General features: G+C 42.1%; 10 protein-coding genes, 2 long non-coding RNA genes and 1 other non-coding gene across 24 annotated transcripts; 6 read left to right on the top strand and 7 right to left on the bottom strand.

Moving 5' to 3' along the window:
* The first annotated feature begins 2,045 nt into the window (after positions 1–2,045).
* On the top strand, positions 2,046–12,383 carry LOC118384596 (cdc42 effector protein 1-like). The gene is made up of 3 exons (XM_035771261.1): positions 2,046–2,292; positions 6,624–9,359; positions 10,434–12,383. The coding sequence occupies exons 2-3, from the start codon at positions 8,906–8,908 to the stop codon at positions 11,075–11,077; spliced, it is 1,098 nt and encodes a 365-aa protein (XP_035627154.1). The 5' UTR covers positions 2,046–2,292; positions 6,624–8,905; the 3' UTR covers positions 11,078–12,383.
* A 9,790-nt stretch (positions 12,384–22,173) lies between these two features.
* On the bottom strand, positions 22,174–30,785 carry LOC118384594 (galectin-2-like). Of its 4 annotated transcripts, XM_035771257.2 has the most exons (6): positions 30,734–30,785; positions 30,425–30,522; positions 24,797–24,896; positions 24,347–24,426; positions 23,715–23,886; positions 22,174–23,451 (listed from the first exon to the last, which is right to left on the bottom strand). In XM_035771257.2, the coding sequence occupies exons 3-6, from the start codon at positions 24,809–24,811 to the stop codon at positions 23,305–23,307; spliced, it is 414 nt and encodes a 137-aa protein (XP_035627150.1). In that variant the 5' UTR covers positions 24,812–24,896; positions 30,425–30,522; positions 30,734–30,785; the 3' UTR covers positions 22,174–23,304. The 4 variants fall into 4 exon arrangements, with proteins under 4 accessions (XP_035627150.1, XP_035627152.1, XP_035627151.1 ...); XM_035771259.2 differs by lacking the exons at positions 30,425–30,522; positions 30,734–30,785 and adding an exon at positions 25,447–25,466; XM_035771258.2 differs by lacking the exons at positions 30,425–30,522; positions 30,734–30,785 and adding an exon at positions 25,133–25,392.
* On the top strand, positions 26,224–36,370 carry LOC118384593 (PRKCA-binding protein-like). Of its 3 annotated transcripts, none has more exons than XM_035771254.2 (13): positions 26,224–26,409; positions 27,092–27,157; positions 30,107–30,218; positions 30,447–30,575; positions 31,572–31,638; positions 32,277–32,366; positions 32,891–32,944; positions 33,037–33,099; positions 33,303–33,436; positions 33,633–33,725; positions 33,834–33,884; positions 34,007–34,151; positions 34,700–36,370. In XM_035771254.2, the coding sequence occupies exons 2-13, from the start codon at positions 27,117–27,119 to the stop codon at positions 34,957–34,959; spliced, it is 1,239 nt and encodes a 412-aa protein (XP_035627147.1). In that variant the 5' UTR covers positions 26,224–26,409; positions 27,092–27,116; the 3' UTR covers positions 34,960–36,370. The 3 variants fall into 3 exon arrangements, with proteins under 3 accessions (XP_035627147.1, XP_035627146.1, XP_035627148.1); XM_035771253.2 differs by having other exon boundaries at positions 26,225–26,409; positions 27,088–27,157; XM_035771255.2 differs by lacking the exon at positions 26,224–26,409 and adding an exon at positions 26,685–26,832 and having other exon boundaries at positions 27,088–27,157.
* A 3,553-nt stretch (positions 36,371–39,923) lies between these two features.
* trnar-ccu (transfer RNA arginine (anticodon CCU)) lies at positions 39,924–39,996 on the top strand. The gene has a single exon. It is a non-coding gene; the product is annotated as a tRNA-Arg (tRNA).
* A 6,807-nt stretch (positions 39,997–46,803) lies between these two features.
* Positions 46,804–55,655, top strand: LOC127930026 (uncharacterized). The gene is made up of 3 exons (XR_008136552.1): positions 46,804–47,045; positions 47,542–47,706; positions 55,392–55,655. It is a non-coding gene; the product is annotated as an uncharacterized LOC127930026 (long non-coding RNA).
* Positions 47,748–72,739, bottom strand: LOC118384592 (guanylyl cyclase C-like). 2 transcript variants are annotated; one of them, XM_035771250.2, is made up of 27 exons: positions 71,562–72,739; positions 71,287–71,399; positions 65,289–65,356; positions 64,840–65,058; positions 64,513–64,631; positions 64,225–64,321; positions 64,019–64,124; positions 63,742–63,898; positions 63,030–63,115; positions 62,796–62,913; positions 61,121–61,202; positions 60,601–60,703; positions 60,272–60,334; positions 57,744–57,815; positions 57,239–57,343; positions 56,919–57,005; positions 56,482–56,614; positions 56,211–56,348; positions 55,847–55,935; positions 55,666–55,757; positions 54,690–54,848; positions 53,367–53,559; positions 51,778–51,952; positions 51,505–51,603; positions 51,273–51,367; positions 51,106–51,182; positions 47,748–50,994 (listed from the first exon to the last, which is right to left on the bottom strand). In XM_035771250.2, exons 1-27 carry the CDS (start codon positions 71,770–71,772, stop codon positions 50,790–50,792), a joined length of 3,261 nt encoding a protein of 1,086 aa, XP_035627143.1. In that variant the 5' UTR covers positions 71,773–72,739; the 3' UTR covers positions 47,748–50,789. The 2 variants fall into 2 exon arrangements, with proteins under 2 accessions (XP_035627143.1, XP_035627145.1); XM_035771252.2 differs by lacking the exons at positions 71,287–71,399; positions 71,562–72,739 and adding an exon at positions 67,235–67,438 and having other exon boundaries at positions 47,749–50,994.
* A 5,817-nt stretch (positions 72,740–78,556) lies between these two features.
* Positions 78,557–92,473, top strand: LOC118384591 (phosphomannomutase 1-like). Of its 3 annotated transcripts, none has more exons than XR_008136549.1 (9): positions 78,557–78,983; positions 81,075–81,192; positions 81,899–81,975; positions 82,204–82,295; positions 85,966–86,065; positions 86,456–86,531; positions 89,268–89,383; positions 89,722–92,149; positions 92,224–92,473. XR_008136549.1 is itself a non-coding variant. In XM_035771249.2 (8 exons), the coding sequence occupies exons 1-8, from the start codon at positions 78,903–78,905 to the stop codon at positions 89,842–89,844; spliced, it is 783 nt and encodes a 260-aa protein (XP_035627142.1). In that variant the 5' UTR covers positions 78,557–78,902; the 3' UTR covers positions 89,845–92,473. The 3 variants fall into 3 exon arrangements, 1 of the variants encoding a protein (XP_035627142.1); XR_008136548.1 differs by having other exon boundaries at positions 89,722–92,186; XM_035771249.2 differs by having other exon boundaries at positions 89,722–92,473.
* On the bottom strand, positions 88,019–88,927 carry LOC127930025 (uncharacterized). Of its 2 annotated transcripts, none has more exons than XR_008136551.1 (3): positions 88,704–88,927; positions 88,501–88,623; positions 88,019–88,463 (listed from the first exon to the last, which is right to left on the bottom strand). It is a non-coding gene; the product is annotated as an uncharacterized LOC127930025 (long non-coding RNA). The 2 variants fall into 2 exon arrangements; XR_008136550.1 differs by having other exon boundaries at positions 88,501–88,703; positions 88,743–88,927.
* On the bottom strand, positions 92,234–96,759 carry LOC118384589 (cold shock domain-containing protein C2-like). The gene is made up of 4 exons (XM_035771248.2): positions 96,228–96,759; positions 94,501–94,854; positions 94,159–94,281; positions 92,234–93,929 (listed from the first exon to the last, which is right to left on the bottom strand). The coding sequence occupies exons 2-4, from the start codon at positions 94,680–94,682 to the stop codon at positions 93,755–93,757; spliced, it is 480 nt and encodes a 159-aa protein (XP_035627141.1). The 5' UTR covers positions 94,683–94,854; positions 96,228–96,759; the 3' UTR covers positions 92,234–93,754.
* Positions 96,760–97,072: 313 nt separating this feature from the next.
* LOC118384587 (DNA-directed RNA polymerase III subunit RPC8-like) lies at positions 97,073–103,787 on the bottom strand. 3 transcript variants are annotated; one of them, XM_035771246.2, is made up of 7 exons: positions 103,585–103,786; positions 103,201–103,315; positions 102,957–103,053; positions 100,787–100,873; positions 98,742–98,805; positions 98,312–98,528; positions 97,073–97,710 (listed from the first exon to the last, which is right to left on the bottom strand). In XM_035771246.2, the coding sequence occupies exons 2-7, from the start codon at positions 103,309–103,311 to the stop codon at positions 97,660–97,662; spliced, it is 627 nt and encodes a 208-aa protein (XP_035627139.1). In that variant the 5' UTR covers positions 103,312–103,315; positions 103,585–103,786; the 3' UTR covers positions 97,073–97,659. The 3 variants fall into 3 exon arrangements, with proteins under 3 accessions (XP_035627139.1, XP_035627138.1, XP_035627140.1); XM_035771245.2 differs by having other exon boundaries at positions 103,589–103,785; XM_035771247.2 differs by lacking the exon at positions 100,787–100,873 and having other exon boundaries at positions 103,589–103,787.
* A 1,461-nt stretch (positions 103,788–105,248) lies between these two features.
* Positions 105,249–115,430, bottom strand: LOC118384586 (aconitate hydratase, mitochondrial-like). Its single transcript, XM_035771244.2, has 16 exons — positions 115,272–115,430; positions 113,590–113,732; positions 113,061–113,319; positions 112,470–112,562; positions 112,065–112,223; positions 111,783–111,933; positions 111,514–111,618; positions 111,271–111,362; positions 111,050–111,155; positions 110,529–110,686; positions 110,245–110,430; positions 109,869–110,147; positions 109,421–109,612; positions 109,171–109,303; positions 108,642–108,763; positions 105,249–108,522 (listed from the first exon to the last, which is right to left on the bottom strand). Exons 1-16 carry the CDS (start codon positions 115,305–115,307, stop codon positions 108,391–108,393), a joined length of 2,346 nt encoding a protein of 781 aa, XP_035627137.1. The 5' UTR covers positions 115,308–115,430; the 3' UTR covers positions 105,249–108,390.
* Positions 115,431–116,835: 1,405 nt separating this feature from the next.
* Positions 116,836–122,133, top strand: LOC118384585 (protein Tob2-like). Its single transcript, XM_035771242.2, has 2 exons — positions 116,836–117,045; positions 118,671–122,133. Exon 2 carries the CDS (start codon positions 118,948–118,950, stop codon positions 120,160–120,162), a length of 1,215 nt encoding a protein of 404 aa, XP_035627135.1. The 5' UTR covers positions 116,836–117,045; positions 118,671–118,947; the 3' UTR covers positions 120,163–122,133.
* A 9,579-nt stretch (positions 122,134–131,712) lies between these two features.
* Positions 131,713–136,139, bottom strand: LOC118384584 (thyrotroph embryonic factor-like). Its single transcript, XM_035771241.2, has 4 exons — positions 135,872–136,139; positions 134,777–135,187; positions 134,144–134,361; positions 131,713–133,880 (listed from the first exon to the last, which is right to left on the bottom strand). The coding sequence occupies exons 1-4, from the start codon at positions 135,909–135,911 to the stop codon at positions 133,665–133,667; spliced, it is 885 nt and encodes a 294-aa protein (XP_035627134.1). The 5' UTR covers positions 135,912–136,139; the 3' UTR covers positions 131,713–133,664.
* Positions 136,140–141,732: the final 5,593 nt, after the last annotated feature.

Below are 141,732 nucleotides of genomic sequence, written 5' to 3'. Positions count from 1 at the left end.
ATGAGTGAAGTGGGTCAAGTGGGAGCACTGATATCATCATGAGGGATCAGGACCTGAAGAACATGGGAATAGAAACTTCACAGCCACCAAAAACTATGCAGAATCAGTCAGAATTCACTCTGTGACAGTCAAGTCTACACTCAAAACTTTAGAACAACAGTGCTGTATGTGCCAATGCCTCAACCAGCATAAAGGGTATCCCATAAAAACGGTCCTATAAGATTGCCAGACTTTGCCACTGTACAAAGATATCCTGGGTGATTCTGAACATCCCAACGATGTGGATATTGTTTGTTCTCACCCTCAGATCATCAGTTCATATTTTACTTCAACTTTGCACCAAGGCTTCTGGGGTTCGTGGATGTGCCTGTGGTTTCACTGACACCCACTTCAGGAAGGCCTGGCAGCTGGAGAACTGAACAAATAGAGACTAATGGCAGGAGAGGCTTTCATAGTTGCCTGGGAAATAAGTGATCAGTGAAGAAATCCATTTCCCATGAAGGGGAATGTGCCGGAACCTCAGAAGCCAATAGGGAGGGATGGAGAGAGGGAGGTAGGGAAGGAGGAGTGGGTGTAAAGGATGGATTTGGGGGCTGATGAGGTCAGACAGACTTCTGTAAATGTATGAGGACTACCAGGTCCTGTTGACAACAGCTGCAGAACATCAGTATCTCTAATTCTGAATGAGAGCATGGAGGGGAGAGCATGAGAAAAGGTGATTAAAAAGGTGAGGAGTAGAAAGTTGAGAGGGTACAAAAAGAGAGGAGAGCGATGGAAAATGGCAAATAGTGTGTGAGGAATTAATTATATGTATGAGAAAGTGTGAGAGGGAGAAAGAGTAAAAGAGGGGGTTGTAATATTGCCATCCTTTAGGGACCAATGTCTGTCTAGGGTCCAAAACTGTCATGCTCTTCTTTGTTGAAGAACCGGCATACTCAGCCCAAGACTGTTTTCCTTGGGATAGAGTGGAGTGGGAAATTGTGAGGGAGAAAAATAAGGAAAAGAGGGAGGGAGGGAGCTGACTGAGAGAGGGTTGTATGAGTAAGGGAAATCAAGTTCCAAACTATGCCTCATCGTTCTGGTCTCAGAGTGTCTTCGGTGTCTGACATCCTTACACCCCCTCTTCTTTCTGCCTTCTAACTTCAGCCCAGTGGTATGTGGTTTTGTGTTTTGGGGACAGACATGAAATGTTGCACATTGACCCCCAGACACTCCAGAGCTGCCTGCCTTCCTGCTGTTCGCCTGATGTTTTGAGAAACAGCCAACAGCCCAGGTCACCAGGGCTCAAGGAGTTTTACAAGATTAGCCCAATCACTAACCACTTTGGAATTTGGAAACTATTTGTTGGCACATCAAAGCTTTATCGATTCTTGGCGAGGCTGTATCCATTTGGAGTGTCCAGCAGTGCAATCCCCCGCCCACCCCCCCTAACCCCCTCCATCTAATTCCCTGTTCCAAGCTCTTGCTGGCTGGGATGGATGGCAATGCTTTGTAGACATCAAGACCTACAATCTAGGGAAAAAAGGGTTCCAAAATCGTTCTTTGGGTCTCCTCATAGGAGAACCCTTTTTGGTTCCAGGAAGAACCCTTTATGATTCCATGTAGAACCCTTTTGGATTCCATGTAGATACCTCTATGGAAAGAGTTCTACATGGAACCCAAAAGTGTTCTACCTGGAACCGAAAAAGGTTCTTCAAAGGTTTCTCTTATGGGGAGAGTCAAATAACCATTTTAGGTTCTAGATATCAACTTTTTCAATAGTGTACAAATAATTAGTGGCACGTTTTTGTATTGGACTAAAAAACATCCTTCAGGAACTAAAATAAAGAGAACGTATCAATTGAATTTAAAAGCCGGAGTTGATTAACAACCACATTGTATTTGAGAAAAGAAAATACAATTAATTTATGCATCATAAAGGCGCTTGCTGCTGCAACAGTACAGCGATTACTGTGCATAAATGTTACATGACGTCCAAGTCCCCTCCCAATTGATTTTTTTACGGTGAACGTTTGTTGAAGGCGTCATTCAAATCCTGATTTTACAACTGTTTTTGTCGCTCACGTTCCTGCGGCGCAAACATGTATCGCCTTCCCATCTTCCAGCGAAACAATTTCTAAGCAGCATCGCAACAGCTCTGCACAGCACATTATGGACTTTACTGGAAACCTTTTAATTACATCGAAGCATATCAAAGAAGACAAGGGTGGCACACATTGAAAATGCTATTTTCTATATACATTTTCCCTTTATAGTTTATGGAGCGATAGCGAACTTTCAGCGGATTTTATGGTAAGATTATATCGGAATAAATTATTACATTGTCTGTACTTCGTATGGAAATGACTTTATTCACATATATTTATCCTAACTGCTGATACATTATTATAGGCTAATGCATAAATAAACTCTAAAGTAAAGACAAATTGAAACAATTTGTTTTCAATTTAGTTGCTGATGGTGGGGGTAATGTACTGGTATAAACCACGTTGATCAGTCCCTTAAATTTTGATCAAATCTGTAACGTATAGTAGTAATTTTCTACATCGAGACAAGGTAGACTGTCGGATATTCTAGACGGGAGTTGGGATCCGTTGTGTGCATGGAGCGCATAATTATGTGTAGAGAGAGAGAGAGCTGACAGTGGCGCATAGTTGGGGACAGAGGGACCGGTACACAAGGTGACCGCAACCGCCACTTAGTGAATGTTCTCAGTCCAGTTACCAAAATATCATTAGAAATTCACATTGTTATTGTGTTTCAGTGATTATAATTTCAAGTAGGCTACAGGAAGGTAGGCTAATTATTTTGGAGTCTGGGACCATCATCTCTTATGCATTAATGTTTTATTGTGAGTGTCTGTGTGCGTGTGTGTGTCAACAACAAGGGAAGCTCTGGAAATTTGAAATCCAATCTCTGTGGGAGATAAAGTTGTGTTTGTGTTTTGATATTTTCTTTCTCTAATCCAATTTCTGGCCCATTACATACTTACATTCTCACCATCCCCAGGTGCATACTGTAGAATGAACCTAAAACCAGACCACTCATCTTGGCTGCATGTACATGTTTAAGAAACTGTAAATCAGGGTTAACTTACAAAATGAGGTCCAAGTTGATTAACATTGATTGATTTCCTCTGAATGTGTGCACCCCTACATCAGGAAATTACTACCCACTGCCAGTATTCAGCATGATGTGTAAATAGAACAAGAGTAACCAAAAGCCTAATTCATTGTCCTGTAACACTTTGAATATGTAATTCTAACTCTATGCTCTCTCATATAAATTCTATAGGGGTTAATTATTTCACAAACAGGTGTCTTAACATCTCTGTGGCTTTCAATTGGACTCCAAGAAACCCAATTCTTCGAAAAAGTGAAATCAATTGGCTACTGCTGGTGTGTCATGGCACAACTGTACTGAGATCCTGCCAGCATCACAGGCCAGTGAATAGTGAGGCTTACCTCACACAATCACTCTGATAATAACTAATCTGAGAGCAGCAAGAAGGGAGCAACATTTCTGATGGTATTTCTGTAAATGGCCTCTAGTGATGTTTGCTATGTGGAAGTTTAGAGAGCAAACACTCTCTGGTCTGGTGTCTAACTTGCTATTGAAATGGAATAGGGATGTATTTACACTCCACTGTTGGTCTGACTTATTGCCCCTCTGTTGTGTTAACATACAGTAAGTATGGTCAAGAAGACACTGGTTAATGACGAGAGAAAGTGTTGGCAAATGAACATCTTTGGAGATTTATTTGAGCATTAGGCAATGCAGTGTTGAAATGTTGCAATCTACTGCATCAAGGGAATTATGGGGAGGGAGGACTATGTACACACACACACACACACACACACACACACACACACACACACCACTAGGGGACCTGGCAGACCTTCTATAGCCACGTCGCAAAAGTAGATCCTCGTAAACTAAGTGACAGTATTTGGAGTCATGCGTCTTAACCCACAGCCTGGTGGTGCAATGCTCTAAAACCGGGATAATCAACTAGATTCTGCTGTGGGACGATTTTTTCTTGAGCAGATGTATATTTTTAGAACAAAACAAAATCATTTCAAACGTTGCTTACGTTTTGTATATGGTCACGTGTCTCTCTATAATGTGTGGGAATACCTGCAAACAGATTTACAAGATTAAAATCACTAGGAGCTGATTTCCTCCTTTTTTATGTCCATCAATGATTTTTCTTTCGTCATAAATCTTTTTTTTTTGTAAGGGGGGACCCGCGGGTGCGGTTGAAAGGGACCAGGACTATCCAGTGGAAGCAGCCTCAGAGCTGACCCACTGTGGCAGGACCGTCCCAGTGCAGAGCTCAGTTCTGCAATTTGCAGGCTTTGTGGTACCAGCTGTTCCTCTGAAAACTAAACCCATTTACTGGGCAAGCAGGAGGACAAGGACACCGAGAGGGAAAAGAAGAAAAGAAAGAAAGAAAGAGAGAGAGAGAGAGAGGCAAGGAAAGACTGACAGAGAATGAAACAATTTACAAGAAAGGGAGATTAAAACTGTTTCCATTCAGAGCTTTAGGTCCTTTATTTGACGGCCATAATGAAGCTCGCCCGGCTGTCTTCCCCTCACACACTGCTCCCATTACAGTTTCAGATCGCCATGTCTCCCATAGTTTAGATACAATCAGACAGGCTGCCCTCGCCAGCCTTGCGGCATAAATCATCTTGCTTACGGATGTGTGCCGGTACAATTAAATAATAAATATAATGTTTAGCAGAGCCCTGTGAGTCTTTAACCAGTCCGTGTACTGTATAAAGAGCCTGCAGTGGATTCCTGATCTGCAGTATAGGGTTTATGAGCACAGAGGCATCTAAAAGCTCACAGAAAGTTGTGGAAGTACTGATAAAGAGAGGGAGAGATGGGACCGTGTAAAATGTCAGGGTAGGAGAAGGAGGGAGCCATTTAGTGTGAGATTAGAAGAGCTTGCAGAGGTGCTATAAGAGACAGAGACACCCACTGTGAACGATAGGAGTGGCAACTAGCCAAGGACAGGCATCCCTTACAACAGATTGGTTTTGACGCACCAGGCAACCAGCCAGCATCGACCGTCCCTCCTCCCTGTCACTCGCACGCTACCGTCGCAGACGACTAATCAGCATCTTAATTGAATTGCAGCTAATTGTTAATGAGAAGACGAAACAGTACAGGCGCCAACGACAAACATCCTCAGTCCTCCTTCCCCCTTTCCTTCCCTCACTATCCTAAGCCCGAGTAGTAGCAGCCACAGGTGCCTCTACTCTAACCCCTGTACTCCAAATGAGACACCACGTCACACTGACAGACCGTGACACTAATCCTCAGAGACGCTGTGGAGCAGTCAGCCAAAACCACACGGGGCTAAATTAGGTGTTCACTTCCTCAGCATGCAGGAAGAACATGGCAGACTAGAGTAGACCTACATAAACATGGCTACCTTGTACCTACACAGTCCTGAAGTGCCTTAAATAAAGTTAGTGGTGTAAAATTAGAGGTATATTGTAACTCCAGAATACAGAATTATGTCATTCCGCATTCTTCCTAGGGTGTCAATTTAGTTAAGAGGGTTTGAGACAAACCTGACAATTAAACAATTAAGATTCTATAAAGCAGGGATCACCAACTAGATTCAGCCTCGGACTGATTTCTTTTCTCGAGCGGATGGTCAGGGTTCCTGTCACACCCTGACCATAGTTTGCTTTGTATGTTTCTATGTTTTGGTTGATCAGGGTGTGATCTGAGTGGGCATTCTATGTTGGATGTCTTGTTTGTCTATTTCTATGTCTGGCCTGATATGGTTCTCAATCAGAGGCAGGTGTTAGTCATTGTCTCTGATTGGGAACCATATTTAGGTAGCCTGGGTTTCACTGTGTGTTTGTGGGTGATTGTTCCTGTCTCTGTGTTTTGCACCAGATAGGACTGTTTTAGGTTTTCATATGTGTGTTGTTTTGTTAGTTTATTCGTGTACAGTTACTTTATTAAAGTACAATGATTAACAACCACGCTGCATTTTGGTCCGCCTCTACTTCACCTAAAGAAAACCGTTAATGTCCCGGAACATAATTACAAATAATTTGTAGACTGCAAATTGACTGCAAGAAGCCTGAAAAAACTTTCATGTTTGACCAAAACATAATCACATTACATTTGAATTAAATCACACATCTCTCTATTGTACTTGGGAATAGTTTGGAACAGATTTCCAAAATCACTTAGCTGATTTTCTGGTGTTTTTACAGTCTTTTATGCTTTCTTTTGCTCAGAAAACGGGAGGACGAATAAAATCACCTGACCTGCGGACCGCAAGTTGAACCCTACTGTAAAGACCTCTGTGTGAAGTGGTCTTGTTGAAATGGATATATTGCATTTGGAGACTGGAAATGACATGCAAGGCTCTCTAAAATGTGTCGTGGTGCTCTCTTATTTTGGAAAACAACTCACATACCAAAAAACAAACATTTTATGACCCGTTGACCGTAAGAAGTGACTCATGAGCCAAAACTGGGGGAAAAGAAGCATTCCCAAAATAAGTCAATCTAGATGTTCAGCAACCGGACACATTTATGTGAGTCGTATTAATGGTTGCCTTTTGTCTAACTCTGTAACTCTCTGTGAAGTCTTCTCCAGGCAGCCCTGACGTGGTCTCAATGAAGGAAGAGAGAGGAGCCACTTACCTGTATCTCAAAAAACTATCTGGATTGTGGGAGACAGAGAACGAGAGAGGAGAGGGAGGAATGGAGAGAGGGATTAGAAGCTAATCCAGGACACGGCCAATCCCAGAGGAGCTCCTTTTCTTCCAAGACGCAGACAAAACAGTTGAACGGATTACTGCACTTTAGTCTATTGCCTTTTTTAAAAAAGCATTATCCCTTTTTGTATGTTGTTTCATTGTCCCTAAATGCCTGGTGTCCCGGGCCTGTGGTAAATGTGCTGAACTGTACAACAAAGAATAAAAGAGAACAACAGTCCCGGTGAGAGGGGAGCGAAGTGACAGGATGTCCCATGGACTGTGTGGTGCCACACGCAGATAAAGCGCTTTAGTGGAGACGACATGTGTGAACGGACCCCCTGCTCTTTCTACTGGGTCTCAGAGGGACTGAAAGCTGACACCCCTGTGGACAGTACATTCAAGATTAAACTTCTATGAGGGAATACTAAAACGACTGAGCGGCTAGTGAGTGACAGGTTGGAGATATTTTAGTTGTTGATTACAGGGGAGTATAAGGTGAGGTCGGTTTCAAAGCAGGATTACAAATTCATTTCTGGAAACACTTACTGTATCTAAAGGGAAGAAGGACTTGATTGAGGGGACCTGCGGCAGCCTAGAAACCTCCATCACTAACGGGCAGGACCTGAGTTGTCAGTTAAGTGACTAAGTATCAAGTGTGTGTTTTGGTATTTGAGTGCAGTGTGTTCATGTGTGTAGGTGCATTAGAGAAGATTATTAGCTGACAATCAAAGGTGTCAGCCTATTGAGTCACTCCTCAATAAGCCACATCTAAAGTGACCTGGTTGGTGAGAGTTGTAGTCTTGGTGTTGAAACCTGTAGTGGTAAGAAGAGAAAGCACTGGGTGATTGTGAAGTGGTAATAGAGGTTGTTTTAAAGCTGACACAATCCCATTACAGTTCCTTAACAAGTTATTTATAATCTCCAACAACTTTATTGGGCAGAGCACACAGGGCCAAGCAGCTTAAACATAACCACTTTCAGATGTATAACACAGCCTGACTCCTATCTACTGTACTGTGCCAAGTCGAGAAGGAATTTTAACTAGGTTTACAGAAAACATAAATATTTCTTCTCATTTTACGAGGATCTCGTAAACCTCTGGCAAGGTGATTAGTGTCTAGACGGGTGGGATGTTCGTTAACTGTTTGTAAACAAGACCTTGGATGGTTTTCACAGAAAGGGGTCTCTAGGTAACACTGCTGGCTGTCCAGCCTTGACAGAAGACATTGGTGCTCATGTTAAAGGAGGTAGGTATAGACTTCAGTTTGGACTGATCCTAAAAAGAGAAGAACAAGAATATTTTTTTTGTAAAGCCTCATTGCTTAACTTTGAGAGAGGGAAGTTTAAGGACCTGTATATTTTTGTTGCTGAAGGGAAAGGTGCATTTAAGTGACCTAATTATAGAAATTGTTGTGCACGTCTAATATTGATTTAGCTCTAGAAACGTTCACAGGTATGAGCTTGCCAACAGAGAGAGCATCATAGTTATACTGTTAGTGTTCACAAGCAGAAACACAAGTTCAAAATAGTGAAATGTATTGTGTCTGATGGACAGAATATGAGCATCTCTTGGTATTCTCTCACTCTTTCACTGAACAAATACTGGATGAGTTATGTTTCACTGTCAGTATATATTTGATAGCCGCAACTGGATATATTTTCTGAACTGATACTCAAAAACCCACCGTCTGGAAAAAGCCTAGTGGATTACAAGCTCTCAGACCACATAGGCTGTGGTTATTCCAGAATCCCTGGGATGTGTCATTCCTCCTCTTTTTATTCCTCATGACTGAAAGCTGCTGGGAAGGAGGACAGGCCTCTTTGAGGCTGGAGTCATTCTAAAGCACAGAATTGGCCCTGAGAGAGAAAGCTTTGAATGTTGACTGACTCCAATAGATAACCATCATTCAGCTGAAAACTTCAGTGGGACTTCCTAAAGCCAAACTGCAGGCTTACGCTCGATGAATAGCTGGCACTTGCTGCCGTGTGGAGAATGTATTCTACACACATTCTCAGCACACAATTTGTGTTTTTCTTTTTTTTAAGGATCCAGAAAGTTGTTTAAGTGTCTTTTAACACTCCTTTTACGTTGGAAAAGTTGACTGATTTCTTACTGGATTTATTATCCCCGTGATTAATTATATTTAAAGGGTATTCATCTCTGCTACCATGAGTCTGGGAAAACTGCCAGGAATTAAAGGCCTAGTGTCGGGCTCTCAGGGGAAAAGGCGCTTTAAGAGCGAACTCTCCGTGGACATGATCAGCCCACCGCTCCCAGACTTTCGCCACACCATGCACGTGGGCCGCGGTGGCGATGTGTTTGGAGACACCTCCTTCCTTAGCAACCATGGGGGCAAAGGGGAATCAGTGAGCCCCGATTCACCCACCAGCAGCACAAAGACCACCAGCTTCTTCTCCCGCACCTTGAGGCATGTACGCCGGTCCCCTGTGCCCCGTGCCAGGATCGGTTCCCGTGATCTTTCACCCCCACCGCCTCCTGTCTCACCCATCATCAAGAACGCCATCTCACTGCCCCAGCTGAACATTGACATGCCCAACGGCTACAAGAGGGTGCTGTTCCCCAGCTCAGAGAGCTCCCCAGATACCTCCCTCTACAGCTACGGTAAGAACATCTGTAAAGGGAAAAAGCACATATTGCACGCACACACACACACACACACACACACACACACACACACACACACACACACACACACACACACACACACACACACACACACACACACACACAGGTTGCCATTTCCTCTTCTCAAATCACCAAAGTCAACAAACAGATTATTTTTTTCTGAGTCATCTGCAATTACCTTGGTTACACCTGTGCACAATTACACCTATAAACACAAACAAACACAGCTGGGGAGAGAAATATACAGAGAGGGCATTTCCTGTCATCTTTAGTGTTTGTGTGCTGCTTGACTGCACCGCATAAACCCAACACTCATTTCCCTTTTAAATCACTGCTGGTACAGCAACACTGTGTGTGTGTGTTCAGGGGTAGGGTTTTTAGAATAGTATGTGGGATGTCTGGAATTCCCCCCAGCCACTGGAATAGTTACCCAACTCAGATGGAATGTACCCAAATAAAGAGCACCAACAGAGGGCACAGAGAGCTTGATGATCTGGGGGATCTGTGATGTACATTTGTATATTCTGGTCATTTCTTTAGCTCTTCTTTCTTTCCTCTCCTGTCCTATTTTCCTCTCATTATTTTTCTAGTCTCCACATCATCAACTTTTTTTAAACTTTAAGTTCCTTTCTCTTTCCCTCTCTGGTGTCCCCTTTATATATCTTTCTGGGTCCTCCCCTCACTTCTCTTTCAGTAGTGGCTGAGAACTGTCCACTATGCATAAAACCAAGCCCCCCCAGGGAGCATTCAGAACCAGGAACCAGTGAAGTCATGGCACTGTGGAATGTGTGTGGGTTGGGCTGGTGCTCTGAAAACTCTAAACACCTTGCTTGTTTTATACTGTCACCCTCTGGCGATTGTGGCAAACTGCAAGGCTCCCTGACATGATTTTCTATGCACTTATTTGATAGTTGGTTTATCTGTCTAATGAAAGTAATTGGATATTATACTGTAGATGCATTAATAGAATAGGCAATGGACTTTTTCAAGGCATGAACTGTTCTAAAAATGTTTTACATTTTAATATGTTTGTCTCCTTCCTGTCTGAAGGTCTGCAGTCTGGTTTCGTCACACTACCCCGCCACTCCCGCCTTGATAAACAGCTGCAGGATGGCACCGGACTGTTCGCTCAGAACTTTAGCTGTGGCTCGCTCCCAGACAACAACAGCTTTGCGCTAACGCGCTCCGACTCCTTCACTTCATTCACAGTGGACCTTGGTCCCTCCCTCATGAGTGAGGTTCTGGGAATGATTGACAGCCCCGGTTGCCTCACTATGCCCGATCACAACTGGGAGTTGGGGGAAGAGGAGGAAGAGGAGGAGCAGAGCTCTGTGTTTGAGCTGGCTGTGCAGAGCCCCATGCTAAGCTCATCAAACCCTTCCATGTCAAGCACTCCGCTCAAAGTGAATGTGAACAACAGTGGGCGCTCTTGCAGCTCAGAGTGGGCAGAGGGAGAGGAAGAGGATGAGAGGGCTATTAAGACGCCAGATGCATCTATGGGGTCTCCTACACAGGTAGAACCAGTTATGGAAGCTGAGAGGTTCCAGAGAGCAGCTGACATGCTGGCGCGTCACTACGGGGGAGGCTCCTTCTCCAGGAGTCATCGCAGCGATTCTGCCTCCTCCTCCTCCTCACCCCTCAGCCAGCCTAAAGCCCCTTACGCCTTCCCTGAGGAAGAGGAGATCAAAGTCTGAAACATTTACCAAATGTCTACCATTGTGAGGAGAAGAACCCATTTGATCATTAGACTACTTACTAGGTGACCTTGGTTCTGAATCTTTGCACTCAAGACCTTCAGAGGGATCCATGTTTTTCTATAAACCTTTTACATGAATGATTTGAATTGGAAAGCTCCTCCTCATAATGATAAGAGCTCTCTTGTCTACCATCTAACAACTGGATCAATACTGTCTCTTGTTCAGTTTTAGAGAAGCTTGTGTAGAGTTTCTCAGACATGATCTGACAGCAACATTGGACAAGGTACATATAAAAAACAACCTTTAAAACATGACAGGTTTCATTATATCTTCATAAGAAATATACCTTATACTAAGCAGATTCCATTAAACTGTCATTCAATTCTGGGATGGAACAATCTCTTGATATTGCGCAACTCTGTGCTATAGCAGCTGCAGTACAACAGTCACACAAGATCCCGTACAACAACCAGAAGGAAGGACACAGTGATGAGCTGAGGCTGTGTCTGTCAAAAGCACTCATAGTGGTCATTCACAGAAGTAAGGAACATAATACGTTTTATTTTTAGAAGACAAAGGTAGGATTTCCAGCCTAATGACACCCTCCTTCTGTGAAAAGGATTGAAAAGGGAAATAAAACATTACTATCTGCAAATCTATTTGTCACAGTATGTGGATGCTAAAGGGGCAACACATTTGTTTTGTTTGATTGTGTTTCTATCCACCTGACCTAAATTGACATATCTTCAGTGAGTTCAGTGGTCAAAGTTTTTTACTTTCATTTAGACCTAACACAAAGCCAGTTTCATCATTTATCATTTCCTGAGAAGAGTTTGAAAGGAATAAAGCTTTTCTCACTAATATCTGGAATAATATCTGAGATTGTACTGCATGCTAAGGTGGAAATGAAGGGTGTGCCCTGTAAAATGTATCAAACTAATTTGGGTTACACAGCCCTTTAATCGTTTAAACCTATAGCTGCCTTACAGTGATAGTTATTGTCAAGTACTTTTTCCAAGTATGTTTGTTCTCAGTGTTATGTTCATACATGTGAGTATACATTTTTTTAATAACAAGGAAATGAATGCATTGTCATACATGAAGGTAATCAAATTAAGTTGAATATTAGCTATGTTCATAAGACTACAGGCACTCTACTTAAAATTACCAGTACAGACTTGTATGTGATGTCACATATGAATACAGTATGTATACGGAATAAAAATATGACTGTAGAATTTGATCCATTTTACCAGTAGCTGTCATAGCAGTCATATTCTTAATAAATACCGTTTTTTAATAAGCATTGGTTCTGTCCTTTTTGACACATTGAGTGGATAAAGAAAATATACAGAAACAAGCAGTGATTTTCAACCAGGAATGGATATTCACTATAGACCAGAGGTAACTTGATTCAGCCGTGGGACAATTTATTTCTGAGTGAATAGGGGGCCGGAACATAATGATAATCATTTGTACACTGCAAATTGACCACAAGTAAGACCAGATATTGTATTTGGAAATAACATTATCATTTCATACCATACATTTAGACACTATCACATGTCTCTCTCCTTATTCAAGGGAATACCTGGGAACAGATTTACTAGATTAACATCATAATTTGTTCTAAAAACTACATTAGACATACAAATAAGGCAATACTATATTGTCCCTTCATTCAGATGTAGAAGCTAAACACTCAAATTCCACTTTCTGAGATCCCAATGACTAAGAATGAGGACTCCATGGCACCTGTTGCATAGGACTGGGCAGAGCTGATTTTAGTTCAGAGCAGAGACACTGCATCTCTTCCTCTCTCTCTGTCAACTACTTCCTGCACACACACACTTGAGGTTATCTTGGTGCAAGTAAGATGACATTTCACAAAAGCATTCACAGACAAGCACATGTATGAACACAAATGCACTTTTACATCTACCCACCACAGCCACACACACAATGCTATGCAATTTCTCGGAGCAAACGAAACTCATTATCCTTGTAAACCTGCTTTATAAAGGTGAGTCATTCCGAACAAACTCTATCTTCATCATGTGACAGGGTGGGGGTATGCATTCTCTAAGGTCTACAGTTGAAGTCGGAAGTTTACATACACCTTAGTCAAATACATTTAAACTCTGTTTTTCACAATTCCTGACATTTAATCCTAGTAAAAAAATTCCCTGTCTTAGGTCAGTTAGGATACCCACTTTATTTTAAGAATGTGAAATGTCAGAATAATAGTAGAGAGAATTATTTATTTAAGCTTTTATTTCTTTCATCACATTCCCAGTGGGTCAGAAGTTTACATACACTCAATTAGTATTTGTTAGCATTGCCTTTGAAATTGTTTAACTTCGGTCAAACGTTTCAGGTAGCCTTCCACAAGCTTCCTACAATAAGTTGGGTGAATTTTGCCCATTCCTCCTGACAGAGCTGGTGTAACCGAGTCAGGTTTGTAGGCCTCCTAGCTCCTACACACTTTTTCAGTTCTGCCCACAAATTTTCTATAGGATTGAGGACAGGGCTTTGTGATGGCCAATCCATGAGCCATTTTGCCACAACTTTGGAAGTATGCTTGGGGTCATTGTCCATTTGAAAGACCCATTTGCGACCAAGCTTTGACCTCCTGACTGATGTCTTGAGATGTTGCTTCAATATATCCACATAATTTTCCGTCCTCATGATGCCATCTATTTTGTGAAGTGCACCAGTCCCTCCTGTAGCAAAGCACCCTCACAACATGATGCTGCCACCTCCGTGCTTCACGGTTGGGATGGTGTTCTTCGTCTTGCAAGCCTCCCCCTTTTTCCTCCAAACATAATGATGGTCATTATGGCCAAACAGTTCTATTTTTGTTTCATCAGAGTAGAGGAAATTTCTCCAAAAAGTACGATCTTTGTCCCCATGTGCAGTTTCAAACCGCAGTCTGGCTTTTCTATGGCGGTTTTGTAGCAGTGGCTTCTTCCTTGCTGAGTGGCCTTTCAGGTTATGTCGATATAGGACTTGTTTTACTGTGGAAATAGATACTTTTGTACCTGTTTCCTCCAGCATTTTCTCAAGGTCATTTGCTGTTGTTCTGGGATTGATTTGCACTTTTCGCACCAAAGTACGTTCATCTCTAGGAGACAGAACACGTCTCCTTCCTGAGCGGTATGACAGCTGCGTGGTCCCATGGTGTTTATACTTGAGGACTATTGTTTGTACAGATGAACATGGTACCTTCAGGCGTTTGGAAATTGCTCCCAGAGATGAACCAGACTTGTGGAGGTCTACAATTTATTTTCTGAGGTCTTGGCTGATTTATTTTTATTTTCCCAGAATGTCAAGCAAAGAGGCACTGAGTTTGAAGGTAGGCCTTGAAATACATCCACAGGTACACCTCCAATTGACTCAAATGATGTCAATTAGCCTATCAGAAGCTTCTGAAGCCAAGACATCATTTTCTGGAATTTTCCAAGCTGTTTCAAGGCACAGTCAATTTAGTGTATGTAAACTCCTCACCCACTGGAATTGTGATACAGTGAGTTACAAGTGAAAAAATCTGTCTGTAAACAAATGTTGGAAAAATTACTTGTGTCATGCACAAAGTAGATGTCCAAACCGACTTGCCAAAACTATAGTTTGTTAACAAGAAATTTGTGGAGTGGTTGAAAAACCAGTTTCAATGACTCCAACCTAAGTGTATGTAAACTTCCGACTTCAACTGTATATAACTTTTAAATTAGGTCAAATTTATACTGCATTACACAATTAATGAGTTTTGTTTCCCTACCACTCCATTAAAGGATTGGGATTTGTTTCACTGATTTGGGGGTGTTAGAAGGATCTACGTTTGTAAGTGTCATTGCATTGAGCGCATCTATTGCACTTGTGGTTTCCATCCGGTGGAGGTGTTGTGCGGTGGTAAATTTTGTCAATTTAAATTTTGGGTGGTAAATCAGAGTTTAACAATTGTGCTCTGAGATTTCTGTCCCGTGAGAATATGTCAGAAAACACATTACTGATCTCAGAATGTGCCAATATTTGCAAACGATGTCCCTTAATTTGTTCAGAGCTCTTGATTTTAACCTTTATTTACCTAGGCAAGTCAGTTATGAACACATTTTTATTTTCATTGGCGGCCTTGTTCAGGGGCAGAATGACAGATTTTTTACCTTGTCAGTTCGTGACTCGATCGTATCACGTTTCGCTTACAAGGCCAACGCGCTCACCACTAGGCTCCCCACCCCCCCACTCTAAATAGCAGGTAGTAAGAATACTTATTTTCTTCTTTCCTTTTTGATCTGACCATTTGTGTACCCGCTCTCCTTGAATTTACTTTGCATCTCAGCCATATTTCTGTCTAAATCTGATTGTTTTTTTGCAAATTCTTTTGATTCAACAGAATTGGCTGTAGGTGTAACAGTACTCTTCTGGCGTTGTGTACATCAGTCATCGACACGGAACTCCAATTTAGCACCAATCATGTAGCTTTATTCTGATAAGAACGACACAAGATTGCACGTCATGCAATGCCCGTCTCACCATCCAACTCTGCACTCACGCACGCTGGTTTGGTGCTTGTTCACTGGGCAGTTACCAAAATAATACAATTACAATATAATATCTTTAACAATGTACCTGATAAGAACGACACAAGATTGCACGTCATGCAATGCCCGTCTCACCATCCAACTCTGCACTCACGCACTGTACAAAATATATGAACCCCCCCCACCAGACACAGTAAGTTGCTAGCTAATACTGGCGTGAATTCTCTACAACAAAATGCACAACAAGTATTCTCCAAAACCCCTGCATCTTATGTGTGATGTTTGAATAACATTTACAAACTATTTGATATAAATTGTACATTTAAATAATCACTTGAGAGCATAAAATCACTCTTGACGTACGGTGCCAACCAACAACTTACCGCTGGTTTGGTGCTTGTTCACTGGGACGATTCTAACTGGAACATCCCCCCTCGTAAGCAAGCTACGCAAACCAGCCAATAAGATGCCATGTTGAGTAGGTGAAGGCAAGACAAACTCAAACCAAAAACCCATTGGCTTAACAATAAAGTGGCAAGGGGAATCACCAATATAACCCTGTTACATAGGGGAAAACTGTTTTTCAAGGGAACAGCTATCATCAGCCCTCTACAAACTGTTACGATCAGTAGGTTTCCTGTATAGATCAGAGTACAGAACATTATCCTCACACAAAATCAGAAGATCAAGGAAACGGATTTGACGTGTGCCAGACTGCATAGTAAATCTCAGGTGCTCAGAACAAGAGTTAAGAAAAGCATGGAATGCCTGGAGCTGTTTTTCACCCCCCTTAGAACAAAAATATCAATGAACCGTTTCCATATAATAATGTTAGGCAATACATCTTTTTTTTTGAGTATTGAGTACTGTTTCACATACAAATTAGCATAGTTATGAGCCAATGGATGATCCCACAGCAGTACTCTTGGTCTGAATGAAGAAATAATTTATAAACATTGAATAGTTTATAAACATTTGTGAGTACTATTTCAGTAAATGTTATAATACATGCACTGGAAGGTAGTTCGTTAGGGTCACGTTGCAGAAGAATATGTTACATGATTTCAATACCGCACTCGTGTGGATTATTCGTGTAAAACGATTCAACATCAAAAGTAACTAAGTATTCACAGGGAGAGAATCAAGAGATTCAATAATAGAGATCATACTGCTGGTGTCCTAAGGAGGGGAGCTGTTCTGCGAGTGGTCTAATAAAAAAAAGTCAACAAAAGTTGATAAAGGGGCTGTTACTACGTCAACGCCCGCTACAATAGGGGCTGTGACTGCGTCAATGCCCGCTACAATAGCATGCTCTGGAGGTTTTGTAACATTCTTGTGTAATTTCGACAAAATATAGAAAGTGACAATTTTAGGGTGATGAATAGCCCAAAAGTCGTGTTATTTTTTTGGTGAAACCTTGGGTTTGAAGTAAATGTAATCTGATCACTACCTTTTAATTTACACAGTAACTATAACAAAATACTTGTAGACATGTTCGTACTCAAATGATGTAATCCAAATATGTATTTTGATACTCCCATGATAATGATTCATCCACTACAACTATTTCTATAGTTGGAACCTGAGGCCCTTGACATCACAGACAAAGATGAAGAAAATACAGACATCACAACAATTTATTCTAATTTCCCACAAAGCAATAAGACAGGTGGGAGCGTTTTAGTCAACCATCATTTAATACTCACAGTATATCTTTGATTTAGAGATACTTCTCTAAATTGCTCTTATTATTATGCACTATATTTTTGTGACACCCCTGATAATTGCATTGATTGGTGACATTGATTCTGTTGGCTCTATTCTCAGCTGGTGCCAAGGCGGTTATTGTCAAACAGTTAGTTAGTTTGTTAGTTAGTCATTTTGGCTTGTAAAAACTGGCGCTCTGGCATTTTCCACCTTTTGCACCAGGGTTGGCAATTTACCTGTCTAACATCAGCTCGTTTGCGCAGGGGTGGGAGGGGTGGCAGGTGGGGACATTTGAGAACCACTCAAATCACCTCTTTTCCCAAACGCAGATGATTACAGCATGGATTTTGTCAGCGGTGGCCATGGTGCAATGCCCATGTAAATATATATATTTTTGTACATCTTAATCACCAAAGATTTATCAAAACCATGTTTGTGAGCAGCAAAACAGTGAGCGGACATTCCCTTTTTATCTATGTATTGGACATTATTTTATCCAGTTTCTGTTATTATTTTGGATGTGCGTAAAACCCCCTCCATGGACATGTGTCCATATGCCCATCATGGATCGAGAGATGCGATGATGCCGGTGACCCTAGTATTTAGAAACGTTTAAGTTATTTTCCTGTACAATTTCTTGTTTTTACGTTTCATTTCATTCAAAATCAGGCCATCAATAGGCTATCCTACTACAACAAAGTCTGGTTCATCTGCGTCTGTGCATATTTTAATGGCCATGCATTAGTCAAGCAACCTATCAATAAAAGGTTTTAAAATTGGTTTTAAAATTCTCTACTCATCAGAGTGGCAGAGGTTTTTGCCCGCATGCTTTTGTATAATTCACACGCTGTACCTGCGCCGTTACACTCAAAAGCCACTGAATTGGTGGAACTTTTGATTTCACCTAATTTTAACATTGTCATAAGAAGCACATGTTCAACTTAATAAAAAAACGAGTTTTTCCATCTCAAGAGGTGACAGGGTGAATGAAAGCTTGTTGTGTGTAACAGTGAGTGGCAATTGAATGCTAGCTTAATATATATATTTTTTTAGTTAACAATTCTAACCTGTCTATCAATGGGTAAAGGGTTGACGTGTTATGCTCGACCTGCTCAGTTTGACCACAAAACACCAGAAAATTACCAAAAATAATAGAGCCAGTTCAACTGCTTTTACACTATGATTTTCAATGTCTCTTTTGAAAGAAAGTATATTGAAAAAGGAATAATTTCATCATTTTAATATGAGAGTTCAGTTCCTGTAACAGGGACGTAAAATGAATCACTAATCACATGAAATAAATAATTATATTCCCGAAATGACTTTGTCAAAGCTACAAAATAACTAGAGCTTCACAATGATGGTGAACACTTTGAGACATGTTGGGGTTAAGTGGATTCAAATCTTCCTAGAAGTCACAGAGCGTGCATGGAGGGACATGTCAAAATGCAGAATTTTGGCACTTTAACAAATCTTTATTAATATTCAAAATAAATCTGATTTATTGCATTCCCAATGTGGTCTATATGAAAGTGCACTTGAATTTAATATAAACGGCTTATAAAATGCAATATTAGTGTACAATTTCTACCTAAAATATCAAAGGGTTATGGCACTTTTTGTAGAATGACCCACCTGTATACTTAATTTCGCGTGTTCAAATATCCATCCCCATTTTCAAAGAACGCGTCTGTTCCGATTACCAAAGCCACGCCCCTTCAAATGTATTTAAATGTGTCAGTCCTATAACGCCATATCAACGGCAAAATTATCTTGCCTATTGAGAACCTGTCTCGCACATGAAATATTTCTGGAGAAGTGCGACTGTGATGTGTAAAGACATGTATACCTACATGTTGAAGCCAACTAGAACCATGTGGATTGCAAATAACATTTTTAGCTAAACTGGATGCATTTTATTGTTGCTATTATTCGTTACTGTATGCTATTTAATAATTGTATCAATCCAGAATATTGCGTGCCTTCCAGACGAATAAGAGTTGATTATAATGCAAAGACGGTTAATAATCTACACAATTTGCGTTTCCTGTACAAGTAAGGTTAAACCGCTTTCAAGAAGACTTGGCAATTTGGACCAACATCTCTCAGTAGTTAGAGCTTTTGTTTTAAAGCACTGCAACTATTTCTACAGTTGGAGCCTGAGGCCCTTGACATCACAGACATTGAGAGTCAACACAGCAGAGACAATCAAGACTGATAAAGAAAAGAAAGAAATCATAACATCTTCTAATTTCCCAGAAAGTAGTAAGAAATAAATGTAGTAATTTAGTAGATGCTCTTATCCAGAGCAACTTAAAATTAGAAGTAAGACAGGTGAGATTGTTTTGGTCAACCATCATGTCATAGCATTGTAAGTGATTTACAGCTACTAACTTACAGTGTGTATATTTAATTGTTCTTAATCCTTTTTCAGTGACACCTGTTCTGACAATTGCATTGATTGGTGGCACTGATTCGATGGAGATTGAATGTAGAAATCTCCTTCTTGGTCAAGATGATCTACCAGCAGCAGAACTCTCACAGATAGCACCCAGGATGCACCCAGGATGTATGATTTGTCCCGTCGTAGTGTTTCTGTCATCAACATGCTGGGCTTGCAGAGTTCTGAACTAACCCAGGAGAATCACAAATGTCCACTTGTGCATAAGCAGGGTATCAATGCTGTCTTACTTCTACAATTGGGCCAGCATATTGATGAATTCAAAATGGGAGTGGGGTGGCTGGAAAGAATGCTTGGAGAGGGAGCCCTTGCCTTTAAAATAATCGTCTTTACCCATAAGAATGAGCAAGACTTTGGGTTGAGTGATCTAAGGGACAACAATGATCTGATGGACCTCATAGAGATGTGTGGAAATAGGTATCTCACCTGCAAAAAGAGTATGAATGATCCAATCGAGATTTCAACATTACTTGAACAGACCGACCTCATGGTGTCTGAAAAAGATCCATGCTGCTACACAGGATAAATGTATGATGAAGAGATCAGGAAACGGCAACCAAACAGATTGGGGTGACTGATCACAAAGCGAGGAGAAAACTGCATCAGGTATGTCCTCAATGCATTTGTTGCAGCAGCCGCATATTAAGAAAGGCAGTGTGAATTTTACCGTGACATTCGAGGGGGGGTCTATTGTTTTCAGAGAGCACAGTGTGCTGTGCACTGTGCGCACTGTGCACTCACACCATTTGATTAATGGAAAGAGACATTTGTTACAAAACACCAAAAAGTGTAATGACATTTGGCGATTGTCATTGACCACGTTTACATGCAAATCAAATCAAACTTTATACAGCACATTTCAGAAATGGAATGAAACACAATGTGCTTGACAGGAAAAAACTATGAAAATAAAAGCTGCAATATTTACTACACAACAAACATAAGGTAAAAAAACAAAAGAATGACACAAACTGAACAACTAAAAAGCACCCTAAGGAAAAGCAAAGCTAAAACCATATGTTTTAAGATCTATTTGAAATATGTCCACAGTTTCAGCCCCCCTCAGGTTCTATGGGAGGCTCTCCATGCCTCTTGGTCCTATATTTGGGGATAGTTATAAGGACAGTGCCAGAGGACCTGAGGGACCTACTGGGTACATAACTTAAAAACATGTCTGACATGTATTGGGGTGAACAATCATGGATTGATTTAAAAACCAAGAGAATAATCTTAAAATGAATTCTAAAACTCACAGGCAGCCAGTACAGAGACCTTTAAACCAGTGTAATGTGTGCTCTCTGTCTGGTCTTGGTCAGTATCCGTGCTGCAGCATTCTGTATGTTTTACAGTACAGAGACCTTTAAACCAGTGTAATGTGTGCTCTCTGTCTGGTCTTGGTCAGTATCCGTGCTGCAGCATTCTGTATGTTTTACAGTACAGAGACCTTTAAACCAGTGTAATGTGTAATGAGCCAACCAAGTAATTAAATCACTAATACAGTCTAATAATTTATCCATGGAGCTAAAATTCTCTGTTGACACAGAAATGCAAAGTTGTGTATCGTCTGCGTAGCAGTGAAAATCAATGCTGTGCTTTCTGATAACACTGCCAAGGGGTAACATATATAAACTGAACAGTACCGGACCCAAACTCGAAACTTGTGGAACACCACATGTGATATGTATTTTCTCTGAGTTATGTTCACCAAGAGTCACAAAAAAACTCTCGACCGGTTAAATAGGTATAAAACCAATTTAGAACCGGAGAGGCCAACCCACCTCTCCAGTCTGTCCAGAAGGACATCGTGGTCAACAGCGTCAAATGCAGCACTTAAAAATCAAGGACAGAGAGCTGTTTGGCATCTGTGTTGGCTCTATAATAATGTACTACTTTAACTAAGGCTGTCTCTGTGCTGGGCACAATAAACACATTGGATTTTTTATATTTTTTTAAATAGAATTGGAACTTTAAAAAATAATTTCACTGTTTGAACACCAATTTCTCCAGAATTCTGCTTAAGAATGGAAGGTTGGAGATTGGCCAAAAATTGCTAAAAGCTGAAGTATCTAGATTATCTTTCTTCAGAAGGGCTTTCACCATAGCAGTTTTTAGTGCACACCAATATCCCATTATTATTCTGGATACTTAAGTATTCTGTTTTTGTGTTGAGGCATATGAACATCATATCCCGTTTCCAATAACCCCAAAAACTTGTATCCCGTTTATGAGAAACCTGGATAAAATGCCTGGGATATGATCATCTTATCCCGTTTACTGTTATTTTTCACAGTCTGTGCAGGCTCAGTTTCACATTACATGGGTGTTGTGTGATGTTTTCATCTGATTGTCAAACAAATCACTTCAAAAAGTAGGTTTGATCCACCATACTCAATTCATAATAATTTATTTTGCTGATATGCATACTGCACTGTATTGCCTACTGGCTCTTTTCACCCTTAATTTAGACAAGTTTCAATGACAATTACAGTTACGTGCAAGAAATAGCAACTCATGTCAAAGAAAGCATAAAGGAATTTGAATCTAAGATAAGAAAATATGCATTCAAAAAGGAATTTACGGTTGATCTTTCACTTCATGTGTGTGAGCTAACAGCTAAAGATCAGCGTGTGAGCCATGCAGTGCATACAGCAACAAGACAGTCAAAAACAGAAATGGAGACAACATGTGGCTTAGAGAGCTTTCCAGGGCTCTAAAAGATGATCTGAAATTAGCAGAGAATCATTTCAGGGATTTCTGTGACATAACCGACTTTGACTTCCTCGAAGAAGAGGTAAGGGAAGGTCTTGCCAACAGAATCATGGAGATCAACAGAAGCCACAGCAATGTGTCACTCCTGAGCATGAAGCAGTTCAGGGAGAGGCCAGATGAGATTCTGATCAAACCCTTTTGTGATTGCTGCTGGGTACGATATCCCTTCTGTAAAGCCATCTGCACAAACACCAAGTGGCATCCAAACCGAAGGATCACAATGTCCCTTTTCATCGCCCTAAACTAATCAATGGATGTCACTTCAAGGACACAGTAGAATTTTGGATAGATTTTTGTACAGTAACAAGTAATGGCCGGTTTTACCCACCCCATGAATCAGAAGATAAATATATTTTGAAAGAATACTGAAAAAAGAATGGCCCAAGATTTGCTGATTGGAGCATCACACCAGACCTCTCTGAACTTCCATACTGGAAGTGGTTTGTTTGTCGATTTCAAGAAGATCTGGAAAGGTATTATGAACTAAAATTCCAGGGCAAATAGTTCCATAACCTCATCTTCATATTATCCTTGAGTTTAGTGTACATGAGATGTGTGAATATTATTGCAACAAATATACCATACTATGGGGAAAAAAGATAAACAGTGATAGACTTTGGTCAACCCAGATACATATTTAATATGCCCAACAGTTCACTAATACATATATTAGAACAATGATTTGATGAGTGTCATTGCTCCTGTCCTAACCCATTGATCTAACTAAATCACCCCTCATATATTGGGGTCTAGTAGATTTTGAAAGAAGTAAGTTTGAGGTCTCCTTTGATACGAATGTAGGTAATGACGTGTAGGCCTTCACGATTGGGGAACTGGATCTCCTGTCCATCAGGCATCTCCACTTCAAACATGTCGCCCGTCAGCTTCAGCACAATCTTGAGGGAGAAACCCCATTTGTTTACATCATTAGTATTGTAGCACATTCACCCTTACACCCACATGGCCAATTGCAATGAACAAGCTGGACTAAGCAATAGCGCTAACTTCCTTAAAACGATACTAGCGGGAGATTACATGGACATAGGCCCTCATTTTTTCTGTTATATTGAACACCTGAAACATTATGCCCAAGATACTCCATTTTTATAGTCAGGACCAAACCCACCTCCCTCCATATTTTCAACCTCCATTTTCACACCTTGAATGTAGAACCCCTTTGGAGTGGATTGTGGATCTCTCTCTTCTCATCACCCCAGCAGCCAGCAATCTTTGAGTTGCACACGAGCACAGTACCATCAGTGTCATCATTGAAGCGTGGGTTAAAGTGCAGTGCCAGGTCATCTTCATCACAGCCCAGGTCGATCTGGAACCTGGATATGGGAAATAGGAAATCCAGAAACCCTAATACATGTCTGTCTAACATGAATTGATTTCACACATACAGTATACCAAAACAAACCCTTCTCTGGTCCGTCCTCTCCTCTTTCGAGCAATAATTTGTGAAACTGGTCGTTTTATTTTTATGCAAAAGATTAATTTATGGGTCCCTCTGTGTGATATAAACACACACAAAAAAAAACAGTTAAATGCAGCTCCCAAGTGGTGCAGACACTGCATCTCAGTGCAAGAGGCGTCACTGCAGTACCTGGTTCGAATCCAGGCTGTATCACATCCAGCTGTGATTGAGAGTTCCATAGGGCGGCTCACAATTGGCCCAGCATCGTCCAGGTTTGGCCGGGGTAGGCCGTCATTGTAAACAAGAATTTGTTCTTAACTGACTTGCCTAGTTAAATAAAATGAAAAATGAAAAATGAAAATGTTTAAATGTACCTCTCAGCCTCATCCATAATCCTCCCCTGTACTTTGAACTGGTCTCCAGCTCTCAGCTCCACATGCTTCAGCTCAAGTTCCTATGAAGAACAATATAATTAAATGGAGTGCTTTTGAACATAAGGTAAAAGTGATTTTGTATTTTAATATGACATTTTGGGTTATAAAATATTTAATGACTGACTTTTAATAAATCATTGGAATCACAATGTACAGTGCATGCATATATTTATTTTTCAACAATTACCATGTTGTCAAAACATAATCAAGACTCAAGGGCCTGACCTTTTAAATTAATTCACTCAGCTGGATGCGTTTACACAGGCAGCCCAATTCTGATCTTTTCCCACAAAAGATAAGATTTGGGCTGCCTGTATAAACACAGCCTCTTCAGTAAGTAACTATGTGGAATAAAAGTATCAGCCATGCATGAAAGTTAATGAGACTTACCATTGGCATTGCCATGTTGTCACTGGTGGCGAAAGGGGCCCTGAATGTGGTTTGACTTGCAAGACGGACGGACTGGGATCAGACAAGATAGCCTTATTTACTGAGATACAGAGAGTCAAATGTTAGTTGGAAGTTTGAACTATCCTTTTATGTGCCCAACCCTCCTCACACAGGTCACTCACTGATTAGCATGATAATGAGGCATGATTAATGATGATTCAATAAATAAATAAAAGTGATTATCTCACTCACACCCCAATACTAGGTTATTAGAAGAAGCTTCGTGGCAGACTGACAGTGAAGATAGTTGCCTACTAAACTGATGCTTTTACTCACATGGAAAAGCTTGATCTTTGATCAAAGTCAATCTGATCAGTAATCAACTGTGTAGTGCTGCACTGTATATTATTATCTGGGTGGTTTGAGCCCTGAATGCTAATTGGTTGGCAGCCTCTAGTGGTGCTGTAATGACAGTGTTTAAAGTAAATGACTGTCCAGTGAAAAATCTCACTTTTAAAAGCTCATGCTGTGTTAACTCATACCCAAATAATGTTATCAACTCATATTTTACTCATATTTTGTGGCCAAAGCATACATTTCAGAAGAAAGCACACTTAAAACCCCAACTTAAAGTTGTATCTCAAACAGACCGTTAAAAAAATGATTGCTATTTCCTCATATAACGCGATGTCACGTTTTTGTCCCAGACGGCTAATTGGCTCATTGGCTGAGCTGGCTATTAAGTCGTTTACTTGTCATTAATATTTTTAATGACTGGTATACGCCCACAGCATTCTGTTGTTTCAAACACAGAAAAGCGGCTTTTAAACATAATTTAAAAAATTAAGGAAATAACTATTACAACTAATATTGTAATTAATTATAGGTCATATTTAATAGAAATCTGGAACCACTGGACAGTTAAAGTGCATGATCTGCCCTTAACAAATACAACAGTGAATAGATTTTATGAATCAACAGTATATTCAGATATATGTGCTGTGAAAGTGTGACTACGTCCCTATCCTATCAACCTTTTAGTCTTTGAATGGTCTTCCAAGTGCAAAAAAACACAAAAACGCTATTGAAAAGGCATCAGGTAGAATAAGTAGATGAATCCACAAATACAATTTTATACATATCTTAAATTACAGCGTGTTCATGAATTTTATGATATAATATTGAAATCCAGTCCAAAACAGTATGGTCCTTGCTATCTGGAATTCTTGGGACCTCCCTACCCCATTGAAGTAGAAACGTTAAATGGTTAAGGTAAGGGTTAAGGTTAGGTAAGGATTATGGTTAGGGTAGGGGTTAAGATAAGGGTGGGACGTCCCAAGTGTTCAGGATAGCGCTGCTTTGCATGTTACTATTTAATAAATAAAAATATCTTTGGGGAAATAGGAAAAGGGAATCAGTGACTGTTTCCGCTAAATTCCCGGAAGTGACGAGGACAAGTAAACAGAATCTTCTTTTTGACAGATGAATAACCCGTGAAGTGGTCCGAAGAAATACAAAATAATCTAAAATAAAATGTACATTTAAAGAAACATTCCCCAGGGGCATGAGATAAACGTTTGTGTTAAGATAACGCGCGTCATCAACTGTCGGAGGTAAATAGCTGGCAAGTGGCCACCTTTCTTTTTTATCATGCTCATTTGCAATATACATACTGCTGACAGCTGCCAACATTGGGTAGCCTAGCTAGCATGTAGGCTAACCAGTATTTAGGGAAGTGGCTAGCTACGGTGCAGCGGTCCAAGGCACTGCATCGCTGTGCTAGAAGCGTCACTACAGACCCTGGTTCGATTCCAGGCTGTATCACAACCGGCCGTGATTGGGAGTCCAATAGGGTGGCGCGCAATGGGCCCAGCGTCGTTAGGGTTTGGCCGGGGTAGGCCGTCAGTGTAAATAAGAACTTGTTCTTAACCAACTTGCCTGGTTAAATAAAAGCCGAGCTAGGTTTGAACCAGGACCGACAAACTGTGCTTGTGGAGACGACGATCTCGTCATATTCGTCGTCTACTAAAGCCCAGGTACTGGTTCAAGCTAGGCTCAGCTATTTACCGTTGGCTTCATCATTAACTGACAAGCTAATTCCAATTTCTTGCCAGCAAATAAAGGAAAGCTTTCTAGTTATATTTGTTTCCCACATATTCTGTTACACTTACTGTGTCAGCATTGGCAACCTTAACCCATGATAGAATTTTGTGTGACATAACTAGTTAACTTATTTTTTTTATGTCTTTATAGACTAAGATTAATCAATGCCATTCTTGTTTTCCTCTTAGCCAGATTATACAGGATAAACAGTCCTGGAATGTTCACAGACATGGACTATGAGTTGGAGGAGGACAAACTGTAAGTAAATATGATTTGCATCCTTTTCAAAAAGTGAAAACAGGTTTTTAAAAATGTTTTGTATGTATGTATGTATGTATGTATGTATGTATGTATGTATACTGCACTGCTCAAAAAAATTAAGGGAACACTTAAACAACACAATGTAACTCCAAGTCAATCACACTTGTGTGAAATCAAACTGTCCACTCAGGAAGCAACACTGATTGACAATAAATTTCACATGCTGTTGTGCAAATCGAATAGACAACAGGTGGGAATTATAGGCATTTAGCAAGACACCCCTAATAAAGGAGTGGTTCTGCAGGTGGTAACCAGGCCACTTCTTAGTTCCTATGCTTCCTGGCTGATGTTTTAGTCACTTTTGAATGCTGGCGGTGCTTTCCCACTAGTGGTAGCATGAGACGGAGTCTACAACCCACACAAGTGGCTCAGGTAGTGCAGCTCATCCAGGATGCAGGACCGCTACCTCCGCCTTTGTGCAAGGAGGAGCAGGAGGAGCACTGCCAGAGCCCTGCAAAATGACCTCCAACAGGCCACAAATGTGCATGTGTCTGCTCAAAAGGTCAGAAACAGACTCCATGAGGGTAGTATGAGGGCCCGATGTCCACAGGTGGGGTTGTGCTTACAGCCCAACACCATGCAGGATGTTTGGCATTTGCCAGAGAACACCAAGATTGGCAAATTTGCCACTGGCGCCCTGTGCTCTTCACAGATGAAAGCAGGGTCACACTGAGGACGTGACAGTCTGGAGACGCCGTGGAGAACGTTCTGCTGCCTGCAACATCCTCCAGCATCACCGGTTTGGCGGTGGGTCAGTCATGGTGTGGGGTGGAATTTCTTTGGGGGGGGCGCACAGCCCTCCATGTGCTCGCCAGAGGTAGCCTGACTGCCATTAGGTACCGAGATGAGATCCTCAGACCCCTTGTGAGACCATATGCTGGTGCGGTTGGCCCTGGGTTCCTCCTAATGCAAGATGATGCTAGACCTCATGTGGCTGGAGTGTGTCAGCAGTTCCTGCAAGAGGAAGGCATTGATGCTATGGACTGGCCCGCCTGTTCTCCAGACCTGAATCCAATTGAGCACATCTGGGACATCATGTCTCGCTCCATCCACCAATGCCACGTTGCACCACAGACTGTCCAGGAGTTGGCGGATGCTTTAGTCCATGTCTGGGAGGAGATCCCTCAGGAGACCATCCGCCACCTCATCAGGAGCATGCCCAGGCGTTGTAGGGAGGTCATACAGGCACGTGGAGTCCACACACACTACTGAGCCTCATTTTGACTTGTTTTAAGGACATTACATCAAAGTTGGATTAGCCTGTAGTGTGGTTTTTGTGTGACTCCGAATCCAGACCTCCATGGGTTGATAAATTTGATTTCCATTGATAATTTTTGCGTGAGTTTGTTGTCAGCACATTCAAGAAAAAAAGTATTTAATAAGAATATTTCTATCATTCAGATCTAGGATGTGTTATTTTAGTGTTCCCTTTATTTTTTTGAGCAGTGTGTGTGTGTGTGTGTGTGTGTGTGTGTGTGTGTGTGTGTGTGTGTGTGTGTGTGAACAGAAATACCTTATTTACATAATTATTCAGACCCTTTGCCATGAGACTCGAAATTGAGCTCAGGTGCATCCTATTTCCCATGATCATCCTTGAGATGTTTCTACAACTTGGAGTCTACCTGTGTTAAATTCAATTGATTGGACATCATTTGGAAAGGCATACACTTGTCTATATAAGGTCCCACAGTTGACAGTGCATGGCTGAGCAAAAACCAAGCCATGAGGTTGAAGGAATTGTCTGTAGTGCTTTGAGACAGGATCGTGTCAAGACGGAGATCTGGGGAAGGGTACCAAAAAATGTCTGCAGCATTGAAGGTCCACAACAACAGTTGTCCCCATAATTCTTATATGGAAGAAGTTTGGAACCACCAAGACTCTTCCTAGAGCTGGCCGCCAGGCCAAACTGACCAAGAACCCGACGGTCACGCTGACAGAGCTCCAGAGTTCCTCTGTGGAGATGGTTGTCCTTAGGGAAAGGTTTTCCCATCTCTGCAGCACTCCACCAATCAGGCATTTATGCTAGAGTGGCTTGACTGAAGCCATTCCTCCAGTAAAAGGCACAAAACAGTCCACTTGGAGTTTGCCAAAAGGCACCTAAAGGAATCTCTTCATGAGAAACAAGATTCTCTAGTCTGATGAAACCAAAATTGAACTCTTTGGCCTGAATGCCTCGCATCACATCTGGGGGGAACCAGGCACCGCTCATCACCTGGCCAATACCATCCCTACGTTGAAGCATGGTGGTGGCAGCATCATGGTTTGGGGATGTTTTTCAGTAGCAGGGACTCGGAGACTAGTCAGGATCAAGGGAAAGATGAACGGCGCAAAGTACAGAGGGATCATTGATGAAAACCTGCTCCAGAGGGCTCAGGACCTCAGACTCAGGCGAAGGTTCACCTTGACAACAATGACCCAAACCACACAGCCAAGACAATGCAGGAGTGGCTTCGGGACAAGTCTCTGAATGTCCTTGAGTGGCCCAGCCAGAGCCCGGACTTGAACCTGATCAAACATCTCTTGAGACCTGAAAATATTGTGAGGAACTCTCCAAATACAAAGTATTGAGTAAAGGGTCTGAATACTTATGTAAATGTTATATTTCCGGGGAGGTATTATACATTTGCCAAAATTTCTAATAACCTGTTTTTGTTTTGCCATTATGGGGCTATTGTGTGTAGATTGACGAAGGAAATAAAACATTTAATACATTTTAGAATGAGGCTGTAACGTACCAAAATGTGGAAAAAGTGAAGGGGTCTGAATACTTTACAAATGCACTGTACATCTAATCTAATTGGCTTTGACAGCGCTTGCTTTCCCAAATCATATTGTAGACACTAGACAGACAATGTATTAACAAGATCTCCAATTATTCTTCAACAGGGGGATCCCTACAGTCCCTGGGACGATATCCCTGAAGAAGGATGCTCAGAACCTGATAGGGATCAGCATCGGGGGTGGGGCGCAGTACTGTCCCTGTCTCTACATTGTACAGGTATTATGTACCTCTATACTGTACCTCAGTCCATTAGAGCGGTTGTTTGGTTCAGTAGCTATGTAACCAGAGTGTTAACTAAATCAGGAACATTAGATTATAGATGCATTGCATAAACCATTATCTTGGACTTTCTTAAAGCAGTTTGTTTTAAGGCTCTGTGCTCTTATGGCTTGGTTTTTGTCATTATTGGATATATTCTTTACCTGTAACTGGGATCTCTGTCAGGTCTTTGACAACACCCCTGCTGCTCTGGAGGGGACTCTGGCGGCTGGCGATGAGATCACAGGAGTGAACGGCAAACCTGTGAAGGGCAAGACAAAGGTGGAGGTGGCAAAGATGATTCAGGCTGTCCAGGTACATTAAGAGGGCTTGGAAGCAGCTTTTCAATCAATTTTGGTTTGATACTGCAAAAGACTACAAACCAGTTAGTGTATTTCCTATAGTTATTTTTTTGTTAGCCACAACCCAAACCTTGTACCAACACTGACAAAACTAACAAGACTAACACTTACCAGTAGATAAAAATAGAAAGTCCAAAGCCACAGTATTTAATTCTGGATTCTGTGTTTTTTATCAGTAAATGACCAGTCAGTCTGAAAAGAACTGCGGTCACTATTCGATGTTAAATAATAGGGACACCTCAGATCGCTCAGCGGAGCTAGTGAGAACAGGATAATAGCCAGGAGTTTGGACCCTCATGTCACCAGTGTGGAGTGGCAATGTTGTTTTTAAATCTATTGTGACGACACAGGAAGCTATGCGAGTTCAATGACTACCCCACCATGGTCTGTGCTCAGGATTAGAGAGATGGGGAGAGACTCTCCACTGTCTGTATAAAGGATTAGTATGTGCCATTGTAGCCCTTAGGCTTCGCTGACTCTTTCATTTTTTTTGCATGCTATGCTCACTGAGTTGAAATTGTCACAGTGGTATTTATTGATATTACTTGCAAACGTTGTGCAGTTTTATCAGAGCATCTGTCATTCTAATGTTTCTTGCAGAAGCACCTTTGTTTGGCTTAGACTGCTATATTGTGCAGTCTTGTCCTTCATGGTTTTCAGTTGAAATTAGTTGCAGACACACTTTGTACACATGGATTGTTTGGCAATACCTTGTTGACTATAACCTGCCTGTAACACGAATCCCCAGACTAACCAGGGGAGAAAGCCAATGTTGGGTAGATCTAGCAATACTGTATTGCCTGGGGAACTCCATAGGCTATATATTTTAGTTTGAGTAATAGGATCCCTGGGCGAAGTGTCTGTGGATTTGCATCATGGTTTTTATTATACTGAGGTGGTGTTTGAGTGACTGTCTTATCTCTTCCATTCATTCCTCTCGTCTTTGCAGGGAGAAGCAACAATCCACTACAACAAGCTGCAGGCTGACCCCAAACAGGGGAAGTCGCTGGACATAGGTAACAGTCGCAGAATACATCTCTAAAATATACAGGTAATTGACAAAATAAAGGAAACACCAACATAGTCTCTTAATAGGACGTTGGGCTGTCACAAGCCGCTAGAGCAGATTGAATTCTCCTTGGCATAGATTCTACATGTGTCTGGAACTCTACTGGAGGGATGCGACACCATTCTTCCATGAGAAATTCAATCATTTGATGTTTTTTTGTTGTTGTTGATGGTGGTAGAAAAGGCTGTCTCAGGCGCCGCTCCAGAATCTGCTCTGGGGTTGAGATCGGGTGACTGGCAGGGCCGTGGCATATCAACAAATTGAGCAGTCCTTTTCACTGAAGCTCTTGTCAAACTTGCCCCAACAATCATCCCTCTTGCAAAGTCACTAAGATCTTTTCTAGCCATGGTAGCCAAAATATTGGGCTTTTTTTTATTTTTATACATTACCCTGCATATGACGGGATATTAATTCCACAACTGTGTGGAAGCATCTGCTTTCAATATACAGTACATTTTATCCCTCATTTACTCAAGTGTTTCCTTTATTTTGGCAGTTTCCTATATATGGGTAGAGTACCATTCTTACTCACCAGAAAGACAGATGCTACCATCATAGTATGTTTCTACATCTGGTGTGTTTTAGTGCTGAAGAAGGTGAAGCACCGCCTGGTGGAGAACATGAGCTCTGGTACAGCAGACGCTCTGGGGCTCAGCAGAGCCATACTCTGCAATGGTGAGACTGGGACAAAACACGCTGTCCATCCGTCTGGCCATGTTAAACATTTCTATTATTTCTGACTTTACTTTCCTCATTGCATACACTTGAAGCCAATTACAGTCAATTGAAGCCAATTTAGTTGACATCACCCCTAAGATACTGGCCCTGTCCAAATAACTGTACTAGCGTACCACATACTTAAACTATAAACTAATTTTGTCATTTGATCTCGTAGAATTCACTTGCCTTTTCTGACTCACGTGCTTGACAAAAGCTGATAATCAGATAAATTGATGCGCAGTACAAAGATGAACGAATGGCGGGAGTCAACGCAATCACGTATTAGATGACTCATTCGGAGTACTATTTAAAATATATCAACTTTTTTCAGATACTATCTAGTATGCTAGTATGGGCATTCGGACACGGCCACTGCATAAGCTCTGTGCAATCTCATGATGACTGATATCATCTGGACCGGAGAGGGGCACTATGCTACTACTGTAAGTGTCCTCATACTAGGCCCTTTTTGTTTTCAGATGGTCTGGTGAAGAGGCTGGAGGAGTTGGAGAAAACAGCAGAGCTGTACAAAGGTATTTTTTAAATGATTAATGTTATTATGTGTGACATTCTCCATACGTTCTCCCCTCTTCATGCACCACTGTCCTTGTTTGTCTCTTTACAGGCCTGATGGAGCACACGAAAAGACTGCTCAGAGCCTTCTTTGAACTCTCTCAGACACACAGAGGTGAGTTGCCACACCTTGAAACTACACAAACATTATGTTAAACTACAGATCTAGACACAATATAACCATGTACTATGATCATACTCAAGCTCCCTCACACACTGAAAGTGAACAGGTTTGTATTTACAGTAATGTGTTGCATGCCATGAGACTGGATGATGTTTGATTGTTCCACTCTCTCCCTCTGCCTGGACGACCCTCAGCGTTTGGGGATGTGTTCTCTGTGATCGGGGTACGGGAGCCTCAGGCTGCAGCCAGTGAGGCCTTTGTGAAGTTTGCTGAGGCTCATCGCAACATGGAGAAGTACGGTATCCAGCTGCTAAAGACCATCAAGCCTGTGAGTAGTAGAAGAAATGAACAAACAGTCAAATCAATACACAAACCATTAACAGGATTCATATGCCAACACCCCAACAAGCTTGCATTCACTCCTGCATATACCTAGATTAGATAACTTCCATCCCCACACATCCATATATATATATATTGGGAATCAATGAATCATGTTCCTCTCTCTGTCTCCTGTTTTGTAGATGCTCCATGACCTGAACACCTACCTTCATAAGGCTATACCAGACACCAAGCTCACCATCCGCAAATACCTAGATGTCAAATTTGAGTACTTGGTGAGAGCAGACCCCTTATTCAAAAGGTCAACATTGATCAACTAAAAACTGGGCCTAAACTGTACCGAAGTGTTTATTTCTAATGTGTTAGTCCATTTTGTGTTCCAGTCTTACTGTCTGAAAGTGAAGGAGATGGATGATGAAGAGTACAGCTGCATTGTGAGTACCTTACCTTACTTCCTATGCCTGTAGTCCACACAGAAACATTGATATATCAATGAGTGGATCTCTGTAGCGTGTTTGTAATTGAGTTTTTCTTATATACCTGTGTGCTTCCTTAGGCGATGGGAGAGCCTATGTATCGCGTCGGCACCGGGAACTACGAGTACCGGCTTGTGCTGCGGTGTCGACAGGAGGCCCGTGCTCGGTTTGCCAAGATGAGAAAGGATGTGCTGGAGAAGATTGAGCTACTGGACCAGAAACATGGTTTGTTCTCTCTCTGTTTGTGTACCTAGGAGAATCATCCTCTCCATTAACGCTCTGTCCAGCTACCTGTAATAAGTGGACAGAGTATCTCTCCAAACAGTCTCTCTCCGTTTGCCCATTACTAATGGATATAAGCCTTTCCACAGGGCAAAACTGGGTATAGCAATGTTGTTTCCACGTGGAAAACTGATTGGATTTGCAAAATCATCAACGCAAGGGAATTAAAATAAAATAAAAATTCACCCAACTTTATAATAATTATTTTAGGTTGTTGGATTCAAGTTAGTTGAAACCTCAATCAAATGTAAATCAAAACTAGATGTTAAACTGACTAGTGTGGTTAAATTTGATTTAATGTATGATCAGTCCCTCTCTCCCTGCTTCACGATATACTAATGTATCAGGCTGAGCGTTTCTCGGCACAGATGGCCTACTAATTGTAAACAACTCTTTCTTTGACCTCTGCACTGCTAGGAAATACCAGATCTGTCTAAAGTATGGTATAAAGGTAGGGTGCATGTTAACATCTTTCTCCCTTCCTGCTTCAGTCCAGGACATCGTGTTCCAGCTGCAGCGTTTTGTGTCAGGCATGTCGCGCTACTACGACGAGTGCTATGCCGTGCTGAAGGATGCTGACGTTTTCCCCATCGAGGTGGACCTCTCCCGCACAATGATCAACTACGGCAGCCAGTCACGCTCCTTCACAGAAGAAGAGGAAGAGGAGGGGGGGGGAGGAAGTGAAGAACAGGATGGGGGTGCTGGCAAGCAGGCTGAGAACGGTGCTGAAAAACTGATTGATGATTATTGAGAGTTAATATGATTGTTTTCTGGAGCAAAATTCCACCTACGTCTATCAACTGCCACTCTGCATTTATTTAGCAACGATTAGTTAAATATGTGGAAATGGTCAGCAAAGTCATCACAATGGAAAATACTACTGTAAATTGCTGCTATTCAACTGTACTGGAACTAACTATTGCAACCTACTGTAACCAATACCATTTCCACAACTAACAGCCATCACTAACTTTTTGGGGCTTGAATTGATTCAACAGGTTTTTTCTGGCTCAGTTTATTTCTAGTTCCTACCAAACACGCATATCAGATTGGTGGATGATATTTCCTTTAAAAAAAAAATTATATCGTTGCTCAATGAGTGCAGCATAGTATGTTACAGAATGATTGGGCAAAGTGTATTTTTATCTACTGGTTTTAGGAGGTGCTGATGCTTCAGTTTAGGAGTGTATATATGTTTGGGGTGCCTTGAGTCTCATTTGAATCATATGTGAACAGACGCGTCTATTCTCAACAAGTGGCCAGTCCTGTCTTGATGAGATGACAGTGGTTAAATGCTGTTCCCAATAAAATTATGTAGTCATTTGGGGTGAGCACATGACTAAAAGTCATCATTAACCAAAATAGGACTCATTTTCCATTGACACAAGCCCTGATGTTACAAGTTTAACAGTCCCACTCAATATTTTGCATTGTATCTGCACTAAACCACATGACATTTTAATGGGGTAGCTGAACATAGTGAGGTACAAATCACTTGTAAAGGATGAGTGTGCAAGGTTCAGCCCAAACCACATTTTAAACTAGATGAAAGAACCTCGGTCAAATTAAATGTTATAATTCCAGTGTGTTTTTTGTTATTGTTAAAGATGTCTCTGCCTCGCTGCTGCACCCGATGCTAGATTCTCAGCCCCACTACAGTTTAATAATCATAAAACTAGTGCAGTAGAGGGCTGTGTTCTTTCAAATTGGAATGTATTTAATCAAAGGGACCTTTGTTGTCTATATGTTTTGATTTGTCAACTACTGAACTGTATTGATTTTGTGCTGAAGCTTTAATCTGGTTACATTGCTACTCTCGCTCAGTTCCACAAACAAAGTGAACCTTGAACATTATACTAATTTGATATTTTTGTGTAAATTGTTTTTATTTTGCTCTATGCTTCATATATTATTCAAATACAGTATGTATTCATTGTGAAAACCATGGGCTCATAAAGGATTTACAATATTAAGAATATATCAGAATTTACATTGCTGGAGCTTCCAGAATGTCTTATTTTATGAAGATATTGAATATTTTTTATTTCTTATGGGTGTTTTAATCTTGTGTTGAGCTCTTCTGTCTTTGTTTATGTTACATGTTGTGTGGCAGAAGGATACATTCATTATTCTGATTGAATTAAAGTTTCTGCAAAAAAAGATTTGGTAACCATTCTGTGTGTAAAGATAAAAAATATAACTGGATTGTTTAGATCACATGTTTACATGTGACCTTCTTCGCACGCTTTGAGGATAACACAGAGCCCCCGACGCAGCCCGCTACCAAGGTCTGTGTGCTCTCCTTTTCCGTGGCCGACGTGAGTAAAACATTTACAGTGGCTTGCGAAAGTATTCACCCCCTTGGCATTTATCCTATTTTGTTGCCTTACAACCTGGAATTAAAATTGATTTTTTTGGGAGTTTATCATTTGATTTACAACATGCCTACCACTTTGAAGATTTATAAACGGAAAACTTTTCACCCTCCCCAAAGTCAGTACTTTGTAGAGCCACCTTTTGCAGCAATTACAGCTGTAAGTCTCTTGAGGTATGTCTCTATAAGCTTGGCACATCTAGCCACTAGGACTTTTTCCCATTCTTCAAGGCAAAACTGTTCCAGTTCCTTCAAGGTGGATGGGTTCCGCTGGTGTATAGCAATCTAAGTCAAACCACAGATTATCAATTGGATTGAGGTCTGGGCTTTGATTAGGCCATTCCAAGACATTTAAATGTTTCCCCTTAAACCACTCGAGTGTTGCTTTAACAGTATGCTTGGGGTCATTGTCCTGCTGGAAGGTGAACCTCTGTCCCAGTCTCAAATCTCTGAAAGACTGAAACATGTTTCCCTCAAGAATTTCCCTGTATTTAGCGCCATTATTCTTTCAATTCTGACCAGTTTGCCAGTCCCTGCTGATGAAAAACATCCCCACAGCATTATGCTGCCACCACCATGCTTCACTGTGGGGATGGTATTCTCAGGGTGATGAGAGGTGTTGGGTTTGCGTCTGACATAGCGTTTTGCTTGATGGCCAAAAAACTCAATTTCAGTCTCATCTGACCAGAGTACCTTCTTCCATATGTTTGGAAAGTCTCCCACATGCCTTTTGGCGAACACCAAACGTGGTTGCTTATTTTTTACTTTAAGCAATGGCTTTTTTCTGGCCACACTTCTATAAAGCCCAGCATTGTGGAGTGTGCTGCTTAAAGTGGTCCTATGGACAGATACTCCAATCTCCGCTGTGGAGCTTTGCAGCTCCTTCAGGGTTATCTTTGTTCTCATTGTTGCCTCTCTGATTAATGCCCTCCTTGCCTGGTCCATGAGTTTTGGTGGGCGGCCCTCTCTTGGCAGGTTTGTTGTGATGCCATATTCTTTCCATTTTTTTATAATGGATTTAATGATGCTCCGTGGGATGTTCAAAGTTTCAGATATTTTTTTTATAATCCAACCCTGATCTGTACTTCTCCAACTTTTTCCCTGACCTGTTTGGAGAGCTCTTTGGTCTTCGTTGTGCCCCTTGCTTAGTGGTGTTGCAGACTCTGGGGTCTTTCAGAACAGGTGTATAGATACTGAGATCATGTGACCGATCATGTGACACTTAGATTGCAAACAGGTGGACTTTATTTAACTAATTATGTAACTTCTGAAGATAATTGGTTGCACCAGATCTTATTTAGGGGCTTCATAGCAAAGGGGGTGAAAACACCTGCACGCACCACTTTTTTTTTTTTTTAAAAACAAGTTATTTTTTAAATTTCACTTCACCAATTTGGACTGTTTTGTGTATGTCCATTACATGAAATCCAAATAAAAATCTATTTAAATTCCAGATTGTAATGCAACAAAATAGGGAAAACGCAAAGGGGGATGAATACTTTTACAAGGCACTGTAAAAGTGTTAAACCTCGCAAGGCTGCCGGCTCAGACGTCATCCCTAACCGTGCCCTCAGAGCATGCGCAGACCAGCTGGCTGGTGTGCTCATGGGCATATTCAATCTTCCTATCCCAGTCTGCTGTCCCCACAGGCTTCAAGATGGCCACCATTGTTCCTGTACCCAAGAAAGCAAAGGTAACTGAACTTAATGACTATCGCCCCGTAGCACTCAACTCTGTCATCATGAAGTGCTTTGAAAGACTAGTCATAGCACTAGTCATATATCACCTCTACCTTACCTGCCACCATAGACCCACTTCAATTTGCTTACCGCCCCAATAGATCCACAGTCGCCATCACTGCACACTGCCCTATCCCATCTGGACAAGAGGAATACCTATGTAAGAATGTTGTTTATTGATTATAGCTCAACATTCAACACCATAGTACCCTCCAAGCTCATCATTAAGCTTGAGGCCCTGGGTCTGGACTTCCTGAGGGGCCGCCCCAGGTGGTGAAGGTAGGAAACATCACCTCCACTCTGCTGATACTCAACACAGGGGCCCAACAATGGTGCGTGCTCAGCCCCCTCCTGTACTCCCTGTTCACCCATGACTGTGTTGCCAAGCACCCCTCGAACTCAATCATCAAGTCTGCAGACGACACAACATTAGTAGGCTTTGTTACCAATGATGACGAGACAGCCTACAGGGAGGAGGTGAGGGCTCTGGGAGTGTGATGCCTGGAAAACAACCTCTCACTCAATGTCAACAAAACAAAGGAGATGATCGTGGACTTCAGGAAACAGCAGAGGGTGCACCCCCTATCTACATCGACGGGACCGCAGTGGTGAAGGCGACACAACAGAGCCTCTTCAACCTCAGGAGGCTAAAGAAATTAGGCGTGTCACCTAAAACCCTCACAAACGTTTACACCGCCTGGTATGGAAACTGCACCGCCTGCAACCGCAAGGCTCTCCAGAGGGTGGGGCTGTGCTTTGGCAAAGTGGGTGGGGTTATATCCCGCCTGTTTGGCCCTGCCCCCAGACCCCTCCTGTCTCAGCCTCCAGTATTTATGCTGCATTAGTTTGTGTCTGGGGGCTAGGGTCAGTCTGTTATATCTGGAGTACTTCTCCTGTCTTATCCGGTGTCCTGTGTGAATTTAAGTATGCGCTCTCTCTAATTCTCTCTCTCTTTCTTTCTCTCTCTTTGTGGACCTGAGCCCTAGGACCATGCCTCAGGACTACATGGCCTGATGGCTCCTTGCTGTCCCCAGTCCCCAACAGCTCCTTTCTCAAGGCCATCAGACTGTTAAACAGCCATCACTAACACATTAGATGCTGCTGCCTATAGGCATAGACTGGAAAACACTGGCCACTTTAAGGAATGGAACACTAGTCACTTTAATAATGTTTACATGTCTTGCATTACTTATCTCATATGTACTGTTTTCTATTCTTCTACGGTATCTTAGTCACTTAATAATGCTTACATATCTTGCATTACTCATCTGATATGTATATACTGTGTTCTATACTATTCTAATGTATTTTAGTCCGTTCTGCACTGACATTGCTCGACGATATATGTATATAGTCTTAATTAATTCCTACTTAGATTTGTGTGTATTGGGTATATGTTGGGTAACTTGTTAGATATTACTGCACTGTTGGAGCTAGAAGCGCAAGTACTTCGCTACACCCGCAATAACATCTGCTAAACACGTGTATGTGACCAATACCTTTTGATTTGATATGATGCTATGCGGTGCGTATTAGGAAAATGAACGTTAACGAATTACTCTGAGTTTAAAATGACACGCCCCCGCGTTTTTGCTCGCACTCGCCCCAGTGGCCTAATGGATAAGGCACTGGCCTCCTAAGCCAGGGATTGTGGGTTCGAGTCCCATCTGGGGTGGACTATTCTTTTGCGTCAAATTTCCTTTTCCTTCATTGGAATTAAGGGTTCGATCATTAATCGTATTCTGGATGATGTATTTGGTACCGTATGTTATATAATGTAATGACTTTAGTGGAGTATACTTGTTTCACTTTGTAGGCTGATACAATGGGATCTTGCTTCTGTTGAGAAATCCAAGATGGAGGGTAACCAATCGAGATAAATTGTGTCATGAACAACATTCCCGAGAGCAACAATAGTAGAATCGGCAGGTTCGTCTTTGAAATAAAAATCCGTCATTGTAAACTGATAAAATTGTGAAAATATGCCATAATTTGACTAGATAATGCTACACAAGGTTAGAATGTTGTTATATAAATTCAACAAAAAAATGATTTGTTCATTTGAAGAATATATTTTTAATGTGGATATATTTGAATTTAGAATTGCATTGGGCGCATAATTACAGTTTATGCACTGTACAGCCTAACCTATGGATTGTGCACCCAGACATGGGGTATCAGCCTACTCAGTGACACTCACAGAACACAACTGTGAAGAGTTTACACACCAAAAATATACACAGTAGGATGAATAGCGTGGTGAATTCCCACAGTCAAAGTCCTGCAATAAGAGTTAAGATGCTAATATTTGTGTAAACTAATTTTACATTTTTTAAATTGTTGTTTTTATTTAACCTTTATTTAACTATAGTTGTGTTCTGTGCGTGACACTGAGTAGGCTGATACCCCATTTCATGGGTGCACAATCCATAGATTAGGCTGTACAGCAGTGGTGGAAAAGTACCCAATTGTCATACTTGAGTAAAAGTATAGATACCTTAATAGAAAGTTACTCAAGTAAAAGTGAAAGTCACTCAGTAAAATACTACTTGAGTAAAAGACTAAAAGTATTTGGTTCTAAATATACTTAAGTATCAAAAGTAGATGTAATTGCTAAAATATACTTAAGTATCAAAAGTAAAAGTAGAAATAATGAGAAATTCCTTATATTAAGCAAAGCAGACAGCACCATTTTCTTGTTTAAAAAATGTACGGATAGCCAGGGGCACACTCCAACACTCAGACATCATTTATAAATTATGCATTTGTGTTTAGTGGGTCTGCCAAAACAGAAAAAGTCGAGATGACCATGTGTTGTCTTGATAAGTGTGTGAATTGGACTATTTCCTGTCCTGCTAAGCATTCAAAATGTAACTAGTACTTTTGGGTGTCAGGAAAAATGTATGGAGTAAAAAGTACATTATTTTCTTTAGGAATGTAGTGAAGTAAAAGTAAACGTAAAAAAGTGAAGTAAAGTACAGATACCCACAAAACGATTTAAGACGTACTTTAAAGTATTTTTACTTAAATACTTTACACCACTGCTGTACAGTGCATATAAGTATGCCCCCGATGCAATTCTGAATTGAAAGACATCTGCAGTGCAATTTCAACTAACTTTTTAGTCAAATTAACGAATAATTGTTTTTTGTTGAATTTATATAACAACATTCCAAACTTGTTTAGCACTATCTAATCCAATTGTGGTATAATTCCACTATTTTTTATCAGTTTGCGTCAGTTTCAATGAGGAACTTTTATTTTGAAGGCAAATAAGTATCGTTGCTTATGCTAATATTGTTCAAAACACGTTTGTGATAAATTCCCCACCGGCTCCAACAATAAGGACACTATAAACTAGAACCAGACTTTCAGTTCCCCACTGTTTTTATTTTGTGAATAGTGTGATTTATTCAGGTAACATTCACCTGTAAATCACGCATTTAAAATCTGTATTTTCTTCGAACAGAAATGAAGAGGCGGTGTCTTTTGTTTTCTTTCTATGTTGCTGCGACTTTCGCCAGTGCTGACAGTAAAAGTGAAACATTGTAGCCGAAGTTATTTTGTGAGCTGTATTTGATTACACACAGCGAAAACGTGTGTGTATACGATAGTGAAACTTACAGTGAAACGTAAAGGCTTGTACTGTGGTCGAGACAATTTGTTCCATTAAGTGCAGAAATGAATCCATTTAAATGAACGATAAACCCAGGAATTTCCAAAGCTCGTGTTTCTGGTAATGATTCATTTCATTTTTTTTCATTAAAAAAACGAACTTTTTGGCTATCCTGCACAAATGGAGCTAGAAACATAAGCATTTCGCTGCACCTGTGATAACATCTGTAAATCTGTGTACACGAGCAATACATTTTTACTTGATCATGTCAATAGAAATAAATACTCTAATGTTTCTGTTGAAAGCAGCCACAGTGTACTGGGATGCTACACATAAGACTGTCCAACTGAAAGAAGGAGTGATAGAAAAAGAGGGGGATGCATATGGATACCTCAATGACAGCCTCTCAGCCTCTGTTAACATGCTTCAGAATTCATCAGTACAGAAACAGATACTGTGAGAACACCCTCTACACAGGCTTCCTGGTGTCTCTGGATGACTTCTACCTCCTGGGCAGTGGCCTGATGATGACCCAGACCACCAACAACGTCTTCAACACGTCCCTCTTCTCCCAGGTCACGCCCCACAGCCTGCTGGCCTGGCAGAGGGTGCGTCTGGCCCACTCCCTGTCACACACTGGGGAGCAGTGGGCCAATACCTTCTCCAGATACAACTCTGGTGAGGGAGGTGGATGACACAATGCGTCCAACAACAACATTGACGAATACGCTGATTCGGTGAGCGAGTTCATTAGGAAGTGCATTGAAGATGTCGTTCCCATAGCAACGATTAAAACATTCCCAAACCAGAAACCGTGGATTGATGGCAGGAACGAACCACTGCTTTTAACCAGGGCAAGGTGACCGGAAACATGACCGAATACAAACAGTGGAGCTATTCCCTCCACAAGGCAATCAAACAAGCTAAGCGTCAGTATAGAGACAAAGTAGAGTCGTAATTCAACGGCTCAGACACAAGAGGTATGTGGCAGGGTCTACAGTCAATCACGGATTACAAAAAGAAAACCAGCCCCGTCACGGACCAGGATGTCTTGCTCCCAGGAAGACTAAAAACATTTACACATGTTAACCCTCGCAAGGCTGCAGGCCCAGATGGCATCCCCAGCCGCGCCCTCAGAGCATGCGCAGACCAGCTGGCTGGTGTGTTTACGGACATATTCAATCAATCCTTATCCCAGCCTGCTGTTCCCACATGCTTCAAGAGGGCCACCATTGTTCCTGTTCCCGTAGCACTCACTTCCGTCATCATGAAGTGCTTTGAGAGACTAGTCAAGGACCATATCACCTCCACCCTACCTGACACCCTAGACCCACTCCAATTTGCTTACCGCCCAAATAGGTCCACAGGCGATGCAATCTCAACCACACTGCACACTGCCCTAACCCATCTGGACAAGAGGAATACCTGTGAGAATGCTGTTCATCGACTACAGCTCAGCATTTAACACCATAGTACCCTCCAAACTCGTCATCAAGCTCGAGACCCTGGGTCTCGACCCCGCCCTGTGCAACTGGGTACTGGACTTCCTGACAGGCCGCCCCCAGGTGGTGAGGGTAGGTAACAACATCTCCACCCCGCTGATCCTCAACACTGGGGCCCCACAAGGGTGCCTTCTGAGCCCTCTCCTGTACTCCCTGTTCACCCACGACTGCGTGGCCATGCACGCCTCCAACTCAATCATCAAGTTTGCGGACGACACTACAGTGGTAGGCTTGATTACCAACAACGACGAGACGGCCTACAGGGAGGAGGTGAGGGCCCTCGGAGTGTGGTGTCAGGAAAATAACCTCACACTCAACGTCAACAAAACTAAGGAGATGATTGTGGACTTCAGGAAACAGCAGAGGGAACACCCCCCTATCCACATCGATGGAACAGTAGTGGAGAGGGTAGTAAGTTTTAAGTTCCTCGGCGTACATATCACAGACAAACTGAATTGGTCCACCCACACAGACAGCATCGTGAAGAAGGCGCAGCAGAGCCTCTTCAACCTCAGGAGGCTGAAGAAATTCAGCTTGTCACCAAAAGCACTCACAAACTTCTACAGATGCACAATCAAGAGCATCCTGTCGGGCTGCATCACCGCCTGGTACGGCAACTGCTCCGCCCATAACCATAAGGCTCTCCAGAGGGTAGTGAGGTCTGCACAACGCATCACCGGGGGCAAACTACCTGCCCTCCAGGACACCTACACCACCCGATGTCACAGGAAAGCCATAAAGATCATCAAGGACAACAAACACCCAAGCCACTGCCTGTTCACTCCGCTACCATCCAGAAGGTGAGGTCAGTACAGGTGCAACAAAGCAGGGACCGAGAGACTGAAAACCAGCTTCTATCTCAAGGCCATCAGACTGTTAAACAGCCACCACTAATATTGAGTGGCTGCAGCCAACACGCTGACTCAACTCCAGCCACTTTAATAATGGGAATTGATGGGAAATGTAAAATATATCAATAGCCACTTTAAACAATGCTACTTAATATAATGTTTACATACCCTACATTATTCATCTCATATGTATATACTGTATTCTATATCATATACTGCATCTTTATATAATACATGTATCACTAGCCACTTTAAACTATGCCACTGTTTACATACCCTACATTACTCATCTCATATGTATATACTGTACTCGATACCATCTACTGCATCTTGCCTATGCCGTTCTGTACCATCACTCATTCATATCTTTATGTACATATTCTTTATCCCTTTACACTTGTGTGTATAAGGTAGTAGTTTTGGAATTGTTAGGTTAGATTACTCGTTGGCTATTACTGCATTGTCGGAACTAGAAGCACAAGCATTTTGCTACACTTGCATTAACATCTGCTAACCATGTGTATGTGACAAATACATTTTATTTGAAATCTTGTCCTGGTTTATCCCTCTGATAATGGTCTACAGTACAGTAGTTTCCAATGCATTTTTTCACACATTTCTTCACTCTCCCTCTCTCTCTATGCACCTATAATAACCAGCACATGATAGTGGACATGAGAAAAGTGACCCTGGGCCACAGTATAGAGGATGGGGCTCTGACAGTGGTGGAGCAGATTCCTGGCCTTGTGGAGTTCTCTGACCAAACTCAGGCCCTGGGCAGGGTTGAGGAACACGGATATGGATATAGTACTGCCAATAGATGTACATCTTAAGCATAAATTTAGCAGGGATAAAATCCATGGGGGAGATGGTAATTGAGCAAGATCTTCCTCTCCCAGGTTACTGGTCCTCCTATATCGTGCCTTTCCACCCAAAGATCTACACCCTGAGTGGCTATGGGAAGATGTGTGAGGAGTACGGGGAGGACTTCCCCTATGACCTCTGTCCCCGGGCCAAGATATTTCCTCAAACACATCATGAGATACAACGGTGTGCCTACGTTCCTTGCCTTTACCTGTGGCCATTTCTTATTACTCTGGTTAGCTTTTAGTTATTTCCTTTAGTTCATTTCTTCCCGACATTCTCTCAGCTCTCACTTTGAGTAGCTGTTAACCGTGTTCCTTTCTCTTTCAGACTACAAAAATGACCCCTACTCCAAGGGTGACCCATGCAAGTCCATCTGTTGCTGTAATGACCTGAGGGAAAGACCCCAGCCCAGGAGGATGCTATGACACCAAGGAAGAACTTTAACTAGCGTTCATTCAGTTCGATCTCTACATATTTTACGATAATGTAATAAACATCTGTCTCTGTCTCTCTCTGTAGGTGACTGACTTCCACATGACGCAGGGCGACGCAGGGCGACGCAGGGCGACGCAGGGCGACCTCCCTCCCTTCTCCTGGGAGGACTTCAATAGCACGGCTCACCAGGGTCTGCCAGACCACTACGACTTCCCCTTCATCAGCATGCAGCCTGCACTCTTCATGCCCTGAGAGAGGTGCCATAGAGGAGTGGGGGGTTTGAAAAAGAGTTGCCTATGGGGTTAGGGTAATGGAGGGGGGGGGTTAATGCAGATAGATTTGAATACTTTCATCTTTATTTACAGTCCAACATAGTAAATCAGCCTCAGGGGGGAAAATGCTGCAATAATGATCAAGCTTCAAGGAATTCTTATTTTACGTGGGTTTTGTCAATAGCCTACCTACTTTTGTCTTCATGCACTCAGTTGACCTATGTCTTGGACATTGACTAAGAGTTGCTGCTGTACTGCCGTCATTTAGACATATTTTGAAACACGCTGAATCAATGTAGAAAATGATTGAAGCCTGGTTTGTTCGGTGCCAAATACTATCTTTTTAAATTCAGGTCAATGACCTAAACCTAGATTGAAATTCAGTACCCTTTGTATTATAATCAAATCCTGACCTTAAAACTAATTACAGTTCATGTTGTCATATGTTGAATTCACTATATGATAATATCAATGCTATTCTCAGGGCTCTTGATCTCATGTTTGTTGCATGGCCTGCTGCTACGGTGGGGTTTCTGTTTTTATACATGGAAGAATATCTTTGAACTTTGTACTTGTTTGATGTCTTGGAAAGCTGCTCTTCAGAAATGTATTTTCTATGATCGTTGTTAATAGATTTGAACAGTGTCCATAATTTTCATATCTTTATTCACTTTTATGTGCACCCTCAGCTGAACACATCTTATCCAGTCAAAAATGACTTTTTCTGGTTTAAATTTGATCTCTCTCTCTCGGGACACATTGGTGATTCATCCTTTCCTACAAAAGGAAGAACTGAAACGTCTGTTGAGGGACTCCTCCCCCCGTTGCCCTTTCTTTCCCCTCAAGTCTTTCTCTCTGTCTGGTCCAAATGGTTTTACTGTATGTTATTCTCTGGCTCGCTCTTACTCATGCACGCACTCGCACTCGCACTCGCACTCGCACACACACACACACACACACACACACACACACACACACACACACACACACACACACACACACACACACACACACACACACACACACACACACACACACACACAAAGGACAGAGTGAGGCAGCAGGTTTCTCTAGTGTGGGCCTTAATTACATGACCAGGCATCAACATGGCAAAGAAGACTTGTAATCAGGGCACAACCTGCTAGTCAGCTGGACAAGTCCTCAGCCAAAGCCAGACACAGGTGAGTTTCACTGCTCTGGTTTATCTACGGGCTCTATTCAATCAGTATCGCAGAAATTCAAAATTACAGCATGGAATTTAAAGACAATGTACCCACTTTAGCAGAGACTGCATTCAAGGTAAAATTTAACCAGGCAAGTCTGAACAAATTCTTATTTTCAGATGCCTGGGAACAGTGGGTTAACTGCCTGTTCAGGGCATAGGAAATGACCTTGTCCGGGGTTTGAACATTTCGGTTACTAGTCCAACAGATTGAATAGAGCCCTGCAGATCTTGGTTGTCCTCACATTTCTGTCTGCAAGTGATCTTGGTTTTATTGTCTGCAAGTGCTTCTTTAGGAAAAAATATGTATTTCACTGGCTTCTCTATAGTATGGCATTGATATGGCACTATATATCCTCTCCATTGTCTTAGCAATGGGGAGGATATAGCAGCATAGTCACTGATAAGCAGCATTGATACAGTATTATGGGGACTTTGTCATCCTTTTCCACCAGAATCCCAACCTGTAAAATGGAGTAGCGATGTTCCTCCCCAGTACGACCCGGCAGTGAGTCCAGCTGTCTGGATATCAGTGGTAGTCGTAGTGAACGGCTCCATCCTGGCAATGTTTCTAAGGTTCATCATATACAAACTGCAGGCAAGGCACAATCACACTGCAGGTAAGGAATGCCATTTGGGCTAATGGAGAATATGTGTATTTTTATGTGTGTTTCACAGCAAGTGTTTTGTTCAGTGCTTTCATTTGAGTGAAGTGGGGTTGAAGACAGATTAAGCATGAAGCTCCTCTAGTTTCTGTTCCCCTCTGATAGGCTCTCTGGGGACTGCCCTACTGTCTATTTAACTGTTAACACACATCCGTTGGTTTTTGACCTTTTATTTAACGAGGCAAGTCAGTTAAGAACACATTTTTATTTAAAATGACGCCCTAGGAACAGTGGGTTAACTGCCTTGTTCATGGGCAGAACGACATATTTTTACATTGTCAGTTCGGGATTTGATTTTGCAACCTTTCGGTTACTAGTCCAACGCTCTAACCACTAGGCTACCTGCTGCCTTATTGTTTGGGGCCACTTAGAAATGTCCTTGTTTTTGAAAGAAAAACACTTTTTTGTCCATTTTTAAAATAACATCAAATTGATCAGAAATATAGTGTAGAAATTGTTAATTTTATACATTACTATTGTAGGTGGAAACGGCAGACTTATTTTAATGGAATATCTACATAGGCGTACAGCAGAGCATTATCAGCAACCATCACTCCTGTGTTCAAATGGCACGTTGTGTTAGGTAATCCAAGTTTATCATTTTAAAAGGCTAACTGATCATTATAAAACCCCTTTGCAATTATTTTAGCACAGCTTTAATCAGCTGTTGTGCTGATTAAAGAACCAATAAAACTGGCCTTCTTTAGACTAGTTGAGTATCTGGAGCACCAGCATTTGTGGGTTTTATTACAGGCTCAAAATGGCTAGAAACAAAGAACTTTCTTCTGAAACTCGTCAGTCTATTCTTGTTCTGAGAAATTAAGGCTATTCCATGTGAGAAATTGCCAAGAAACGTACAACGCTGTGTACTACTCCCTTCACAGAACAGCGCAAACTGGCTCTAACCAGAATATAAAGAGGAGTGGGAGGCCCCGGGGCACAATTGAGCAAGAGGACAAGTACATTAGAGTGTCTAGTTTGAGAAACAGACGCCTCACAAGTCCTCAACTGGCATCTTCATTAAATAGTACCTGCATAAACACCAGTCTCAATGTCAACAGTAAAGAGGCGACACCGGGGTGCTGGCCTTCGAGGCAGAACAGCTGTGCTAACATAATTGCAAAATGCAAGATGCTGCTTTGGTGACCACCAAGACTGTGCAATGCTCTCTGACTGAGAGGACATCATTTTGACATATAAAATCACATGGCCATTGTTAAGCAAAAGGACTTGTTCTTTACAGTATTGTTGGTACAGTATAATCATTTAGATGTAAAAATACACATTCGTGATGGTGTAGGCATGTAAGACAAACCTGTAAGCCTATACTGTGGGAGACAACTATGTACTTGTGTTTCTATACTTAAATATTGTCAAAGACAATAAGACAAATTTGAGTAGATTGGGTTAACTCCAATAATAACAGGGCTGTTATAGGATATTTCCATTTGAACTCTTATTCTGTGTAGATTTTCCTGGTAGTTTTAGAATGAAGGTATTATCTGACCAATTATATGGCTACATATTGTGCATGATGTGGAAAAACAGGTGGCAACTGCTATTCACTTGGGGATATATTTGACACAACACTCAACAAAACAAAAAAAACGTATCATGTAGAAATTTTACCCCGACTCATATATAGTACATTTTGGTAAGAAAGAGGCAAGGTTTGTGGTTAAACAAAAGTATACTCAACTTTTACAGAAAGTTATTTTGTTCCAATTCAGTGGACACACTTTACTAATAAAAGGTTGGAAAACCTATAAAGAAAATTGTGGGCCTTTAAAATGATGACGTATTAGTGTTTCAGTCTACTATCAAATTTGAGGATAAAAACACATTACGTACTATGAACCAATAAAATGCGTTGAGATTACGATGATAAACTATGAACCAATAAAATGCGTTGAGATTACGATGATAAACTATGAACCAATAAAATGCGTTGAGATTACGATGATAAACTATGAACCAATAAAATGCGTTGAGATTACGATGATAAACTATGAACCAATAAAATGCACTGAGATTACGATGATAAACTATGAACCAATAAAATGCGTTGAGATTACGATGATAAACTATGAACCAATAAAATGCACTGAGATTACGATGATAAACTATGAACCAATAAAATGCACTGAGATTACAATGATAAACTATGACACAATAAAATGCACTGAGATTACGATGATAAACTATGACACAATAAAATGCACTGAGATTACGATGATAAACTATGACACAATAAAATGCACTGAGATTACGATGATAAACTATGACACAATAAAATGCACTGAGATTACGATGATAAACTATGACACAATAAAATGCACTGAGATTACGATGATAAACTATGACACAATAAAATGCACTGAGATTACGATGATAAACTATGACACAATAAAATGCACTGAGATTACGATGATAAACTATGACACAATAAAATGCACTGAGATTACAATGAGAAACTATGACACAATAAAATGCACTGAGATTACGATGATAAACTATGACACAATAAAATGCACTGAGATTACGATGATAAACTATGACACAATAAAATGCACTATAAGATGTATCACCTTATATCACCTCATCACGTTATTGATGGCAATATTAAGCTTTAGTATTATTATGCTTCGGTGATAATCAGTGATATTATTTTGAACAATTGTTCATTGTTGATCGCTGGGAAAATGCAACAATACTCATATTTGTCTTTTCTTCAGGGGCTTCTTGGTTTACTGGTTCAGGTTTTCCTAAAGCATCTCCGTTACAGACTATTTATGGAACGTCCCCACACATTTTGCTCATGTGACCCAAAATAACCTTTAGCTCAAACCAGAAAGCCATGTCTTTTACCCAGAAATTCATTGGAAAATAGTCAGGTTTCCTATGTATAAGGCATTACTGTAACTATTGTATCAGTTTCCTATGGTTTCCTATGTATAAGGCTACTTGACTCCACGGTCACCATTTGACAGCATGTAGTAGCCCTGTATCTCCACAGGAGGCAGTCTGGTCCTGGGTGGCTACAGGTAGGTGCTGGGAATGTCTGTGATGGCCAGGTGCAGGTACTCTGGCAGGCCGTCCTCCTGGCTCCCATTGGTCTCCCTCCTCCTGACTCTGGTGGAGAGGGTCTTCCTCTTCTTCATTCCGTTGGTCCCTGGCCCTCTGTTCTCCAGGCTGGACACGATCATCTCAGACAGATCCTGCTGTAGCCTCTGGAAGTTCTCCCTGAGGAGACAACCAGAGACAAGATGTTTGAATTATTTGACATACATAATACTCCATTTAGATATGGTTGATAGATACAGTATACGATCAGGATGGGTGGTTTCTACTCACGCTGTCGGGGGCGTTGGCAGGTTGTATTCTGTCCCTGTCACCCCTGTTAACCAGTATGTCATCTCATTGCCTTTACCCTATAATACATACACAAACATACAAATTGTTGGCATAATCTGAACTCTATACTCACAAAACCGTCGCATAGCTTTATGAACCCAGCTTACCTTCAGAAAGGTCTCTCCTCTCTGCTCAAACTCAAACTTGCAGTCTGTCCGTTGGAGGATGTTTATGGTGGACTGGCTGACATGGATTCTTAGTGCTGGAGAGGAAGCATGAGAGGTGTCATCCTATGGTGAATATATGCTGCTAGAATGGAGCTGTGCTTGTGATAGCTGAGGAGAATGTATGTAAGTGTTCATGTTTGATGTGTCGGTGTCTGTATGTGCTGTCTCTTACGCAGGCCTGTGGACTCCATGCGTGAGGCAGTGTTGACTGTGTCTCCAAACAGACAGTAACGTGGCATCTTGTTCCCCACCACACCCGCCGCACACGGCCCTGTAAATAAACCAGACACAGTGAAAGCTAAACACACAGCAAGCAGTGAAAGTGTTGCTAACAGGACTGTATTGGCCCAATATTATGAACTTAAAATAAAACTAAATTGTGGGAAAATTAAAACTCCATACAAACTACTGTATGGGCCAGTTATATTGTGCTGAGATGGGGTACCTGAGTGCACCCCGATGCGGATCCACAGGGGTATGCCCGGTAGGTGTTGGAGCTGGAAGGTCCCTACGAAAGCTAGGATGTCCAGGGCCATGTGGGCGATGTCCACTGCGTGCCGGTTGCCATTGCGCCGCGGCAACCCCGACGCCACCATGTACGCATCACCGATCGTCTCCACCTGGCAGAGAGAGAAGAAGAGACAATAACCCTCTGAAATGTCATCTGAATACAATAATAACATTTATATGAAAACTGTTTTCCCCACTCAACTATTCCATCTCAAATGGTATGAATGCTTTCAATTCCATAATACTACAGTAACAACAGTACTGTAGATTCTTCTTTAGTACAGTGGCTTGTAAAAGTATACACCCCCCTTGGCATTTATCCTATTTTGTTGCCTTACAACCTGGAATTAAAAAATATTTTTTGGGGGGTTTGTATCACTTGATTTACACAACATGCCTACCACTTTGAAGATGCAAAATATTTTTTACTGTGAAACAAACAAGAAATAAGACAAAAAAAACATAACATTTGAGCATGCATAACTATTCCCCCCTCCAAAGTCAATACATTATAGAGCCACCTTTTGCAGCAATTACAGCTGAAAGTCTCTTGGGGCATGTTTCTATAAGCTTGGCACATCTAGCCACTGGGATTTTTGCCCATTCTTCAAGGTAAAACTGCTCCAGCTCCTTCAAGTTGGATGGGTTCCGCTGGTGTACAGTAATCTTTAAGTCATACTTTGACTAGGCCATTCAAGACATTTAAATGTGTCCCCTTAAACAACTTGAGTGTTGCTTCAGCAGTATGCTTAGGGTCATTGTCCTGCTGGAAGGTGAACCTCCGTCCCAGTCTCAAATCTCTGGAAGACTGAAACATGTTTCCCTCAAGAAGTTCCCTGTATTTAGCGCCATTCATCATTCCTTCAATTCTGACCAGTTTGCCAGTCCCTGCTGATGAAAAACATCCCCAGAGCACCATCCCCATGCTTCACTGTGAGGATGGTGCTCTCGGGTGATGAGAGGTGTTGGGTTTGAGCCAGACATAGCATTTATGGATTTGGATTTAATGGTGCTCTGTGGAATGTTCAAAGTTTCAGATATTTTTTTAGAACCCAACCTGGTCTGGAATTCTCTACAACTTTTTCCCTGACCTGTTTGGAGAGCTCCTTGGTCTTCATGGTGCCCCTTGCTTAATGGTGTTGCAGACTCTGGGGACTTTTGGAGCTGGTGTATATATACTGAGATCATGTGACACTTAGATTGCACACAGGTGGAGTTTATTCAACTAATTATGTGACTTCTGAAGGTAATTGGTATCACCAGATCTTATTTAGGGGCTTCATAGCAAAGGAGTGGATACCTCTGCACGCACCATTTATCTCTATTTACATTTTTTGAAACAAGTTCTTTTTTTCATTTCACTTCACCAATTTGGACTATTTCGTGTATGTCCATTACACGAAATCCAATTAAAAATCAATTTAAATTACAGGTTGTAATGCAACAAAACAGGAAAAACGCCAAGGGGCTAAATACTTTTACAAGGCACTGTATGTGAACATGTCAAGCCTCAGTCCCAACTACCTTGTATACATCATGGTGGTCCAGGATCCTGTCAAAGTTCTTGTAGATGTCGTTGAGCATGTCCACCACCTCCATGGGCGTGCTGTACTGGCACAGGGTGGTGAAGCCCACGATGTCGCTGAAGTAGACCGTCACCTCATCAAACAGCTCTGGGTCCACACTGCCCGTCTCCTTCAGGGAACGCACCACTGGGCTGAGGAAGGAAGCAGGGGGATGGGAGGTTAGGCTGAGCGACTCCTTATCATTCTGTTGGCTTCCAAAAGCTAAATAGGCTGGCAGGTGTGTTAAGGTTAAGCGTTAAGAGGATTAGGGTTGTTAGGCTTGAACCAGGATGTGGACATAAAGCTCAGTTTAGGGTTAAGGTTAGGGTTGTAGCCAGGGTTAGGCTTGAACCAGGATGTGGACATAACGCTCAGTTTAGGGTTAAGGTTAGGGTGATAGCCAGGGTTAGGGTTGAACCAGGATGTGGACATAAAGCTCAGGTTAGGGTTAAGGTTAGGGTTGTAGCCAGGGTTAGGCTTGAACCAGGATGTGGACATAAAGCTCAGTTTAGGGTTAAGGTTAGGGTGATAGCCAGGGTTAGGCTTGAACCAGGATGTGGACATAAAGCTCAGTTTAGGGTTAAGGTTAGGGTGATAGCCAGGGTTAGGGTTGAACCAGGATGTGGACATAAAGCTCAGTTTAGGTTTAAGGTTAGGGTTGTAGCCAGGGTTAGGGTTGAACCAGGATGTGGACATAAAGCTCAGTTTAGGGTTAAGGTTAGGGTGATAGCCAGGGTTAGGGTTGAACCAGGATGTGGACATAAAGCTCAGTTTAGGGTTAAGGTTAGGGTTGTAGCCAGGGTTAGGGTTGAACGAGGATGTGGACATAAAGCTCAGTTTAGGGTTAAGGTTAGGGTTGTAGCCAGGGTTAGGGTTGAACCAGGATGTGGACATAAAGCTCAGTTTAGGGTTAAGGTTAGGGTTGTAGCCAGGGTTAGGGTTGAACGAGGATGTGGACATAAAGCTCAGTTTAGGGTTAAGGTTAGGGTTGTAGCCAGGGTTAGGGTTGAACCAGGATGTGGACATAAAGCTCAGTTTAGGTTTAAGGTTAGGGTGATAGCCAGGGTTAGGGTTGAACGAGGATGTGGACATAAAGCTCAGTTTAGGGTTAAGGTTAGGGTTGTAGCCAGGGTTAGGGTTGAACCAGGATGTGGACATGAAGCTCAGTTTAGGGTTAAGGTTAGGGTTGTAGCCAGGGTTAGGGTTGAGCCAGGATGTGGACATGAAGCTAGTGTTAGAGTTAGGGTTAAGGGTTAAGGTTAAGCTGGGATGCATGACTTACGCTGGCAGGAGCAGGAAGTTGAGCCTGTCAGCCCTGTCCCTCTCAGCTTTGTACAGAGAGGTTCTCTCCTCCACCAGGTGCTCCAGGTTCCTGGAGTACATCTGCAGCCGACGGATCAGGTTGTCCATGTAGCTCTCATTAGCCTGGTTGTGCAGGTTGCTGAATGATTGTGGAACATGGAACAAAAATGAGCAAATCTCTGTAATGGTAAAAGCCCAATAGCTCAGAAAATCTTTAACGAGAAAAATCGAAATTGGAGATTGTCTATCACTCCAACGTTTGCATTGATAGAACTCTACATTTCTAAGACGTCTGTATGTTAAACACAAATCAGCTGTTGACATGCCATGGCTTTTGGTTTGTAAAAAGGGTTTTGATTGACTGAATGTACTGAGTGTACAAAACATTAATAACACCCGCCTTTTCCATGACATAGGCTGACCAGGTGAATCCAGGTGAGAGCAATGATCCCTTATTGATGTCACTTGTTAAATCGACTTCAGTCAGTGTAGATGAAGGGGAAGAGACATTTTATTTAAAGAGAAGATCATTTTTAAAAGATATATTTTTAAGCCTGGAGACAACTGAGACATGAATTGTGTATGTGTTCCATTTAGTAAAGTGCTTTGAATGGGGAATGGTAGTAGGTGCCAGGCGCACTGGTTTGTGTCAAGAACTGCAACGCTGCTGTTGTTTTCACAGTCAACAGTTTCCTGTGGGTATCAAGAATGGTCCACCACCCAAAGGACATCCAGCCAACTTGGCACAACTGTGGGAAGCATTGGAGTCAACATGGGCCAGCATCCCTGTGGAACGCTTTCAACACCTTGTGGAGTCCATGTGAGGTGCAACTCAATATTAGGAAGGTGTTTTGTACATTCAGTGTAGATTTGGAATATCAGGCATTTTGTAAACACACAAACAAACTCACACATCATGCACTCACACTCTCCCTCTCATAAAGCACTGGGCTTACCTGAATATCTTACCCAGAGATCCCTCTATCTTCTTGAAGTCTGGCCTCCTCTCTGGGTCCTCTTCCCAGCAGTTCTTTATCAGCATGTAAAGCTGCAGGAGACAAGTACAATAACAACCATACATACAAACTGACACAGATATGCATGCGTACGTGAGGAATGCTATGAGGGGCCTTGTACCTCCGCCTCGTTTTCTGCTGCTGTCTCAAAGTTCAGATCTGGCCTGAAGAAGCCAGTTTGACTTGGGTACTGCACCATGTACAGCTTCTCTGGGGAGGAAGGAAAGGGGAATTCAGTTGACAGACATGTCCTCATTTACAGTAAAATAATACGAATTCCACTCTCCTTTTGCAAAATCCCTAGAATAGTAATTGATAACAGTGATCCCTAGTGAGCAGAAGTTGTATTTACATGTAATGGCCAGCAGGAGCCGCTGTTAAATTACCAGTGTGAGATGCATAGACATAAAAAACTTGATAACTTTTACTATTGCTGAAAACTGTTCTGCATGACTCTCTGACTCTAGCCGTCAGACCGTTGTTACCTGCGATGTCGGAGCAGGCCTGGGTGAAGAAGGGGTTCTTCCTCAGTATGATCTCCTGAGCGATAATGGCAAAGCTGTAGACGTCGCCCTTCTGGGAGATCCCCTGCTTCCGGAGGTGTTCTGGAGCCGTCCACAAGTCTGACAGAAAGGAGAGGGACCAGAATGGGATATCAAATCAATCTCCTGCTTGAGTTTTTTACTAACTTCATGGCATAATACTTTCAGGTTGAATCATTTACTTGTGAGGTACATAGTGGGCAGAGGGCTTCACCTTTGCAGGGGTTGAGGATGGTGTTGCAGCCAAAGTCTGTGATTTTGACCACCATGCGGTTGTCCACCACACAGTTTGAGGACTTCAGTCGGCCATGGACCTCAATGTTGCTGGTGTGGAGGTAGGACATGCCCTGAAACCGCCACCAGGGTGAGCCCCACACAGCTACAGCATGCAACACCAGTGGTTCCCAACCAGGGGTACTAGGACAACTGGGGGAACTTGGCCTATCCATAGGGGATACTTGAGAACTCATGAGACCATAGGGTTACTGGTTCAATGCACATGAGGGGGTAAGGGGTACTGCGGCCAGAGCAAAATTCAGTTGGTGGTACAGTAAGCAAAAAATGTTGGGAGGCACTAGATTACACCATATTACAATGTCAGTGCATTTACCTACAGTAAACACATAGTACAACCAAAATACATAAGCATACCTTAGCTATGTCATACATGACTGATATCTTGAATTCCAAGTCCATGAAGGTCTTTTCAGGATAGGAGATTGTGTCATTAAGGACATACTGTAAAGACAGTGAATTACAGAGTTTACTGCAGTTCGGTTTATGCTTGAGTGTGTATTTGACAACTGAATGAATGTAACTGTGATTGTGACCCAGGCGCTGTCGGTAAAGGAGTCCTGTAATCAACATGTGTGTAAATGTCATTTGCTTATCATTGCACAATGAAGATATATGGGTGGAAAGTAGGCCACTGATTCCCACCATAAAGTCATGTTCTCTGCCAATCCTCTTACCCTCAGGGATCCCCTCTCACAGAATTCAAACACTCCAAACAGACCATACTCAAACTTCACCGTGCCATAGAACTTGGTCAGGTTGTAGTAGTCAATACGCAGGAGCTGAGAGAGGCAGAAAGAGAGAGAGGAAGCAGGAGAGAGAGAGAGAGTTTGTGTGAAAGACATCCTCTCATGGGTGATCATGACTTCCTCACACTTATCTACCTTTATCACCTAATTGCCCACATAAGGTTACATAGTCTATCTCCTCTGATTGACAAGGAGATGAAAGATTCCCCCATAGGGCCACAAAGCCACAAAACATACATACACAAATCCGCAAACCTCTGTTGTTCACATCAAGATAAGCAAATATATGGTTGACCTTGAGCTTGGGCCATATACTGTAGACACTCAAAATGGACACTAAATCAGTGGATAGCTGACTGGACTAGTGTTTGAATCGGCAGGTTAGGAGGAACTACGATAGCGGGGGAGAGGAAGTCACTAGCAAGAACCTTACAGTGTTGAGCTCAATCCTCTGGATCTCACTGAAGTTGCCGTCTGTGTGTTGCAGCTCCTTCAGGATCACGGGCTGAAAATAATAGATCCATAATAATAGAGTAGAAGTTATGCCCATTTCAGCCTTTGAGAGTAGTTACTGGTGGGTCGTTCCTCCAATTCAGTGCCTTTCAAGAAGTGTAACTGTCACAAAGAGCACATGTTCAGCTTCAAGAAAAACACTTTTTCACCATCTCAAGGGGTTAAATAAAAGCATTACTATAGTAAGTGCCTATTAAGTGTCAAATAAAGTAACAGGGTTGACGATTTCATCTTAAATCAGCCATAATCCCCGTGTGACAGGGGAAATTGAAATGGAAGCTTGTTTTGTGCAACAGGGGGTTGCAATTGAATGCATATTTTTTTTTATTGTTTTATCATTTCTAGCCCGTCTATCTATGGGTAACCTGTCTATCTATGGGTAACCTGTCTATCTATGGGTAACCTGTCTATCTATGGGTAACCTGTCTATCTATGGGTAACCTGTCTATCTATGGGTAACCTGGTTGACGCGTTATGCTCGAACCGCTCAGTTTTACACCACAAACACCAGAAAATTGCCACAAAGACTAGAACCAGCTCACTTGCTTTTTACACTATGATTTGACAATTAAGGGAAAGGGAAAGGGGATATCTAGTCAGTTGCACATCTGAATGCATTCAACTGATTTTTTTCCTCCGCATTTAACCCAACCTCTCTGAATAAAGATGTTTATTTTGAAAAACATTTTCTCTCTGAATAAAGATGTCTATTTTGAAAAACATATTTAAAAGGAATAGTTATACCATATTAACGAGAGTTCAGTTCAAATAACAGGGTTGACCTTAAAATGAGGAACAAACGTAAATGAACCACTAATCACATGAAATAAATAATAACCTTCAGAAACGACTGTCAAAGCAACAGAATAACTAGGGCTTTACAATGATGCTGAAATTCGGGGGTTAAGTTATAATCTTCCTAGAAGTCAGAGAGGGGGCACAGAGGGACATGTCACAATGCTGCATGTTTGGGGGGCACAGAGGGACATGTCACAATGCTGCATGTTTGGGGGGCACAGAGGGACATGTCACAATGCTGCATGTTTGGGGGGCACAGAGGGACATGTCACAATGCTGCATGTTTGGGGGGCACAGAGGGACATGTCACAATGCTGCATGTTTGGGGGCACAGAGGGACATGTCACAATGCTGCATGTTTGGGGGGCACAGAGGGACATGTCACAATGCTGCATGTTTGGGGGGCACAGAGGACATGTCACAATGCTGCATGTTTGGGGGGCACAGAGGGACATGTCACAATGCTGCATGTTTGGGGGGCACAGAGGGACATGTCACAATGCTGCATGTTTGGGGGGCACAGAGGGACATGTCACAATGCTGCATGTTTGGGGGCACAGAGGGACATGTCACAATGCTGCATGTTTGGGGGGCACAGAGGGACATGTCACAATGCTGCATGTTTGGGGGCACAGAGGGACATGTCACAATGCTGCATGTTTGGGGGCACAGAGGGACATGTCACAATGCTGCATGTTTGGGGGGCACAGAGGGACATGTCACAATGCTGCATGTTTGGGGGGCACAGAGGGACATGTCACAATGCTGCATGTTTGGGGGCACAGAGGGACATGTCACAATGCTGCATGTTTGGGGGCACAGAGGGACATGTCACAATGCTGCATGTTTGGGGGCACAGAGGGACATGTCACAATGCTGCATGTTTGGGGGCACAGAGGGACATGTCACAATGCTGCATGTTTGGGGGCACAGAGGGACATGTCACAATGCTGCATGTTTGGGGGCACAGAGGGACATGTCACAATGCTGCATGTTTGGGGGCACAGAGGGACATGTCACAATGCTGCATGTTTGGGGGCACAGAGGACATGTCACAATGCTGCATGTTTGGGGGCACAGAGGGACATGTCACAATGCTGCATGTTTGGGGGCACAGAGGGACATGTCACAATGCTGCATGTTTGGGGGCACAGAGGGACATGTCACAATGCTGCATGTTTGGGGGCACAGAGGACATGTCACAATGCTGCATGTTTGGGGGCACAGAGGGACATGTCACAATGCTGCATGTTTGGGGGCACAGAGGGACATGTCACAATGCTGCATGTTTGGGGGCACAGAGGGACATGTCACAATGCTGCATGTTTGGGGGGCACAGAGGGACATGTCACAATGCTGCATGTTTGGGGGGCACAGAGGGACATGTCACAATGCTGCATGTTTGGGGGGCACAGAGGGACATGTCACAATGCTGCATGTTTGCACTTCAGCAAGTCTTTATTGATGTATTGAATTCTACATGTGGTCTACATTAAAGGACAATTCATGTAATATAACAGGCTTTTAAAATGTTATATTGGTGCACAAATCAAAGGGATGCAAAAGGCAATCTTTTCGCGGAACGACCCTGGTATGACAACTCACACCACGTCTTTACGTCAGTTTATGGACCAAAGAGTGTAATGGCACCTTTTTGTCATAGCGAGCCCTGTGAATCTGGTAACAGCTGTCCTTCCTGTTGTCTTCATCGATCTGATATATAGAAAGAAAAAGGGATAAATAATGTGGAATTAACCATCAACATTAATAAAATATCACAAGACTATAGGCATCCAATTAGATCCCTGGGTATTAGAGAACACAGGGAGTATCAGCATGTAAATGAAAGAATTTAAACCAACATCAGTGTAACACCAGCTTGTGTTGGCCGTGCATTATGGGAGTTTGAGAGATACCATACTATAAATAGAAACATACAGGCAAAAACATCATGACAAGGAGGAGGTGAGGGAGCTCACCTTCAGTGAGACCAGGCTTAACTCTTTCCCATCCAGCGGACTAATCAGGTCTTGGCTGATGTGGGACCACCTCTTTTGGTTTTGACGTTCCTTCATGTTCTGCCTATCGGCCATAAATCAAATCAAATCAGAGTTTCTTTGTCACGTGCACAGGATACAGCAAGTGTAAACAGTACAGGGAAATGCTTGCTTGCCAGCTCTTCCTCAACTATGCAGTAATGCTAAGTGTCAGAAAAATAGATAGGAGAATAAATATTATATACAAGGTCAATATCAGTTCCAATCAATGAAATGGATTCTGGTGACAGTTGTGTAATCAGGTTTAAAGTGACTGAGCAGAAGGGTAAATATAATAATAATAATAAGGTTAATAATAATAATAATGGTAGTAATACGTTGAATAATAATAATAATAATAATAATAAGGTTAATAATAATAATTAGACAAACACAGAGGTGAGTGAGACATGTCATCAAGTAACATCAAGTCATCAAGAGGTTGGTGTGGTGCATATTTGACCTGTAGAAGATCAGAGCGATGGCAGTCACCACCACAACACTGACACTCAGGACGATCACAATGATATCCTTTGTCTTCAGATCTGGAATCACAAACATAGAATAAGTATTTCCCCCACCAATACTGTATCTTCGTAACAGAGACTTAAAAAGTGCTTGTGTACTAGAATAAACGTTGTACTGTTACTAGTAGCACTAGTGTTTATAAATAAAATAAGTGTTTGTCACATGTGTCGAATACAGCAGATGTGGACCTTGCCATGAAATGCTTACTTACAAGCCCTTAACCAGCAATGAAGAGTCTTTAAAAAGTAAGAAAAATGTGCTAAATAAACTAAGGGAAAATAGTAACACAACAAAAAAACTATAACGAGGTAATGTACAAGGGGTAACGGTAGCGAATAAATGTGATGGGGTGTGGCTTACTCGAGGTAATTGAGATAATATGTAGGTAGGGCTAAAGTGACTATGCATAGATAATAAACAGACAGTAGTAGCAGTGTATTGGAATAGTGTGAACAAATGTGCATGTGTGTGTGAGTGTCCAGTGAGTGTACATTGAAATGTATGCACTCACTACTGTGTAAGTCACTTTGGATAAGAGTGTCTGCTGAATGACAGAAATGGAAATAAAATAAGGGGGTCAATGCAAATAGTCTGGGTAGCCACTGTTCAGCCGTCTTATCGCTTGGGGGTAGAAACGTCAATCTACACACAATACCCCATAATACCCCATAATGACAAAGCAAAAACTGATTTTTAGACATTTTTTCAAATGTATATTTACGTAAGTATTCAGACCCTTTACTCAGTACTTGGTTGAAGCACCTTTGGCAAAGAGTACAACCTCAAGTCTTCTTGGGTATGACGCTACAAGCTTGGCACACCTGTATTTGGGGAGTTTCTCCCATTCTTCTACACAGATCCTCTCAAGCCCTGTCCGGTTTGGATGGGGAGCGTCGCTGCACAGCTATTTTCAAGTCTCTCCGGAGATGTTCGATCAGGTTCAAGTCCGGGCTCTGGCTGGGCCACTCAAGGACATTCAGAGACTTGTCCCGAAGACACTCCCGCATTGCCTTGGCTGTGTTTTTTAGAGTCGTTGTCCTGGTGTAAGGTGAACCTTCGCCCCAGTCTGAGGTCCTGAGCGCTCTGGAGCAGGTTTTCATCAAGGATCTCTCTGTACTTTGCGCCGTTCATCTTTCCCTCGATCCTGACTCATCTCCCAGGCCCTGCCGCTGAAAAACATCCCCAAATCTGTGCCACGACACAATCCTGTCTCAGAGTTCTACGGACAATTCCTTTGACCTCATGGATTCGTTTTTGCTCTGACATGCACTGCCAACTGTGGGACCTTTTATAGACAGGTGTGTGCCTTTCCAAGTCATGTCCAATCAATTGAATTTACCACAGGTGGAAATTGAAGTTGTAGAAACATCTCAAGAATGATCATGGGAAATAGGATACACCTGAGCTCAATTTCGAGTCTCATAGCAAAGGGTCTGAATACTTAAGTAAATAAGGTAAACTTGCTTTCGCTTTGTCACTATGGGGTATTGTGTGTAGATTGATGTGGGAAAAAACACATTTCATCCATATTAGAATAAGGCTGTAACGTAACAAAATGTGGAAAAAGTAAAGTGGTCTGAATACTTTCCAAATACACTGTATGCCATTACCGTTAGGGTTGATTGGTTTGTCATCTGGCAGTTGGGACCCGGGCCAGGGCAGTGAGGGGGTGTTGTCCTCCACTCTGGTCTCATTTATGGAAGTATCAAACACAAACAGGGTTTTGTACTGGAGGGGAGGTGCAATGACAGCGTTATGAAGTGACCATTAAATGATGTCCTGCTGCTGTTTAACAGGGGACGGAGATGGTGACCATTCCAACAGTTACATTGGATGAAGCTTACCTGTTTATCGATGGTGGATGTGTAAATCACAGAGAAGTTCACGTCCCTGTCCCCATTCTCATCCAGAACGTAGTGTCCCCCCATACCTGCACGCAGACACTAATATGTCTAACCCTTTAAGAGCATCACCATTTATCCTCCTGAGCAGAAAACTGTTGACTGAAACACCTGCCCTTAACAACCAGTTGCTCCCTTATTATAGTACCAATAATCACACCACTGTGAGCAACAATTCCAAAGAAATTGAGGCTATGACCTAGTGCTATACTCAAGGTTCAGGTTGGGAAATGTTATCTAATACAAGAGGTTGCAGAAGACATATAACCCGCTGAAATACTATGGTCCTCAGCTTTAATTGACAAAATGTGAAATATTGTCCATAAAAGTCAGCAAAGAGAGAACACTCCAATTAGCCATGTACTGCACTGTAAAATAAATTTAAGTGAATGGGTTTCTGCATAATGTGTGGCTTTTTGTTCCTGTGTGGAGAATGACAGTGGTGTAACAAAAATGAAACATTTACTGTTCTGGTTTGCGCAAGTTCCCGTTGGACAAGAGTCAAAGATCAGATGCTAAAGGTTGCCGCCGAGCAGCTTTGCCAAGTCCAACAAGTATAGGTTCTCACCGTTGCCTGACGTAAAATGTTATGGTGTTTAAATGGAGGACTGAGGACAGGATGGACCATGGCCCTGGCCATTAGGCCCTCCTATACCTTGAAAAGAGACATTCCTGAAGGGGTTTACATCGGGGAGCTCTGTGGTGGTGGACTGTGTTGCTCTGCCTCTCAGCTCACTGGTCAACCTCTGCCTCAGCACATGGCCAAAGAGCAACACGCCGTCATGGTAACCCGCCACATAGTCATTTAACTTCTGCAACAGGAGAGGAGAAGCAGTCAGGAAGACAGAGAGAGGGAAGTGTTATCTCTGTTTAGACTTTAGGAAGTCAGACGGACTGAGGAATGAAGACAGATGAGTTGAGCAGAGACTAACCGTGCTGTTGTAAACTACTGTGTTGTTGTATTGTCTCTCAGGCAAGGTGAGCACCAGAACATTGTCCATGCTTGGGTTGGCAGTCATGTTCGTGTGATACCCATGGCTAGGAGATAGAAAAGTCACATGGTTTCAACTTTCAATCAGTGTCCTCAAAAAACAAAACAATGTAATGTAGTGTAACAAACTTCCAAAACCAGTCTCACTTATAGATATCGATGAGGATGAAGACAATTTCTGGGGGAATCGTTGTTTCGTTCTTTATAGTGGTGATGTCATCTGGGGTTCCACAGAGAATAAATACTGGAAAATATTGTGCAGGGGCTATAAATCTGTGTGATGAAATAACATCTAAAAGATTGTAGCTAGGTTCCAAAAGTTTTGTTTTAAGTATCCATTGATTTATTTCCTATTCGGGGTGGAACAAGTGGCTGGAGTGTAAGGCATGGATAAGACTTGAGAAGGTATTGAAGAAGACAGAGGGAGATACACACCGTTGCTGTGTCTGTTTTCAGACTGAATAGCTTTCTTTATCTCGTTCTTGCTGCGTAGCATCTCTCTTGAGATTGACATAGCAAACTGGACCGAGGGTGCCTCCAGCGCGTTGATGTACCTATGACGATGGCAAAAGGGAAGTGATGTAACGGTGCACCATGGAGCACCCAACAATAAACTCTTCTCTCCCAGACATCAAACGTACTCTAGATATGTATGTTACAGTGTTACAATCTACCATACACATGCAATGAGCATCTCTGTACTGTCTGTATGTGTGGACGTGGCAGAAATCCCCTTTCAAATGCACAGGTGTTCCATCTCACCAAAAACAGTCTTCAGTTTGGTCTGCCTTCTTGTAGACATAAGCCCTCCCCCAGTGCATCTTCAGACCATGTCTGGTGAAGTTCCAGAAGTGGACAAAGAAGTTGGAGATCTTGCGTGCCGGGGGCAGCAGGCGGGACAGGTTGGCCTTGTAGTCACAGGACAGACCGAAGCTCCCAGCGGAGATGATGGGGATAGTCAGGGTCAGGCCTATCTCCACGCTGAGACACACAGACCGGGGGTCACAATCTGTCCTTATTTTACAGGACAGCATATTATAAACCAGCATAACAATAAACAATGTTATCATAATCACCTAGTGGGTCATTTACCACACGTACACATCATCAACTACTAATAATCAGGCAAAACAAATACTTGTTCAATGGGGATGACAGAGACGGGGATCATTAACATGCGTGTGTGCGTGCAAGACAGAGAGAGTACTTACTCCACCATAAAGAAAGTGGCAAATGTACAGGAGGGTCCCAGCATGGCACATCCCACCTCACCTTTAGTCTGGAGCACAAACAAAAATGTACATAAACATAGGCACTCATGTTGTTGAGTAATGGGGAAGGGCTTGTCCCTGTCTCGTTTCTCTTACTGAAATAATGTCATCTTTATTAATCTTACAGCCCAATTTTAATCTGACTGAAATTACTGCTTAGTTTCAGTATAGTAATTGCAGTATACATCAGTAGGAATGGAAAATGTTCCTCCTGATGTCAGTTTTACTAGCCAAGCGGATCCGCCAACATTGAATGGTCGAAATTACACTTAAATGGCAATTCATCTTCTCATCTGCACATCAAAATCAGTCTGTCAGTCAACATATAGAGTTGAAGTCGGAAGTTTACATACACCTTAGCCAAGTACATTTACATTCAGTTTTTCACAATTCCTGACATTTAATCCTAGTAAAAAATCCCTGTTTTAGGTCAGTTAGGATCACCACTTTATTTTAAGAATGCGAAATGGCAGAATAATAGTAGAGAGAATGATTTATTTCAGCATTTCTTTCTTTCATCACATTCCCAGTGGGTCAGAAGTTACATACAAACAAATAGCATTTGGTAGCATTGCCTTTAAATTGTTTAACTTGGGTCAAATGTTTAGGGTAGCCTTCCACAAGCTTCCCACAATAAGTTGGGTGATTTTTGTCCCATTCCTCCTGACAGAGCTGGTTTAACTGAGTCAGGTTTGTAGGCCTCCTTGCTCGCACACGCTTTTTCAGTTCTGCCCACTAATGTTCTATAGGATTGAGGTCAGGGCTTTGTGATGGCCACTCCAATACCTTGACTTTGTTGTCCCTAAGCCATTTTGCCACAACTTTGGAAGTATGCTTGGGGTCATTGTCCATTTGGAAGACCCATTTGTGACCAAGATTTAACTTCCTGACAAATGTCTTCAGATGTTGCTTCAATATATCCACATAATTTTCTTTCCGCATGATGCCATCTAAAATTGTGATGGCAAAGCACCCTCAGAACATGATGCTGCCACCCCTGTGCTTCACGGTTGGGATGGTTTCCTCCAAACATAATGATGGTCATTATGGCCAAACAGTTGTATTTTTGTTTAATCAGACCAGAGGACATTTCTCCAAAAAGTACGATCTTTGCCCCCATGTGCAGTTGCAAACCGTAGTCTGGCTTTTTTGTGGAGGTTTTGAAGCAGTGGCTTCTTCCTTGCTGAGTGGCCTTTCAGGTTATGTCGATATAGGACTCGTTATACTGTGGATATTGTTGCGTGCCTACTGAAGATAAGTGAGGAGTCAAACGCAGGAGAGCAGAAATATCAGTGTAGCGTGTAACTTTTAATCAGGACAAGTCCAAAACAAACACAGTCCAGTACAAATGCCCAAAATCCAATGGCAACAAACAGTTCACCCGTAAGGCGTAGAACCACAACGCACCTTACTAAAATCACTACACGCGAAAATACACTGAGGCAAGCCTCCACAAGTAACAAGGATAAATAATCCCGCACAAACCTAAGCGGGGAAACAGGGGTAAATATACACACAGGAATCAAAGCAAATGAAAACCAGGTGTGACAGAACCAAAGACAAAACAAACGGAAAAGGAAACATGGATCGGTGATGGCTAGTAGGCCGGCGACGGCGACGCTGACCGCCAAACCCCGCCCGAACAGGGAGAGCAGCCACCTTCGGTGGAAGTCGGTACAGTACCCCCCCACCCCTGACGAGCGGCCCCCTGCAGCGCGTCAACGCCGGCCTCGAGGACGACCTGGAGGACGAGGCACAGGGCGATCCGGATGGAGGCGGTGAAACTCCCTCAGCAGAGATGGGTCTAATACGTCCTCCACCAGTACCCAGCATCTCTCCTCCGGGCCGTACCCTTCCCAATCCACAAGGTACTGAAGGCCCCCCACCTGACGTCTTGAGTCCAGTATGGACCGAACTGCATACGCCGGGGCCCCATCGATGTCCAATTGGGTGGAGGGACCTCCCGCACCTCAGCTTCTTGAAGTGGACCAGCCATCACTGGCCTGAGGAGAGACACATGAAACGAGGGGTTAATACGGTAATAAGGGGGAGCTGTAACCTGTAACACACCTCATTTATTCTCCTCGGGACTTTAAATGGCCCCACAAACCGCGGACTCAGCGGTCGAGAGCCAGACCCGGTCCCCCGGTGCGAATACCGGGGCCTCACTGCGGTGACGGTCAGCGCTAGCCTTCTGCCACCCTTCAGCCTGTTTCAGGCACCCGTGAGCGGCCTTCCAGGTCTCCTTCGCGCGCCTCACCCAGTCGTCCACCACAGGAGTCTTGGCCTGGCTCTGATGCCATGGTACCAGAACCGGCTGATAACCCAACACACACTGAAAGGACGATAAGTTATTAGAGGAGTGGCGGAGTGAGTTCTGGGCCATCTCTGCCCATGGAATGAATATTGCCACTCCCCTGGCCGGTCCTGGCAATACGACTGCAGAAACCTCATCCTGGTTTACTCTCTCCACCTGCCCATTACTCTCGGGGTGGAAACCTGAGGTAAGGCTGACCGAGACCCCCAGGCGTTCCATGAACGCCCTTCAAACCCTGGACGTGAATTGGGGACCTCGATCAGAAACTATGTCTTCAGGCACCCCGTAGTGCCAGAAGATGTGTGTAAACAGGGCCTCCACAGTCTGTAGGGCCGCAGGGAGACCGGGCAAAGGGAGGAGACGACAGGACTTAGAAAACCGATACACAACAACCAGGATCGTGGTGTTGCCCTGTGACAGAGGAAGATCGTTCAGGAAGTCCACCGACAGGTGTGACCAAGGCCGCTGTGGAACGGGAAGAGGGTGTAATTTCCCACGGGGCAGGTGCCTAGGAGCCTTGCACTCAGCGCACACTGAGCAGGAGGAAACATAAACCCTCACGTCCTTGGCCAAAGTGGACCACCAATACTTCCCACTAAGGCTTCACACCGTCCTACCGATGCCCGGATGACCAGAGGAGGGGGACGTGTGAGCCCACCAGATCAATCTGTCACGAACATCAACTGGAATGTACACCCGTCCAGCTGGACACTGAGGTGGAGTAGGAACGTGAACGTGACGCCCGCTCGATGTCCGTGTCAACCTCCCATACCACCGGTGCCACCAGACAAGAGGCCGGAAGTATGGGAGTGGGATAGATGGACCACTCCTCTGCATCATACAGTGCGTCCGCCTTAGTGTTCTGGGAACCCGGTCTATATGACATCGTAAACTGAAACTTGGTAAAAAACATAGCCCACCTTGCCTGGCGAGGGTTCAATCTCCTCGCCGCCCAGATGTACTCTAGATTAAGGTGGTCAGTCCAGATGAGAAAAGGGTGTTTAGCCCCCTCAAGCCAATGTCTCCACACCTTCAGAGCCCAAACGACAGCCAACAACTCCCGGTCCCCCACGTCATAGTTTTGCTCCGCCGGGCTGAGCTTCCTCGAAAAGAAAGCACAGGTTCGGTGGCATACCCGAGCGCTGTGAGAGCATGGCTCCAATCCCAGCCTCGGACGTGTCCACCTCCACTATGAATGCCAAAGAGGAATCCGGATGGGCCAGCACGGGAGCCGAGGTAAACAGAGCCTTCAGGTGACCAAAAGCTCTGTCCGCCTCAGCCGACCAGCGCAGATGCACCCCCCCTTCAGCAGTGAGGTAATGAGAGCAGCCACCTGCCCAAAACCCCGGATACGGTAGTAGTTGGCAAACCATAAAAACCGCTGCACTTCCTTTACCGTGGTGGGAGTCACACTCCATCACCAACCCTGTGGAAATACAATATCCTAGGAAGGAGACGGCCTGTTGGAAGAACAAGCATTTCTCAGCCTTGACGTACAGGTCATGCTCCAACAGTCGCCCAAGTACTCTGCGCACCAGAGACACATGCGCGGTGCGTGTAGCGGAATATATCAGAATGTCATGATATAAACCCTGCCTGCCTGAGTAGGTCCCTGAGAATCTCGTCTACAAAGGATTGGAAGACTGCTGGAGCATTCTTCAACCCATACGGCATGACGAGGTACTCATAATGACCTGATGTGGTACTAAATGCTGTCTTCCACTCATCTCCGTCCCGCATACGCATCAAGTTATACACGCTCCTGAGATCCAGTTTTGTGTAGAAGCTTGCGGTGAAATGTGGCGATGAGAGGTAGTGGGTAACTGTACCACACTGTAATGGAATTTAGACCTCTATAGTCAATGCACGGGCGCAGACCTCCCTCCTCCTTCTTCACAAAAAAGAAACTTGAGGAGGCAGGTGACGTGGAGTGCCGAATGTACCCCTGCCCCAGAGATTCAGAGACACATGTCTCCATAGTCACGGTCTCTTCCTGTGACAGGGGATACATGTGATTCCTGGGAAGTGCTGCGTCTACCAGGAGATTTATCGCACAATCCCCTCGTCGATGAAGTGGTAATTGAGTCACCTTCTTTTTATGGAAGGCGAGAGCCAAATCGGCATATTCTGAGGGAATGTGCACGGTGGAGCCTTGGTCTGGACTCTCCACTGTAGTAGCACCTATGGAAACTCCTACACATGAGCACTCTTCTTTTTTCTTTTATCTTTTAAAAATGTTTACCCCGTTTTCTCCCCAATTTCGTGGTATCCAATTGTTTAGTAGTTACTATCTTATCTCATCGCTACAACTCCCGTATGGGCTCGGGAGAGACGAAGGTTGAAAGTCATGCGTCCTCCGATACACAACCCAACAAAGCCGCACTGCTTCTTAACACAGCGCGCATCCAACCCGGAAGCCAGCCGCACCAATGTGTCGGAGGAAACACCGTGCACCTGGCAACCTTGGTTAGCGCGCACTGCGCTCGGCCCGCCACAGGAGTCGCTCGTGCGTGATGAGACAAGGATATCGCTACCGGCAAACCCCTCCCTAACCCAGACAACACTAGGCCAATTGTACGTCGTCCCACGGACCTCCCGGTCGCGGCCGGTTATGACAGAGCCTGGGCCCGAACCCAGAGTCCCTGGTGGCACAGCTGGCGCTGCAGTACAACGCCCTTAACCACTGCGCCACCCGGGAGGCCTGAGCATTTTTCTGACCACCCCTTCAGAGCCCTCTGTTGCCACGAGATCATGGGGTTGTGACGGGCCAACCAGGGTATCCCCATCACCACGGGTAACGCAGGTGAATCAATAAGAAAGAGCCCCGCCCGAACAGGGAGAGGAGCCACCTTTGGTGGAAGTTGTGACAGATATAGATACTTTTGTACCTGTTTCCTCCAGCATCTTGACAAGGTCCTTTGCTATTGTTCTGGGATGGATTTGTACTTTTTGCACCAAAGTACATTCATCTCTATGAGACAGAACGTGTTTACTTCCTGAGTGGCATGATGGCTGCATGGTCCAATGGTGTTTATACTTGCATACTATTGTTTGTACAGATGAACGTGGTACCTTTTGGCGTTTGGAAATTTCTCCCAAGGATGAACCAGACTTGTGGAAGTCCACAATTTAGGTCTTCGCTGATTTCTTTAGATTTTCCCCTGATGACAAGCAAAGAGGCACTTGAAGGTAGGCCTTGCAATACATCCACAGGTACACCTCCAATTGACTCAAATTATGTCAATTAGCCTCAGAAGCTTCTAAAGCCATGTAATCATTTTATTGAATTTTCCAAGCTGTTTAAAGGCACAGTCAACTTAGTGTATGTAAACTTCTGACCCAATGGAATTGTGATACAGTGAGTTATAAGTGAAATAATCTGTCTATAAACAATTGTTGGAAAAATTACTTGTGTCATGCACAAAGTTGATGTCCTAACTGACTTGCCAAAACTATAGCGAACAGGAAATGTGTGGAGTGGGTGAAAAATGAGTTTTAATGACTCCAACCTAAGTGTATGTAAACTTCCGACTTCAACTGTAATTCAAGTAGCAATGGTCTCCTGGAAGAGATGGTATCAAGATGGGAATGGACGTTACTGTCTAAAAAAGACTGGCTCACATGCAGGGACTTGAGTATCTCCACTCCCTCGCAGGTGCTGCTCCCACAGCCCCTTCGTTTGTACAGCGTGGTGTTAAACCCATTGAAATTGGCTGTTAAATTGGTGTTCAAACCTTGGCAAGGGAGAGAGTGTTATAGGAGGATGAGATAATAACTGTTATCGAGCATAATGAAATGTCCAATAGGTTTGTGTGGTAGGTTACAGCTGAATTTAGTTTAATCACTGACATGTTTGTTTTATGTTGAAATGAAAAAATAAATGCATGTTTCTGTACCTGCTGCCATGTTCAGTTGCCTGTCCGCTTCAATTGCTTGCAACACTGCACCCTTTACAAACCTGAGGCTCCAGTCTGAGGTTTGATCCTCCAAAAGTACAACATTCATGGTGTATTTGGGTTTGGATTTCATGCACTTGTCCAGCATTCGGCTCTCAACAAGTGCCACAAATAAGACTCCGACGCAAAGAAAACAATGTGAATTCACCATTTTGATGCTGTATAGAACAGGATTTTTTTTTAAATACTGTAAAAAAGACTCCACTATCTAAATCCCGATGTAGAAATTCTTGACATCTTTAAAGACACACCCTTAAAGGTTACAGGCTACTCCAAACCAAAACGGTAGAAAAGTTAGAAATAGAAATAAGAAAAAATATTGTTTTAAAAAGCTGGACTGTAAAAATAAAAAAATCTATTTGAGTAAACGACTTCAATTCTTAGACAGGCTAAATATAAAATGAAAAATAATGGACAGACCATCAAATACAAAAAACAAATGAACACTAAGTTAGTTGCAATCACAGGAGACACACCTACCAGAGCTATAAGGTAGAACAAGAACAAATGGGATAGAAAGAAGTTGTTTATGTCAGCTCAACCAACTCTCTGGATAAAGAAATGGTAAATTAACAAAAAAGTAGACAACCCTCTGATATTAAAAGTAGAAAGGTTTGAAGGAGTAGTGAAGGCAATAGATCCACCAGTGAGCGCTTCAGTGAGATAGTACCTGCCAGCCACTCTGTCCCAGGCGTTAATGAACAACCACCAGTTGTGCACACAGAAGAGGGAGGGCAGCTATGCCTGACACCTACAGTTAATTTATTTATATATCTCAAACTGAATGATTTAATCATGTTTATAAACATGCTATTTGTCGACCCTGTTAATTTATGGGAATAATCCTGTAGTATGCAGAACACCCTATAGAAACATTGTAATTTCCCTTATTCATTTATTGTAGGCCCTACAATAATCTACTTGCCTCTGAGAATGTATCTCTTTAAGCATGGGCTTTATTGAGTCTCTATTGTTTCCTTGTATAGGATACAGGTGAGTAGGCCTAAATCCAATGTTCAACTGACTAGCAGAAGGAATTGGAGGAAACAATGTGAGAATTAGGAGAAACGAAAATACAAGAAAGGAAAACAAAGACAAAGGAATGTTGACCAGTTTACAAGGAGGTATGTGAAAATCAAACAGGTAGATGTGAAATTGTATTAAAGACAAACAGATGTGAAATCAATGGAAATTATAGAATTATTATACAGCAACACAGTCTAGAATGCCCCAGAAACTCCATGTTCAGTAGAACTGAGAACTTTTGCAGGGGGAGGGGCGAAGGTCACAAAAGGCCATAAAATGGATGCCTTGTGTGCTCGAGATAAATGTGTCGGTTATAAAAGCAGGTAGATTGCAAGCCTATAAAACTGTTTGCTAGCCCTTTAAAGGGGCAATACGTAGTTGTAACAATAACAAAGTGCTTCCCCGCCACTCTGTTTTGGTAAAAAGCTAAGTAACGTGGCTGGAGAAATGTAACCACTCTCAAATTCATAGATAGAGCTATGAATGCAAGGTCTGACTATCCAGGCTGCATCACATCCGGCCATGATTGGGAGTCCTATAAGGCGGCGCACAATTGGCCCAGCTTCGTCTGGGTTTGGGCGGGGTAGGCCATCATTGTAAATAAGAATTTGTTCTTAACTGACTTGTCTAGTTAAATGAAGGTTAAATAAAAATAAATTAAATATCCATTATATCAAAACGATAGTTTTAACCATGTTTTGAAGCTATGCAATTTTTGTTTACATTTACACTGTTTACAAACATTGGAGTAAAACAATCAGATATTTTATGGTTCTGATGGGGTATGACAGTTGAACTAAGCTCATGAGTTATGAGTTATGTTCTTCAAGAAACAATGGGTACATACTACTAATTTATAGGTCCAAAAAATGGATGTAACAACTGCGGATTGCCCCTTTAAAGCACACACACTACAACATTTTGTGAAATATACACATTTTGGAGAGACATATCAACTAAAAATGTTCATACATTTATAGGCTATTACAGTTTTATTTTAAATTATCCAAAACATGTATAGTTCATGTAAAATCAAGATAACTGGTTGCAGAAACAAATATGCCTTCTCTGTGGCAGAACCTGTGTGTACTGTAGTCTAGACTATAATACATTTTCCAGACTGGCATATGTGTTTGAGTTGTTATATTCCACCCCTCCTTACTGCCCTCCTTCCAAGATTGTGCCCAGTCTCCATGTGTATCATTCATTATCGTGCTCGTTATTGTTCATGTTCTCACATTGCTGTTGTTTTGCTCCTCAATGAATAGAATACCATGACTTGCAGTGTGTGTGTATTGTTAGGGTTGCCATGTCGACACCTTAGCGTATTTACTCTGAGTGTGCATCTCTTTCTGGCATAAAAACATATTCGCCCCAATACCTTGAACTCTGACAGTAACTCCATCATGTTCTGAGGCAATGGGCTGTTAGTTCTGTTTACTCACGTCATATACTCTGAACACACTCTTACATGTAGACCGGCGTGTTCAGGAAGGAGAACTGGACACCGGGGCTGTAAAAACGTATATACATATTACATGGAATGTGTCTGAGTGTAATGACTGGGTTGGTTTGGGAAACACAGTTATTCTGTCACGTTAACACAGAGAGAGAGAGAGAGAGAGAGAGAGAGAGAGAGAGAGAGAGAGAGAGAGAGAGAGAGAGAGAGAGAGAGAGAGAGAGAGAGAGAGAGAGAGAGAGAGAGAGAGAGAGAGAGAGAGAGAGAGAGAGAGAGAGAGAGAGAGAGAGAGAGAGAGAGAGAGAGAGAGAGAGAGAGAGAGAGAGAGAGAGAGAGAGAGAGAGAGAGAGAGAGAGAGAGAGAGAGAGAGATGATAATGCTTCCGTCTTCAAACACCCCCGTTGATTAGCAAATGGAGTAATAATGTGTTAAAGGAACAAGAGATTGTTTTTATAGTGACTGTAAAGCTCTCTGATTGCCACTGGACAGAGTGGCATGACACATGCCTGTTATGGGTGTTTTTGTTTTCCTCCGAAATATGGACTTTTCTGAACACTTCAGTGCATCTATAAAAAGATACATGTAGAAAGGCTGTCTATGTAAATGGTTCCTCACACACACAAACACAGACAAAACCTGTAGGCATACTATAAATAAGAAAGAAGTCATTTTTAATATAAGTACTACTACTTAAAACATGAACACATTTTCAAATATAAATCATCAATTGTGTAAAAAGTTCAATCTTGCCTACTGCATAGAGTGATTTGTTGTGCATCACAAAGTGTTTATGAGCAATAAACGCCCACACGTCCAAGCAGAGGATTTCCTGTTCCGCTGAAGGGTCTCTCAGTGGTTTTATTCTCAGTGACTGAGGCTCATGATGGGATACCTATGGCCTGAGTGATCATCTGTCTCCTTTAGCCAGCCCTACATATCTCTGTCGTCCTGTAAATAAAATATTTAGCAAAAACACAGATAATACAAAGCTCTGGATACTGCAGAAGCAGACTGTCACCCTGACTAGGACCCTGACACATTTTTAATGAAGGGGAAAGTGAGAGTTGAGTAATGGTAAACTCACTGAGGCATGCTGTAAGTTGTGTGTTGTGACTTGTGGCTGTAAGTAATCCTGTCTCTGCTTCACAGTATCTGCTCTGTTATCTCTTTCCTCATAGGGCAGCCCCTTATCTATTCATGGCTTTGGTATTAATGAGCCTTTTAAAATACAGACTTAGTGACTGGCCTCAATATTCATCACGTTAATTGATTGTATGTTACTAAGGCCAACTGAAGTGTGTCTTTAAAGTCAAACATAGATGGCTTTTTCTTTAACATCATTCTTATATTCACTATACATATACATGTAACAGTATAACTTTAGACCGTCCCCTCGCCCATACCCAGGCGCGAACCAGGGACCCTCTGCACACATCAACCACAGTCAGCCACGAAGCATCGTTACCCATCGCTCCACAAAAGCCACGGCTCTTGCAGAGCAAGGGGACCTACTACTTCAAGGTCTCAGAGCAAGTGACATCACCGATTGAAACGCTATTTAGAGCGCACCGCTAACTAAGCTAGCCGTTTCGCATCCGTTACACTCACCCCCCTTTTGAAATCCTCCTCCTTTTCCACAGCAACCAGTCACAAATTAAAGGCACAAATAGATTCTAGGCCAAATCAATGATGTGATTTATTGCTGTTGTGAAATGTGAGAGGTATATTGGTCATTAATGGTGGCTATGAGAATGATGTTAAAGAAAAAGCCATGCCGTCCGGTCCTCTGGCAGTCTCTATGGGGGTGCCACAGGGTTCAATCCTCGGGCCGACTCTTTTCTCTGTATATATAAATTATGTTGCTCTTGCTGCGGGCGATTCCCTGATCCACCTCTACGCAGACGACACCATTCTATATACTTCCGGCCCGTCCTTGGACACTGCTATCTACCCTCCAAACGAGCTTCAATGCCATACAACACTCCTTCCGTGGCCTCCAACTGCTCTTAAACGCTAGTAAAACCAAATGCATGCTTTTCAACCGTTCGCTGCCTGCACCCGCACGCCTGACCAGCATCACCCTGGATGGTTCCGACCTTGAATATGTGGACATCTATAAGTACCTAGGTGTCTGGCTAGACTGTAAACTCTCCTTCAAGACTCATATCAAACATCTCCAATCGAAAATCAAATCTAGAGTCGGCTTTCTATTCCGCAAAAAAAGCCTCCTTCACTCACGCCGCCAAACTTACCCTAGTAAAACTGACTATCCTACCGATCCTCGACTTTGGCAATGTCATCTACAAAATTGCTTCCAACACTCTACTCAGCAAACTGGATGCAGTCTATCATAGTTCCATCTGTTTTGTCACTAAAGCACCTTATACCACCCACCACTGCGACCTGTATGCTCTAGTCGGCTGGCCCTCGCTACATATTCGTTGCCAGACCCACTGGCTCCAGGTCATCTACAAGTCCATGTTAGGTAAAGCTCCGCCTTATCTCAGTTCACTGGTCACGATGGTAACACCCATCCGTAGCACGCGCTCCAGCAGGTGTATCTCACTGATCATCCCTAAAGCCAACACCTCATTTGGCCGCCTTTCGTTCCAGTTCTCTGCTGCCTGTGACTGGAACTAATTGCAAAAATCGCTGAAGTTGGAGACTTTTATCTCCCTCACCAACTTCAAACATCTGCTATCTGAGCAGCTAACCGATCGCTGCAGCTGTACATAGTCTATCGGTAAATAGCCCACCCATTTTTACCTACCTCATCCCCATACTGTTTTTATTTATTTACTTTTCTGCTCTTTTGCACACCAATATCTCTACCTGTACATGACCATCTGATCATTTATCACTCCAGTGTTAATCTGCAAAATTGTAATTATTTGCCTACCTCCTCATGCCTTTTGCACACAATGTATATAGACTCCCCTTTTTTTCTACTGTGTTATTGACTTGTTAATTGTTTACTCCATGTGTAAATCTGTGTTGTCTGTTCACACTGCTATGCTTTATCTTGGCCAGGTCGCAGTTGCAAATGAGAACTCGTTCTCAACTAGCCTACCTGGTTAAATAAAGGTGAAATAAAATAAAAACCTGCTGCAATTCAGCATTGTATGATCTCCATTTCTGACCTCAGTTCATTGTCCATTAATCACATTACAACAATCTTTTTGACTAAAAAAGACACACAAAAAAACAAAGTCTACCTAACCTAGTCTTAAATGTTGGTTAATGGACAACTCTTTGTGAATTGATCAGATGGCCCTTATACCTAGTATCTCCTTAGCATAGTCTAGTGATGGGCCTATTAATAAAAAAAACTATCCCGACCGATGCTGTTAGTCTTATTGTGTTCATGATTATGTAGCCATTCTCTTGAAAGTGGTGAATGAGGTTATAACAAAACCATCGAATTCTATAAAATATGGCTCTGATATTGATTCCTAGATGAAGGTGCCTTGTGCGTACCAGCTAAATATAGAGCAAGGGTATACCAAGATAACTGGTAGATAACTGGTAGAAGGATAAAAGACACACAACATGAGTTTTAATTCATTTAGTTGCTAGTTCTATTAGTCGTATGTACAGGATACACGTGGTCCAACGAAATGCGTACTTGTAGGTTCCTTCTCGACAATGCAACAATAAGAAATATTTTCAAAATCTATTTGAAATGCATGGTTTTCATGTCCATTCATGATGTTAGAATATCAAAATATGGACTGTTTATTAAGGAGTGACGCAGAACAAATGGCCATCTGTGCTAATAGGGACCAGGACTATAATCATGTCTTCATGTAAACAGATACCAGATATCAGATACCCTTAACAGACAAATCCATCTAACAGCCCTCAGAACCTCCTTCGGGATATAGCTGTTCTGCACTATGCCATTTGGCTTCCATGGTGCACAGGCATGTATATTGTTTTAGCCTGCCCTCTTGTGGGTAACTAACTTACTGATAATAAAAGCGACCACACACAAACGTCCTGGTGATCCTGCACAACAACTCTATACAGACGGAGCCAAGTGTGAGTGTGTATCTTGGAAGTTGGATCTATTTGACATTTTACAGAGGTAATTAAAGCAACACTTGATGGATCTATCACCTAAACGTTATTCATCATACATTTCTCAATGCCTTGGCTGGCCTGATTAATGCCCTGGCTGGCCTGACATGCAGTAAGGAATCATTCCATTGCTTGGGCTGTGAATTTATTATACGATAGCCTACATTGTACATATCTAGGCACAGTCTGAGCACTGTCCTCCCCTCTAGGTGAATGGTCGAATGACTGTTGAGATGGGTGTTAATCAGTCTTGATTTGACATGGGGGGCGATGGACTTCTATGCTTATATATCTTTGCCAACGCCCACCTCGCGTCATCAAACATAGAAGCTGCGATTGGCTGTTTGCATGTAGTTTACGAGAGTCAAGACACTGTTGCAAAATAAACCTGAGACGTGTCGAGCTGCACGTGATGATTCTCTGAATTCGATCGAAAACGGTGGCAGAACTATTCTTCAGTCGGAGGATAAACTACAGTTCAACAACTATTGGATATGGTTTGTCGTTATCTACTAGACCGCGTGGCATAAATTATTAATCCAACTAGTGGTAGGCAATACATTTTACAGTGTACTGTATTGTAGCCTATACAGTAGTCTTTGTTTTGCATAAGAGGCTAGATCAGAAAATCGTCACTCTTACCCAGAATATTTCTTACATATTAGTAACATTATCATTAATTACACATTCGTAACACTATCATTGAAAAATAAGAAATGGATGAATCAAACGGTTCTTCAAAAAGGACTATTCTGTGTTTATTTGACGTGGACGGCACTCTTACCCCACCGAGAGAGGTAGGCTAAATAACATTTTTTCATTATCCCATTGTATTGTGTTTGTCATTTTCTTTCTTCTAATGTTGCTGTCGAACATGTCAAGGCTTTCTATTTTTAAAGAATTATACGGCGCTTTGCCAATTGCGGTGCCGTCTTATCTGCTGCAAGGTCTGGAATGTTGCTGCAAGGTCTGGAATGTTCCTGCACGCTATGTAATGATTTACTATTTTCTGTCGATATACTTCCTGATAATGTAGGCAAACAGCATCATTTTCTGTCCTTCCAAGATCTTGCTTTCATATATTATTTCATCCCGTGGTTGTAGCATACAAATGCAGTCGTCCGCCAACTCTTTTGAATGAAACTGAAATGTCTTCGTTTGCATCTGAAGTTTGTATTTCACTAAAAGTAGCGCGCGCCCCATGGAGCAGAGATATAATTAATTTGGAAGAACGTCATGTCCACCGTCCGTACGAGAACACGACTGTAGGCTACTGTTGCCTACTTGCACAACACGTATGCTGTCAAGTTTCATATAGCATCCTGGTGATGGTCAACCCTAGACCACTGCTACACTGCTTATGCTTATTCAAATGACCCTATAACTGCTGTTTCCTGAAAGATTCAAGTCCGTCCATATGAAGTATCAATTACCTTGCAGCTGTTCGCGTCGATTCTTAAAAGCACAGTGTTTTATATATATATTGCCACACTATTAGGTTGGAATAATACTGTGAAATTGTGAAAATTATAATAATGCCCTTTTAGTGTAAGAGCTGTTTGAAAAGACAGCTGTTTGAATTTCAACCTGTTTTGGTGGGATGGAGTTTTGGCATGCCTGGTGATATCACAAGGCAGGAAATTAGTTAATAGACCAATGAGAAAGAGACTTACAAACCCTTTTGCCAATAACAGCACAATTGTTCGTTTTCCCCTCCCCACTCAGACCACTCTCAGACAGTCCTAGCAAAATTCTTGCTTGAGAAATTGCTCTTCGCTCTGAAGCAATTTTTTTGTTTCTTTTTTGACAATTAAGGTACTTAATTTTTACCCCGATTTTGAGATAACAACAGCTGCATTGGAACTTTAACAGACAGATAGATAACTGATAGTAAACAACTTAAATTGGGAACATGGGGTAAAGAGTCACATCCTACCCTAAAAACAGACTACTTTGATCAAGGATGTTGACATTCATAATGGGGGTAGCCTGTTAGTTATGTCCTTAGCCTCTTTTGACCCTCAGACTTGAAATGCAAGATAATCAATGAATAATCAGTGAAACGGCTCTCTAGTGCTTTTCATAATGATTTCAGTAGTTGAACAAAAATGACTCATTCATATGTTGATAAATGGTTAACTCGGTTGCACAACTCTGCATCCAATGAATGTCTTTGCAATTGTCATGTGTGAAAATAGGCAGTTCTCCATGTCTTCAAATAATTAAATTAAACAGGATGATAAAGTTGATTATCCCTCTTATCTCTGCCCATCATCACAAGATGATGTCTTTGTTGTAACACAGCCTACAATATGATAGTTTTTTTGTCTATCTGTATTCTTGTCTCAGTGTCTGGACCGGTGATGTAAAGAAACATTCAATGACCGTCGTGTAGGCAGTGCCCAGTTCAGCAGCCGCTGGTCGGTCACAGAGACAGAAGTGTGCAGAATAAACCCACTGCCCTTATATTATGTAATGCAGTTTCCTCATGTGAACATGAAGAGGTCCCTGCCTGATCCATCTGCCCAAGTCTCTCTGGCAAGATGGAAAGCTGGTTTAATAGGATTATTTCTGAAGAGGATGAATAAACCACTATCAAAGTTGCTCCTCCTTCAGAAACAGATGCCTATCTCACTCTGTCTATGCTACCTAACCTCACAAACAAAAGCATTCTCCTGCTTTGTGGTCAGACAACAAAAGCTGTTTTCAGGACTGTAAATGCCTGTCTTGTCACAGTTTATATTATGAGTCCCTAAAGGTGTGTGTGTGTGTGTGTGTGTGTGTGTGTGTGTGTGTGTGTGTGTGTGTGTGTGTGTGTGTGTGTGTGTGTGTGTGTGTGTGTGTGTGTGTGTGTGTGCACGTCATGCATGTGTGCTTACATCCTGCAGAAAATTGACCCTACGCTGGATGAGTTCTTCCAGTCCCTGCGCAGGAAAGTGAAGATCGGCATAGTGGGTGGATCAGACTACTCAAAGATCGCAGAGCAGCTGGGTGAGGGAGATGAAGGTGAGCGCTCCTCATACTCACTTTGGTCTCATTTCAGTCTCACATATTCACCCTCAAACCCACATTATTGCCTTTCTCTCACAGGGCTTTGCAAACCCCAAAAGGATGTTGCTTTCATGGTAATGAAATTATTTCAGGGAAATTCACCAGAGAGACAGTTTAGGGTCTTTCACGTTGGCAGCCCACTCTCATTTGACATCAGTCCATAAATAACAGACATAGATGAAAGCAGCTACATCATAACTTATGTCTCCGCTCCGGGGCGCACATGGACCCAGGTGGAGTTACATGTTTGCTCATGTACCTGTGTTACCTTGACACACTGACCCTGTGGTGGAGTTTACACACAGCAGTGGAGACTGGCCACCAATACACTGACAACTGACAGTTATCACTCAGAGCAGCAACAAAAGTAAAGCAATGAACGATAGAGTGGGAGTGCTACTAGTGCATTCAAGGTTTTGTTTTCAGTGCATTTCTGCATCAACAGTTCTCTATCCTGATCATCCCCAGACTGCATTATGCAAGACAGATTGAGATGCTCAGTACTTTGATGCTCTAGCCATGTGAGATATGTGTACAGTGAATGTACAGGACAGAGATTAAACTGGACTGTTCCAGGTAGTGTTACATAGGTGGTAATCTGCAATGACCAATAATCCCGCTACACCAGGTACAACATAATTGTTCTCTTTTTCTCTTATAGTGATACAGAAGTTTGACTATGTGTTTGCTGAGAATGGCACGGTGCAGTACAAAGATGGGAAGCTCCTTTCCAAACAGGTGGGTGTGACTGAGGTGAGGGAAGGAGTAAAATATATTTTGGCTCACTAACAAGCTATTTAAACCTGATTCCATGTAAACAACATGCAGGGACAACTTTTTTTCTTGTCAACTGTACTCAGCTAAGAAGATTGGAAGGGAAAGTTATGATCGGGCCTTTAAGAGAACTGCACTGTGTTAATAAGAAAAGACAGCTCAAATATTTGAACTATGTCCTCTGTCCTACAGGCCATCCAGAACCAGTTGGGAGAGGAACTACTGCAGGACCTCATTAACTTCTGTCTCAGCTACATGGGGCTGATCAAGCTGCCCAAGAAAAGGTGAGACTCCCTCCCTCTGATCTACTTCCAGCTCCTTTTCCTTTCAGCTCCTTTTCCATCCTAGTCATTCAGAGGCCCAATGGCCACTACAACCTGTCTATCACAGCTGTAGGCATTGGAGAAAGGAATGTATTATTTTACCTTTATTTATACGGGTTTTTTCTCATTGAGATAATATCTCTTTTCCAAGAAAGACCTGGTCCAGGGGGAACAACGTTTCAGACAAAACAACTTACATACACTAACACAACATTAAACAAAACTATAAACACACATACAGTACAACAATTACATATTACATTAAAAACACAAAACATCTTGACTAAAAACAGCTGGCCTACAAACAATTACACTCTTCTATGATATATACATCGATCAAGTGTTTAAAGTTCACCAACGGAACTAGATCATCACATTTTAAAATGTTCAGGAGAGAATTCCAGGACCACGGTGCTAAGTAACTAAAACTATTTCTACCATGACCTGTTCTAATTGTTGGTTCTGTTAGAAGCAAATCTGAATGGGACCGTAATTTATATTTATTTACTGACCTGACTAAAAAGGAACGGAGATAAAATGGCATTTGACCCAATATGGCCTTATAAATCAGTGTATACCAGTGTTTAAGCCTACACAAGGTCAATGACGACCAGCCAACAGCGCTGTAGAGATCACAATGATGTGTTAGACGTTTCTGATTTGTAATGAACCTGAGGGCTGCATGATACACTGAATCAAGTGCTCTCAGGGTAGTGGCTGAGGCCTGCATATATATATATATATAACATCACTAAAATCTAAAACTGACAGTAATGTACATCGTACCAGCTCCTTCCTGGCCTTTATTACAAGCCTTATGCCGGTAATAAAATCCTATTTTCAGCTTGAGCTTCCTTATCAAGTTCTCTACATGCACAATGAAGCTCAGCTTATCATCAACCCACACACCCAAATATTTGTACACTTTAACTTGCTCTATAGTATCTCCAGCCAATGTAGCAATGACATGATTTGTAACATGCCTGGCATTTGAAAATACCATGCATTTTGTTTTACCCAAATTTAGAATTAGCTTTAAATCATACAAATTCTGTTGTATGATGTTACATGCTCTTTGGGGATTTTCAAAAGCTACTCCCACTTGAATAAAGAACAGTATCATCTGCATAAAAATGAACATCTGCTGTTTCAATAAAATCCCCAATGTTGTTTATATACAAAATGAACAACAGTGAGCCAAAAATAGAACCTTGTGGAACACCTGAACACACCTCTATGGACTCAGATTTACAACCATCCGCCATTACACATTGTGTACGATTTGATAGGTAATTTATAAACCAATCTAGAGCATGACCAGTAATTCCACAACATTTTAAACTTTGCACTAACACAGCATGGTCCACACTGTCAAACGCCTTCGACAAATCAATAAAAACAGACACACAATGTAACTTCTTATCAAGAGCACAGTGGATGTCATTTAAAACCTTCAATGTTGCTGAAACAATGCTGTGGCCAGACCTAAAACCTGATTGCATTCCATTTAAGATGTTGTTTTCTTGGAAGTAGGTCTTTAGCTGCCAACTAACTAAGGACTCCAGTACCTTTGACAGTACAGACAATTTTGATATGGGTCGATAGTTGTCAAGTAGCGAGGGATCTCCACCTTTCAGGAGAGGCACTACAAAAGCAGATTTCCATAACTTGGGGATTTCCTTAACATCAAGCGTAAGGTTAAAATACATGTTAAGGGGGAGCAATGATGTCTGCGGCTAGGTGTAGGAGGCGGGGGTCTAGTTCATCAGGGCCAGGGGATTTATAAAATCAATTTCTTTCAGGGCTTTACACACTTTTGAAACAGAGAAGGATGAAAAGGAGAACCTGGTGAAGGAGTGCACTGGGGTGTCAGGTAAATCTATAGGGGGCTCAATTATACCTTTGACCTTTAGAAATAAACTGCCTGCATCTAAAAAATGCTGGTTCAAGGCTTTCAGAATGGAGGTTCTCTGAGTTACAATCTGTGTGTCGACCAACAATTGTTTAGGAAGCTGTGTATCTTTTCTGCACTCCAACATTTGGATGGATTATTTACATTTTGTGAAGTAGATTTCAGGTAGTGGTCTGCTTTCAACTTACAAATCATAGCCACACCCATATTTCGAAGATGTTTAAAAGCCATCCAATCATCTGCCAAACCAGTCCCTCTTGCTTTAGCCCACAAAGCATTTCGTTCCCTTATGATTTTTGTAAGTTCCTTAGTAAACCAAGGGTTCTCTCTGCCATTAATCCTGAATTTTTGTAAAGGGGCCTATTGCGTAAAGGGGCCTATTGCATACATCCTGGAATGCGCTGTGGAAGTAAGAAAAGGCTAGTTCAACATCAGGGATTAATTCCATTCTATTCCATTCAATGCTAGATACATCATGTAAAAAAACTTGAATGTCAAACCGCTTCCAGTTTCTTTTCGTAATAACACGTGGAGATTTCTTAGGAATTTTACCATCTCTCACACAGGCAATAGCACAGTGATCACTTATGTCATTTGCAAAAATACCAGAAGCATTAAAACGATGAGGAGTATTGGTTAAGATTAAATCAATCAAAGAGGATTTCAGAGGATATTTTATATTCAACCTAGTTATTACACTGTTGACAATCTGAGTGAGGTTGTAGGTATTGCACAGAATTTTAAGTTGATCAGAGCTAGATGTTAGCCAGTCCTGATTCAGATCACCCATCAGGACAAACTCCTTGATAACAATTTGAAAATACAATCCAGAGATCCCACAGTAGCAGATGGAGGTCTATAACAGCAAGATACAACACTATTTAAAGATGAGCCAAGGTTTAGGTTCAAAGACAAATATTCAAATTGCTTAGGTTTAGTAACAGAGGTCAGAACGACCACCGAGAACTTGTCTTTTACGTATACAGCAACACCACCACCCTTAGATTTACGATCTATACGAAAAACAATGTAACCATTTATGCCAATATTTTTGTCTGTAATATATTTTTTTAAGCCAGGTTTCAGAAAGCATAAATACATCCGGGTCGGCAGTTTTTATCCATATATTCACAAAATCAAGCTTTGGCAGAAGACTTCTTACATTTTTATATGCAAAAACTTCAGGCCACTCTGACTACTTAATTCGGCAGGGGTAAGAATGTCAGGACCTGGGTTAGACTAGACATTTCCAGACAAAAGAAGCAGCAAGATAATGGCAAGTTTAGATCGAGTGTTACAACATTTGGAGTTACAGACAGCACTTGAACGAGAATCCATAGTCACCAGAGTCTTTAACGCCACATATTTCAGGAGATGTGTAAAGTCCAGAGACATGGTTAAGTACCAAGAGAACAGTCCTGACATGTAAGCGCAAGAGTCCCATTTCTCCCATATTGTTCGGGAGAAATGTGCATAGTTCTCATGTACATTTCCGGAGCAAGCGTGGGGTTTCTCATTAACTTCTAATGGTGGCTCTGTCAGCATTCCTAAGGGAGAGACTAAGACAGAAGGATTGATCTGTATCTGGGTGGAAATACTTATTTCCTTAAGTCCACTTCTGACTTTAACGCTAGAATCTCTAGAATTGTTGTATGATGGTTGGCAACAAAGCCAGTCTAAAGTATCTTCTTACAGATGAATGCCGTATTCTGCCCTCAGGGGCACCTTTATCGAATTCCGCAACGGAATGCTGAACATCTCCCCCATTGGCCGGAGCTGCACACTTGAGGAGCGACTCGAATTCTCTGAAATTGACAAGGTATTACACAGTATAAGAGTGCCTAAATAATGATCCAAACAGCAGTCATTATCTTCTAAGGAAAACATCTAAACATCTCAACTTTTTAAAATGAATAGTAAACAAACAAAGCACGTGTTATTGATTGAGTCATACTTTCAACCTCTTATAACCTCAAATCACTGCACAGTGCAAGCAGGCATGATTTTCTCTTATACTGTTATGTTGGCTCCTATTAAAAGAGGAAGAGAGTAAACAAGTCAAAACAATGCTGAGCTTTCAAGATGGCTGAAGAGACATTGATGTTTCACAGCCACACATTATGGAGGGTCTAGTGGTCTGATGGGTGATGTGGAGAGGCTTAACCCTTAGTGGCCTGAAGCCTGACCCCTTTCCTTAACCTCTTCACAGAGAGAGAAAATCCGGGAGAAGTTTGTTGCGGCCCTGCAGGAGGAGTTTGCTGGGAAGGGTCTACGATTTACTAGAGGTAAGACCAACAGGCACCGTATGTGAGCTGAGAATTAATATCAGTGTAACTATTAGCACCTAATAATATAATAATATATGCCATTTAGCAGACGCTTTTATCCAAAGCGACTTACAATCATGTGTGCATACATTCTACGTATGGGTGGTCCCAGGAATCGAACCCACTACCCTGGCGTTACAAGCGCCATGCTCTACCAACTGAGCTACAGAAGGACCACCTCTAGTCTTGTATTTCAGTATTCTTTTGTATGTCATCTGTGCATGGTGTGATATCTACATTTGAAGACTAATTTATCTTTCAGATAGAACCCTGTTATGACTTGAATATACTTGCTCCTTTGCTGTCTTTTCCTTGCTGTTGTTTCCTATCTGCCAGTTCACAAAGACGATCTGCCATGCGTAGTCAATCTCCTGGACACATTGTGTCCAACTTCATTAAACATTACTCTCCCCTGCTCCACTCTCTGAGGTTCAGAGATGTTTTTCTCTGGTTAGTCAGACTAGGTGTTTGCTGACTGTAATGAGGTGTGGGGCTTACTTAATGGTCTGTGAAACTGTACACAATTCAGGCAGCTGCACAAACAGCTGGAGATAAGGCTGCTGTCTTCATAAGGCACTCTGTTAAAGCCTTGGGCCAGTAGCAGCAGTCGTTACAAACACACACATTCATCCTTACTTCATCCTAACGGCCCTAACTGAGTGACTGCCTTGGGAATCCCTCTGATTGCTGATATTAACTGGGAATCCTTCTGGTTGCTGATGTGGAAGCTGATGCTAATAGCACTGGCAGCAGAGCCCGTTGGAGGGCTGTTTGTACTGCAGCCGCAGAGCCTGATAAAATGAGCCAATGAGAAGGCTAGTGGATAAGATTTATGTGTTTGCTCATTGCAGTCTGTATCTGCACGTCTACCCTGCCTTGGTTTGTTCACATTTCACATATGCAATGCTGTTTATGCCTATGCAGCACTGTCTGTTCTTACGCCATAGATTTTTGCCCGTGTCACTCAGCTCAAAAAGCGACATTGCAAAAAGCGACATTGCAGCGTCACTTCAAATACAGGCACCTTTGTCCTGGCTCTGTTTTCTTTCACCTTTATGGTGCATGGCCAGGGGCGGAGAAGGAACTGTGTGGGGGATGGGCTGAGGATGTGGGCGTTTGTGGCCAATACACCCTCTGATTGGCTGAAACCTCCCTAGCTGTTGCATTTGTGAGCTTTCCCTTAGGGTCAAGCAGCAGTTGCTACATCCATTTCTGGAACTAATAAATTAATGATATGTAACCATTGATTCTTGAAGGATATAACTTATAAATGCCATATGATCTTAGTTCAACTCTCGTACCCAATCAGAAAACAAAATATAAGCTAGTTTTACTCCAAAGTTTGTAAACAAAGTAAATGTAAACAAACACTGTATAGCCTGAAAACATGGTTAAAGTTGTACTTTTGATAACATGGATGGTCAGTCCTTGCATTCATAGCTCTGCCTTTGAATTTGAGAGTGCTCACATTTCTCCAGTCCCATCGCCACACCTTCTACTGAAACAGTGGTGAGGAGGGCGCTTTGTTATTGCTTCAACTGATGATTGCCGCTTTAAACACTGGGGGGTAATGAAGTAGAATCTGAAGGCAGGGGGGATGGGCAAGAAGCAGAATTTAAACTTTGCTGAGGGCTTTTTGTGCACATTCACGGCTCGTTGACCTGAATATGTAGCAGAATTTAAAGACTAACTAGAGAGAATGAAAAGGAAAGAGCGATTTTTTTTTAAAAAGGAGTCAGGCACAGGCTGTGTTTGTGGAACTGAGTCTACATCATTTGGCAGCTTGATGGCTCACATACTGTTAGGGACCTCACGGGCAGCCTGATGGCTGTCACATACTGTTAGGGACCTCATGGGGCAGCCTGATGGCTGTCACATACTGTTAGGGACCTCATGGGCCTGATGGCTGTCACATACTGTTAGGGACCTCATGGGGCAGCCTGATGGCTGTCACATACTGTTAGGGACCTCATGGGGCAGCCTGATGGCTGTCACATACTGTTAGGGACCTCATGGGGCAGCCTGATGGCTGTCACATACTGTTAGGGACCTCATGGGGCAGCCTGATGGCTGTCACATACTGTTAGGGACCTCATGGGGCAGCCTGATGGCTCACATACTGTTAGGGACCTCATGGGGCAGCCTGATGGCTCACATACTGTTAGGGACCTCATGGAGGTCAGCCAAGTAGTGAATAATCACCAATAATAAGACTGTCCTCCCTGGACACAGACTGTATGTCAAAGCCATCATCACACAGTCGATGCACAGGGCATAAATAAGTCTGTTCTGCTGAACTGAGCACACTGATTGGGGCTTTTAATAACCTTCATGCTTTTCGAGGGGAGAATGTGTTGGGCTCCAAGTCTGTTGCAGAGAAATGTGCAGCATTAACCTTTGAAGTTGCAGATGAAAAAACATCTTGAAACTGCTGTTCCTGTAATGGGGGAAATATCACACCTATTTTACATGCATTGGGCATCCTCACTAATCAGTGCATTGACCAACCACAACCAATATCCCTGACATGGCATGAGAGAGCTGGTTGTAGTGTGTTAATAATCATCACTAAAACATGACAGGATTTATTTGATGGGGGGGGGACTAATATTCGGTTCAGTAACATGATGTCAAATTGTAATGTATCAATTGAATTTGACTGAATTATTCCCCCTTTTGTGCCTCCCTATTCAGGCGGTCTCATCAGTTTTGACGTGTTCCCTGAAGGCTGGGACAAGAGGCTCTGTCTGGACGTGCTGGAGGGGGAGGGCCTGGACGCTATCTACTTCTTTGGCAACGAGACGTCTTCTGTAAGTGAAGGGGAGGACCTTGTGGACGTGTCAGTGGTGGGGAATGCTCTGAGGCTAAAGATAGCAATGAGAGTAGGATTGTGCTGTGGCTTGAATGTTAAAGGTTAAAGTTCAGAGATCATTGTTGTTGTCAATCTAAGTGGAGTTGACCCCTGCCTGAAACAATGTTGCATGAGCTTTGTGATGGTTATGTGTTTATTTAACTTATTTTACTGAGACATAGAGAGAGATAAAGAGACAAGGAAGGAAAGAGGTCGACGAGTGAAAAGGGCAGTCGGTGCAAACCTATTTGTGAACAAGTAGATTCTAAAGCCGTATCTACATTCCTCTCTGTTCAGGGGGGAAACGACTATGAGATCTTCAACGACCCACGGACCATTGGTTTCACAGTATACTCACCAGAGGACACAGCCAGGCACTGTCGAGAGATTTTCTTCAAAGCTCCCGCCAATGAGTCGTGATAAATCATGCAGCAGGCACTCTCACAATCAGCTTCCCCTGGGCTCCCCCTGCTGTTCAGGGCAGGTACTAAGAGCACCTGAAGGAGAAGAGGTGGAGATGGGAGGTAAAACCACTACAGATTTGTTAAGTAATCAATGCATTGTCGTTGTATAATATTATTCTAACTAGCACTGGACATATAAAGGGATCATCAGTTATTCACATTGACTGGACTCTCATAGAAAGTACTGAGATGTGGACATATCTGCTTTTTTAAAGGGATGGTAGCTCAAACAATGTGAGGAAGTTTACTAATATTTTCAGTTTTTTTATCATGACTAAGTATTTATCTAAGGTTTTAATGTAATATCTGACTATTTAACATCTATCAACCCAATGGTTTTTGTAGTGTGTCCCTGTATTTGTATGTAACATCAAATTAACCATAATGTCTTATAGGCCCTCCTGTAAGACAATCCTCTTTTGTGAATATCATGTGAGGATTTATATACATTTTGAGTATATAATGTAAATACCCACTTATGTTTTTCACTAATATTGATACAGTTATCTGACTAACTGGGTTTTGGATCATTTGTTTTCTTTGTAAGTGTAGGAAGTGACTAGTGTTGTCTTTGAACAAAATGGAGCAAAAGAGGAGCGCGAGAGAGTTGTTGCTCTGTGCCAGTCCACTTTCAGATGAATCGCCTATAGAAAATCTGCACCCCCTTGAATTTGTTTCACATTTTGTTGCGTTACAAAGTGGGATTGAAATAGATTTAATTGTAATTGTTTGTCAAGATTTTTACAAATGTAAAAACAAATTATAACTCAAATATAATTGTTCCTTAAGTATTCACCCCCTTTGTTTAGCAAGCCTAAATTAGTTCAGAAGTCAAATGTGGCTTAACTCACTCTGTGTGAAATAATGGGGGTTGATATTATATATTTAGGTATGTTTTTTTTATGACCACCTCTTGCTCTGTCCTCCCAGGGCTTTTCCGAAAGCTTCAGAAATAAAGGGCAGTGATTGGTAGATAGATAACAATAACATATCAGACATTGAATATATCTTTAAGCACGGTAAAGTTAATAATTAAGTTGTGGATGATTCATTAAACCACCCAGACACATCAAAGATGCAGTCGTTCTTCTGAACTGAGCTGCAGGACAGGAAGGAAACTGCTTAGGGATGAGGCCATTGGGGATTTTAAAACAACTACAGAGTTCAGTGGCTTAGATGGGAGAAAACTGAGGATGGATCAACACCATTGTAGTGACTCCAAAATAATGACCTAAATGACAGAGTGATAAAACAAACAAAAAAACACACAGAATAAAAATATTCCAAAACGTGAAACAAGGCATGAAAGTAATACTGCAAAAAAAACCACAGCAAATGAATGTATTTTTTGGCCTAAATGCAAAGCCTTATGTTTGGGGCAAATCCAACGCATCACAGAGTAATTGCCTTCATGGTATGGGTATGCTTGACATCGGCAAAGACGGGAGTTTTTCAGGATGAAAACCAATGGGATGGAGCTAAGTACAGGAAAAATCCTATAGGAAAATCTGCTTCAGTCTGCTTTACATCAGACTCTGGGAGAGGAATTCATCTTTCAGCAGGACAATAACCTACAACACAAAGCTGAAAATACAATGGAGTAGCTTACCAAGGAGACAGTTTTGACTTAAATCTGCTTGGAAATCTATGGCAAGACTTGAAAATTGCTATCTAGCCATGATCTCCAACACCTTGACAGAGCTTGAATAATGGGAAAATATTGCATAATACAGGTGTGCAAAGCTCTTATGACACTTACCCAAGATGACTCAAAGCTGTAATCGCTGTCAAATGTGTTTCTAACATGTATTAACTCAGGGGGGGTGAATACTTATCTAATCAAGGTATATAAAAACAAATGTTCAACATTTTTCTTTCACTTTAAGAGTATTTTGTGTAGATTGTTGACAAAAAAAAATATAATATTATATAATATTATAATGAAATCAATTTTAATTCCACTTTGTTACACAACATGTGAAGAAATCCAAGGGGGGTGTAGATGTTCTACACAAAATCGTTCTTCAGCTATCCTCATAGGAGAACCTGTTTCGGTTCCAGGTTGAAAAAAGGTACTAAGTGTTTAGACACTGTAGGGAGAAGTCTTACCTCATCTATGCAATTACATATAAATTATTCCTGCTACTTCAGTCTGCACCGCTATAAGAAATGGATCTCACAGATGGCTTATACATCCTTTACATTACCTACCCAGTATTCACGGGTACACATCCTTTACATTACCTACCCAGTATTCACAGGTACACATCCTTTACATTACCTACCCAGTATTCACAGGTACACATCCTTTACATTACCTACCCAGTATTCACAGGTACACATCCTTTAGTTGTATCAAATCAAATTTTATTAAAACGTTAATGCCGTCTGCTACAAATATAATAATCTGGATGTATTTCACCCTTATGCCAAAGGCCATTATACCTTCATGGATTACAAAGGTCCAGTGGATTCACTTGTACAGTTTGATCGACATACACTAATTGTGAAATCATCATGTGATTGTTGAGTACTGTATTCATTTGAACTATGTTCATTGTAATAAATTATTTTATACCATTGTGCCAAGTGTGACTTGTTATTTTTTTTGTACAACAGATGGAAATTATAACTAAGGCATAGGCATGGCATTCTAATGTCACATACTATGTATACACCCTTATCTCCAAAGATAAATATTTTAAAAAGATAAGCCATCACAATTGTGAATCATAAAATGTTATTAGTGCTCTTTCAAGGCTCACATAGAAATGAGGGTAAACTATAGCCACAGTGGCTTGTGTAACATAAAATGCTCTGAACTGTGACCAATGGAAAACCTAGCATTTGAACTAAAACTAATATATGAAATAAAACAACCCAAAACAGTAAGAATGAAGGATATAAATATGCATAGAAATTTCCTAAATATGGAGAAATGCTAAACATAATAGGCAGACATGAAACATATGAATAATGGTTCAGTAACAATCAAATGATAATATCAAAACTTAAACAAAAACATTAAAATGTATTTAAATTCCATTGACAGTGTGTTACAGTGTCTCTCAGACAATAGAAAAGTTTCAAATAGTTTCAAAAACCTTGCAGTAATTTTCTCATACCATCATGGTGAGTTACAATTTGCAAACAGGACTACATATTGCCACATGATAAAGCCTAATAGGAGTTGTAGTCGGCTCGGCAGTATTTCAGAATGGAAGTTCAAGTTTAAGTGCATTTGTTTGACTACAATACCCAAAACTTAAATCCAGTAACCTCAAAACGATCAAATAAATATATATAAATACAAAGATGGTTGTGTACCTCAAATATTAATAGTGGCTTTTCCATTCACAGTAAAATATAAATCATTCTTCCAAGCTTTTTGACATGACATCATCTCTCCCTCCCTTCTCGATTGCTCTCTCAGACGTTTCCAATTCTGTACCTCTAAACCTTCGTCAGTTATTTTCTCTCCAACCTCATTTTGATTTCATACCAATAGTAATGCTTCTCCTCAAAATGGTGTCTGATTTCTCATTCTATTTCCTCCACCACTCTGCTCTGTCCCCTCACCCATTTTCAGTACCTTCAGGTTGAACATATTCTCCTCCCTTACTTGCTTTTATGACTTATCAATCAAGTCTGTACCAACCACATCCTAGTTCACGGATGGCCAACTTGTGTCCTGAGGAGCCAGTCAGTGTATCTAGAGTTTTGTTTCAGCCCAGCTCTAGCACACCTGATTTAGACAGACTCTCCAGCACCAGTTGGCCGTCCCTGCCTGCCCTAGCCAGACCCCTCAACCTCCCACCCTAGCCCTCCCTGTAGCCAAGTGTAGATAAACAGGCCAGCGCTGAAGCCTAGCTCTCGTCTAGCTGGCTGATGATCTGGCCAGACCAGGTCTCATGCTTCGTCCCTGGGTTCAGATGAACAATCTTCACCTCCACGGCCTGGATCTTCAGGTTTTTGGGTGGGATCCGGGAGACTTTGTATGTGACCTCATCTCCTTCTACTGGGACATACTCGCCCTCAATACTGAAATAGATTGAATTAATGATTTAGATGTTCATTTACTGCACAATATGAATATGCAGTCAGTTCTTGCTCTGAACCTTGACACATTTTATCTGACACTGAACACTGATGTTACATTGCTGCTCTGAGATAGAAAGCTGTGAACAGAATATAAAAACAAAGGGCATTCTGTTCATTTTAGCAATTTGCCAAGTTAAAGAAGGCTGTTGTAGTGATGAAGGACACTCACTCCGAGATGTGAACAAAGATGTCATCTCCGCCATTGGAGGGATGGATGAAGCCATGACCTTGTGACCTGCAGAAGCTCTTGCACACGCCCTTAAACGCTGGCCCTGAGGTGGCCCGCACCGTGCTGATGAGAGACAGGGGAGAGAGCATCATGTCCACTCTCAACAAAACATTACATCAACACACCATATCCCTTCTGCTACTGCTTGTGGAAATAAGTTATTCTCTAAGAAGTTAAGGAATGTATATATAAATGTCATAAAAGTGAAGGATAATAAACATGCACTATCAAACCAATTATAATACAGAAACGCATTCATGAGCAGCATATCTAGATGCTTACGCTGAATAGGTGCGGTTGCGTTTGGTGGGCAGTGGGCTGGGCAGTGACCGGGGCTGCGGTGGCGCTCCCCTTTCCCACACACGGCTGCCCTCCCTCAAAAAGGGGAAGGAGAGGGAAAGGGGTGCAGCCCGGGGGGAGCGCAGAGGGGCCTCTGAGGGGGACGTCAGGCTGGGGTCTGCCATGGATGAGTCACAGGCCAGGTCGCTCTTCTTACCACTCTACTAGTTCTTCACCACCTGCCCTGATGCTGACACTCCAGTTATGTGCTTGTCTGCTCACTGTCGCGGCTTTAATATATCTTGCTATTGAGTACACAGGTCAGTTTGTTTCAGCAGGTTTCTTAATGGGCCTCTGCTGTGAAGAAAGAAAGAGAAGAAAACTAACTAAAGTAAGAGGCAAAAGTGGAACCAGAAGGAACAACTGAAACAAAGAGCGATTTCATTAAGTTCATCCCTACCGCAGAGAACATTATGCATCATTCATTAACAGCTTAATTTTAAGATGGATGTTTGGATTTACATTACTTGACACTTATGAAGCCATTTAGTTGAACACCCTGGCTAAGAGTATCAGCCTAGTGGCAATGTTTTACCAAAAATGACACTGGCCGCCTTTCAATTCATTACAGACAATTTTTACTTTCAAAACCCATACATTTAAACTGCAAACCATTCCCAAGTCTGCCCACAAACAATAACAGGCTCAACTTAGATATATGACTGCTCTTTACATTATGTATCAAGTCCTTCAAGCTCAAGAAAAGCACAGCTTTAGGAATAGCTGCAACAAAAGCAGTTAAATAAATGGTTTAAATAAATAAATAAATAAATAAAGCAGCCATTGTGTGCCAAGACATGGTGGAGCATATTGATGGCATGTGCACACAATAAGATAGGACACAGCACACACTCTAAGGCCAAGATGGCTTTGCATGGTTTAAGATTGTTACATTCTTTCGCTCTGCCTGCATCATCAAGGTTACAGTAAATCAGAGTTCTCTTGACAGCTCGCACGCTTTCGACAGAGCTGCTGGCAAAACGCAAGCCGTGTGTTTCTGACGTCAGCATGCAATACTGGAAAGCGTTGGATAATGACGACAAACCATAACATTAGGGCTGCTACATTGTAACACCAAAATGGTCAAATTAGAAAAGTAGATGATCATTTCACGCGAATGAAAAAATGACTGTTTAAAGAACGAGAGGAATCCGTTTTTATAAAGTAAAAATGAAAAAAGAGAAACAGTGAAGTCTATCTCTCTGGATACTTTCTCTGGGCTACATCAGAATTAAATATCTGAAATAGTCAGTTGGCTCGGCTCAACGTGTCTAAATATCGCAAAAAAAATCCCTCTACGTGAGACATTGATAACATTGTATGATTCGTCATGTTGCGGAGGCGTGCATTTCGGGCTAAGTGAATGACCAGTTTGCGTTGCCAAATTATTCTGTAATAAACACGCATATCATCGGACTTTTTCCTCATTTCCAGAACATAAGAAAAGTCCGAGCGCGCAAACAGAGACGGTATAGGGATGAGAGGATGATTAGCCTCGTCAAAGGTATTCTATACCCAACAGTTGTCATTATTATACATTTCCTTTACTTTGGTCAAAAAGGCGGTCACACGTTAATGAATAGGCGACAGATTTTCTACAATCCAAATAGCAGGCATACCCATACTTGAATATTTGTACAATTATTTACAAAAAACATGGGCCTACTTACTGCATTGCTAGAGTCCGTTTTGTCGGTAGAGGACGGGTGTGTGCTTTGTCAGTTACTATTATATAACATCAATTAAATAAATAACTCCAGTAAATACGCGTAGTCGCGGAATACCCTGATCTGCAGTGTGTTGTTGAGGCTGCGCAGCTGCCGCTGGCTGAGATCACACCGTAGTTGAGAGAATGGGCGTGATGCTTGTTTGCCGGAAAATTTGTAGGCATAACAAGACTGCTATGCTCATACGTGTCAAATCAGTTATTACATTAAACATTTAGGTATTCGTATTGTAAACCATACTGATGTATTCCTTCATGTAATGGTTTAAGTAAAAAAAATAACCAAAATCAAGATCAGAATATGATACATTCATTTGGCCTGGAAGAATATGGCTTCAATGGTTTATCAAAAATGTTGTTAGGCGCTTCAGAGGACCAACTCCACACCCACTAAAATAAACTCATTACAGTGAGGTGTAGTGCTTGTGGGTTCATGACAGCATTTCCTAAGGACTGTACTTTTTTAATTATATTTTTGGGATACATGTCCTATACACAATTATAAACTGGGTGGTTCGAGCCCCGAATGCTGATTGGCTGAAAGCAGTGGTATATCAGAACATATAGCACAGGTATGACAAAACATGTATTTGTATTGCTCTAATTACTGTTGGTAACCAGTTTATAACAGCAATAAGAAACCTCAGGGGTTTGTGATATATGGCCAATATACCACAGCTAAGGGCTGTGTCCAGGCACTCTGCAATGCGTTGTGCCTAAGAACAAGCCCGTAGCCGTGGTATACTAGCCATTTACCATCACGTCCTTGGGCCTTAATGCTTAAATAACCCAACTCAAAATCACGCAAACAAAAATGATCACTGAGGAAACATTATACTGGTCACAAAGACAACACACAACTGAGTATTTAGGCACACTCACTCCATTATTTGTTCAAGTGAACACTCAAGACTTACATGGTGACACTAAATAGGCCAATTGGGGACCTTTAATCAGTCTTTCTTACAGTCATGTGCACCGGGTGTAACTGCTGGTACATTAACAGTTATGGTGGTAGTATTTACAATATACAGGGGGAAGTTGATCTACAGCTTTGCAAGTGAGACAGTTCTCCACGTCCCGGCCTGTGTGCTCTATTAGAAATCCTTGCTACTGGTCCCTTGTCCTTGGGTCTGCCATCTGCCATTATAGGGCAGTTCCTATTATGGGAATCCAGCCTCCTGTACTTGAGCCCACAGTTCTGTGTCTATTAGCCTTGAGGACACTTAACAGAGGCATGTTTCTCCAGTGTTAAAGTCACAACCTGGGAGGAGTGACTGAGAAGAGTCCAAAAAGAAGGTGTATGTCCAGCAGCTGGGATGAATACTTGACAGCAGTCTCCCCTGTTTTCTCTACTGTAATGGTCTCTCCTTTCGCTAGCTGTTCCACCAGGACAGGAGGCCCAAGCCTGGCTCGCTAATGGTACCCTGATACACAAGAAAGGGAGGGAAGGGGTGGAATTAATTAAGGCCGTTATTAGAAAAAAAGCAGACTTATAGTATTGAAAAATACCTTAAAATAGTCATTTGAAAATAAGGATCTTCAATGAATACCTAGGATAGGGTATGTGACAGACATCACTGTGCTGCTAAAAGATTTTTGCACTATTGTAAGTGGCTTTGTTCCACATGTCACAAGGTGTAATGCCCTTTGACAAAGTCTGGAACCAGTTGCAATGACTTAAATGTAAATGATGTAAATGTAATTTGTAATAAGGATGTATGATGTAAACCAAAAGTACACCTATGTGACAGACATCACTGTGCTGCTAACAGTTTTGCCTTCTCGAACAAGTGGTCCTTTGCTTGTTAAGGAAAGATCACATAATTCCATCCAGGTCATCAGGAGAATTCATCCAGTGAATTATACTCCTGATCAAACATCCAATACTTGTTCACTGGACGTTTTGAGTGAGCTTACCGGTACCATTTAACTCAAGTCACATATACTGTATATGGATACTGAAATTATTAAATTCACAACACTAGTAAAAATAAGTCTGTGTTATATCAGTGAGCGCCTTCTTACTAGCAGTGTGTAAGGGGCCTCTTTCTTCTGGCCACCCTCCTCTGCTCCTGGAGCTGCAGGGGTGTTGGTTGCTGCGGCAGAAGGGCCTGTGGGCGACGTATCCAAGAAGACTTCATCTGTGATCCGGAAGCGGATGTCCTCACCTTGGTCCATGTAGAGGTCATGGGCCCCTTCGTCCGTCTCATACTCCCACACCCACACCTGCTCCGCTTCGTCGCTGAGGCAGCAGTCAAGGAGTGCTTGCCAGATTGCTTTATTTTCAGCAGCTTTTACAGGTAAACTAAAATGTCTATCAGATAGCTATCAACATGAGGAGTTGAATTAACATTTACATGATTGTATTCCAGAGCCATCAACTCAGCTTTGAGCAACAAATTGTCAAATGTGCACATTGGTAAGAAACACACAAAAACATCACTGGGCAGGATACAATTTTGCAGGCTGCTGTAGAGACTCTGGGGGAATGACGATGTCATCAAAGAATCCTAGGCTGACTGTGAAACAAAATATGGCATTGTGAACAAATCTATACAGACAGACTGCCACATCAATGTTATACTTCATACTGAGACATTCTCCCTGTTGATCCACTTTATACATTGAGAGAGACAGGGTCAGTAGAAATCACACTGCAGTGTGTACAGACTCCTCTGGGGCTGTGACAGCGGTGTATAAAATTAGTTTGCTGATACAAATTAGTGTATCAGCAATACACAGCATGTTCAAGTGTTCTTATTTTGACACGATGAGGCCTATTAGCCAAGAATAGACATATGTACAGTTGAAGTCGGAAGTTAATAAAAACTTGGGTTGGAGTCATTAAAACTTGTTTTTCAACCACTCCACAAATGTATTTAGAACAAACTATAGTTTTGGCAAGTGGGTTAGGAAATCTACTTTGTGCATGAAAATAATTTTTCCAACAATTGTTTACAGATTATTTCACTGTATCACAATTCCAGTTGGACAGAAATTTACACACACTAAGTTGACTGTGCCATTACACAGCTTGGAAAATTCCAGAAAATTATGTCATGGCTTTAGAAGCTTCTGATTGACTCAAATTATGTAAAATAGTCTTATTGGAGGTGTACCTGTGAATGTATTTCAAGGCCTACCTTCAAACTCAGTGCCTCTTCACTTGACATTATGGGAAAATCAAAAGAAATCAGTCAAGACTTCAGAAAAATAATTGTATACCTCCACAAGTCTGGTTCAGCCTTGGGAGCAAATGTCAAACACCTGAAGGTACCACATTCATCTGTTCAAACAATAGTACGCAAGTATAAACCCCTTGGGACCACGCAGCTGTCATACCGCTCAGGAAGGAGACGCGTTCTGTTTCCTAGAGATTAACGTACTTTGGTGCGAAAAGTGCAAATCAATCCCAGAACAACAGCAAAGGACCTTGAGAAAATGCTGGAGGAAACAGGTACAAAATATTCTATAGCCACAGTAAAACGAGTCCTATATCGACATAACCTAAAAGGTCACTCAGCAAGGAAGAAGCCTACTGCTCCAAAACCACCATATAAATGCCAGGCTATGGTTTGCAACTGCACATGGCGACAAAGAGTGTACTTTTTGGAGAAATGTCCTCTGGTCTGATGAAACAAAAAATAGAACTGTTTGGCCATTATGACCATCGTTATGTTTGGAGGGAAAAGGGGGAGGCTTGCAAGCCGAAGAACACCATCCCAACTGTGAAGCACGGGGGTGGCAGTATCATGATGTGTGGGTGCTTTGCTGCAGGAGGGACTGGTGCACTTCACAAAATAGATGGCATCATGAGGTTGGAAATTTATGTGGATATATTGAAGCAACATCTCAAGACATCAGTCAGGAAGTTAAAGCTTGGTCGCAAACAGACAATAACCTCAAGCATTCTTCCAAAGTTGTGGCAAAATGGCTTAAGGACAACAATGTCAAGGTATTGGAGTGGCCATCACAAAGCCCTTACCTCAATCCTATAGAACATTAGTGGGCTGAACTGAAAAAGTGTGTGCGAGCAAGGAGGCCTACAAACCTGACTCAGTTACACCAGCTCTGTCAGGAGGAATGGGACAACATTCTTATTGTGAGAAGCTTGTGGAAGGCTACCCGAAACGTTTGACCTAAGTTAAACAATTTAAAGGCAATGCTACAAAATACTAATTGAGTGTACGTAAACTTCTGACCCACTGGGAATGTGATGAAAGAAATAAAAGCTGAAATAAATCACTCTCTACTATTATTCTGACATTTCACATTCTTATAATAAAGTGGTGATCCTAATTGACCTTAGACAGGGAATTTTCACTAGGATTAAATGTCAGGAATTGTGAAAAACAGTTTAAATGTATTTCGATAAGGTGCATGTAAACTTCCGACTTCAACTGTATATGCGTTATGGACATATAAGCTACTAGGACTTAACATTCAGATGGGTGGGGAGAAAACTGGAAGGTGGGGGGAAAGATGAGGTGTTTCTCTCACCATGTACTCCTTCTTGACTGCAGTATTTGATCTTTCCAACAAGAATCTCATCCAAGAAAGGGTGGAACACAACATACCTGAAGTGGACTAACAGAGTGGGGAAAGATAAGGTCACATCAAAATGGACAGTCAGTCCTAAGAGAAAATCCCTGCCCAGAAACATCTCCTAGGCCGTGACCTCCAGGCACTTGTGTAGATCTGATAATAATATGGTGCAATGTGGTGAAAGTTCCACCTAACCTATCAGAGGGCAAGGTGGAGCTAATTCTATAACATATGGAATGCCTTTTGGGTCTTTACGTGTCAAAAAAGATACGTCAATTAAGCTTTTAATTTGACGTGTCAAATAACAAAATTATATTCTAGAATGTTGTGTGAACTAAATGTGCATGTGCAAGCTCGAGCGCCACCACTATAGTCAATAGCACGGTCAAAGCTGGGGGGAAAAAGTCTGCAAACAATCACACACATCGGCCACAATGTGTTTACAATACCGCTTTGGTAATAAGCCATTATTTGTTAGACTGAATTGGAAAACGTCCGTGTGAGCATTTGGAATAAGATCAGGATCAAACGAGCAGGATCAAGAATGTTAGCTAGGTAGTACAACATTCTCCCAGACATCAACCATTCCAGAGGCAGGGGAGAGAGGATGGTGAACCTGCTGCTTCTGACACCTAGCAAGTAACCAATTATGTTGCTAGATCGAATCCCCGAGCTGACAAGGTAAAAATCTGTCATTCTGCCCCTGAACAAGGCAGTTAACACACTGTTCCTAGGCAGTCATTGTAAATAAGAATTTTCTTAACTGACTTACCTAGTTAAATAAAAAAGGTAAAATAAAAAAGTAATACAAATCAAATAAAAACGGCACTGGTCCAATGAATGTGATTATTTTCGAAATGATCCACGTGGAATTATTGCGTAGTCTGTCCTAACCTGTATTTTTTCTACCTTAGATAAGACAACGTAATAATTCCATGCGGAGCGTTTGAAAATAAACACGTTTATTGGACCAGTGCCGTTTTGATTTAATTTGAATTATTTCTCTGCGTTTTGATCACGATTATGGCATGAATATTGATTTGCAGGTAACAAGTGAATACATTTGGTGGCTCAATCATAAAACAATGTATTCACTTGTTACCTGCAAATCAATATTCATATGAAACATGTAGGCCTGTCAGCAACATTAAGCAGGTTTCCATCCAACCATTTCATGCAGATGAATTACACATTAAAAAAAATAAACTCACAGCAGGCCTGATAGAAACAGCAAATTTGAGGGCAAAATGTCAACACAAAATACACTAGACAAGGTGGATAATTTTTTTGCCTGTGAAAGATTATGCAATAATCATGGTCGAAACGCTGCAACTATTGATATATTAACCATCTTGTCAAGGTTAACTTGGGAGTCACGCAATGATATGTTACCACCATGTCATGGAAAAGCATGTAGTTAATAGGCAGATTAAATAAATGGTGGTTAAAGGCCCAGTGCAGTCAAAACTGCAATTTCCCTGTTAAAGGCCCAGTGCAGTTTTATATATATTTACATACTGTAAGGTTGGAATAATACTGAAATTGAAAATAATGATAATGCCCTGTTATTGTAAGCGCTGTTTGAAAAGACATGAGATTTCAGCCTGTTTTGGTGGGATGGATTTTTGGCCTGCCTGGTGAAATAATTTGATATTACAATACAAATGGCTGTACTGGCCCTTTAAGTACACTGTAAGCTTGCAAATGTCCAATAAATATTGAGGGTATTATTTGATTGCTAGTGACATGATCCGTGTTTGGCTTTATCAAATAAAAAGTATATTGCGCTTTATCCACATCTCATCATATAACCTACTCTGTCAACTTTATAAGTTAACTGTTGTCTAGAGAGCATGCGCCAAAACCAGATTGAGCACGTTTGCTATTAATTGTAACAGTTTGTAACAAAACCATCGGTCGAGTTGAAAATGCAATGGAAACATCAAACTTCCATTTTGTTTTATTCGGTACAAAGAAATGTAAGCACAAAAGGGCTTTTTATGTGCACCGTCATCGCAAGTCCGTTTGATGGAAACCCACCTCTGCTGGGAAAATGTGCATAATATTTTTATGCTGATTTTTAAATATTCAGATGAAAATCTGTCGCAAATTGTAATTTCCTTACCTTTGGTGTGGGAAGCTCCATCACCTGGAAATATGTAGGAATCCTCCAATTTTGTGATGTCATACAAACAGATACAGAGGCCAACCTGGTAAACCACCTGTCAAGATGCAGTTAAAGAACAGCCAAACATAAATAAAGCAGATAAGTTAACAAGACTACAATGTCACAATTGTGTTAGGCTAAACAAAGCAAACAATAAAAGATTAACTCAGCTGACAATATCTTTGGTACTGCATCCTCTCACCTTATTGGCCAATTTCTTGTTGAGTTCTTCGGCTATGGCTTCATTGAACTGCCGCTGGAAATTCCATGGGGGGATTCTGACAGTGTCAACCATCTCCACTGCCACGAACATGATTCTGGTCCGAGGAAAAACAAGAAACAATATACAGTAGCTATGAAATCACAGAACAATTACCTTTCAGACAGGGTGGTATGACAGTAAGTCTGCAATATGTTAAAGTACTATCGCACAGGTACATTTACCAGCTACTTTATCATATTCAATTCCATTGTTATAGTGTAATGAAAAAAATGTAGCTAGTAACGTATAACAATTTCACCAAGAAACATGTTATCTCCCTAGTTAGCCAACACAGCATCACTGTCCTGAAACTGTTAACGTTACCTACTTTTCCTTTGAATCCTTTAAACTACTCAAATGACTAAAATTCTGACAATGTATCTTCAACTGCAAGGACCAACATCGTATTAGTTTGAATAAATACTGGTATCTTAAATTGACACCAAAACCCCCATCTTCGTGTCGCTAGCTTCATAAAATCTTTTTTTACACGTGTTATTGATTTACTACATTACCGTTTGCGGCAGGTCGCAATCTTAAAGGCGCAGGACGCTTCTTTTTTTTGCTGAAATTTTATTTGTTTATTTTGTTCGTCAAAGTTCTTGGCTTCCTCCTCTGGTCTCCTTTCCTTATCTGGTATATTGATCTGAAAACTCATACATTTGTTCTCACCTGCCCAGTTCTTCATCATAGTGTAGAAAAGGACACACAGAAAGGAGGCCACTTATTAATAATATTGAGATACACATTATTTGTCCTTATGCTCAGTCATGCAGTTTCCTCTGTATGTATGTATGTAACACATGAATACTGAGTTTCCCTTGAGGATTTACCCTGGTTGTTTACCCAAAAGACTCAGACTTGTCTGTTTTACACTGGCTAACTGTTAACTTCAGCACCTTCTCACAAATCAACCATCTTGAATGACACAGAGGTTGTTGATTCTGCTCACCCTGTCTTTAGTGTCATACTCCTGAAGGAATCACAATTACACTGGAGCTTATATTAATCATAAAACACTGGAAACCAACTGGTGTGGGGGGTAGAGGTCTTCATGGGTTCGATTGAACCCGAAATTTGGCTCTATGTCTGGTTGTCATCGGGCCCATTCAGGTTAAATTGTTCTCGGGTCCATTCAGATGCGGGTCCCCCTTTAAAAAAATGTGTTTGGGCATGCCGAGTGGTGCAGCGGTCTAAGGCACTGCACGGGTACAATTGGCCCAGCGTTGTCCGGGTTCGGAGAGGGTTTGGCCAGCCGGGATTTCCTTGTCCCTTCGCACTCTAGCGACTCCTTGTGGCAGGTCAGGTGCCTGCAAGCTGACTACAATCGCCAGCTGAACTGTGTTTCGTCCGACACATTGGTGCGGCTGGCTTCCGAGTTAAGCGAGCAGTGTGTCAAGAGGGAGAGGGGTTTGGCAAGGTCATGTTTTGGAGGATGCACGGCTCTCGACCTTCGCCTCTCCCAAGTCCATAGTGTAGTTGCAGTGATGGAACAAGATTGGATTTTGCAAAATTGGGGAGAAAAGGGGGAAATTGGCCTTGGGTCTGGGTCCAACTTTTAGGACCCGTGAAGATCTCTAGTGTGGGGTTAAGTCTCATTCGAAAAGCACCATAATTGCATATTTCCTCTCAAGACTTACCTCAGTTTTTTACCAAAAAGGCTCAGACTTGTGTTTCCAATTCCACAGCCCTGCTCGAAAAAAAATAACACTAGAGTCTACATTAACATATTCACTGGCAACACAATGGTGCTGTAATGGAAAAACCCAGACACAGGTTTAGCATAGTCATGGACTGAAAATAGCCATTGAAAGTACTTCGTCCAGGACTAGGCTCAATCTGTGTCTGGGAAACCACCTCTATTATGGCTAAGCTATACTATATTCACAGTGCTTAATTGTGTAGTATTTTAACTGTATTACTTGTACAGTAACTATAAAAGTGCTGAATTAAATCTAATTAAACTTTCAAAAAATAAAAGTTAGAACAAAGATTTATCCATCTTTATTAAATATTAATTTACCACAGGAAATATCCTAAAATCTCTTTTTAAATCTTGCACGCTATGAAACTGCAAGCATTCAAATCACCTAATACAAAACCAACTTTAAAATCAAAACAAATACAGAAACTCTGTGAAGCAGAATTCACCACTTGAGATTACATTAAATAAAGCCTGTCAATGGGTTTTTACATTTAATTGTTTGCAGTGTCTGAACAAAATTTGCATTCTTATGAAGTCAATCATTGACAGTGTTTCTAAATGGAAAATAAATAGCGAGGCCAATAAAACAAAGCAGTTGAGGATTTGGATTTCCTGAAGACAACTTAGAGTACAACTAAGCATTTGCTTTGTTACGTTACAGTAGCATTTCAGAAACTCTGATTTAAACCAGGGATCAACATATTGTATATTGCATACTGCTTCACGGGTGGCTGTTATTCTTATGAATTACAATGCAAAGGAACGGTTCCATTTAGAGACTGCATTAAATACTTGGGAATTTAAGACGGTATGAATTTCTTTTTAAAAGCCACACAACTGGCAATTACACTGGTCATCTTCATACTCAAACATGGAGTTCATAGACATGGAGAAATTACACAGAATGGCAAACCTTCGTAACAACACTTATGTTTGTTTTAGTATGTAATGGAGCATTTTCATGAGGCATCTTTGGCGATTAACTTCAGTAGACAGACCAGAGAATTCATCAGCAATATGTTAACTTTGCTAAGGTTAAGCAAATGACGAATTAGTATAACAAGTTGGTTAATGTGCTCTAAACCGCATACAACATGGGTTAAAGTTGCGATCTGGAGCCAATCCTGTTTCAAAATCAGGGGTTCCTTCATCTGCATCAAATAACTTTAAAACAAAACCTAGGCATGTCTCACCTGACCAGTCTCTCCCTTTACAATGACAACTCCAACATTCACCTGGGAGCATCATACAAAGACGGACCACTGTCCAGCACAGGTCCAAGACCGACAAAACATTGAGACGTACAGTACAACCCTACTTTAATGCTTCAACAACAATTGAATTTTAATTTAAAACCTACAACCACCTGTTAATTCGTTTGACAAGTTGTGAAACCCTTAGATTGGAGAGGGGGGGAATGGAAAAACTAATTTAGGCTTCAGATTAACAAAATATAATTGATGGGAGAAATGATTCGTTTGATACAGTGGGTTTATCAGAGAACAAAAGGCTCTGCATTCAACCAGGCAGCTACTGCCCACCCTCTCTCCATTTTATAATATAGTGCATATGTACACCTCTATATCACATTTACACAGGCCCAAAACAAGTTCCTTTAAATACATTTGGGTTTGACAGAGCTATTGCCATTCATCTGAATATATTGTCACTGAAGTCAATATGCTAGTGGACAAAAATAGGCATTGCATTTCTACTTTCATTACACCCTACTGCAACTACAAAAACTGAGACAGTTAGCTCTTCAGTTCATCACTGACATGCAAAATAAACTGACATGAAAATAAATGTTGATTTGATAGCAACATTAATCATCTTGGCTCCATGATCCCATGAATACTTTGATTATAACTTACTTTAAAGTAAATTAGTCCTTAGTGACAAGACAACAAATGCAATGAATAGGTGGTGGTCATGCCCCCCTCAAAGCAAACTTAAAGACTTAGCTGCAATATCCTCAAACACACAATGTACCATTTAAGTGGCAAAATGTAGATACAAAATGGCAAGAGTTTTAGCCAAATGTAATAACTTAAATCAGATAATGGTATACATTTATCATTGTATCCTGTAATTTCAAATGAAAAAAATCACATCCTTGCTTTAAGATGCTATGGAGTGCAGCATTTGCGATCTATAAGTGAAAGCGTGGATGAGTGTCTACAATACTACTACATATAGCGCTAGTGTACAGCAGCCTGGAAACTAGATTGTGCATTCATTTTGTAAGAAGAGGTCCCTCAAGCTGTGCGTGGAGCTCTGGTATTAGCAAGGACAGAGGAGCAGCACAAAGCCAGACAGGGATATGGACAGGCAATGGTCAGATTAGCTAGCTAACATATATGGACACGCACATGGAAAGTAATGGCAAGACTAGTACAACACAGCATTTTACTCCCACCTACAAAGACACACAGAAAAGGGCTGCTAGGATCTAATATAACTTCATGCAATAGCCCTCAAGTAGAAACAAATGGAGCATGTGGAGAAAACAGCAGTAGAGATTTAAAGTGTGGAATCCAGAGGAGTGACAAACGGTACCCCAAATGCCATGGGTTAAGAGAAACGCCAGAAAAGGAAAACCCTACAAAAAAAAAAGTATGATTACACTACACTCTGTAGAAGGATTGACCTTGTCACTGCAACCTGGTCCTGGGGCCACAATCTAATGGTTCCATTGATGCCTTTAATCTACTCTGTGAACAGTTATTAGGCTACTTGCTCTCTAATCAATGACTAGAACAGATCAATTCAGGTCAGTCACAGGACACATGTGCAGCTCCTGAGGCCCACTAGAACTATGGTGGACTTAACAAAACAAATATTCACATTCATCTTCACTAGCAGTAATATTGAACTAACAAGAGTTGCAAATCCTGGGAATGAGAAGGATACATTCAGTGAATTAAAATGTACAACTGGGTTAACCAGCTCGGTCTGTGTTGGAGGAAACAAGTGGAGGTCCAGGTACACAGCTTAACACAACAACTATGACAGGGAAAGGAATGTGAGCAGGATACAAGCTACAGACCAGATATGGAGAGCTAGCAGTGTGTTTGTGAGGTAAGAATGAATTGAATACTGCCGCACTACAGTCAATGGCAAAAAGCGTGACAAATGTGATTACACAGTACTGCCAACAAGAGCAGTGCTGCCTAGAACGGGAACACTTAAATGCTATGCTGAAACAAAAACAAGGGTTCTTGTGTGTGTTATGTCAGAGCTTGTGTGTGCGTATACAGCTCTACCTGTCTGTGGGGAGAGCTTTGACAGTAATCCTGTATGTGTGCGCGAGCATTTCATCTGTACAGCGGCATGGGGTGTGTTTACGCTAGGCAGGCTGCTACCGCCCATTCCCCCCCAGTATCTCCAGGCCCGCCTCTCTCTGTGCTCCTCCGCCCCTCCAGTTACTGAAGCTCCTTCATTCTGTTGAGGGCGCTGCCGGCGTGGAACCACTCGACCTGGTTCTCGTTGAAGGTGTGGTTCAGGGTGATGATGTCCTGGCTGCCGTCACCGTGCTTCACCACTCCCTTCAGGGGCTAGAGGAGAAAGACAGCTGGCCTGTAAGGCATCCGTGTAAAATACACATACTACCAAGTCCCATCCCCATTATATGGAGGGAAGTAATTTGGGTGGTTGAATGGTCAATGACGCTCACCTTGCCGGGGGCAAAGGTTGCGAGGCCTGTGATGGAGAGCTTGTCATCAGGGCGGATTTTGTCATAGTCGGTGGGGTCGGCAAAGGTCAAGGGCAGCATGCCCTGCTTCTTCAGGTTGGTCTCTGAGAAGAGGACAGAATGGCAATGAGGAGAAAATAAAGAAAACAAGACAGAAAAAAAGAAAGTGGGGAACAAGAGGGAGCTTTGGGAATTGGCTCGTATCAAGCTCCATTGTGTAAACAGAGAGGCCTTCTACCACAGCGGGGCAGATCCATTACATGCCAAGTCAAGGTCATAGAGAACAATGTGCACATTCAAAGTGTGTGGGTGATCTTGTTTCTAACCACGTTTCCCCTCTTGTGCAATGGGTCTCATGATAGCAACATGAGCTGTCTCAACACAAATAGTCTCAGATTGAGCAGGTTCCCACCAAAAGCTTTTCCTCTCATGCTACCCACCCACATTCCCCCCCACACCCCTATACCCTTTCCTCTCTCTTGGTGACTCCACATGTAACATCTAAGCGTACCATGGATCCTGGCGAAGCTCTTGACAAGGATGACCCTGCCTCCCAGGTGTCTGGGCTCCAGGGCTGCATGCTCTCTGCTCGAGCCCTCCCCGTAGTTGTCATCCCCCACAACCACCCACGACAGACCGTTAGCCTGGCGGGAGCAGAAAGGGAATATTTCTTAAAATCAGATTCTAATTTAAATACTGTCATTCTGGGACAGCCCAACAGCCTCTATAGGTCCTCTCCTGACAGTTACTGTCTGTCACACCTTGTAGTGGCGAGCCACGTCAGGCACGCCCCCGTACTCTCCCGTCAGCCGGTTCTTGATCTTGTTGACCGCGTCGTTCTCAATGTTGATTGCTCCAATGAGCATGTTGTTGGAGATGTTGTCGAGGTGACCGCGAAACTTGAGCCAGGGGCCAGCAGCGCTGATGTGGTCTGTGGTGCACTTGCCTTTCACCTGCGGAACAGGAAGAAAGAAAAGAGACCGTAGGGTAAATGGCCATCCAAATGTGGTACCACATGCCTGAACAACCATCTGCCAACTCAGTGGTTTCTAAGTCTCTAATAATTAGAATGTAATGCCACTTTTGAAGGCCTCTCAATTCCAACCATGGTCCTTGGTGGAGGATAGATCTCAGCCAAACAGTGAGAAGAGGCCTTCCTCATCATATAGCTGTCTTGACATCTCCTCTACACCGCTCCCCTTCCCTCACCTTGATCAGCACTTGCAGGTCCTCAAGGTCCTTGCCGTTCCACTTGTCAAAGGGCTCCAGCAGCTGCAGGCGGGTGCTGGTGGGGCTGACGTCCACCATAACAGAGCCGCTCTCGGCAGGGGGGTGTTGGTATGTGTCCTGGCCGGGGTCAAAGTCACGGGCAGGTAGCTCATCGCCATTGGGTGGCTCCAACTTGAATTTCTCACCATTGGCCGCGGTGAGGTAGTCAGTCTCAGGATCGAACTTCAGGGTACCAGCGATGGCCAAGGCTGTGACAATCTGTATAGAAAGAGAGAGGGTTATTAAGGCAGTTACAGGGGGACATAGTGTGGACGTCATAATATAAGTAGTGTGTGTGTGTTGTAATTATTGGTACCTCAGGAGATGTGACGAAAGCATGAGTGGCAGGGTTGGCATCATTCCTGGAAGTGAAGTTCCTGTTGTAGGAGGTGACGATAGTGTTCTTCTCCCCCATCTTCACATCCTTCCTGTCCCACTGGCCAATGCAGGGTCCACAAGCATTAGCAAGGACCACTCCACCCACATCCCTCAGGATCTTAGACTGAAGGAGAAAAAACAAACATAAGAATGTACCTACAAATCAAGTAAAGAGCAACTAGTTTGGCAATGGACATTTTTCCCCAAAAGGTTTGAACTCACAAAGCCATCCCTCTCGATGGTGGCGCGGATCTGCTCAGAGCCGGGGGTGACTGTGAACGCAGCCTTGCACTTCAGGCCTTTGTCTAGGGCCTGCTTGGCCAGGGAAGCAGCGCGGCCCATGTCCTCATAGCTGGAGTTGGTGCAGCTGCCAATCAGACCTAGTGGGACCACCGGAAATCAGGTTAATAAAGACAGGAGAAACGCAGGTGATTTTAACAGTTATGTAAATATGTCTGCAAATATATGATAATGAAATGTTATTGTAGTGTTGTGGTCCTTCTGTAGCTCAGTTGGTAGAGCATGGCGCTTGTAACGGTTCGATTCCCGGGACCACCCATACGTAGAATGTATGCACACATGACTGTAAGTCGCTTTGGATAAAAGCGTCTGCTAAATGGCATATTATTTATTTATTGTACTTTCCTATTATAGGGCTTTCCTTTAATATTAACAGAGAGCAAAATGTATACTTTTTAAGGGAGTGTTAAAGATACCGTGTGACTGCTGGTGCTGATACTGACCCACTTTGACCTCCAAGGGCCAGCCGTTCTTTTCAGCCACAGCACCAATCTCAGACACTGGGTGGGCCAGGTCAGGAGTGAAGGGCCCGTTGATATGGGGCTTCAGCTGCCAGGGACAGAAGACAGACAAACAGTTAGCATTGACAATGTGTGTTAATTCTTGAAAATATATTATATAAATAAAAGTAATGGATGTCAGCCTAATAACAGAGTGGACTCACCTCACTCAAGTTGATCTCAATGACCTGGTCGTACTTGCAGCCTTTGTCAGGGACCAAGTCATCCTTATGTTCGTCAGCCAGGGCAGCGATGTCTGGAAGTAGATGGAAAAAGTCCAAAAGAGAAAACAAAAATGCTAAGGGACTATGCTGTATGTGTATCAGTGGCTGCGAGACTGACACGGAACATATTGTGCAATAACAGGCTTTAAAAATATTCCAGAATGTCTTATTGTGAGTACTAACCTGCACGTCCAGTCTTATTCAGGTAAGTCTTCATGCGGTGGTTGTAGGGGAAAACAGAGGTGGTGGCCCCAATTTCAGCTCCCATGTTGCAGATAGTTGCCATACCTGCAACCAGGAGGTGGGAAAAGTCACTTCAAGTTTCTATGTAAACTAGCACCAAATCAAGACCAAACCACTGTACAAACAACTGAAACAAGCAGTGTTAAAACAAACAGCATAGAGTAGTTTACTCACTAGTTCAGGTAAACCTTACTATCTTTTGGCCTCACCGGTGCAGGAAATGGAGTCAACGCCTGGGCCATGGTACTCCACGATGGCTCCAGTGCCCCCCTTCACTGTCAGGATACCAGCCACCTTCAAGATAACATCCTTGGGAGAGGTCCAGCCCGATAGACTACCAGTCAGCTTTACTCCAATCACCTGATGGGGAGGATGGAGTTATTACTACATTTGTGTAAGGTCTGTTTTTTTTTAAATACATGTAGGAAGGAGATAGATACATGAGTGGGTGAAGGGAATGTAGTGAGGTGGTTCACTGTCATGCAGCTCACATTGGGACACTTGAGCTCCCATGGGATACCAGCCATGACGTCGACAGCATCAGCGCCACCCACTCCGATGCAGATGGAGCCCAGGCCGCCCCCATTAGGTGTATGGGAGTCTGTGCCAATGAGCAGGACTCCTGGGTAGGCATAGTTCTCTAGAATTATCTGTCAAGGGTAAGTGAAATATGTTAGCCAATGCACAACAATCCTTTGAAGTATTGATCTCAATAACATTGAGATCTGAATGTATAACAGGTTTGATATCACGAGTGAACAATATTTTCTGCTACTCATTTCACAGCAGTATTCCTGAGATCCAATCTAGTTGTTAATCTAAGTTCAGAAGTGGATATTGTTCAAATACAAAATTAGTCTCATGGCAGCTCAATCTAACCAGTTTAGTTCCAGTACCTGGTGAATGATTCCAGAGCCTGGTTTCCAGAAGCCAACTCCATATTTGGCTCCAGCTGTCGCCAGGAAGTTGTAAACCTCCTGATTCACTTCCTGGATTAAAAAGGACCAGGGAGAAGAGTTTGGGGTGTCAGTTGAGGAGAATACATTTTCAGCTGGTAGTCCCCTTTATGTAACGTTCACAGCACATATTTGGCTGCAGACCTTAATTCCCCTTTAATCCCTGTCCCTCAATTTGACCTCTGGAATTGGATGTAGTAAGTGTCACCAATGCTAAATATTCCTCAGGGCTTCGCTTTGTCTAAAAAAATATGTGATGCTATGTGTGTGTATGTGTAGCAGTTAACCAACATTCCCTCTCATTTGGGTCATCTTGGCCCCAATGCAATACTTATGGTAGGCCGTCATTGTAAATAAGAATTTGTTCTTAACTGACTTGCCTAGTTAAATAAAGGTTAAATAAACATTTGGTTACCCCTAGGAACTTGTGATACCATGGAAAAGATGATCCCTCTGTAGAACACCCTAAATCTCAGCTGGAGCCCAAAAACATCTGGACAGGCCCTTGAGTTTCCTCTGCTCCCTACTGACCTTGGCTCTCTTTAGATCCTCGACCCCTCCGATCTGCGCCTCAATCAGGTGGTCACAGTGAATGGTTGAGGGCACGGCCACCTTGGGCAGGCCGCTGCTGATGAACTGTAGCATGGCCATCTGGGCCGTGGCATCTTGCATGGCCACACGGTCCGGACGCAGGCGCAGGTAAGTGCGGCCCCTGGCGATGTCCTGCCCAACAGGGTCATCCAGGTGACCGTACACAATCTTCTCCGACAAGGTGAGGGGGCGATTGAGCCTGAGGTGAGAGGAGGGCGGGGATTGGAGGCCACTGTGGCTAGAATTTAACTTCTAAAATACATTTTAAAAAGGTTAACTCACTAGGAGGAATGCTTTGTAATCTAAAGTTGGCTCAGTGTGGCCAGTGTTGCTGAACATGAGAAGTCAACACGCTAACATGTCAAAGGATTTAGTGAGCAGTTGTAATGGGCATGTCATAGAAGTAGTGGTTATTAACAGAGGAACACTGAGGAGCGCTGGGTGTGAGGTTGGAAAGGAAGCTACTGACCTCTTGCGCACAATGTCGATGTTCTCATGCAGCTTCTCATAGCTGATGCTGGTGCCAGGCTCAAAGCGGCTCATGGCAACCTTGGCTTTGGCATTAAAGGCTGCCGAAACATGGAGACGCCTTGCCCCTTCTCCAAGGACAAGCTAAAGGAAAGGGGGGTACATTTTTAGTAATGATACATCAAACTTGGAAACATGTTCATCATCATGGAAGAGGATAAGAGGGGCTTTAAAGTTCCTAATCATTGCAAACATAGGACCTAGTCTCCTCAAACTCAACTCTGGACCTCAAAGCCAGTTCCACTGCGTTCTCATAACTGTACAATGTGGGTGCAATTAATTATCAGGTAGATCAGAAAACCAGCAGGTTCCAGACCTTGTAGGGTAAGAGTTGAATTTCCCCGACCTAGTCTATAGCCTAATGACCAGAAAGTTTAAACAGAGACATATAGGATTCATACTCTCAGAGAACAAGATAAAGTTTCACTTGACTCATGTTCAAAGTGTTAGGCTCTGTTATTATGGGGGTCATTTCAAGTAAACATGTTGGCATTATCAACAGAGAGGCCCAGACAGACAACATTATGGATTTATGTTGGTTGAAGAATCCTAAAGCCACATTTTAAAAAACAGTTTAAAAAAAAAACACAAAAAAAAAAACAAGGCCACCATAAAATGACTCATCTACAATCTGCATGATTTCCATGTGACTTATGTTCCATCAGCTCTGACACAATGGAGACTGACAGCAAGACTAATAAAGTAAAAACTAGATCATTGCATTACACTAAGTAAATCTGTCAGCCAGCTACTTGTCACTCATTTTCCCAAATACACAGCACCTAAAGTTTAGAATGAGTAGCCTAACGGTTGGTTAAATTAGTGTTTAGCCCTAAAGGAGACACCTAATCCCTACACATTAGCACAACGATTTTGTGACAGCTCAAGTAGCCTAACCTAGTTATGATTTTCAACATTGCATCTTCAACACAGCCAATCGTCCTCAATCAGATGTTAATCAGCCTGTCTAACTTGAGTCATCTAGAGTAAAAAGACGTAAGCAAATGGAATATCGCAACCAACTGAGAAAAATCAGTAATGTTAATTTGCCGAATCAAATATAAATCTACCTCATATTAGCAGGCCCTTTGACAAATATCTTTACAGACGTAGCAAGACAGTGTCCATTCAGATAATTTCATGAGGTTTTTATAAGATCATATCATGTTCAATTACATTTCTAAATGTGGTGCCGCATTGTCCGACAACGTGATTTAACTAAATCTGTTATTAGGCGTGGAAATCAGACAAGTGCGCACTTAACTTCAGTAACCTTGAATCACCTTGCTAACAGCTGGACATTTGGTGCGATTTGAAGTATCCAATTTATTGCATTTCGACAACACATTCTATTGTAAACCAGCATTATAGATAAAGCGTAATTATACACTTCCCAGACTAACTTTTAGCCGTTGCATGGAGCGCTAGTTAGTGACGTTAACGGTCTACTGGGACACCGCGACCAAACGACAAAGCCGCTAAAATGGATTGTTTATAATATTGATTATTTAAAAAAAATATCGTTGTGGACAACAATATCTCGTAATTCATTTTTAACTGAGCATTTGTACTTGACGCATAGTGTTGAATATATTTATTAATATTAAATAAAGTTGTACTTACCCGAAGCCGAGTGACAGTCATATAGTAGGACGCCATTTTGTTCACTGACAAACCTGTGTTGCTGTCAGGTGACGTCAGGAACCCTAATTTAAACGCGTCTATTTTTTTTGTCCTGACAGGTGTGTTAAAACTGCCTACAAGTGTATATCTCTGTGAATCCTTACGACTGACTCTAATAACGCAATGTCAAAATAGAATATTTCCATACAATTATCAAAGTGGTTCCAATAATTAAAGTGATTCCAATAATTATCAAAGTGGTTCCAATAATGTAAGATGTTGATGTTTAGTACTTATCTGTAAGGTTGTTTTCATCAGCTCCCTATAATAAACTATGCCTAGTTAGCGTACAGTTGATGTACTTTTACAGTTTAAAAAGGTCTATTTCACCTAACTAGGCAAGTCAGAGAGTAATAATTTATTATTTACAATGACGGCCTAGGAACAGTGGGTTAACCGCGTTGTTCATGGGCAGAACGAGAGATTAGGCTACCTGCCGGATATGAGTTTTACTGATGCAGATTCATTGGACATATTTACACAGTACCACTGATGACAATGACTGATGTGGCACAGCAGTCATATAATGAAGTTCCTGAAAAAGGTATTTTGAAAGAGAACTTGGAATCTATAAAACTAATTATAATAATTACTTTTAAGAATACTCATTATTCAGTATATTTCTTCCAGTACCTGTCCTGGTCCTGGACCAATGATGTGTCCAAATATTTTCCTTTTTAATCACTCTCCTTATGTGGCTATAGATTGTTGTTGCATATTAAAAAAGATAGTATATAAAATAAAATAAAAATACATAAAAAAAATTATATCAACAGTTAGAAAACAATTCTTAATTTTTGAAAAGTATGGTTCACTCTGGGGGAGAAAGTAGAAAAAAAGTAGAAACCTTGCCAATCTTACATGGTAACTTTACAGCTTTATGTAATTTTATCTGCAGAATCATTTCCTAAAACAAGTCTCAGCGGGAAATTCAAGCAAATATTGTGAATAACGCAATATGTTTGGAACGACATTACCCACAACTCCTGCAAAACGTCATATCACTTACTTGCTGACTGGACACCCTTTTGCAGCCCAATAAAATACGGGTCCTCCCCCTTCTCAGCCAATAGGAACTCTGTTGCTATCACCGCTTATATTTTTAGCAATGGCACAGTACTAACTTGGAGTTACAAATATCCGTTCGCCAACTAAACTATGATTTCGCTTTCTGGTTTTGTAGAGCCATGGATGTAATTGTGTGGCTCATGGGTGGGGAAAAATAAAGAAAATGCATTTTGTTATTTAGCATCGTTGTTCATACCAATATGTTCAATCATAACTACCATAATTTTGCAATCCTCAATTACCCGTAACCTATTTCATATGATTTACTTATTCTTGAAACTATAGGCTTATTACTGAGGGTCGACTATTCTCTCATAGGAGTGTATGAGTTTATTTGATAGTGTACATTACAAAAGTATCAAGAAAGTAGTCCCTATTCAGACCAACGTCATAGAACAGGGGGTGTGGGCGAAATAGTCCTGTATAAATGCGCAAGGTTGTCAAACACTAAAGTTTTCTCGGGCAGTTTTTGGGATCATGTAGGTTGTGGAAATGGAGACCGCATGAAGATAATACGTTTCAATATCCATTTAACACACCACATTATATCTGCCTCTAAACAACTACTTTGAAAAACCACATCACCTTCAAATGCAATGTAAAATACGGGAATTAAAACCGCAGGAACTGAACACAAGCTGCATTAGTAAGTATACACAGCGTCCGCATATAAACATGTATGGCATTGACATACATTATTTATCTGCCATAACCGTACATTTGCTAGATCGTCCATCATGATTTAATCAAAGAGGCTTTAGGACTCAAAATATGCCCTGCCTTTTGAGAAACAGACTCTGTAATTGGTTCTGTCATCCATTTTAGATTCTGTTTATTTTTATTTTTAGACAGACCCACAAACTCGTATTTGAGATTCGAGTCGTGTTTTCTTATACAGCTAATCCATTTCTTCCTGTTTTCGGGCAGGACCAATTTATTATTGAGCTATTGTAGTCCTGCTCATGTGTCGATATAATGACATGAGACTGCAACATTCACCACTTTTAGTCTCCTTACAAATTGGCATTGTAAATAAATGAAGGTCTTCCAGTTTGTTAGAATAGTGTATGTGTCCTTATTAGGGAAATGTGTTCTGTTACTATATACAGGTATAGTTTTCACTTGAATAAGCTTGCCACGTTGTTAGTGAGTGGACAGATGTGTGCTTTATGGTGGTGATGCACTGTAAACAATGTCAACTATCAGATTAGGTCATGTAACTACTGTTGGCTTGTGTAGTCTACTTAGTAGTAGGACACAAACATGACAAACAAACATGTTCATGTTCGAGTGATGTTGCTTTAACTAATACAGTGTATGCATTATAGGTCAATTGTCAAAATTAACAGCTAGGATCCATTTTGATACATGACAGGTTTTACTTTGTACTGTACATAAAGTCCCAGCTGCATATGAAAAGATGAAAAAACAGCTTTGTAGGGATGACATTGAATGACATTGGATATGGGAAATGACTATGGTGGTTAATGCTTTTTGAAGCTGTACTGTAAACTTCATTATCATTGATTTAAATGTAGTCATGAAAGTTTGTTTGCCGTCTGCCAAACATCTCCAATTGAATGGTTTCACACCTTCAAAGGAGCTTCTTCATATATTTAACACAAGTAAAATACTGTCTTAAATAAGAAGTGAAGTCAGGTTGTGTATTGTATCTTGTTCTTGCCCATCTTCTAGCCATCGATGCAATGTTCTGCCTGCAAACAGAGTAGCTATATGTCATCAATAATTATATTTTTTCAAGCTAATCTGATTCACAATATAAAATTCATCGTCCTTGATGCATACATTATAACCATGTTCTCGTAGATCTCAAGTATACAGTTGTTCAATTTAGCTTGCTGGGTAATCCTGCCTGCTGGGCAATGTTTATGGTGCGTAGGTGGACTATGTATTGCATGTGTTGTGATGACGTTAATAGTGCTGCATGGTGGGAAATGGTGTCCTTTATGCACTGTAGCCAGTACCTTGCCATTTACAGTATGCAAAACATGCCTACATGAACTGTACACCCACAGCGTTCTCGCACCTACACTGTTTGATTTTGAACTTTCTCTAATTGTGTAATCCTGAGTAGTGAAGCATCTGGCAGAAGGAGATTATCATGGTTTTCTGCCTTGATCACTGCAGCTGTTACTCCCCTCCATGTTGGCTGGCTAACCCATTCACTCTCTCATTATCCCTTCTGTTGAGCCTATTTGGTCTGCCTTTTATCTTCCTAGAAATAACACCATGTTTTTATTTTTCCACCAGTTGGACTCCTCATCCCATTACCTGTCAAGTCTTGTTACCTGGCAACTGAAAACAACTGGTTGGACTAGGTTTTGGCCTCCTGGCCACCAAGTCTGTCCATGTTGACCACCCAGGAAGAGGTTTAAAGATTCTGCTGGATTTCAACTGACCTGCAGTACATGTAGTGGAGAAGAAAACATCAGACTTCTACAAGCCAGAGATAACTGTTCCAGTATTGTCTCATTTTGGGCTTGATTTGAATACCTGGCTATCCAGACTGCATTGGCCAGATACAGTCATGCAGCTAGAGGTAAAGGTAGCTCTGAATTTCATTGTGTCCTACCTGTACAACAAACTGCCCCGTCGTCGTGCTGACCTCTTCGGGGAGGAGTTGGAGCGGATACTGTTGTCGCGCTATGAAGGCCACTGGTACCCTGAAGCTCCTCTGCGGGGCTCTGCCTTTCGCTGCCTGCACCTAGGGGCCCCCAGGGACCCAGTGGTGGAGCTAGCTGCCAGGAGAAGTGGACTGGACACAGAGGAAGTGCGTGCCAATGTCCCCCCTGAGCTGAGTGTGTGGATTGACCCCTATGAGGTGTCCTACCAAATCGGGGAGAATGGAGCCGTTAAGGTCCTGTACTTGGAGGATCCATCTGGCTTAGGTGGGGAAGGCGAAATGATGGAAGTAGTAAGTGGAGTGAGTAAAGGAGACATGGAGGTAGAGGAGGCCAAGAGTTTAGGTTTCAACCCTGAGGCCCAGGTGTTTGTTCCAATTGGAGCCCAGATATCTCCAGTTCTGCTTCCTTCCCTCTCCAGCTCACCCACACCTCTGTCGGCCTCATCCTGCCCAGTGATTTTCAGCTATCCCAGCTCCAGCACACCCACGAACCCAACGGCCCACTCTAACACATCCACACCTTCCCCTCCAAGTGGGGCACTCCCTTACCTCCCCTCTCAGCAGCCAACGGCCACACTGCCCAGCACCCGTCTACCGCTGCAGCCCATCACCTTCACCACGGCCAGTTTTGCCGCCACAAAATTTGGCTCCACTAAGATGAAGAAGTGTGGCGGTTCCGGATCAGCTGGCGGCTCGAGTGCAGGCGTGCCTCCGCAACAGAGGATGCTCGCCCGTTCCCCTACCAACATCTCTCCCCCAGGGCTGCTGAAACACAAGCCCCTCTCAGTCTCCCTGCACTCCCTGGGGGCTCAGATCCCCAGCCAGCTCTCCCCTAATGCCAAAGAGTTTGTTTACCCGGCATCCCCAGGGCCCCTATACTTTGACAACGATGCTCCGCCCATACTACCACACTCGAGCCCCTTCCAGCTCCCTCACCCTGCCCACTCCCACCCCTCATTTGAGCCATTCTCCAGCCCCCCACCTGGTCCAGCTGTTGGCATCATTGGTGGTAGCGGTGGGATTTCTTACATTGAGAAGCCCTCATTTGTGGAGGGTATAGGGGGGTATAACCTGCAATATCCCAGCCAGGCCTTCCAACCGGTGGTGCTGGCCAACTAAGCTTTTCTTATGAGTATTTCTGTTGCAGCAGTAGGGCAGTAATGCTCAAGTATTTTCTTTTTGAAAATTGTTCTTACTGATACTACAGCGTAGAATTTGTTTTATTACTACTACAACCTCCACTATATATTTCAATATGATTATTTCCATATCATTCATGTTTTTTTAATTTCAGTTTCTCTAACCAGAGGAGTAACCAGCCTCCTATTGCACATGCATCATTTTCATTGAATGTTCAGCAGAGTAAAATGCCCTTCAGCTTTGGTCTATTGACAGCAGTATGATAGTTATGCTGTGAAAAGGGACCAATGTCCTGTAAGATGGCTTTGGAAAGCTTAGCGCTTTGCAATCTGCTCGGCCTTAGTTACCAAAAATGCAGGGGGGTTTGTGCGGGTTTGGTGATGTCTTATTCATGCTAACAGGTGTTAAATGTGCTCTTCTGTGGTTTGTGGTCATTGTGAATATAGTGAGTCTGTTACTAGAGCCTTGAAACATGTCTGATTTGGTTTGGCGTGAGGTATCAGTATTTGCCATTCATCAGCTCTGAAATCTGGTCATGGACTTGCTTAGAAAGGGAGCCTGTGTGTAGTGTCTTGGGAAAAGGGAGGGTTTAATGTGCAGGGTATGAGGAAATGTATCTGTCATGACAGGAATTATTACTGCCAGGGAGGTCAGCAAACCTTGGTGAATGTGAGGCAAGTTGATCTTTGTCTTCGGATATAATGATGTACTAATCTCACACAGACACACACACAGACCGGATCTGTCAGCAGTGTGTGAAGGTGAACGGGTGTTGTTGGAGGGGAATAGGATGCTGCTAAGCAATGGGGATTGTGATGAATGGCTTAGCGTGACTATGAAGGAGAGGTCTTACTCTGCAGGGAAAGGAGGACGGGGAGGGAGTAAGGAGAGGAAAAAGGGATGGCAAGGCAGGGGCATCGATGGCATTTTAACACTTTTTGGCATCTTGGGTGCAATGTCTTTAGACTGATACTTTAAAACCCGGAGCACGTTTCTGTAGAACTTTAGTGGCGTTGCAGCCAAAGGCCCACGCTAGGTCCCCTGCTCTTTAAGCCCTTAATAATCTCTGTTCCAGTTGCTGCTCCAGTGGGAGACCAGCATCATATAATGAAAGCTGTTTTCCTTTTCAATTTCCAGGACTATGAATGTTAACTAAACCTGTGTTTTTGTCACTTTATGATGCCATGTCAGATCATTCCCATGTAGGTGGTGGTGATACCCTGGCTCCATATAGGTAATCGAGGGGGCAGTAATTGTCACCAGGGTTCAGGCAGCCCCCACCTTTCCTTTTGAGCCATCCAGCACTTTATATTATTGGGCTATAGATGCCATGTGACACCCCCTAGTCATGTAAGGTGCGAAACATGATTTTTTTCTTCTTATTGGCCAATTATGTTCCAGCTGCATCTGCTAAGAAATGTTGGTTCTGTTCCAATGAGATTTGTATTTGGATAGAAGGGGGAGTGTCCCTATCCATCTGAATGTTTTCTAGATTGTGCCATGTTAACATCTGTGTATAAGCTAACATAAGTACACTGGTAATTGCTGTGATTGTCAGTCATATGCGTGTCATTCAAACTGTTTATTTATCATTCCATCCAGGGGTTGGGAAGGGAGGATCTCTATAAATGTAATGGTTGTGAGGGAAGGGGTCATTTTTACATTTGTAATTTATTTTAAATTTTCTATATTTTTCCTATGTTTTTTTCAAAAGTAATTAAGTACATTTGTAAAGTTGAGAGAGCGAGATGTTATAACAGTAGGAATATGTATATATTATGTTCAGGTTTCCTTTGTTTAGTTATGTGGTGAAGTTATTTTTACAAAAATAACTAAATATATATGCAAGTTGGGAATAAAAATAAAGATGTATAAAATAAAGTATTGAATGTGGATTGTACCTTGTACAGAATTTGTCCAATAAAAGACGGGTAAATGTAATTTGTTAAATTGGGGTTTTGAAGAGCTTCAGAGATGAATGTTTACAATGGGCGGAGAGTCTGACAGCATCATTTTCAGTCTGTTTCTAAGGGCAGTCTGATAACTTGTAAGATTTCTGTTCCTTCATAGTTCGTACACTTAAACCAAAATCTCCACATTTATACCAAATCCCCTTAGTAGTGCTCGTATCTTACTAATTGTGTCCCTTATTCATTCATATTCCATCCACATATTGTCCAGTGCCATACGTCTTTGCTTTATACCACTAACCTTATTTGTGACTGAACAGTCCTACTGTGACTGAATTGGCTGCCAATTTCATTCTCACACAAAGACTGAGGGAAAGCAAAAACCCTTTCCTGCAGTCTAATCCTTGATGAGTATTCACCTCGCATCCATCTTGTGGTAACATTCCCCTGCTCCCGCTACTATAGCCATAACTAAGACTGTCTTTACTCACAGACACTGACCCTGGTCCAGTGCAATCTGTAACTAACGCCATATTTTAGACTACAATTGTGGGCGGGGGGGGGGTCTTAGTCCTTTTAAACCACAAGTATTCCAATACATTTCTTCAAGTAGGTTTAGGAGGAGGATCGTCATTGAATGTGCTGTTTATTATGATCAGTGACTGGTCAATCCTGGTGGACAGGCTGGTGGTGGATAGAGCTATTTTTGTTTTGTGCTTGTTGATTCAGTGAGATGTTTGGCTTCCAAAATCCCTACAAACATCCGAAAGTGCTGCCGCCCCCCATTGCTTAAATAATGGTCAGATTACTCTTGGTAATCGGATGTGTCCTGTATATAATTCCCTGTGCCTGCAAAGTAGGTCTGGAGGTTTGAGTGGTGGCTTGGAGGCCATTTTGCGGTCACTGACCGCCTGCCAATGGGAAGGCCAGAGGACTGTAACGTTTGAGGGATGGGAGCTGCTCTACTTGGAAGTTCTGATGGATTACAGGAAGACTATAAATAATGTTTCACATTGGCTTTTTGGTCACAGGATGGACAGTGTTTTGTTGCAGTATAGTGGTTGGCTGTTGGTATACGTCTTACATTTAAAAATGAGTAACAGATTACACTGTCCTCTCCAAGTATTGTAATTAAAAATACTTGGTTTTTAAATCCACACTAAAAGCAGGCTGTTCTACCACCAGGATTGAATCAAAGTGAGAAACAGAGTTTTGTATTCTGTCTTTTGCTTCTATCTATGTGTGTTTTATTTAACACTTTGGAATATTTTGTTGTAATAAAGAAGTATTTTCTATTTAACATTTAAGAATAAATGGATATAATTGAAAAGTAAGATATATTAATATAGTACTTTCTCTTTTGCGTGTATTTTGTTATCATTTTCCTATTTTGTATCTGCTGTACACCCTGTAGATGTATATGAACCTTTCTCTACTGAAATGCAATGACCTGTTTTCTGTGCTCCCCCATGGGAATGGGGACTTACTACTGCACTTTCTTATTGTATCAGATTCTTTTTTAAGTTTGTAATAAAACAATTGCAAAAGTAAGCATGGAAAATAGTTCTCTTGTCATTTTTGTCTTTCAATTTGTCAAATGTGACAAATCCTGGCAAAATTATTATTACAAAATGATTTAGAATATTGTCTGTTGGCCCACTTGTGATCATGAATTCTTCTAGTATTTATGTTCCCCTGCGGTATAAAAAGCCCTCGCGTGGTTGTAGAAAATAAACATGTATTTCATAGCATTGCAATATGTTCTAATATTGATGTAAACAAATTGAAGTCTGATTAATAATTCAACCCAGATATGAAAACCTCAAATAGCTCATCTCACACACTCTTCTACTTAGACCCCAGACAAATATTGCCTAATTTCATCACCTCGAAATATGTTTGTGTTAGTATATCTGTCAGATGTTTGCATGACTCCCTGTTGTGACTCCACTGGGCTCTGCTCTCCTATGGCGTGTCGATGTTTGGCATTAACATGCTTGGTCAGCTACTCCTTGGCTCCCTTTATCTCCTCACCGCCCACTCACCACATCTCATTCCCCTCCATCACCCTCTCATCTAACCTTTATCTCCTCACCGCCCACTCACCACATCTCATTCCCGTCCTCCATCACCCTCTCATCTTCCCTTTATCTCCTCACCGCCCATTCACCACATCTCATTCCCCTCCTCCATCACCCTCTCATCTTCCCTTTATCTCCTCACCGCCCACTCACCACATCTCATTCCCCTCCTCCATCACCCTCTCATCTTCCCTTTATCTCCTCACCGCCCACTCACCACATCTCATCACCCTCTCATCTTCCCTTTATCTCCTCACCGCCCACTCACCACATTTAATTCCCCTCCATCACCCTCTCATCTTCCCTTTATCTCCTCACCGCCCACTCACATCTCATTCCCCTCCTCCATCACCCTCTCATCTTCCCTTTATCTCCTCACCGCCCACTCACCACATCTCATTCCCCTCCTCCATCACCCTCTCATCTTCCCTTTATCTCCTCACCGCCCACTCACCACATTTAATTCCCCTCCTCCATCACCCTCTCATCTTCCCTTTATCTCCTCACCGCCCACTCACATCTCATTCCCCTCCTCCATCACCCTCTCATCTTCCCTTTATCTCCTCACCGCCCACTCACCACATCTCATTCCCCTCCTCCATCACCCTCTCATCTTCCCTTTATCTCCTCACCGCCCACTCACCACATCTCATTCCCCTCCTCCATCACCCTCTCATCTTCCCTTTATCTCCTCACTGCCCACTCACCACATCTCATTCCCCTCCTCCATCACCCTCTCATCTTCCCTTTATTTCCTCTCTGTTCTCTCACCAAATCCCTATTTTTCCCCTTAGCCTTTCTGCTCTCTATCCCATCGCATTTCCCCACTCGTCCCTCACCACCCCTCTCCTCTCCCCTCTCCTCTATGTCTTTTAGGCTGTGTTTATGCAACACTTCTCCCCTGTGTGTGGATGTGATCATTACGCAACATCTCATACTCCATTGGAATACTAATGTAGATGAGGTAGGGGGATAGGCAGAGCAGAAACAGAGGACCTCAAATCTCTATTTTGTGTGTGTGTGTGTGTGTGTGTGGGTGTGTACGTGTGTGATAAACAGCGCATGTGTTTGTGTGCATGAGGCAAGAAGAGTGATGTGCTCCCTGTTTGTCTCCCAGCATCACAATGTGCATCCTGTCAGCGTTGGTAAAAAAAAAAATCACTGCTGTTGGTCGATTGTTCAGGCAAGGTCAAGGCAAGGGCTCACCTTTCATTGAATTCCACTTCATTAATATACATGATACATATCCCATACATGGGTACATACAGATTAAAAATTACAACAGGAAATGCATCTTTATTTGTTGAGTTGAAAAAAATACACTTGACAGGTAAAGTTTGAAATGCCCTCAAAGTAATATTTATCCTATCAGGAGTATTATAGCTGTTAAAAGAGACCGTTATAATTTTCTTTGGACTGTTTTCTACATACAAAGAGGCTATTCTTTTAGGATGACCTTGGCTGTTTGTATTGTGAAGGGCTGTTTCAGCCTGGAGTTGGTATCTTTTATAACAGTTTTCTATGCAGATCTGGTCGGAAGTAACTGTAATTGTATTCATGAACCATGTAAAAAGAAATAATTCAGTCCCCACCACCTCATTGAGAAGACTTCATTATCCTGAAACACGTGTAACATAAGGAACCAAAAACAAACATCTGACATCACAAAAAGCTAACGTCCAGTTAATTTCTAAATAGATATTTAGTATTTTACAAGATGTTTCAAACTAAAATAAAAGGAATCATTTATAACCTTGTGACTGCCCAAGGGCAAACACTACAACAGCAAAGATAGCGCTCAAAATAGGAAGTACACTACATGAACAAAAGTATGTGGACACCGGCTCGTCAATCATCTCATTCCAAAATCATGGGCATTAATATGGAGTTGGTCCCCCCCTTTGCTGCTATAACAGCCTCCACTCTTCTGAGAAGGCTTTCCACTAAATGTTGGAACATTGCTGCGGGGAGTGGTTTCCATTCAGCCACAAGAGCATTAGTTTGGTCGGCACCGATGTTGGGTGATTAGGCCTGGCTTGCAGTCTGCGTTCCAATTCATCCCAAAGGTGTTCGGTGGGGTTGAGGTCAGGGTTTTGTGCAGGCCAGTCAAGTTCTTCCACACCAATCTCGACAAACCATTTCTGTGTGGACTTCGCTTTGTGTGCAGGGACATTGTCATGCTGAAACAGGAAAGGGCCTTCCCCAAACTGTTGCCAAAAAGTTGGAAGCACAGAATCGTCTAGAATGTCATTGTATGCTGTAGTGTTAAGATTTCCCTTCACTGGAACTAAGGGGCCTAGCCCGAACCATGAAAAACAGCCCCAGACCATTATTCCTCCTCCACCAAACTTTACAGTTGGCACTATGCATTGGGGCAGGTAGCGGTCTCCTAGCATCCGCCAAATCCAGATTTGTCCGTCGGACTGCCAGATGGTGAAGCATGATTCATCACTCCAGAGAACACGTTTCCCCTGCTCCAGAGTCCAATGGCGCTGAGCTTTACACCACTCCAGCCGACGCATGGTGATTTTAGGCTTGTGTGTGGCTGCTCGGCCATGGAAACTTACTTAATGAAGCTCCCGATGAACAGTTATTGTGCTGACGTTGCTTCCAGAGGCAGTTTGGAACTCTGTAGTGAGTGTTGCAACCAAAGACAGACGATTTGTATGCGCTACAGCACTCTGCGGTCCCTTTCTGTGAGCTTGGGTGGCCTACCACTTCACGGCTGAGCCGTTGTTGCTTCTAGACGTTTCCACTTCACAATAACAACAGTTACAGTTGACCAGGGCAGCTCTAGCAGGGAAGAAATTTGACATACTGACTTGTTGGAAAGTTGGCATCCTATTATGGTGCCACGTTTTTTATTTATTTTTATTTTTATTTCACCTTTATTTAACCAGGTAGGCTAGTTGAGAACAAGTTCTCATTTACAACTGCGACCTGGCCAAGATAAAGCATAGCAGTGTGAACAGACAACAACACAAAGTTACACATGGAGTAAACAATAAACAAGTCAATAACACAGTAGAAAAAAGAAAAAAATAGTCTATATACATTGTGTGCAAAAGGCATGAGGAGGTAGGCGAATAATTACAATTTAGCAGATTAACACTGGAGTGATAAATGATCAAATGGTCTTGTGTCGGTAGAGATACTGGTGTGTCGGTAGAGATACTGGTGTGCAAAAGAGCAGAAAGGTAAATAAATAAAAACAGTATGGGGATGAGGTAGGTAAATTGGGTGGGCTATTTACCGATGGACTATGTACAGCTGCAGCGATCGGTTAGCTGCTCAGATAGCAGATGTTTAAAGTTGGCGAGGGACATAAAAGTCTCCAACTGTAGGGATTTTTGCAATTTGTTCCAGTCACAGGCAGCAGAGAACTGGAAGGAAAGGCGGACAAATGAGGTGTTGGCTTTAGGGATGGTCAGTGAGATACACCTGCTGGAACGCGTGCTACGGGTGGGTGTTGCCATCGTGACCAGTGAACTGAGTTAAGGCGGAGCTTTATCTAGCATGGACTTGTAGATGACCTGGAGCCAGTGGGTCTGGCGACGAATACGTAGCGAGGACCAGCCGACTAGAGCATACAGGTCGCAGTGGTGGGTGGTATAAGGTGCTTTAGTAACAAAACGGATGACACTGTGATAAACGGCATGCAGTTTGCTGAGTAGAGTATTGGAAGCTATTTTGTAGATGACATCGCCGAAGTCGAGGATCAGTAGGATAGTCAGTTTTACTAGGGTAAGTTTGGCGGAGTGAGTGAAGGAGGCTTTGTTGCGGAATAGAAAGCCAACTCTAGATTTGATTTTAGATTGGAGATGTTTGATATGAGAAAGTCACTGTTGAACGTCACTGACCTCTTCAGTAATGCCATTCTACTGCCATTCTACTGCCACTGTTTGTCTATGGAGATTGCATGGCTGCATGCTTGATTTTATACACATGTCAGCAACGGGTGTGGCTGAAATAGCCGAATCCTCTAATTTGAAGGGGTGTCCACATACTTATGTATATACAGTGCATTCGGGAAGTGTTCAACCCTCTTCCCTTTTTTCACATTTTGTTACGTTACAGCCTTATTCTAAAATAGATGTTTTTAAAATCCTCATCAGTCTACACACAATACCCCATAATTACAAAGTGAAAAGGTATTTAAAATTAAAACTGAAATATCACATTTACGTTAAGTGTTCAGACCCTTTCCTATGAGTCTAGAAATTGAGCTCAGATGCATCCTGTTTCCATTGATCATCCTTGAGATTGATTGAAAACTGATTGAAAAGTTTGTGGTCATACGCACATCCTTAAAAACATAGGTGCTGGGCTAATAAAGAATACTAGCACACTGTTAAAGCTCCCAATTCACCGCTTTACTGACAACGTTTACATCCAAAACGGGTCTTCGTCAGGTCGAACAAACAAACTGAGTGCTCATATCCCAAAATATACACATTTCACCTCACATGACCATTGCAGACATGATGCATGGTGGGTGCAAAAACAATTAGTCTATCTCTAATAATTTAAGGAGATGGGTACATGTACTAGTTCCAGAAAATAATATATTTTGCAAAATGACCAAGTAGGTGACCTGGAAGGCAAGACAAATCAAAGTGACATATTCATGTAAGAAAGAGTCTTATATTAAACTCTTGGTTCAGACCTCTATGAGACATGGTACACAAACGGTGAATCCAATACAATTCTCTTCACAATAATAGATTATCAGTATCAATTCAATTCAATTGGACATGATTTGGAAAGGCACACACCTGTCTATATAAGGTCCCACAGTTGACAGTGCATGTCAGAGCAAAAACCAAGCCATGAGGTCGAAGGAATTGTCCGTAGAGCTCCGAGACAGGATTGTGTCGAGGCACAGATCTTTGGAAGGGTACCAACAAATGTCTGCAGCATTGAAGGTCCCCAAGAACACAGTGGCCTCCATCATTCTTAAATGGAAGAAGTTTGGAACCACCAAGACTCTGGCCGCCCAGCCAAACTGAGCAATTGGGGAAGAAGGGCCTTGATCAGGGAGGTCTGACAGAGCTCCAGAGATCCTCTGTGGAGATGGGAGAACCATCTCTGCAGCACTCCACCAATCAGGCCTTTATGATAGAGTGGCACATGACAGCCCGCTTGGAGTTCGACAAAAGGCACTAAATGACTCTGACGATGAGAAACCTGATTCTCTGGTCTGATGAAACCAAGATTGAACTCTTTGGCCTGAATGCCAAGCGTCACGTCTGGAGGAAACCTGGCACCATCCCTACGTTGAAGCATGGTGGTGGCAGCATCATGCTGTGGGGATGTTTTTCAGCATCAGGGACTGAGAGACAGGTCAGGATCGAGGGAAAAATGAACAGAGCAAAGTACAAATCAAATCAAATCAAATTTTATTTGTCACATAGCAGATGTTAATGCCAGTGTAGCGAAATGCTTGTGCTTCTAGTTCCGACAATGCAGTGATAACCAACAAGTAATCTAACTAACAATTCCAAAACTACTGTCTTATACACAGTGTAAGGGGATAAGGAATATGTACATAAGGATATATGAATGAGTGATGGTACAGAGCAGCATACAGTAGATGGTATCGAGTACAGTATATACATATGAGATGAGTATGTAGACAAAGTAAACAAAGTGGCATAGTTAAAGTGGCTAGTGATACATGTATTACATAAGGATGCAGTCGATGATGTAGAGTACAGTATATACATATACATGAGATGAATAATGTAGGGTAAGTAACATTATATAAGGTAGCATTGTTTAAAGTGGCTAGTGATATATTTACATCATTTCCCATCAATTCCCATTATTAAAGTGGCTGGAGTTGGGTCAGTGTCAATGACAGTGTGTTGGCAGCAGCCACTCAATGTTAGTGGTGGCTGTTTAACAGTCTGATGGCCTTGAGATAGAAGCTGTTTTTCAGTCTCTCGGTCCCAGCTTTGATGCACCTGTACTGACCTCGCCTTCTGGATGATAGCGGGGTGAACAGGCAGTGGTTCGGGTGGTTGATGTCCTTGATGACCTTTATGGCCTTCCTGTAACATCGGGTGGTGTAGGTGTCCTGGAGGGCAGGTAGTTTGCCCCCGGTGATGCGTTGTGCAGACCTCACTACCCTCTGGAGAGCCTTAGGGTTGAGGGCGGAGCAGTTGCCGTACCAGGCGGTGATACAGCCCGCCAGGATGCTCTCGATTGTGCATCTGTAGAAGTTTGTGAGTGCTTTTGGTGACAAGCCGAACTTCTTCAGCCTCCTGAGGTTGAAGAGGCGCTGCTGCGCCTTCTTCACGACGCTGTCAGTGTGAGTGGACCAATTCAGTTTGTCTGTGATGTGTATGCCGAGGAACTTAAAACTTGCTACCCTCTCCACTACTGTTACAGAGAGATCCTTGATGAAAACTTGCTCCAGAGCGCTCAGGACCTCAGACTGGGGCGAAGGTTAACCTTCCAACAGGACAACGACCCTAAGCACACAGCCAAAATGTTCAAAGACCCCAGTCACCCAAGTCATAGACTATTTCTCTGCTACCGCACAGTAAGCGGTACCGAAGCTACAAGTCTAGGACCAACAGGCTCCTTAACAGCTTCTACCCCCAAGCCATAAGACTGCTAAACTATTAATTAAATGGCCCCCGGACGGTATACATTGACACTCCCCACCCCTCCATTTGTTTTTTACACTGCTGCTATGCTGTTTATTATAGTCACATCACCCCTACCTACATGTACAAATTACCTTGACTAACCTGTACCCCCGCACCCGTACCCTCTGTATATGGAGCAGCAGGTAACCTAGTGGTTAGAGCATTGGGCCAGTAATAGAAAGGTTGCTGGATCAAATCCCCGAGCTAACAAGGTAAAAATATGTCGCTCTGCCCCTGAGCAAGTCAGCTAACCCACTGTTCCCCGGGGGCCAAAAACAGGGATGTCGATTAAGGCAGCCCCCCACACCAATCTGATTGAGTGACACTTTTCAGTTGTACAACTGACTAGGTTATCCCCCTTTAATAAGACAATGCAGGAGTGGCAGCGGGACAAGTCTCTGAATGTCCTTCAGTGGCCCAGCCAAAGCTTGGACTTGAACCTGATCGAACACCTCCGGAGACCTGAAAATAGCTGTGCAGTGATGCTCCCCATCCAATTGGAGGTGTGTAGCATCATACCCAAGAAGAGGCTGTAATTGCTGCTTCAAAGTACTTTGAATACTTATTACATTTTTTACACATGTGCAAACATTTATAAAAACCTGATTTTACTTTGTCATGTAAATTGTAGAGGAATTTTGACAAAGAAAATGAACATAGTTTGGGACAACTTGAGGAGTTTCATTTCTACATACAAACTGGCTTTGATCCAGCTTTAACTTCATATACTAAAATGACTATCATACCTAAATGTTGGTCTATCGATCTGACAAGATTCTGCACCAAGCTTAAAAATCACTGTTTAAACAACTATATGCCTAAGCATAAAAGATAAGAATGTCAGCGCAATGCAATGCCTTCCATTGAAGCAAATTCAGTAAATATTTGTTTTGGTCCTTTAATTTACAGACATAAGTACATACACTTAGTGTAAAACAGATGCAAACATTACACCATTAACACATTTTCGTGCAGCAGGATTACTGGGAAACTTAATTGGAAACACACATGACTTTGCACCATTTCAACATTTTGTCTATCATAGTTATTTTACAGAAACAAAGCAGAGTAAAATTAATATTATTGCCACATGTATGATTCTAATATGCATCATAATGATCGGCACAGGAACAAATTCATCAGACACTTAAGAGATTGAGTCCCTTTACTTAACAGTCTGCTATGTAGTATTTGCAACAATTGAGGCACAGCCACTTTGACAAACAGAACTCTGCATCGACTCTGTACCTTGACCTATAATTTATCAAACTTAACCAAAACAACCTTTCTTGTGCTCACAATTCCTGTCAACATAGTCATAGGTACCCCAACCATTCAAAACTATTGGTATCCAATAAGATAGGAACATTAAACAATGGAAGTGTTGGATGAGGTAAATAGGAAATTGTCTTTAGAAAAAAAATATATTTCTGTAAAATTTTGGTTGAAAACCGGTTAAAAATAAATAAACCAAAAACCACAGTTTGTCCATTGAGATCCCTGCTTAATCATTGGTTCATTGTTTACTTTCCTCTAAAGAAATATAAATCTGACAGATTGTTGCACATCAATCAAGATGCATTGTTAAAATAAATACAGCATTGATCATAATAGCTAGTCAACAAACATAAGGAATAGCAGTAAATTAAGATAAAAAGACACAGGTATTGACAAAATAACTGACTCTTAATCCCAGACAAACTACAGGAGGCACAAATATACAGTGCCCTCTACTTGCAGTGAGCAATGACACAAACCAACATACATATTAAATTACCCCTCCACCAGTGAGGGCCCTTATAAATGCCTGACCTATGACCAATAAACATACTGAGGAAAGACAGTCCTTGCCATACTACTTTTTAAAACACCTCTTTCCACCAAAAATACTGTTTTTGGGGGGAAAGATATTAGAAGCAGAGTTAGTTTTTGTATAAACAATTGCTTAAAATGTGTGGGTCATGTCGTAATAGGAAAAAAGTACCCGCCCAGCCCTATATCTAATCTTCACCCACAAGGTGTTGCTTTGGAAGGGTTAAGTGCAAAACAGGGGTAACACAATCTGTGGTGCAGGGAGAAAACTATCTACAAAGACTTCTCCACACACACACACCTCAGTGTGTGGTACAAACAAAGACAGACATAGAAAAGCTGTGACAAGAAAACACCACTATCTCGCCCTGTCTGACCAATATCAATTATTTCCTCTGTGTACGATCACGAAGATGCAACCCTCAATCCGTTTTGTTATTCATTGTTTTCTCCCCTACCCAATTATGAATAAATCAAGAGTTCACATGTCCTTCTTCAGAGCCTCTGCACAAGTACTTGAAACAGAGGAAAGAGACAATCAGTTACTGCAAACAGTGGGAAGAGGGCAGGGGGACAACTTTCAATATTCACTACTCATCACTGATGATGTTCATGCTTTGGTCCACAAAACAACCCATTAATACGCAGTATAAATGTGTGTGTAACTTAAGCGCTTCTTTTCACAAGCCTGCTTTTCTCCACCAGCTTTCTCTGACTTCTCTGGCCAGTGATAAGACCTGACTAGCAGTAGACAATATACATGTTATGTCTATAATTGAGTCCCTGTATGTGTAGGAGCCAGTCGCTCTCCACAACCCTTCATGTCCACCTCTCGCTATGTTGCTGCCTGGCTCACTGACAGTGTGTATCCATGCCTCCACTGTAGTGTTGGAAAGGATCTAGAACTTGACGCAGTGACCAGTGTTCACCATGAAAGGAGTGAAATTCAGATTCTCTTTGTGTCTGCGTTTTGGGGGTGTTTTTATTTTTCGGTCCTTTTCCTGAAAGATAAAGTTTGCCCCTTACAATGGTCCGTATTTGGCTTCATATCGGGACATAATGTTCTTGCAGCGACCACAGTCCTTTCGCAACTCAGCCACTTGTAGCCGCAACGCAGCATTTTCCCTCTCCAGAAACGAAGCGCGCACTGTGATCTGGTTCTCCTTCAGCCGCCGGGCGTCACGTGAACGTTTGGCTGCCACGTTGTTCTTCTTTCTCCTCGACCAGTATTTATCATCCTGTGGGAGACAGAGGATTTTAATACAAAATAATAAAATCAGTGTTGTGGAAACATCCCTAATCCCAGACAAGCCCCTTTATTTCATGGCTTACTACTCACTCATTAAATTTAGCTGGTGTAACATAGTGATACTACAATCTTCATCAACCAATGATTATTTGGTGCCCAATTGCAGTGGCTACATTCTCATTATCCTACTACAGAACAACCAGTTCCATCATTCATCACCTCCCTGAAACAAATATTCACTGGTCATCTTACCTTCTGCTCAGTGGGCACAAAGACCTTTTTGGCCTTCTTGATCATGGGCTGTGGTTTGAGGTCCTCGTCAGAGAACTTGTGTTTCCGTGGGTTGAACAGCTCACCCCCAGGCACGCTGGACAGCACCAGGTCTGTGGGGTCCGGCTGGAAGTTGATGTCCACCTCAATGTCCTCCGGGTCAATGGGAGTGGATGTGAGTCGGTCTGCAGACTTCCCCTCTAGAGGGAGACAAAGTCAGTTCAATGATGAGTATGAGTATATATTTGTATTTATTTTGGTAGCTGTTAAGTATGTTCTTATAATCTTGAAGGCTATAGTTAATAGAAAATTCAAACTGTTTGCTAGATTTTTTCCTTAAGACATACTAAGGTCAGCACTATATGAATACTGCTATTTGTTAATGCTGTAGAGCTCAGGTTTCACATGTACATGTCCATGTGTGTGCTTTGGGCAAGGTGTCGAATGCGTCGGGTAAGTCTATTTGACATTTGTATACAATATGGGAGTATCTAGTGTCAGCATGTTGCAAGTGTCTATTACAGTGTCAGTGTATGTGCATGTTGAGTTCAAAGGTAGAATTTGTTACAGTGGTACCATGTCTGGGCTTTTAACAAATGGGCCCCAACAATGTACCTTTTTTATTTTTAGACACTTCAACCTCCGCTGCTTCAAACCCAGACACAGCATCTTCATCGTCCCCATCTTCTTCTTCCTTCTCTTGTTCAGCTGGCTCTAAGGTGAGTGTGACAGTCTCTGTGTCAGAGGTAGTGAAAGGGGGTCTTGTCCCCTTGGTTTCCTCCTGGGCCAGGCTCTTCTGCAGCTCCTCCTCTAGGGTGACTGGGATGCCATTCTCCTGCAGGAACTCATCCAGGTCCATGTACTCCAAGTGGAAGGTCTCCCCATCATAGGGGATGGTCTTCTCCCAGATGGCAGGGGTAAGGGAGGCGGACACCCCTCCAATGCCTGTACCTCCAGTCCCACCACTGGCCCCTCCAACACCGGCCTCGCCATTATCGGCAGAGCACAACTTCTTCTTCTCTATTTCTGTGGAGATAACCGTGAAGAGATAATGGGTGAAGGTTGCATGGCCATGTGAACACAAACAGGGTGGTAAAAGGAAGATAGAAGTCTGATGTCATGGAGAGAAGTAGAAAAAAATAAGTGGTGAAATGACAGAATGAGGGAAAAGAAAAGAGGGCTGCATCAACCCATAAACAATGGGGAAGGGAAATCTGGACGTGTCAACACAGCCCCTAAACGCAAAAACGAACGTGAAAAAAATATTAATTGCCTTTCAAATGCAAGACAATTATGCACTCATATTGTATGTGAAAAAATGGTTTGACTGCAGTGCTCTAGGACAAGTAGGGAGGTGTGAGAACTTTATGTTCTTTTTACCTCCCTCAGTTCAGTGCCTCAGGGGAAACTGGAACAGCAATCAGAATGTACAAAGGGTTTTCTTCCCCAGTACTGCTCTATACTTGGCACATTTGAACAACTATTGAACTAGTCATATATAATGATCAAACCTGGCAGATTTTTAAAAAAGTGTCCAGTTGTTTGAGGGTACACAAACGCTCATTAAAAGCACTACTACGTCTCCATACACCAGTCAACATGTCCGCGAAGTCAACGATCACATCAGATCTATGCAGTTCACATACAAAATGTGTACATTGGAAAGGATCTCTCAATTCATCCACAACGACACCAGTAGGCTAGTCTTACCATCGTCGCCTTCGAGAATATTAGGTGGGGGAATGTCCATAATCTTCTTCAAAACAATAGAAAACGATTTCTGTGGATCCGACCTAGGCTGCAGAGGCGCCTAGAGTGTAGTTTCCCAGGCACTGTTAGCAATATCCGTGGATAAATGAAGTCAAAGCAGTGTTTCAGTCTGTTGCTTTGAAACCCGTTTCACAAATTAAAACGTTGTCAAAACAAACACCACAGATCCCGACAGTCATAGCCTACTGTGAGCACTGTTTTCTTATTCATGAGCTTTACGCCTCTTCAGAAAATACTCGGCGTGGATTGGCCACATATGTAACTTTTAATATTAAGTAGCTGACAGAACACTCGCTGGTTAGCCAGTCAAAACAGAAGCAGTAGAACACACCGGGAGCTCATTGGCTGAAGGATCACTCCGTTTCAACCCTTCGTACGGAAATAACTGTACATTGCGTGCAGAATGTCAATATTGTGTCTCCTGACTCCTATTACTGCTACATTTAGCTAAACCAGATAGATCTGGAACTGTATGACTATGGCCATTCACTGACCCTGGGAACTGGAGGAGACGAAGACAATGATGCTTCGCGACATTGAATGTCAACTACTAGGCTATCAAATCGTAGTAGGCCAGGCTTCCCCAACCGGCGGTGGTTTTATTTGGCCCCCCATGTTTTCTGAGAAAAAAAGAAGACATGTTTTCATTGTTGGAGATAAAAACACCAGGAAATCAGCTCCAATTGATTTTAATTTTGAACATCTGTTCCCCAGTATTCCCACTCATGTGGTCGTATAATAATTTCCTGGATTTTATATAGCACTTTTCTACCAATTGAGGTACTCAAATCACTTTACATCGTCGTAGGGTGAAACCCATCTCACCCAACATCAATGAGTAGCACCCACCTCAGTGATGCACTAGGATTGTGCCATAACTCTCATCACACAATAGCTATCAGGTGGGGAGTGATATATGCCAATTAGGAATGAGGAGGGTGATAAGGTGGCCATGATGGGAATTTAGCCATGACACCGGGGTGAACGTCCCTACTCTTAAAATGAGCGCCATTGTTAAGGCCTCTTGCGGTTAATTTGCAGTCTACTCTTTTTTTTTTACTGTTTATTATTGTCCGCCCCCGACCACCCACTCAAGAAAAAAAATGGCCCGCGGCTGAATCTAGTTGAGGATCCCTGTCGAACTTGGATACTTACTTACGTTTTATATGACGATGCATGCATTGCATCCAGTTTCTCCTCTCCACAACATGATGCATTATACATTGATACATTTGTATCCACACTCGTGACCAAACAAAACACGTGTGTTCTTTTCTCTCCTTCACGTGCAGCGACAAGCTGTTGAGTGGCGTGGTTATGGCACGTGCAAAAGCAGACCTATACTGAACAGCTGGCGTGTCCCTATCATGTATTTACACCCAGCGCAACCGTTCTACCATTGGATTGGAAATGTATTAATAACATATGAGTCATATCCCCTCACCTTACACCACATCAATAAAATTGTTATATTGATAATGGTTTCCGATATGCTAATAGACTAGAATTCTCACATTTCTGCGCGCACACGTGTATCCAAATGGGGCTTCAACATCAGTCTGTTTTTTGTTGCAGGATGTTCAGACAGGAACATGATGTACTAAACCCATTCCACCACTGCTCTTTAAAAAAAAGTACAAACCAGTCATTCCAAGTAACAACAATACTTAATAGCCCATGTTGGACATACCTGGAATTTATTGGGTGAATTAAATCTGATTCGTTGAGTTCTAGTTTTAGTTCACCTATGTATTATCTATTTAGGTCAGTGTCATATTTTGTATGAAGACAGTTTGCACAGTGGATTTAGGTCTGACCTTCAGACAATATGAACCGTTATGGCAACACAACATATGATGCAATGCAATGTTATTCTAGCAGGTGCAACAGCTCAACTGTTCACTCACTGTACACTATTCATGACAGAGTGGTACAGTAACAGTACATCTGAACTTTTACAGAGTAAACAAAAGTCCAAGTGTGTACATGAGAGAGGAGGAACTAGCCACAAATAGTTATCTAGGTTAAAATACAGGTGATATGAGCACAGAAATAGGTCAGTAGGCTTGTATCTAGACAAGCACCTAAATGTATAGCAAAGTTATATAGACTCTGACAAGCTTCTACAAATGCCAATCTAATAGACTCTATAGACAGTACTTGAAGATGGCTATTATTTAGTCAGGTCACAACATTTAAGATCAATTTATACTGAACTAAAATTTACATGCAACATGTAAAGTGTTGGTCCCATGTTTCATGAGCTGAAATAAAATATCCCAGAAATGTTCCATACGCACATAAAGCTTATTTCTAAAAAATGTTGTTCAGAAATTTGTTCACATCCATGTTAGTGAGCATTTCTCCTTTGTCAAGAAAATCAATTGACCTGACAGGTGTGGAATATCAAGAATCTGATTAAATGGCATGATCCTTACACAGGTGCACCTTGTGCTGGGGACAATAAAAAGGCCACTCTAAAATGTGCAATTTTGTCACACAATGTCAGAGATGTCTCAAGTTGAGGGAGTAAGAAATTGGCATTTTGTCTGTAGGAATATCCACCAGAGCAGTTCCAGAGAATATAATGTTAATTTCTCTACCGTAAACTGACTCCAATGTCATTTTAGAGAATTTGGCAATACGTCAAACCGGCCTCACACCACGTGTAACCCAGGACCTTCACATCCAGCTTCTTCACCTGAGGGATTGTCTGAGACCAGCCATCCGGACAGCTGATGAAACTGAGTTTGCACAACCAAAGAATTTCTGCACAAACTGTCAGAAACTGTCTCTGAGAAGCTCATCTGCATGCTCATCGTCCTCACCAGGGTGTTGACCTGACTGCAGTTTGGTATCGTAAAAGTGGGCAAATGCTCACTTTCCATGGCCACTGGCATGCTGGAGATGTGTGCTCTTCGCGGATGAATCCCAGTTTCAACTGTACTGGGCAGATGGCAGACAGCGTGTATGGCGTCGTGTGGGTGACAAGTTTTCTAATGTCAACGTTGTGAACAGAGTGCCCAATGGTGGCTTTGGGGTTATGGTATGGGCAGACATAAGCTATCAGACAACGAACACAATTTAATTTTATTGATGGTAACTTGAATGCAGAGATACTGTGAAGAGATTCTTAGGCCCATTGTCGTGCCATTCAGCCGCCGCCATCACCTCATGGTTTTCTGATCCACACCCCTACCTTTTTTTAAAGGTGACCCATAGATGCGTATCTGTATTCCCAGTCATGTGAAATCCATAGATTAGGGCCCAATTTGATGATTTCCTTATATGAACTGTAACTCAGTATAATCTTTAAAATTGTCACATGATGCGTTTATATTTTTGGCCATATGGTTAATTAGGGGTGTTTAAAAATGCAAATAGCCAAGGTCATGCACAAGCACTGGTTCTCTTACTGGTGTGAGTGTGACAGTGGTAGGATTTTTTGTTGAATCACATTTTTTCTATGTGTACAAACATTCTAAATTCCACTCGTAAGTAGTATTTTAGAATAAGTTTCTACGCAATATTGATAAATGAGGCCCCAGATGTGCAAAGCTCTTAAACATTCACAGCTGCAAATGCTGCCAGAGGTGATTCTAACGTGTAATTACTTATGTGAGAGAGAGTTCTGTATTTCATTATCAATACATTTGAAAACATTTCTAAAAACATATTTTCACTTTGTCCTCATGTGGTATTGTGTGTAGATCAAATCAAATGTTATTTGGCACATACACATGGTTAGCTGATGTTAATGCGAGTGTAGCGAAATGCTTGTGCTTCCAGTTCCGACAATGCAGTAATAACCAACAAGTAATCTAACCTATCAATTTCACAATAACTACCGTATACACACACACACACAAGTGTAAAGGAAGATGGGTGAGACATGTATTTCTTTAATACATTTTGAATTCAGGCTGTAACGCTAAATGTGGAATAAGTCACCCCTTCTTCAAAGTGGGTGACACTCTAGACCCAAACTGTTACAGACCTATATCCATCCTGCCCTGCCTTTCTAAAGTCTTCGAAAGCCAAGTTAATAAACAGATCACTGACCATTTCAAATACCACAGTACTTTCTCCGCTGTGCAATCCTGTTTCCGATTTGGTCACGGGTGCAACTCAGCCATGCTCAAGGTACTAAGCAATATCATAACCGCCATCAATAAAAGACAGTACTGTGCAGCAGTCTTCATCGACCTGGCCAAGGCTTTCGACTGTCAACCACCGTATTCTTATCGGCAAACTTAACAGCTTTGGTTTCTCAAATGACTGCCTAGCCTGGTTCACCAACTACTTCCCAGGCAGAGTTCAGTGTGTCAAATTGGAGGGCCTGTTTCCGGACCTCTGGCAGTCTCTATGGGGCTACCACAGGGTTAAATTCTGTGGCCAACTTTTCTCTGTATATATCAACGTTCTGACTTTGAATATGTGGACAACTACAAATACCTAGGCGTCTGGCTATACTGTAAACTCTCCTTCCAGACTCATTAAGCATCTCCAATCCAAAATTAAATCTAGAATCGGCTTCCTATTTCGCAACAAAGCCTCCTTCACTCACGCCGCCAAACATACCCTTGTAAAATGGACTATCCTACCGATCCTCGACTTCGGCGATGTCATTTCCAAAAGCCTCCAACACTCTACTCAGCAAACTGGATGCAGTCTATCACAGTGCCATCCGTTTTGTCACCAAAGCCCCATATACCAGCCACCACTGCAACCTGTCTGCTCTCGTCGACTGGTCCTTGCTACAGACCCACTGGCTCCAGGTCATCTATAAGACTTTGACAGATAAAGCTCCGCCTTATCTCAGCTCACTGGTGACGATAACAACACCCACCCGTAGCACACGCTCCAGCAGGTATATCTCACTGGTCATCCCCAAAGCCAACATCTCTTTGGCCGCTTTTCCTTCCAGTTCGCTGCTGCCAATGACTGGAACGAATTGCAAAAATCGCTGAAGCTGGAGACTTATATTTTCATCAATAACTTTAAACATCAGCTATCTGAGCAGCTAACTGATCGCTGCAGCTGTACGTAGCCCATCTGTAAATAGCCCATCCAATCTACCTACCTCATCCCCATATTGTTTTTATTTACTTTTCTGCTCTTTTTCACACCAGTATTTCTACTTGCACATCATCATCTGCACATCTATCACTCCAGTGTTAATTTGCTTAATTGTAATTACTTCGCTACAATGGCCTACTTATTGCCTTACCTCCTCACGCCATTTGCACACACTGTATATAGACTAGATGTCGACCGATTATGATTTTAACGCTGATACCGATTATTGGAGGACAAAAAAAGCAGCTACCGATTAATCGGACGTAATAATGACAATTGCAAGAATAGTGAATGAACACTTATTTTAACTTAATATAATACATCACTAAAATCAATTTAGCCTCAAATAACTAATGAAATATTTTCAATCTGGTTTAAATAATGCAAAAACAAAGTATTGGAGTAGAAAGTAAAAGTGCAATATGTGCCATGTAAGAAAGCTAACGTTTAAGTTCCTTGCTCAGAACATGAGAATATATGAAAGCTGGTGGTTCCTTTTAACATGAGTCTTCAATATTCCCAGGTAAAAAGTTTTAGGTTGTAGTTATTATAGGAATTATAGGACTATTTCTCTCTATACGATTTGTATTTCATATACGTTTGACTATTGGATGTTCTTATAGGCACTTTAGTATTACCAGTGTAACAGTATAGCTTCCGTCCCTCTCCTCGCTCCTACCTGGGCTTGAACCAGGAACACATTGACAACAGCCACCCTCGAA

Source organism: Oncorhynchus keta, chromosome 5 (assembly GCF_023373465.1).
Source record: "Oncorhynchus keta strain PuntledgeMale-10-30-2019 chromosome 5, Oket_V2, whole genome shotgun sequence".
In the NCBI taxonomy this organism is placed as follows: domain Eukaryota; kingdom Metazoa; phylum Chordata; class Actinopteri; order Salmoniformes; family Salmonidae; genus Oncorhynchus; species Oncorhynchus keta.
Note: the sequence above shows the minus strand (reverse complement) of the source record. Positions and strands in the feature narration are given on the sequence as shown.

Excerpts from the sequence above, each read along its gene's own strand:
- LOC118384587 (XM_035771246.2), bottom strand. The coding sequence starts at position 103,311 with ATGTTCGTGGCAGTGGAGATGGTTGACACTGTCAGAATCCCCCCATGG. Across the intron at positions 103,054-103,200 it reads ACAAGAAATTGGCCAATAAG|GTGGTTTACCAGGTTGGCCT; the intron begins GTGAGAGGATGC and ends GCATCTTGACAG. Across the intron at positions 100,874-102,956 it reads TGGAGCTTCCCACACCAAAG|TCCACTTCAGGTATGTTGTG; the intron begins GTAAGGAAATTA and ends CCACTCTGTTAG.
- LOC118384593 (XM_035771254.2), top strand. The coding sequence starts at position 27,117 with ATGTTCACAGACATGGACTATGAGTTGGAGGAGGACAAACT. Across the intron at positions 32,367-32,890 it reads CAGAGCCATACTCTGCAATG|ATGGTCTGGTGAAGAGGCTG; the intron begins GTGAGACTGGGA and ends TTTTGTTTTCAG. Across the intron at positions 33,437-33,632 it reads TGCTAAAGACCATCAAGCCT|ATGCTCCATGACCTGAACAC; the intron begins GTGAGTAGTAGA and ends CCTGTTTTGTAG.
- LOC118384594 (XM_035771257.2), bottom strand. Across the intron at positions 23,887-24,346 it reads ATTATGGATGAGGCTGAGAG|GTTCCAGATCGACCTGGGCT; the intron begins GTACATTTAAAC and ends TCCCATATCCAG. Across the intron at positions 23,452-23,714 it reads AAAGGGGTTCTACATTCAAG|ATTGTGCTGAAGCTGACGGG; the intron begins GTGTGAAAATGG and ends TTCTCCCTCAAG.
- LOC118384591 (XM_035771249.2), top strand. The coding sequence starts at position 78,903 with ATGGATGAATCAAACGGTTCTTCAAAAAGGACTATTCTGTGTTTATTT. Across the intron at positions 86,066-86,455 it reads AATTCTCTGAAATTGACAAG|AGAGAGAAAATCCGGGAGAA; the intron begins GTATTACACAGT and ends ACCTCTTCACAG. Across the intron at positions 86,532-89,267 it reads GGGTCTACGATTTACTAGAG|GCGGTCTCATCAGTTTTGAC; the intron begins GTAAGACCAACA and ends CTCCCTATTCAG.
- LOC118384589 (XM_035771248.2), bottom strand. The coding sequence starts at position 94,682 with ATGGCAGACCCCAGCCTGACGTCCCCCTCAGAGGCCCCTCTGCGCTCC. Across the intron at positions 94,282-94,500 it reads CGCAACCGCACCTATTCAGC|CACGGTGCGGGCCACCTCAG; the intron begins GTAAGCATCTAG and ends GTCTCTCATCAG. Across the intron at positions 93,930-94,158 it reads ATCTTTGTTCACATCTCGGA|TATTGAGGGCGAGTATGTCC; the intron begins GTGAGTGTCCTT and ends AATCTATTTCAG.
- LOC118384592 (XM_035771250.2), bottom strand. The coding sequence starts at position 71,772 with ATGGTGAATTCACATTGTTTTCTTTGCGTCGGAGTCTTATTTGTGGCA. Across the intron at positions 63,116-63,741 it reads CAGGAATGTCTCTTTTCAAG|GTATGGGGGGACACTACGTT; the intron begins GTATAGGAGGGC and ends GTCTGCGTGCAG. Across the intron at positions 50,995-51,105 it reads CTGCCAACGCCCCCGACAGC|GGAGAACTTCCAGAGGCTAC; the intron begins GTGAGTAGAAAC and ends TTGTCTCCTCAG.
- LOC118384596 (XM_035771261.1), top strand. The coding sequence starts at position 8,906 with ATGAGTCTGGGAAAACTGCCAGGAATTAAAGGCCTAGTGTCGGGCTCT. Across the intron at positions 9,360-10,433 it reads TACCTCCCTCTACAGCTACG|GTCTGCAGTCTGGTTTCGTC; the intron begins GTAAGAACATCT and ends TCCTGTCTGAAG.
- LOC118384585 (XM_035771242.2), top strand. The coding sequence starts at position 118,948 with ATGCAGCTAGAGGTAAAGGTAGCTCTGAATTTCATTGTGTCCTACCTG.
- LOC118384586 (XM_035771244.2), bottom strand. The coding sequence starts at position 115,307 with ATGGCGTCCTACTATATGACTGTCACTCGGCTTCGG. Across the intron at positions 111,934-112,064 it reads GGGAGCTCAAGTGTCCCAAT|GTGATTGGAGTAAAGCTGAC; the intron begins GTGAGCTGCATG and ends CCTCCCCATCAG. Across the intron at positions 111,156-111,270 it reads TTGAGATCAACTTGAGTGAG|CTGAAGCCCCATATCAACGG; the intron begins GTGAGTCCACTC and ends TGTCCCTGGCAG.
- LOC118384584 (XM_035771241.2), bottom strand. The coding sequence starts at position 135,911 with ATGGACATTCCCCCACCTAATATTCTCGAAGGCGACGATG. Across the intron at positions 134,362-134,776 it reads AGTGTCTAAAAATAAAAAAG|AGGGGAAGTCTGCAGACCGA; the intron begins GTACATTGTTGG and ends GTCTCCCTCTAG. Across the intron at positions 133,881-134,143 it reads TTGTGCCCACTGAGCAGAAG|GATGATAAATACTGGTCGAG; the intron begins GTAAGATGACCA and ends TGTCTCCCACAG.